This window comes from Delphinapterus leucas, chromosome 19, assembly GCF_059928025.1.
Source record: "Delphinapterus leucas isolate spDelLeu-1000000601 "Yukka" chromosome 19, BTC_Dleu_Yukka2, whole genome shotgun sequence".
NCBI classification, from domain to species: Eukaryota; Metazoa; Chordata; class Mammalia; order Artiodactyla; family Monodontidae; genus Delphinapterus; species Delphinapterus leucas.
In genome coordinates this window covers 37226583-37370761 of record NC_143147.1, presented here as the reverse complement: position 1 = coordinate 37370761, position 144179 = coordinate 37226583, and the positions used below count along the sequence as shown (strand labels likewise).

The 144179-nt window shown below is 44.3% G+C and overlaps 2 protein-coding genes and 1 non-coding gene across 7 annotated transcripts; 2 read left to right on the top strand and 1 right to left on the bottom strand.

Annotated features, from left to right (window-relative positions):
- Positions 1-12311: 12311 nt before the first annotated feature.
- On the top strand, positions 12312-39747 carry MMD (monocyte to macrophage differentiation associated). 4 transcript variants are annotated; one of them, XM_022552620.3, is made up of 7 exons: positions 12312-12609; positions 20034-20115; positions 24197-24357; positions 28036-28110; positions 29745-29846; positions 32009-32078; positions 37829-39747. In XM_022552620.3, the coding sequence occupies exons 1-7, from the start codon at positions 12584-12586 to the stop codon at positions 38027-38029; spliced, it is 717 nt and encodes a 238-aa protein (XP_022408328.1). In that variant the 5' UTR covers positions 12312-12583; the 3' UTR covers positions 38030-39747. The 4 variants fall into 4 exon arrangements, with proteins under 4 accessions (XP_022408328.1, XP_022408331.1, XP_089756986.1 ...); XM_089900860.1 differs by lacking the exon at positions 12312-12609 and adding an exon at positions 12633-12884; XM_022552622.3 differs by lacking the exon at positions 12312-12609 and adding an exon at positions 17092-19145.
- A 17068-nt stretch (positions 39748-56815) lies between these two features.
- On the top strand, positions 56816-56922 carry LOC115803550 (U6 spliceosomal RNA). The gene has a single exon (XR_004024287.2). It is a non-coding gene; the product is annotated as a U6 spliceosomal RNA (small nuclear RNA).
- Positions 56923-85163: 28241 nt separating this feature from the next.
- Positions 85164-139747, bottom strand: HLF (HLF transcription factor, PAR bZIP family member). 2 transcript variants are annotated; one of them, XM_022552571.3, is made up of 4 exons: positions 139220-139747; positions 136721-137056; positions 94473-94693; positions 85164-89477 (listed from the first exon to the last, which is right to left on the bottom strand). In XM_022552571.3, exons 1-4 carry the CDS (start codon positions 139332-139334, stop codon positions 89259-89261), a joined length of 891 nt encoding a protein of 296 aa, XP_022408279.2. In that variant the 5' UTR covers positions 139335-139747; the 3' UTR covers positions 85164-89258. The 2 variants fall into 2 exon arrangements, with proteins under 2 accessions (XP_022408279.2, XP_022408280.2); XM_022552572.3 differs by having other exon boundaries at positions 85164-89474.
- Between the last annotated feature and the right edge of the window lie 4432 nt (positions 139748-144179).

The following is a 144179-nucleotide window of genomic DNA, read 5'->3' as shown; positions in this document are numbered from 1 at the left end:
GTCCTCTTGTGCCCAGATCTCTTTGCACTTCTCAGCTTCAAAAGTGCCTGGCACAGGAACTTGTGCTTAACAAATAACACTCCTGTTATCACATTAGATGTGAGGCCTCCCTCCTGGGGCCCTATCTGAACCGAAGTCCCCTGCCTTGGTCAGGGAATACCTTCCTGCTCACATTCACGCTGTCAATAAGAAAACTGAGTTTGGTACAAGCAAGACAGGCTTTTATTCAATGGCCAGAGAATGTAGAAGAGGGGCTCATGTTCCCGAAGGGAGGAAAGTGGGGAACTTTCAAGGGGTAAGAGGCAGGTGCATCATCAGAAACTGGGGAGAAGGACAGAGACTTCCAGAAACAGATGGCACATGTAGTCCCTCAGGCTCCCTTGCACCTGGCACAAATTGTGCCTAGCAGAGTACAGATTTCCCCTTTGGGTGGAGATCTTAGTATGGTAATGAAGCTAAGGTAACTTTCAAACACCTCCAGGTTTCACCTGCACAGGTACATTCCTGTGGTCAAATCAGAGCCAGTTTGAGGTAGTTGACCACTGTAAATCTCTCAAAGCATATATCTCTCAAAGTACAGCTGCGAAGCATCTCTGCCAAACACCAGGAACGTTTGAAACAAACACAGAGATAAATCGAGGCAATGAAAGTGGTGACTTTTAGCCTATTTTGCCCACTATCTTGGATCTAGCTGGTTAAGTCTGGTTTTGTGGGGGGGTCTTTGTGGCATCCTGTTGATAAAACACAACTAGGGCTTCCCTGGTGGCGCAGTGGTTGAGAGTCCGCCTGCCGATGCAGGGGACGCGGGTTCGTGCCCTGGTCCAGGAGGATCCCACATGCCGCGGAGCGGCTGGGCTCGTGAGCCATGGCCACTGAGTCTGCGCGTCCGGAGCCTGGGCTCCACAACGGGAGAGGCCACAACAGTGAGAGGTCCATGTACTGCAAAAACAAAACAAAACAAAAAAAAACACAACTAGCCTGTATGGTTAAAAACAGTTTGGGGGCCTGGGGCTTGGCCTGCATAGCAAGGGTGACAATTCCTTTATTCATTCAAAATACTGTAAGATCTTTCATAATCAAACTGTATCCAACCAGAATTTTCTACAGTGTGAAGAAAGAGCTTGGTGCAAAGTTTTAGTGTAAAAAGGGGAATAGAAAATTTGCTTAACTTGCTTAAAATATCATTGTCTTAAGAAATTGTTGGCAAGCAATGGACATGCTGCAGTTTAAAATGAATCTTATTTTCCATTAAGACATCTCTTAACACTTGCCATCAATGTTTTTGTTGACATGGAATTGGTGATTTACAGGCACAAAATACAGATACTTAAATTATTCTAGAATTTGTACTGTACGTTAGTTCTCAGCTTGCCCTCCCTTAGTCCAAATACAAAGATTTCTCAGTTTCTGAATAGGTCAGGGTACTACATTGATTTAATCATATCTATATTGCTGGCAATCTGAGCTGGGTCTGGGGAAGAGCATATGTCCTATTTTTGTTTCCCTTTACTCATTAGATTTCTATTTTTAAATGGTACTGAATTGTGAGTTTCACTTAATGCTCACAGAAGCAGTCATGGATGGAATTGTATTCCTCCCTGAGTTTTCACAGATTCAGGCTTTGTATAAATAGCCCTTTTATCCTTCTCAGATGAGCTCCTTTCTCTCCACTCCAATGGCATTACCCTAGTTCTGACCTTCATCACTTCTTGGCTGGATTATTCTAATCATGTTTCACCTGGTCACTCTACTTCCAGTTTCAGTCACAGTATCTGTTAGAATAACTTGCATGTGAGAGAAGCACTGACTAAGAGTGGTATAAATGAGATAGAACTTCTCTGGTGCTCAAAAGTCTGGCTGGCGTGGCAGCTCTGGACCATGGGGGCCTGACTCCTATCTTGCTGCTCTGCTCTGCTCTACCACATACTTCCCATGTTGCAGTTCAGTCTGTGGAGGAAGGGACATGGATGAGGGGGCATTACCTTTAAAGGCATAACCCAGGAATTGCACTTCAGTTCACATATCCCATTGCCCAGAACTTAGTCATATGGCCCACACTTAGCTATAAGGCAAGCTAGAAAATGCAGTCTTTATTTTGGACAGCCATGTGCCCAGCTAAAATATTGGGCCTCTATTAGGACACATAAAAAGGAGAAGGATATATAATAGTGATGTCCAATATGGTAGCCACTAGCCACAGGTGGCTATTTACATTTAAATTTATTAAAATTAAGTAAGAGCATAAATTCAGTTTTTCAGATGCACTAGCCATGTTTCAAGTGCTCAGTAGTGTAAGTGGCTACATACCATGATACTGGCCAGCACAGATATAGAACATTTCTATCATTACTGAAAGCTCCACTGGATAGAGCTGATATAGACAACTAACAATCTTGTCCACACCCCTCCAATTCTTCATATAAATTTCAGCATATATAACTGATCACCTCATTTGTGTGTTTAAAGTTTTTCAACAGGTCTCTACTGCTTTCAGTATAAACTCCAAATCTCCTTAGTTTACCACATCAGTCCTTTGTTTAATCTGAACCCTTCTTATGACTCCATCTTCATCTACTACAATTCTTCACAAATGCCTTTTACTTATAGCATGTGGAATTGCAGGTCTTGAATCACATCATGCTTTTGCATATGCTGTGCTCTGTTACCCCAAAACTGAGTTCACCTCTTGGTGTGTGTCAAGCCAAAAGACCCCCTACCTTAACTGCTTACAAAATCTCCCCTTGAGATACTTCACTCCTCAATCTCGAGTGCTACAGGGCCAAAGGTCAGTCTTCTGTAATTGCTTCCTGCTGAGAATGGGTGACGTAGTCTCCCTAGTTAGAGGAGTGAAACTCTCTTGCTGCTAGAGCTAGATAAGTTTTGGAGTCCACTGAAGCAGAGTCTGAACCTCGCTTAAAGAGCATTATTCTAGCAGTTGTAGGAGAGGCACAGCAAGAGGGACAATAAACAGCAACTTTGCAATCATTATTAGCAGAGATATGAGCCAAGAGCCCCCTAAATCAAGCCATTTTTCTAATATTTTCCCTAAACTAGGAAGGGGATCATTCAGAGAGATCTGATTTTTCATATGCATCATAAGTTGAATCACATTAGAAGACTAATCAGGTATAAAAAACAGTATTTGGTATATATTATAGCATAAGTTCCTCCTAAAGAGACTGTTAAAATATCAAGGGCCATGCATTTTTGTAGGACCACTTTTTTTTTTTTAATCATAGAAACATTTGAGTTCAGCAGATTGACAACCTGATTACTATCATTTTAAGGCTTGCTGGGTAAAATTCATTAAGGCCTCTACGTGAGTGATAGTATCCTCTATTTTTTATTTCTAAATGCATTCCCCTCCTCAACAGCCAAAGCAGATGCACAATGCATGTTTATAGGCCACAAAACAGGCCACTCTGGTCAGCATAAGGTTTGAGTTAAATTATGTATTCATCAGAATGACTTCCTCAATTGGAAAATTTCTTTTATCATTTCCCCTTTTGATTGCAAATCTTTTGATAGATCAAAATATCTGTCCCTACATGACAGGGTGGTTGCTGCCTGCCATGGGTCCATCATGTCCATCCATGCTAAGCCTTCTTCTTGTTCATATATTTGCCTAGTTACCCACATTTTGGGAAAACTAATCAGATATAGTGAACAAGCTCAGAGTTATGTTAATGGGGAAACATTTTATAGGCTATACATGTTATTATACTGAATTGTCACACTAACATTGTACACGTGCTTTTAGCAGTAGACTTAAAGCAAGCCATGATACATGCCATGAGTATTTGTGACAATTTCACTACAGAATTTCCTTCCCATCCTAAACATTGGGGGAACTTTCAATGTTGATAAGGAGACAAATGTTTTGTAAACAACTCAATTAAATTAGTAGGATGGGTCTTACAGGCCTGGTCCAGATTTTCGGGTCAGCTGCCTACCACTGCTGTTGTCTTTTTCCCTTTCTGGTGTGGGTGTCCTCTGGGGTCAGCAGTCCTTTGCATAGACCAGTCCAATTCAGAGTCCCTTCTGACAAAAGTCATTTTAATAATTCAATTAAACTCTACAATAATATAACATAGCGGCAAGGAGCTATCTGGGAAGTGAGTCTTAGGCAGTAAACACAGACCTCAGTTAACAAACTAGAATTTAATATCCACAGAAACATAATTTTTTCTTTCTAAAATTACCCTCATTTCTACCAAATATAGCCAGATGCAGACTAATTTGCTTGCAAAATAAGTCTGGCTAATGCACCACATAGGTTCTTCTAAATTGACTGTGCTGAAACTTTTCATAATGTAATTAATCCTTTCTGTTAACAGTTTTATGAAGCCATCAGGGTTTTCATTAAGATTCTTTAATTTCTTACCCAGTTCAGCAGTATGATCTGAAATTTATCAGAAACCTGTAATTGTCAAAAACTCCTTCCTGTGAATCTTCTTGAAGATAAAGCAATGTTTTTTGCAAAAGCATTGGAGTAAAGCAAAAGCTGCCTATGAATGACGAAAGACTCTAAATGCATAATGAAACACCTGATCACAAAGCAGTTGACAAAGAAACTTGGTTATAGTAACTAGAATTATGACTGATAATATTTTATCAGGACATACCAGATTTTTAGGAATTTATATGATTTTTAGAATACCTGTATTAATAAAATTTACCCATACACACATACAGATTTTTAGAAATTTATATGATTTTTAGAATACCTATATTAATAAAATTTACCCATACAGCATAACCTAAGAAGGCTTAACACCAGTCATTTTACAATACTTCCCACATAATTTAACATACCAAATAATCCTAGTTAATTTAGTCTCTCTGTGAGATGCCTCAGGGTTCCTCCAAAGCATCCCAAAGTTAGCTGGTCAAAAGAACTTCAATTAGTATTTGATATTTGGGAAGATTGTAAAAAATATCAAAAAGTTTCAAAACACCTGGTCAAATAGGATCAGAGGTCACTGTGAAATACCCATTCACTTAACCAAAGTGATAATAAAAGATCTCATAGGCAAATACAGAAAGTTCCAATCAGATCTCTCAAAAGGCAAAGAAACTTATAATCTATTATCAAAAGCAGCTCAACACTCTAAGAAAACTGTTTTCCCAGCAGAGAGAGAAAACCAAACTCCAGTCTTGCATCAGCCTACTCTTAATAATGAAGTTCATTTACTTAACTAAATTCAATCTAATCTTAGCCAATCCTAACCATTTACAAAACTCTTTTCTCGGTGTTCCTTTTCCACAAACCTTCTATAACTTTTTGTATCCATATATTTTGCCCCTTATTTTCTTTTCCATTCAGAAACAACTAGTTCTAGAACAAAATACCTTTTTGTTACTTTAGCAAATGAATTTCTATTCCTCATACCTTCTTTTACTCAAAACATGCTTCCTATTTTCCTCACATACTGAAATATTTCCCCTATGATTTTAGTAACTTTAATTACATATAATTTTAACCCTTAAAAACCTTAATCTCTAACAAAAACCAAGAAGCAAGTAATTGTGAACTGTTTGTCACACCAGCATTTCCCAATTGGCAAACTTATGAACATATTCTATAACCTCTAGAAACATACATTTTCTCATAGCAGGATATCTTTCTTTAATGCGGTATAAGACATGCATTTAATAAACCCAAACATCTTTAGTTTCCCTCTCATAAGAAGACAAAAGTAGGTAAGCTTAGACCTATTTAGCAATTAATGTTCCAGTATTTATTTTCATTTGAAATGACCTAGTCAATGAATTCATTTAACTTAATTTAGTTTCAAGCTACCAAAATCTGGAAAGAGTATTTTTAAAGTAGAAATTCATAAAACATAATTGTTCCTAACAAGCTCACCTTAAAAAAAAAAAGAAAACTCTTATCTCACATCTAATTTACTTAAAAGTTTAATTGTATAAGGTTATTTTCCTTGCTGACAAATTTGCAACAGATATAATACAATCTTATTTAACTTCTAGAAAACCTAGGTACAATAAAAGTATTATACTTAATGTTGATGACTCTAAAGGCATGTCTATATTAATTAAACCAACAAGTTTAAGCTAGCCTCAAAACCAGATATCAGTTTAATATTAAATATTTTCCAGATCACATGAACCCAGAATTCATTCTAGTCAGTTTCTTTTTATGTCTCTGAGAATTTATATAAGCACTTAATTTGCTTTAAGACAACTAAATAGAGCTCATTCACAAATTTTGGGCTTCTCTGGTGGTCTAGTGGTTAAGACTCCATGCTTCCACTGCAGGGGGCATGGGTTTGATCCCTGGAAGGGGAACTAGGATCCCACATGCCGTGCAGTGAGGCCAAAAAATAAAAAACAAATTAATTTTGATAATACCATCCAGAGGTAAAGACATTTCATATCTGTAATGAACAAAGACATACTTACATCCACACAGACACAGAGATCTCATAGTTTTCCTGCTTGAGTTTAAAAAGTCCTCTTTTTTTTTTCTTCTTTCAGTCTCAGGAATTAAGAATGGTCTAGATAAAAGCTCCTGAGAGCCTGAGTAGAACATTTACCTCAAAGGCACAGGGAGAGAAATTCAGGTTACTTTTAGAAAGCCAGTTGTTATTAACTGCATAGCAAAACCAGTTTTAGAATGTCAGAGGAGCCCCATTTTGGCCATTTTCAGGGTGAGATTTCCTAGTATCTTTCTTTCTTGATGACACTTTGATGATGTATTCCCTCTTGGAGAGGGGAACACCCTCAGGTTGTCAACACCGAAAGTGTGGCTCTGGTATCAAACAAAAATTAAACTGGCTCTTCCCTTACTTCTAAGGTAATCCAGGGCTCCTCAGGGGAGATTGGGATGGTGTTTTGAAGATCCAGCTGGGGAGCCCCCAGGCCCCATCAGTCCTTTTCTTTGGCTACTGGGAGCTGAAAGGAAGGGTGGTGAGCTCAGGCCTTCCCTCTCTGGGGAGAGTCAGAGCATTCCCTCTATCTTGCAGTAAGTGCATTGACTGGGTCCCAGTTTTGCTGGAGGCCTGCATGTCTCACGTTGGGGGCAGGGGCCTTTCATCCATACTGGGGTGGTCCACCTTTTGTCTTCATTTTCTTCTTTCACCATGTTCCAGTTACTGAAAACTCTAAAGGCCACTTCAACTAGTTGGGAGGTGGGGGTGTTAGGTCCCACTGCAATATTTTGAACTTTGCAGCAAATATCTGGAACACTCTAAGATATGAACTAGGTGTTTATTACTACTGCACTTCTTGGATCCTCAGAGTCCAGGGTGGGGTGTTGCCTAAGTCATTCTCTAATCTTCTCCAGAAAGGTAGAGGGGTTTTTATCCTTTCCTTTTATAAAACAGTTCAAGTTGAAAGATGGTGTTATAATTTAATGAACCACTCTCCGGCCATTTCTCCTAGTTGCCTAGTTGATATTGTGGCCAGACAGTATTACAAAAGAAAATAAGTTGTTTTTTGTCATTGGGGTATAGCTACGGAGTTTCTGATGACTCAGAATGCACACTAATTGGCTGTCTGAGGGAACAAATATCTGTTTCCCCATATCCTCAGATCTTGGTTGAGGATTTGTCTTCAACTACCAAGAGGTCTATAATAAGGGCTGATGAGACACAGATTCAGCCATTCTTAGCCCACTGAAAATTTTCTTCTCTAGAGAGTTAGTAATAATTTCTTCTAATCAATAGTTTAAAAGTATATATGCAGGTTGTTCAGGTATACCAAACTGGCAGCCCTCTAGAAATAATTCAAGTTACCAGGACCCCCTAGCAAGGGCCAGTACCAGGAGAGACACAGATTGTCTCACTGGAGGCTTTCACAATCAGGCATCCTTCTCCCGCCTTGAGATGTGGACAGAGCCCTGAATCCAATTTGTGGGATAAATGTCACTCACCTCTCCAAAGGGACTCCTTAAATCAAGATGTTCAGAGTGGCCATTGAGCCTGTTCAGTGAGTTGAGGTGCACAGACTAACAAGTCAGGTGCCAAGAGGGATTCTCCTATGCCCTTCCCCACAGGTCCCCCAGCAACATAGATAAATTCACCTGGGTGAGCTGCCACAGCCCACTGCATAGCCTATTGGGAGCTGGAGGAATCCAAAGGGGTTAGGCGAGATATCCCATCTGGGCCAAAATTTGTTACTGGAAAACTGGGTTCACCTCTTGGTGGGTGTCAAGCCAAAAGACACAACCAAGCCAAAGAGCAGGAGAAGGAAGGATTTATTACTTGCAGCAAGTAAGGAAAACACCAGGGATCTCTCCCAAAGCAATGTCTCCCCAAACAGCAAAATTGGGGAAGTTTTAAGCTAAGGGTACATGCATATACATTCATATTCATGGCTTAAGCAGAGGGGAATCCAGAATAGAATTGGAGCTTAGGTCAACAGAGTCCAAGCTTTAGTTGATTGAAGGCACGAGGGTCAAAAAAGGTCAATATGCCCCAGATTATGGAATGTTTTTTTCTCACTCATCTTCATCATGTAAACCAAAACAGCCTATCTGCCAAGGCCTCTTTTTTTCTCCCTGGATCTCTCTTCCCATTGGTTTCCCCAATTGTTTTCATCATGAAAGTCTAGGAACTGGGCATGAAAGAGACAGGTACTCCTCGAAGGTCAGGTGTCTTAATCTACTTGAGCCACTATTGAAAAACAAAAAAAGGCTGGGTGGCTTATCAACCACAGAAATTTATTTTTCACAGTTCTGGAGGCTGGAAGTCCAAGTTCAGAGTGCCAGCATGATCAGGTTCTGATGAAGGCCCTCTTCTGGGTTGCAGATTGACTTCTTGTGTCCTCACATGGTGAAAGAGGCCAGCGAGCTCTCTCATGCCTCTTTTATGAGGGCAATAAACTCATTCATGAGGGTGGTGGTTGACCTAATCACCTCTCAACATCCCCCCCACCAATACCATCGCATTGAGCATTAGTATTTCAACATATGCATTTTGGGATGAGGGCATAGACAATCAGGGAATGTAGGCAAAACACTAAGGACTAAGACTAAGATAGCGTTCCTCTCTTCAGAAAAGGGGAAAGGATGGGAGCATTTACATTTTAATAATTGCTTTACTTTGTCATATTCGTAAAGAGACACATTGAAAGCCAGTCACAGAGCAAGACTTGCAATCAGAGGTTCAGGCAACCTTCCTGGGCATCTGGAGTCACAGTCTGGGGCAGAGCTGCTACTTTCTGATTGGATGACGGCAGCCGAAGGACTAGGTTCCAGGTGCTTCCTAGTATGGTCAGCGTCCAGTCCAGGAACTCTGTGTCCCTCAACAAGCAGGGCAGGTGTTCTCCCAAGAGATTCCTCTGCAGCTGATATCTGCTCCTTCACAAATCCTTTCTTCTAGGCGGAGGCTACGCAAATAATTTTCTGCAGTTCTGCAGAAAGAAGAACTTGTGTATTTTTGAGCTAAACAAAAATGTCACATCCTACTAATGTGAAAAACTTTCCATTTTCTTCCACTCCAAAATGCTAATCTCTAAGTCGAATCTAGTACCTTTTTTCTGCAAACATACTCAGGATTTCTCCTAAAAAAGATTCAAATGGACACCTCACCAAAAAAAAAAAAAAAAAAAAAATGTGGCAGGTGTTTATGTAAATAATCTTAAACTGCTTCATAGTTTATTTTGTTTGTTTGTTTTTGGTTTTTTTTTTGCAGTACGCAGGCCTCTCACTGTTGTGGCCTCTCCCGTTGCGGAGCACAGGCTCCGGACGCACAGGCTCAGCGGCCATGGCTCATGGGCCCAGCCAGCTCCGCAGCATGTGGGATCTTCCCGGACCGGGGCACGAACCCGTGTCCTCTGCATTGGCAGGTGGACTCTCAACCACTGCACCACCAGGGAAGCCCTGCTTCATAGTTTTTATTTTTATCTTTTGAGAATTGCTTTCACTTCTGGGGGAGAGTCACCAAAAATGAGGTTGATTTAAATTTGTGATCATATTGTTTAAACAAGCCACTTTCAGTTAATACTCCTGCATATTATATTCCTTCAATATTTCTATGGAAGACACCACTGTAGGTCAAGGTATTTTATTCTGATTTGATCTAATTTTTCTCTCATTCATTTTTTTCCTCTTGGGTAAATGCCATTCACACTGATGTTTCTAAACCTAGGTGGCCATTCACAAATTTTCCCCATACTGACCACATCCCCTCTTTGTCCAAGCTGTTGTACTGTATGAAAGGCTGTGTGTCGTCATGCCCATCATCTCTTTCAAAATCCATATCCAGACTTCCTTCTCTCCTGCATCCCATTACCTAATTAGCCTCACCACAATTTGCTAGCTCCTTGCAGTCTTCTGCATGTTCCTAAGTCATTGCTAGGATGTGACCTGACATCTGCTGGTTCATTGTTTTCTTAATCCTTCCTATGTTATTTCATATCATTATTTTTTACCTATTTTTATTAGTTATTTCCTTTGTGACCTTTCCCTCTCCCACCAATTCACTGAGCCCAGGGGCTGGACAGAGCAGTTCAGTAAACCTTCAATCCATGCTCATTTTTCTGACTTTTAGAAAAAAAAGTTTAAAGAAATATACTACTTTAAAACTTAGGAAAATAAATAAATAAATAAAAACTTAGCGAGAGGTAGTCTGGCCCACTGAAGGCATCTGAGTCTTTAATGTTAGACAAAGCTAGGTACAAATCCTAGTTTTGCTTTTGGCAAGTTTCTAAACCTCTTAGCCTCTTTATCTGTGAAGTGAGTAAGATAATGTTTATCTCCTGAAGTTCTTGGGGAAATTAATGAAATAACCTTGGAAAGCACCCTTCTAGAGTTCACCAACTTGGCAGGTGTTAAAGGAAAGGAAACTAGAATTATGGGGGAAAGAATTCCCAGCTTTCCAAAGCTCTCACTGCGTGAAAAGTAAACACTCCTAACAGGCTGGCCTAATATCCCCTTGAGAGTCTGAAGTTTAGGGTGTGGGGGACGGTGTGGACAGGCTACCTGGAGGGGGCCACATCTACATTCTAGGAGTCATAAGGGAAAGGATCAAGAAATCAGCCATAGGGCTTCCCTGGTGACACAGTGGTTAAGAATCTACCTGCCAATGCAAGGGACACGGGTTCGAGCCCTGGCCCGGGAAGATCCCACATGCCGCAGACCAACTAAGCCCGTGCGCCACAACTACTGAGCCTGCACTCTAGAGCCCGTGAGTCACAACTACTGAGCCCACGTGCCACAACTACTGAAGCCTGCGCGCCTAGAGCCTGAGCTTTGCAACGAGAAGCCACGACAATGAGAAGCCCACGCACCACAACGAATAGCAGCCCCCGCTCACTGCAACTAGAGGAAGCCTGCGCACAGCAACGAAGACCCAACAGAGCAAAAAATTAATTAATTATTTTAAAAAAGAAATCAGCCATTTGGGACTTCCCTGGCCATCTAGTGGTTAGGACTCCATGCTTACACTGCAGGGGGCACAGGTTCGATCCCTGGTCAGGGAACTAGGATCCCACATGCCACGTGATGTGACACCGCCATAAAAAATGAAAAAAACAAAAATAAAAACAAACATTATCATTTACGACTTTGAAGATGATTAAAAGTTGTACATAGCTTAGTTCATCCCAAGAACCCTACCACCCCCCCCAAAAAAAATCAGCGATTCATTCACTATCCTTTGAACCTCTCTTACAGCAAGCCGTCTGGGTTTAGGTTTTTCCCACAGGACCCTGATTCAAATCTACTTTAAATAAAGTAGATTTGGATTAAATAAATAAATAAAAGTATAACACAAGCATCCCTACGGAGGACTCCCTCCTTTGAGTTTCTCATAGAATCTGAGTTAGACAATGCATGTCATATGACAGACAAGGAAAGGTTTTTAAAAAATCTTCCCCAGAACCTCGCACAACAGCCTAGGTGTAGCTGCCCTTGAAAATGACGAAGGAATAAATGAACGGAGGGATGCAGAAATGATGAGGAAGGAATGAATGACACAGAGCCAGGACTAGAACGCAGACAGAGGTCCTTGTTTGCTGCTATTTTCTTTACAATTTCTTTCAAGATTCGTATCCCACCTCCTCCTTTACAATTTTTCTTCCTCTGTCCTCTGGCTCTTCTATTTTCTCGCTCCAACTCCACCCCTTCTACAAGTGAGCCGCCCTTCTAGCTCTCCGCCCCTCCCCGCGCTCCGCCCCTCCGCCGCAAGGCCCCTCCCCTCCGCCCGGGCGCTGCGGGATGAATGGCAGAGTTGCCGCTGCTCCGCTCTGGGCGCTGATTGGCCGCCCGGCGCGGTGACGCGCCGACGGCCGCGGGAGCACGCAGGCGGGCGGGGCGGACGGGGGCGGAGCCGGGCTCCGCTGCGGGGCGGGGCGCGGGCGACAGTGGGTGGAGGAGCCGGGAGGCTGGAGGCGGGAGGCGCCGGGGCCGTTTAAGCGGCTTCCCTCCCGCCCCCAGCCGCCTGGTCTGGCTCCGGCCCTGTCCCGACCCCCGGCCTGGCCCACTCCGACCCTGCCTGGCCGAGTGGTCCGCCGGGCACGCGGCGGCCTCCGGAGCAGCCCAAGCCCATGAGGGCCGCGCGCCCGGCCACCGGCGCTGACGATACCGAGCTCCTGGCCCACGAGGAGGAGCAGAGGATCAATGCGGTTCCAGAATCGATTCCAGCGGTGAGAGGGATGGCGCCCCGCCCCGCCGCCCGTGCCGGGACCGGGTCCCGGATCCCGCCTCCTCCCGCGTGGGTCCCGGCTCCTCACTTGGGTCCATCCCCTGTGGATCCCACGCCTCGGCCGGGGACCGGCTCCCGGGGGATTCCCCTCCCTGCTGTCCCTGGGTGATCCCCTTCCTCCAAAGACCAGGATCTCGTGCCTGTCCCGGGTCCCCCTCGCGATCTGCGGACCTCGGATTCCCAGACCTCGGACCACGAGCCTGCCCTTCTCCCGCGGTATCCCATTGCTCACCCGGCTTCACCCCATCCAGGCGGGGCTCTTGCTTGGTCTGAGGACCGGAACCCCAGCCGCAGGCGCTGCCCCCGAGTCTTCCGACCCCAGCTTTGCCCTCCATCCCTTACCGGGAGCTTGGAGGGCTCCCGGTGCGGGCGGAACCGGGGCCCATTCGTTGCTGCGCCCTGCAGCGAGAGTTGTGGTAAAGCGGGGGTGCTGGCCGTTTTAGGTGCTTTGTCTTTGAACGGCCGTAGCAACGGGGAAACTGAGGCAGGCTCTGCTGGTTTAGTCTTGCCTGGCCAAGTCCGGGCCCTGAGGGTACCCAGGCTTAGAGTCCCTGGGCGTGCTATTTGGGGGCGCCGCGAAGGGGCAAGTTAGCGTCCGAGTGGTGAGACCTGCTGTTGAGACGCCGGTGTTAGGAAACGAGGAGGAGGAACCGAGGAGGCACCACCGGAAGGCTGGCCGGCTGCCCTGTCGCTGGAGAGCCGATGGTAACGCCGGCCTGGGGAGGTACCGTGGCCTTAATCCCGACCCCGGGTGTCTGCCATCTAGCAATGGATGGAGGCTGGCCATAGTTCCGAGAGGAAGCTCTGGGCTTTTTTTTCTAATCGCCTTCGTTTAAGTGGGTGAAAGTTCACCTCTCCTGTGCTGTGGTAACTCTCCATCCCTTTGTCTGAATCAGGCAGCCGTCCCCATTCCCAAACCTTCACCCTGAGCAGGCTAGCTTAGTGTGCAGTGACAGGGGGAATTTGAAAAAAGACAAAGAATGCATGAAGTCTTCCAAGGAGGTTATTGTTGAGTTTTTAGGCACTGCTTTTTATTTCAAGATTTTAAAGTGCACTTTTTTTTTTCTTTCCAACTTCCTAACCCCTTGACGCCCCCTCTCCCATTATGATCTTATTCCTCCTCCAGTCCCACAGGGTAAGGAGTGAAATATGCACAGGGAGTGTTGTGGTGGATTGTGCCATCAGAAGGGTGATCAGTTTGAAGACTTGGATTAACTTCTGAATATTGCTCATCACTCAGGGTGTTGAATGCCTGGCAGTATTCCCCTAGTGGGATATCATATCAGTACTTCTAAAGGCAAAACGAAACCATGGTGTTCTGGCTTGAGAACATGAAGTCAGCCATGAGGACTGGAGGGGCTTTAAGGGAGGATGTAACACAGGTTCAGTAATGGTTGGCAAAGCTCTGTGCATGTGGTTTGTTTGATTTGGTCTTACTTCTCTGCACATCTCTGCTCTTCCTGTTTTCAGAGACAGTGGCAATATTCTGTGAAATTACTGGTTTTTGTTAGATTAAGAGTTGTATTTCTTTTCTATCCTTTCAATTCTTCTCTAGAAAGAAGAAAAAGAAAAGGAACCTGTTTTATTGTTTGTCGCACAAACATTAAAAGTGTTAAGAGAAATGAAAAACAAACAAACCTTATTTAGGACACTACCATTTCAGCTGATGGAACTTTTTTTTTAAAATAAATTTATTTATTTTTGGCTGCATAGGGTCTTCGTTGATGCGCGTGGGCTTTCTCTAGTTGCAGCGAGCGGGGGCTACTCTTCATTGTGGTGCACGGGCTTCTCGTTGTGGTGGCTTCTTTTGTTGGAGAGCATGGGCTCTAGGCATGCGGGCTTCAGTAGTTGTGGCACGTGAGCTCAGTAGTTGTGGCTCACGGGCTCTAGAGCACAGGCTCAGTAGTTGTGGCACATGGGCTTTGTTGCTCTGTGGCATGTGGGATCTTCCTGGACCAGGGCTAGAACCCGTGTCCCCTGCATTGGCAAGTGGATTCTTAATCACTGTGCCACCAGGGAAGCCCTGAACTTTTCTTTTTGCTGGACGCTAATCTATCCAGTCCTTATTATCACAGTTGTAAGGTGATTTTGCGCTCTACTTCATTTAAAAATGAAAAACTACAGGTGTTTTCTTTTAGTGCAACATAGACATTGTAATTTTCTCAGCGGCTGCACAATATCAATGGATATTTAACAGTTATTTTCTTGATGACATCTAGAACTACCCCGATTTTCTTTGAACAATGAATGATCCCATAATTTCTTATTTTTGTGTATTATAGGCTAAAATGGAAAGATATTTCTAAGAGTCAATTTGAACTTAGAAATAAAGCCTGCAAATAAAAAGTAATATAACAAAAAAAATCATGGTTTTTGTGGTCCATACATTGACATGTTGAGAGTACTGTTCTGCATCTCTTAAAAACTGTGCTTATTATACATCTTTTGAGCATTCAGGAGAGATACAAGTAGGTAAATGACAGAGGAACTAGAAAGAGGAATACACTATCTTTGAACCCATGTGTTCCTTCTGGTAGATTTACCAGGACTCCATTGACGAGCATTTGACTGCAGTAAAAACATTTTATTAGGCCATAGTTTGTGGCTATGTCTAAATTATAAGAAAACCTGAACACCTTGCTGGTTTGTTCATAATGGAAACTTGGCGGTCACTGTGGCTTTGGATCAACTTCCAGAGTTCTGACATATCTGTGGAGGAGGGCTGTAGGGATGCCTAGCCCAGTGTAATAAGTGGAGGGCTTTATGCAGGCATGGCTTCTCAAAAAGCTTAGGATGTGAAAAACGCCAGTGGGACACCTTTTATCTTTTGTGCTTTAACCCTTCCACACTTGATTCCACCACCCCTCCACACAGAGTCATTCTCTCTCTTTCACAGCATCTCTGACTGATTAGAATACCTGCTAACATTTATTAAGTACCTCCTGGTGCCAGGCAGTAGCTGGGTATTTGTAGATTACTCATCTCATCCTCAACTGTAACCCTAGGAGGCAAATTTTATACCCATTTAATAGAAGAACAAATAGGGTTAGAGAATAAAAGAGAGCTTGCCATCATCACACAGCAAGGAGGGGGCACACTGAAGGGTTCAATATCATGTCCCTCTCCACCACCCATGCAGCCATTCACCTCTGTCTCCCCGCCCACATCACAACATCTGTATGACAGCGCAGAGGCCTAGGACCCAGAGCTTCTAATGTATCTTATTGGTATCTTACTGGTGCATGCTCGTTTCTCCAGCCTGGCAACCAAAAATCCAAGGAAAAGGATGCTCCTTTCCTTAACCCCAGCCTCATGACCACTGGTTAGCTTCAAATTGAATATGTGGCAAACCATATAATTCTAAAGCATTAGAAGTCTTCCAGGACTGCCTATTGCCTTTTTTTGTTTGTTTGTTTTTTGGCGTGTTCTCAGAGCATTGAATCATAGGCATGGGGTAGTCTCCTTATATGTGCCATTTCCCTTATTTAAGTTAAATGTATCCCACCACTATCACTACCTCTGGCAGCAGAACTTTTCCTAAACATCATGCTTATTCATATAGGGAAGCTAATTAGTAAGGTTGTGCACAGGGGTCAGCTTATGTTGCCCCATCAAGTGATGTTGAAGGAGCCCTTGGAATGTCCATGGTATTGGCCTTTGAGAATTTTATTTTCATGAGATTGAGGATTCTCTTTGCCCTAAGACTGCCTGTTTTTCTTTGTTGCATACAGAATCCCCAGTGAAACTAATTGACGAGTGGATCTTTCTCGGGTAGGATAAAATACTTCAGCAGCAGGCAGAATGTCTGTCTTTCTATTCATTCATTCAGCACTTATTTATTAAGCTCCAGCAATAAGCTGGGCCTTGTGTTTGGAACTGGAAATGAAATGGTGGACAAGATGGCCTTCATGGAATTCACATTACAGTGGGAGAAAATGAAATAAAAAATAAACAAGTTCAAAAAGTCCAATTCTTACTAATTGTGATAAGGGCTCTGGTGGAGTGAGGAGGGCTGAAGTGATACTTTAGGTAGGATGGTCAGGGAAACCTCTCTAAGGAGGTTACATTTGAGATGAGTTTGACCGGTGAGAGGAGAGCTGGGCATTCTGGAGAAGAATGTTCTAGTTAGAAGTAAACAGCAAACACAGACACCCTGAGGCCGATAAGACCTGGGTGGTTTGAGGAGCAGAAAGGATGCGGTTGGTTGGAGGCAGAGTGAGAGGAAGGTAGCACCAGACTGGAGAAGTGGGTGAGGGCTTGTGGCCTGCCGAGGATGCAGTGTTATCCCAAGCACTTTGGGAAGCCAGACGGATTTTAAGCTCTGGTTAGTGTTTGATGTGATCTGGTGCTGATAGACTTGTGGCTGCTGAGTAAAGAAGAGAGTCCATGTGTGGGCAGGCAGGGAGACCAGAGACTTTGTATGTTTACAGACCAGAGGTGTCAATGTCTTGATTTAAGGTAGGGTCTTTGGAACTGTAGAGAGCGGAACTGATTTGGAATATATTTTGAAGGTAACATTGATGGTGCTTTCATGTGGAGTATGGGGAACACAGAGGAATCAAGGACAACTTCTGAGATTTGATCTTAGGCCTCTGAGATCTGCTGGTAGGTTGCAGATTTACCTTCGGAAGGCCACTGCTTTGGGCTAAATTTAAAGTGTGCTAAGGAGTGTCCCCAGGTCCCTCTCTCCATAGTTTTGAAATTCTATCACCGGGAGAGCATGAGGACACTGGGCCAGGGGAAGTGGAGAGAGTGTTGAAAGAGAAAGTGAGGGGATGAATGAACAAACCCTTGTCAACTAAAAACTTTAATCACCTTCCCTCAAACCCTCTGAAGCTGGCTGGATGCTGTCTTCTAGCACTGGATAACCACTAGGGTGGCTTTGCTTTAAGTAGAGGTGTCTTCCATAAGTGGGTCCTATTTCCCATAACTCTTGATAACCTTCCTCATTCTTTTTGGGGGGAAGAGAATAGGCTCAGTGTGTGGGAGTTTATTTGCATTTTACATCTGCTTTTCCATTTAGGTCTTGGGCAACTAATTTCTTCATAGTGATTTCTGCAGGAGGCCTTGTTGGAGGCTTGATTGTACCCTGGCAGATCAGAGAGAAATGGAAAAATGCATTGTAAATTTCCCGGCAGAACCATGTGCTGTCCCATGGGGCCCCAGGCAGTGATCTGTGCCTGGAATACTTGCTCTTCCCTTTCTGTATTGCAGGAATCTTGGCCCTGCCCTTAAGGAGAAACTACCTTAAGTCACATGGGTGGAATATTTTTCTCTGCAACTTCTGAGTTTATTTTTAACCTGAGTGATTCCAGGTGGGCAGGAACTAAGCTGTCACAAACATGGCCACCGAGTTTCTCTGCTTTTAGGAGAAAATTTGAAAGTCTACCCCTGTCACTGTGTAATAGCCTGACTATTTTTAGATTGGGCTGCCAGAGATATAAATTGCTATTTTAGTTTGCAGCCTGGTGGTGGGTAGTCAAACCCTACCTACTGTACCCTGCACAGAGTGCTCACAGTTTAATCTACCTTCAACCATCCCGGAGCCTTGCTCTTTACTCTTTACAATTCCTAATAGGACATGCTGCTTATAGCCCTGTCGTTATGTCTCAGGCTAATGATTTGGTAGATCCTTGAATGCTAGGGAAACTTTTAAAGCATCCTTCCCAAGAGTGTAATTATTTTCCTTTTTACTAATAACTGCCGTATAACAACACTCTCGTTCCTTAGGAAATTTAGTAAAATTATTTAAAGGATTGTCAGGGGAGAAAAGATTTATTTATCTATGTGTGAGAATAGCTTGGAATAATTCTGAAGCTGTTAACTGCACATTTCTCTTAAACAGTTTCCAAGCCATCTGGTGAATTCCATTCCATATGTGTATATTTTGCACGCTAGTTAGATAGCTACCCATTGGTGGTCCAAGTAAGGTATCTTCAAGGTCCCAAATCCATTTCCTAGTGGATCTGCCACTTGAACTCTCTATGTTGGGTTAGCAGGGACTGCCACTTTATTTATTTGCTCTAGGGATAACAGGCCCTTCTTAATTCAGGGAGAAAGTATTGGCTAGTCTTTTCTTAAAGTGAGCACTGTTTGGAATCGCTTGACCATGTGTTTTAGTCAGTTTTTGGCAACCTGGCTGTGCCATTTGGTTTAGCCTGGTACCATTTTTTCATCATGTTAATTAATAAGGTGTGACTAGTGACTAGTGACGGAATCTCCTCCCCCTACCCCCTTAACCTAGCTCAAGCAAAAAGCTACTTTATTGTGCAAAGCCTGTTGACATCTTGCATGCCCCAAGCGCAGGAATGCTGCTTGAATGCTGAGACCTGAATGCCATCATGGCTGTCTTACCTGCATTATTTCTCTGCATCTGCTTCTTTCAGGCAGCTGCCTTTTTATCTTCCTGAGTTTACATCTCCCTCCTTCTAAAGAACACACAGACTAAACCAGAATCCCTCATGAAACATGGCACGGGTATGAACTGGGGCCGGGGGGATCCTCACCCACACACTGAAATAGAAGAAGGCTGTTTATCTCTTCATGTCCGATGGTGTTTGTGCTTTTCACTGCTTTGCTGGTTGCCACAAAATTAGCCCAAAGGGGATATGGAATATGGGTGTGTGTCTATATGTGTAACAGATTTTGATATTTAGATACATACACATGTGTTTATGAATTTTATAGCCAGTGTACCTGGTGCTAGTCACATATTTAGATTTTGAAGGAAACTTTTAATTCAGGAAGAATGCAGGTGAAAACGTACCTCTTGTTTCAGGTGCCAGGAGGCAGCCAGGTATCATTTATTTAAGCTGTCTGGTGCCAGAACAAGTAATGCAATAGACGGAAACTAGTTCAACAGGCCTGCCAATCGTGGGATGGAGGCTTTAAAGATCTACATGTATAAGCTTTATACATTTTGAGAGAAGAAATAGAAACCTTTCAAATACACTGAATTTGCATTAAATGGTGGCTTCCGGTATTTGTTAACTTTAGAAAAATGACCTTGGTTTTTTTTTTCTGTTAAGATTTAAGATTTGGTTGTACCATTTTTTTTATTTTTAATTTTTTTTACTGTGGGGGTACCAGTTGTGGATATGGTTTTTGTTTGTTTTTGGTAGGTAGAAAAATTTTCTTCTAAATGAACTGAAAGAATACTTAATCCAGTAAACTAGGGCATTCGCTTTAGGATTATGGCTGTTGGCTCAGTTTACACCTGTTTAGTGGCTTTGGTTTTGATCCCGTAACTAGGTATTTCCAGCAGTCACCTCTTCAGTTAGAACAGACCAAACAACCACTGACAAGCTTCACCATTGTTCTTTACACGCTCTGAGCTTTTCTCATGTGATGTCTTTGTCTCTACAGGTTCATGAACCACCGGGCCCCAGCCAATGGCCGCTACAAACCAACTTGTTATGAACATGCTGCTAACTGTTACACACATGCAGTGAGTATGAGATTTCTGCCTTTTCCATCCTTCCCAAAGGGCTTTGGTGGGAGGAAGGGGCAATCATCTCTGTTAACCTCAGCCCCGTTAGTCAGGTGTACCCATCTCTGTGACCTTACCTGCCAAAGTGTCAGTGCTAGGTCATGTCACCAGAAACTGTGAGCATGTCAGACACCTTGAGTGCTCTGACTACAGTCAGCTCTGTCTATCCTGGACTTGCTTTCTCAGACAAGATCGTCTTTGAAAGAATAATAATAGTAAGTACCTTAGTTATAAAAAAAAAGACAAAGAAAACTATGAAGACTGTCGCCCCTGGAATGAAATGAATCACCTTTTCAAGACAGTCAGCTGTGTTTATTGGCAAGAAGAATTCACCATTTGTTGCAAAAGGTGGTTTTTTTTCCCTGAGTGATCCCCTAAAACAGGTAGCCACATCCTCTCCATCTCCACTGTGGTCATTGCTTCTCAGATGTTAGTCCATATTGTAGAAGAAAAGTTCGATTTAATCCCTAAATTCTTAATTTTTTTGATAGTAGAAGAAAAAGCTATTTAATCCCTAAATTCCTAATTTTTTTCTTCCTTATAAAAACAAAACATATTCATTATAAGAAACATAGAAAATACTGAAGAATATATGAGAAAAACAGAACTACCTAGAAATAAATTGCTAACACTTGGATGCACTTCTTCTTTTTGTCTGTGGTGTTTGTAAATATGTGTGTATTTTCATAGTTTTCCTATTAATTTCATTTTATTGGCATTTTCTTGTGTCATATAAATTTCCTTTTATCTATGATTTCATTATTCCCTTTGAAAGTTGTATTTAGTGAGACTTTTGAGGGGAAAGTGGTGCCTGGTATATAGTCTAAAGACAAGAAATAGAGAAGGAGACCAATTTATTCCTTTAGTGAAGTGTTAGAACAGGCTAATTTAATTATTTTAGACAGTGTTAGTACAATGTGTAGGTTATATACATATGTTATTAGAATAAAACTTGCTTGAATTCAAGTTGTGCCTTTTCATTTCTTGAACCCTTCTTCAAAGAATAGTCAGTATTTCTATAAAGAGGTCATGATACCAAATAAACCTGAAATAAGCTAGTTTTTGGTGGATTTCTTTGTAATCTAATAGAACAATGCTGTTTAGTCATTACTTAGCAGAAATCAAACTTTGTAAAGTATCAGTTTTATGTATTGTAATAGTGGAATTCAAATACTACTTGGTAATACTGAAACGTTATTCTCATCACTGTCCTTTTTCTTTAGGTGCTCAAAAGATTTTTATTTAAATAATTAATATGCTGAAATCTTACTAAATGTTTTTTCTTTAGAAGAAAGTTTGTACCTGACATGCCTGCCCTGGATTCCATAAAAGGGCTTCAATAATGAAATTTGGAGTAACCTCACTAGTGGACAGTCTCCCTGGACCCATGGTTTGGATTCTCAGGGCAGGAAGGATTTAGTGAAATTCTCTAGCCTTGAGCTGACCCCTATCTTTGCATTAGTGAACGCTTTGTGAAGTGAGCTTCACAACACCAGGGGGTCAAAATGTTTAGAGTCCAAACTTGGTTTTAAAGAATGCACAGCCTAATTTGATTGTCAGCTATACTTGCCCGGATATCCATCTTTTATTCTTTTTTTTTTAATTGAAGTATAAATATAATATTTACAATATTACGTCAGTTTTAGGTGTACAGCAGAGTGATTCAGTTTTATATATATATATATACACACACACACACACACACATATTTTTCAGGTTGTTTTCCATTATAGGTTATTACAAAATATTGACTATAGTTCCCTGTGCTATACAGTGAGTCCTTGCTGCTTATCTATTTTATATATAGTAGTGTGTGTTTGTTAATCCCATACTGCTAATTTATCCCCCACTCCCTTTCCCCTTTGGGAACCATAAGTTTCTGTATCTGTGTCTGTTTCTGTTTTGTATATAGAGTCATTTATATTATTTTTTAGATTTCACGTAGAAGTGATATCATGTATTTGTCTTTCTCTGACTTACTTCACTTAGTATGATAATCTCTAGGTCTATCCATGTTGCTGCAAATTGTCAATATTTCATGCTTTTTTAGGCTGAGTAATAGTCCATTGTGTGTGTGTGTGTGTGTGTGTGTGTGTGTATAATATATATATCCATTCATCTGTTGATGGGCGTTTGGTTTGTTTCCATCTTTTATTCTTAACTAAATGTCTGATGAATTTAACAGAGATTAAAGTTACTTCTGAAGTTAATTGTCCACAGGCCCCTAAGAAAATGTAAGGGTGTGTGTATTTAAATCTAGGTCAGCATTAGGATATAAAGAATATAAAAGTTTGAATAATAGTTTATATGTCCTGTTCCTTCACTTATTGTTCCAATGTACATCCACCATTTTATGGATATGCCTTTACCAACTGCAAAACACTGATAAAAGTTATGAAAATAGTGCTCTGATAGTTTTTATAATACTGACCAATAAAAGCAACCAATGAGGGACTTCCCTGGTGGTCCATTGGTTAAGACTCCACACTCCCAATGCAGGGGGCGCAGGTTCAATCCCTGGTCGGAGAACTAAGATCCCATATACCACAACTAAAGTCTTCGCGCTGCAGTGAAGACCCAGCGCAGCCAAAATAAATAAATAAATAATAAATTTAAAATAAAAATAAATAAATAAAGCAACCAATGAAATGCTTATTACTTAGCATAATGTTGAGCATTTAAATATAATGGTTTGGCTGTTGAGATGCACAGCTCACCTTTAAGAAGAATATTTGCTTGAGATAGACCTGAATAATCCCTTAGTTTATCTCTTCTGGATTGTCACAAGGAACACTTGTAGAAACCAAAGTTAAGGGAAAACTGACAAAACATCCACATTAATTTTTTAGAACAGAAAATGTCATCTTATTAAACTTACTAAACTGTATCCCTGATTTTTGGATTTCAGAAAGCAGTAAAATTTCTAAAACTGACAAAACAAGAAACTTCCATCTAATGTCATCATTTCATTAAAGAGAAGATACTTTAACATGAAAAAAGTAGAAAGGACATAATCTCAAAATTAAATTGTTTTATGAAGAACTTTGTTGTCCTTAATTTTCTTTCTGTTCTGGGCCATTGAATACTTCAGCATTTGAAATTCAGTGCTGATCTCATCTGGGAGATTTAATATTCTGTTTCAAGAGGGAAATAGAAGGTGTTGGAGATAAAAAATATAAGATTGCTAAAGTTTGCGTTCTTTGCCAGGTATGTTTATTCCGCTATCTAATAAAGTAGTTTATTTCTTCTGATGATTTCTGTTATTATTGAATGTTTACTAGTCACACTGATATGTCTAGACATTGAAATTTGTGTCAATATGTAGTGTAAAATGTGGTGCAGAAAGCAAAGTTCTCTCTAAGATTCTAGTCTCTTAAAATTATTTGAATAAGTAGGAGTGTATTACTCTTGCCTACATGAAAGGTGCTATTAAAAATGAAATAACCCTTTCACTCTGCGGTAGCTCGGAAATTGGTGGAATGTAGACATCCAAACTAGAAATCAGGACATATGATTTGAACAAATGATTTATTTGAGTGTGGTATGTACATAATAGTTACTGACTTGATTAATTTAGATACCCTTTGCTGAAATATTGGGATTTCAGTAGCACATGGGGGAAACAGGAAAGAATATTTAAAGATCAAGACCTCCCTGGGAAATCTGGGTGCATGCTTGCCATTTGAATATTTTAAGTGCCTACCCTAAATCACATTAGAGAATAGGATGAAACATGTTCTTAACTAACGAAATTAGGATAGAGGACATTTCTTTTGCAACAATTGAGTAATGTTTCATTCTTACTGCTTGACTGTGTACCCATTGGTGGACACAGGTCCTGGGCCCTAAACAGCAGTACTTGTTTTCAGTGCCGTAAACGGACAACTTCATCTGGCTCTCGTTATGATTATCCAGGAAAGGCAAATGTTTGTTTTAAAATGATCTTCCTAAAATTGCCCCTGGTAAACCTATGTATTTTTAATAAAGTTCTCAATTCAGTGTTTTGCTGAATATTTACTTTTCTTTCCCTTTCTCTCAGTTCCTCATTGTTCCAGCCATTGTGGGCAGTGCCCTCCTCCACCGGCTGTCTGATGACTGCTGGGAAAAGATAACAGCATGGATTTATGGAATGGGCCTCTGTGCCCTCTTCATTGTTTCCACAGTATTTCACATCGTATCATGGAAAAAGAGCCACTTAAGGTACAGTGGATGGTACGCTGTTTCAACAGGTCACTCACAATGGTTGGCTCGGGTTAGCCTCTCACGCTGGCATGCTTTGGTCAGGTGAGGCAAAGAGTGGACATTTTCCTGCCTGGTAGAGTCTAATGCTGTCCCAACACTCAGGAAACTTCCTATGGATTGGACAGAATTTGAGCACCCCTATCTGTGTCTTAAGAAAGCAGGTCTTTGCTCGGAAACCGAACAAAACCACATTGCTTCCCCAGGACTTACAATGTACAGTCCTGACACCTGTTTTCCAGTGTGTCAGCACACTAAGGATGAGCATGGCAGCTGCAGGGTGATGACCAGTACTCTGGACATGCAGTCACCAGTTGGGCTTTGAGTCCAAGCCCTGCCACTTAGTCTCGTGTAGCCTCAGTTTCTTCATCACTAAAATGAGAATGGTAATGCCCGACTGGCGGGCTGTTGTGATAGGTGAATGAGATGATGCCTGTGAGAGTGATTTGAAAATTATAAATCACTACAGCTGTACTACAGGTATATTACAGCTCGGGTTTACTGTTTTGCAAAGTTCAGCTTTCAGAATTAGGTCCCGTGCATCTACTCAAACGAAATTCACATATGTTGCTACAGTTAGCTGTCAAGCACTTTCCAAACGATATTGTGATCCCTAGCCTCCCAATGAGGACATAAAAGCATTCATCCTTTGAGTGAAGGGTTAATTTGGGTGATACAAAGGTAGCAGCACACCATCTAGTTGCTTATGAAATGGATTCTGCACAACCCAAAAGGACAAAGTTTCTTCTCAAAAAGGAGGACTCAGAACAGACTTAGAGTGATTTAATGTAATATTAGAAGATAACTTTTGGGGGCTTCCCTGGTGGCGCAGTGGTTAAGAATCCTGCCTGCCAATGCAGGGGACACAGGTTCGAGCCCTGGTCCAGGAAGATCCCACATGCCGCAGAGCAACTAAGCCCGTGCACCACAACTACTGAGCCTGTGCTCTAGAGCCCATGAGTCACAACTACTGAAGCCCACGCGCCTAGAGCCCGTGCTGCGCAACAAAAGAAGCCACCGCGCTGAGAAGCCCACGCACCACAACGAAGAGTAGCCCCCACTCGCCGCAACTAGAGAAAAGCCTGTGCACAGCAACGAAGACCCAACACAGACAATAAATAAATAAATAAAATTAAAAAACAAGGTAACTTTTGGTTTTATAGATAGAATGTTCAAAAAAATCTCGTTATTCAAACAATCTAATATTAAAAAGATATGCTTTATTTAAGAGCAGGATTTGGGATTCATATGATTACTAGTTTCCTCATATGTAAAATCAGACTTTTAGAGCTGGAAGGATCCTTAGGGAACATCTGATCCAAACCCCATAATTTTCTCCTGGGGAAACTGAGACTCAGTGATTCCAGCAGAATCTGATCATCATCCCAGGATCTCTGACTCCCAGTCCTGAGGTTTATTTCCACTGCACCCTTTACAATATTGCTTCTAGTTGGCAGTCTGCTACCTTTGCCTATAAGCTGACAGTTCCCAGGGCTTAACATAAAACCACAGCATTGAATCACAAGGGAGCTCTGGTACACTCAAAAGCAAGCCTCAGAAGTACTTGTCCTGGCTCTTCAGGGTGCACTGTTGCAGAGCCCAGAGGCAGGAGCACTTCATTATCTTCTTGGCACGATCCAGTGCTTGTGGTTCCCTTGGCTGACTTGGCTTTGCTGTCTAGATATCTGAATCAGAGTTGTAGGTGCCTGCTTCGTTATTCAGGGCCTCCCTGCCGGGGCCTGAGAAGGTGTAATTGAAATCAGTCTCTCTTGAACCTTGAAATAGCACTGCTAGAATCATAAGCCACATGTGGATTTTTGCTCTGCATTAATTCGTTAAAATATCCCAAGTATAGCCTTAATTTAAGTAAAAGAGGGAAGGGAACAAGCATTTATTGAGTACCTACTAGGTGCTGTGCTAAATGCATGGCTACATCGTCTCATTTAATGTTCACACGCACTCTGTGATAGAGATGATATTACTTCTGCTTCACCCTTGAGGAGAGTGAGGGCCAGAGATGGGTGGTGGGTCTTGAATAAAACTGCACGCTTGACTTTACCTGCTGCAACAGTGCATAACAGTCTAGAAAGCAGAATTAGAAAGACCCCAGACCTGGCTTGGAATCAGTCATCCAAGGAGTTATTCTTCTCTTCCCTGCATCTTCTACCACATCTTCTAGCCCTTTTAAATCGGGATCTTCTGGACTGGAGTTTGCGACTGTATTTTATAAGCTCCCCAGGCGATTCTGCAAGACAGTCAAGTTTGAGAAACATTAATCTAGTGTTTGCTTTTTTACACCTAAATTATTTTCACTTCTTCACTAACATGTGACTAGCACTAACAGTGACTGAAACATCCTCAGCCTGCTTTGGTCGACACAGAGTGTGTGATGAGGCAAAATCTAATACTTGTGCGCCACCAAACCACAGCTACTACCCCTTGGACTGAAAATGGATTCAAGACAATGCAATGCATTTGTACTTTTAAATTACCTCAGGAACTTCCCTAGCAGTCCAGTGGTTAACACTCTGTGCTTCCACTGCAGGGGGCGCAGGTTTGATCCCTGGTCGGGGAGCTAAGATCCCGCACGCTGTACGGTGTGGCCAAAAATTTATAAATAAATAAATAACCTCAGTAAAGGGCGGATTCTGTCTAATCTGTTTTGTGAATAGACCTCAATGAGCCAAATCTTTGTACATTTCCTGACTCTTCAGTTTTAGAAGGAAAAACTTGGTTAGAAGCCCAGGTCGCGGGGCTTCCCCGTTGGCACAGTGGATAAGAATCCACCTGCCAATGCAGGGGACATGGGTTCGATCCCTGGTCCGGGAAGATCCCACATGCCACGGAGCAACTAAGCCCATGTGCCACAACTACTGAGCCTGGGCTCTAGAGCCCGTGAGCCACAACTACTAAGGCCTGTGCACCTAGAGCCCGTGCTCCACAACGAAAAGCCACTGCAGTGAGAAACCTGTGCACCGCAACGAAGAGTAGCCCCCGCTCACTACAACTAGAGAAAGTTTGCGTGCAGCAACAAAAGCCCAATGCAGCCAAAAATAAATAAGTTTGTTAAAACAAAAAAAGAAGAAACAGCCCAGGTGGCTACCCTCTTGACAGCAAATGAGGGTTTGTTTTTTTTCTGGTTTGTGTTATTGCTGTTCCTAAATTCGTTTCTAAATTTGCTTTATTGAAGCTTACTGTCTACACTAAGATTTGGAGTAAAAGCTGCTTCTAAGACATTCTAAAAAGAATGTGGCTTTGGGGAGTATTTACTGAGCCTTCATGATTTTGTGCCCTGCACTATGATAGGGGTTGAGAGGTGGTCTGCCCTCAAGAAATTTCATTTTCCTATTAGATAGGATCTAAAAAAAATAGAAAATATCAGAAAAGACAGATTTTGAGTTCCTGATTATCGTGGGGTTCTTACATGGAGAGGATCTATGGTATATGCAATCTTAAAAATAATATAGAGCTTTTACTTGTGGCCCCATATTATTAAAAATAGCTGTACAACTTTGAAGGCCAAGTTATAAATGCCGTGAGAACCAAGAACAAGAGTGGCAGTTGTGGCATAGTGGAGTGATAACCCCTACTTTCAGTTGTAAAATTTTCTGAAAACTCTAACTTGTTCCCCCCCCACAGGACAGTGGAGCATTGCTTTCACATGTGTGATAGAATGGTTATCTATTTCTTCATTGCTGCATCTTACGCCCCATGGTAAGATACAGTCTTTATATTTTTGAAGATAGTGTTTTTATGAGAGAATTCTCGGTCCTCCTTCCCTCCCTTCTTCCTATCCCTGCTTCCCGGTTCCCCCATCCCAACACACATACATGCTTTTTTTTCTTTCCCATTTTGATTTACTTGGGTCAGATTGCAGATTTTAAGGGGAGAGTGTTACTGCCATTCAGAATACATATCTGGCACTGGATTGTTTGAGAGAAGTGCTACTAAGTTGTGTGTAGGCAGCACGCTCACCTTTGAAATATGTTACCTTTGCCTTCCATATGCTTTCTATATGCTTCTGCTGCTGCTCGGAATACCTGGACACCTAATTGTTTAAGTAGAAATACTGTAAATACGTACAAAGAAAACAAGGTCACTTTTGAAATTTATACTGTTGGTCTTCACAGCACAGTAGCTACTATGTATGGAGTGCATTTCTCATTTCTTTAGCTATATGAATAAGAGAACTAGCCTAATTAGTTAGCTATTTAAAATACCTAGTATTCAGTTCAGTGTCCTTGTTCTTCCTACCTTTTTGATATAGATCAGATAGAGTCTTTTGCTGCTCTGTAACCCATAATTAAAGAAACATTGATTTTCCTCTATCAAGATATGGTCCAGTTTTAACCACTCAGAAATTCATATTATGCCATCAACTATATATCATTAGAAACAGCAGGCCTCTAGATTCTGACTAATGCAGCATCCATCATTCCTAATTATCTGTTGGAGTAAAAAGTAAGTGCTGTTGGAGTAAAAAGTAAGTGCTGTCTCTCCCCAGTAACTGTTACTAAATTATAGGTCTGAATCATACTGGAACGAGAATACTTAAAGGCTTTTGTGAAGTATACCTCAATTTAAAATAAGTAAATAAAAATTTTAGATGTAGACTGAGGAATCAAATATTACAGTAGGCAGTTTGTTCGCATGTAGTCATCGATATGCAGGTGGAACCTTTTCCATTTGGAAATATTAATTTTGTAGTAATAGCCATTCAGAACATTTTATTTTCATGTCTATTCTTAATCTGAATTTAGTACAGATGAATTTGCAGCATTTTAAATTCAGGCCTCACAAGAGTCCATGGTTAAATTCTAACCTACAGAGTATCTTCCATAACATGTATTAGGCTAGACCTTCTCATGTTCTCTCTTGGTGGAGAAATTGATAATGGAGACACTTGGTCTGTGTATTAGGTATCCACTGTGTGTATGTGACCTGGTTCAGGGTTTTGTTGCGTTCTCAGCTTTGTAAACAATCTGCTCCCAAATACGTAGTCAGGAACAATAAGGCAAGTAGCCTTTATAGCAGTCTGCCTAATAAGGAAAGTCGGGCATCACAGATGTGCTGGGACTTATTTCTACATGTCTCCTTTTAGCTGGTTCTATTTTTAAACCACATTGGAACTAATTCTTAGTCTTAAAGCTTGAATGACAATTTTATCCTTGAGTTATTAATTTTATCCCAGTTGCCCAAATACTTCCAACCGCATGTTGACTGCTTTTTCTTTCTGGTCTTGTCCTGGTACCTTCTCTCCCAGTTTTCAAGAGCAGAGGAAAACACAGGTTGTATGAATTCCCTTCATTTATCACCTCTGTTCTTTGTTGTCTTGTTTACATTTTTAGGTTAAATCTCCGTGAACTTGGACCCCTGGCATCTCATATGCGTTGGTTTATCTGGCTCATGGCAGCTGGAGGAACCATTTATGTATTTCTCTACCATGAAAAGTAAGAGAAAATAATTTACATTTGATAGCTTTAAAATTAACTTCCTAAATTTTATCTACATTACAGTATAATTTACTTTATATTTGCAGTTCAAAATAGTAGAAATACATAAATAGAATATATATTGTTTTAACAAATCTTTAGAACCATTTGATATTCATCATTGGTCTACAGATTGCTGCAGACAGAAATGAATGGTGCCTGTGTGATATATGACATAGTTGAAGGACAAGGTGCACTTGTCCCTCATCTAAAATGACAGTTTTGGAGTCAGTCAGACCTCATTTCACATCCTCAGGCAGGCTAGTCTTAGCAAACTAGCCTTATCCTCTATGACTTACAGTTACCACATGAGAAAAATAACTGCTTTTCTAAATTTCTTTGAAGGTTGAAGATAATAGCTATTAAGCTCCCACAGAGCACCTAGTTAGAAACCCAGAGGATGTTCCAACCTAGGACTCCCTGAGAAAGGGGACATTTGGAAGGGCATCTAAATGCGTAGTATCCTCACCATGGGACACACCTTTTTTAACCCGTTATTCATATCTCCTAGTCTTAAGTGTGAAGCAATATAAAAAGAAAACGTATTGAAATTTAGCAGCTTAGTTCTAGAGGAGACCTTCAAGGTCACCTATTTGTGCTTCATGTTTAAAAAATGAGAATGTTGGGCTTCCCTGGTGGCGCAGTGGTTGAGAGTCCGCCTGCCGATGCAGGGGACACGGGTTCGTGCCCCGGTCCAGGAAGATCCCATACGCCGCGGAGCGGTTGAACCCGTGAGCCATGGCCGCTGAGCTTGCACTACGCAACAGGAGAGGCCACAATAGTGAGAGGCCCACGTACCGCAAAAAAAAAATGAGAATGTTTAGTACATGCATCAAATTAGTGACTCATCTGGAATTAGGACCCGTGTGTCCTAGTTCCTGTTCCATGGCTCTTTTCATTATTTCACATGCCTGAACTTGAGAAACTCACAACCATGAAATAATTGTCATTGGATACAGTTTATTAAATTATTTATCTATTGTTTTTGGCAGAATGGCCCTCAGAATTAAACATAACTTGTGTTTGTCACAAAGTAATAAATTGTTTTCTCTTTTCAGAAGAAAGTGGTAGTTTTAGCTAACTTCTCTCTGACTTTGAAATTCACTTAAATGCATTTTTGACCATAATTAGCAATTCTGAGTGGTATAATGCATTATATATATATATCCAAGGGAACAGTTTGCTTCTCAGGCTCAAACCCCTAATTTATATCCTTGGATAAATTAGGAAGTAAAGTAAGACAACTATCTTTTCTCCTATTCAAGGCTTTCTAATATAAACCAAACCCACATTCATCCCCAGTTCCCTGATATGATTACTTCATGGTGGACTTTGAGTATAAAACACTAAGAATGAGATGCGAGTCACCCTTGGCCATTTGGTTTGGCAGGTATTACAGAGAACCTAAATGGTGCCACATACTGTTCTAGGCCCTGCAGACCCAAACATAAACAGAACTTGGTCCCTGCCTTCGAGGAACTTAGAGTCTAGTTTGATTAGGCATAAATATAAGTTGAATTTCAGTACAGTGTGTTTTTTAGCATTTTCAGACTTCTGCACCTAAGGTGATGAGCCTTACAAACTGGAGTTTGTACAGATACAAAATTAAGAGACAATCAAAAACACATGCCCTCAAAAACTAAATACCAAAAAAAAGTAAAAAAAAAAACAACAACAAAAAACACATGCCCTTAGTTCCTTAGGGCTCCCATCTCTTTGCCACTGACAAACTGCTCCAAGCTATTCCCTGTGCAGCTTCATAATTTCAGTGTCTTATAACGATGGATTGGAATGGTGATGAAGGCAAACACTCTGGGATTAGAAACGGAAAATGCATGTGAATTGGATTCAATGATAGCTTTTGGCAGAGAACGTTTTGCATGTAGTATGTGGAATTTGATGCCTTATCAATCCTGAAAGAAATGCTAGTTCATTGTTACTCAACTACAGTATTTCAGTTAGAGCCCTAATGGTCTCCTACAGGGAAAATACATTTCATTTGAATAGTCAAGAGTTTACATTTGTTTTTCAAAAGAAAAAGGGAAAAACTGGTAAGGAAATAGTCTGAGTGTTGTAGGAATAGATATATTAAATTAAATTAACACATTTCTATTCTGCAGGTATAAGGTGGTTGAGCTCTTTTTCTATCTCACAATGGGGTTTTCTCCAGCCTTGGTGGTGACATCAATGGTAAGAAGTTACTTCATAATTTAAGTTATTTCACCTTATTTTCTTTTAAATCACTGTGACTCTTAATATGTCTATAGATACGATCTGAAGCTTTTCTTTCGGAAGTTATGACATGTCCAATAACTAGAGATTCAAAAGAAAAAATATGTAGATTACAAAGTGCCACAACTTGTACTACCTACTGTCTGTAGTTTGGAAAAGCTATACATCTAAGTGTGACTCCTTCCATATGATAATCTGCTGCATTTGTTCTTTGGGATAACCCTTCTGTTCACCCCACCTCCACTCCCACCCTTTTCCCAAAGAATTGTGAGATTATTTGAAGGTGGAAATTTCTACTTGGATTACTTAGTGTCTTAACCCTAAATCCATGGTGAGGGTAAATTTTGAGGTTTCTTACAATGAAGAAAATATAAATTAGTGACTTCTCTTTTTTTAGAGCAGAAATTTTTTTTCTTAATTAATTAATTAATTTCTGGCTGCGTTGGTCTTCATTGCTGCAAGCAGGCTTTCTCTAGTTGCGGTGAGTGGGGGCTACTCTTCATTGCAGTGTGCGGGCTCCTCATTGTGGCGGCTTCTCTTGTTGCAGAGCACTGGCTCTAGGCGTGCGGGCTTCAGTAGTTGTGGCACGCAGGCTCAGTAGTTGTGGCGCACGGACTTAGTTGCTCCACAGCATGTGGGATCTTCCCAGACCAGGGCTCGAACCCATGTCCCCTGCATTGGCAGGCATATTCTTAACCACTGTGCCATCAGGGAACTCCCATGACTTCTTAAAACTTAAGAATTGGAAGGACCTCAAAAGGTCATTTGGCTCAACATTTTATTGGATATTTCTCAAATTCCTTCACTCTTACTTTTCCTTTCACTTGCTTTTAAGTCATATTATTTCTCTTTCTCAGGAAAGTGCTTTTTTTTTTAACTTTGCTTGAAATTTTCTTTTGGGGACTTTGATGGGTGAAAGTGTGGCATTCATTACCTGTAGTAGGCATTTGCACTTATGTGTTTGGTACTCCCATTCAGACTGATTACTGTTGAGACATCAGTTTATCTGTCAATTTAAAACAATAACATAACAACCTCACGATCCCATCTACTGGTCACTTGTGCCTTTAGCTTATGTTTTCCCAATCCTACACTCTGCATTTTGGGGCACCAGCCACTGTGTGTTTAGTTTGAACTCTCTTCTCAGGCTACAAGGGTCAGAATTGTACCTATAATTTCCTCCTGGGCTCATAGGCAAGTTATAAGAATGTAATTTTGCCGTGTATAGTTCTTGCCCTGGTCACAAAAACACCTGTAAAAGGTTTAGGATTTATAGGTTTGCTTATGTTTTTTTAGAGGGTATGTCTTATGACAATGTATCAAGATATGTTCTTTGAGATATGAGATTCATAATGGCTTTAATAATTACGTCGTAGCAAAAATACATACACTTTAGCTGGTAAAGGCAACAGGGAATAGTGAGGGGAGGGAGGTGAAAGTCAGAAATGAGAAGATCTTCCTTGAAGGCCATATAGGTAGAGGGCGATTGAAGACACCCAGAGCAAGGTCTGTGTTGATGGGTCACTAATCATTAGAGTGTAACTTCAAGTAAATTCCCTTTGGGTATCATAAGAGCAAGTTTATCCAGTATTTTTACTACCCTAAATCTTTCATTGACATTTTCAAATACAATAGCAAGTGACTAATGTTTATGTTAATCAAACAGGAAAATCCCCACACTTGCCCAGATAGAACTTAGAATCAAGCAGAAAAATACAATTCGTATAAAATAAGAAATTACCGTAAAGTTTTACAATGTCTTTGATTGGGGAAAGTACAGCCTGCTATGGGAGCACATGATAGATTTACCAGAGGAAATGCTATTTAAGCTGATTCAGAAAGACAAATAGGAGCCAAGAGATGGAAGGAGTGATGCAGGTGGTACAGAAAAAGGATACAGCATGAAGGAAGCCCCAGAGATGCGGAGAGCACGAGCATCTGAATATGCATGAGGGGGTGTAATTATGCAGGTAGCACAAGTCTCGTGATAAAACTGGTGAGCTAGACAGAGACCAGATCATAAAGAACCACACAGGCCATCTGAAGGAACAAAGGAACGGTATAAGTGATGAAGACTCAAACCTTTGGTGATCCGGTCAGAATAATGGGTATCGGAATTACCCTTCTACCATAAAGAACTTATAAAAGTGGGAAAAGTATGTGAAACAACTATTTTTTGGCGTTGGACACAGACATATAGGACTATGATCCTTGCGGGGAGAGAAACCAAAAGATGAACTTCACACGCACTGCAGTTTTCTCCCTGGAATGCTTTCCAAACTGTGAAAGAAAATGGAGTCCAAGAGCAGCAGTCTGGGTGGAGGAAACAAATCAGCATTTCACCTCCCGAGCCAGCTGCAGTTTTGGGGCAGGGTACTGGAGAGGAGGGAACTTCACAGAGAAGAGTCTCCAGAAATCTACAAGGGGTTTCCTTGAGTCCTTGCCTGAATACTAAGCTGCATTTGTGCAGAGCAACACTCTGCGTGCCCTGGCTGAGGATAGCTGTTGGAAGGCTGTGAGATCAATGGAGATTCCAGAAGGAGCCTAGTACTGGGAGATACCAGAGTTCCAGCCAGCCAGAGCAGGGAGACCATGCTGAACAACTTAGGTATTCCATTGACCCAAGCAAGACCACACCTCAGGATAAGAGCTACTCTGGCCCTAGAGTGAGGGCAGCTCTGGCACTGCCATAACAAAGCCCAGAAACCTCGAAAGGATAAAATTGATCCTTTGGTAAATAAACTGCCTACTGGAACAAACTCAACATTCCTTCAAGGAAGACAACAAAATCTATACTCTTTAACAACTCGACATCCATTATCCAAACAAATACTACTAGACAAGCAAGAAGGGCCAAATGGAAATTCTAGATCTGAAAACTATATGTTAAGAAAAAAATTTACTTGGAGGGGTTTAACAACAGATGGGATACTGCAGAAGAAAAGATCAATGAACTTGAAAATGAATAGTCAGGCCTCAGACTGGGAGAAAATATTTGCTTCCTCTATAAGTATCTGACAAAGGATGTGTATCAAATATTGTAGCACTCTAAGTCAATAATAAAAAGCCAATCCTATAAAAATGGGTAAAACACTTGAACAGACACTTTACAAAGAGAAAGAGATACAAGTATCCAGTAAGCCCTTGAAAAACTGCTCAATGTAACTAGTCATCAGAGAAACCAGGCAAATGAAAATTAAAACCTCAACATGCCACCACTACACACCCTATAGAATAGTTAAAGTTAAATTAAAAAGACTGATGCCACCAAAACCCAGCAAGGATGTGAAATAACTAGAACCCTAATTCATTGTTGGGGAGAGTATAACATGGTATAACCACTTTGGAAATTTGTTTAGCAGTTTATTATAAAATTAAGCATAAATTTATGACAACAAAAGTGAAAACATGTATCTACAAAAGGACTTGTAAAACAATAAAATGTTAATTTTATTCATGATAGCCCCAAAATGGAAAGGACAAACAAATTATGTTAAATAATTCAATGGAATGCTAAGTAATAGAAAGGAATGAATAACTGATATACAGTAGCACATGCATGAATCTCAGAAACATTATATTGAGCAAAGAGGAAGCCAGACACAAAAATGTACATACAGTTTAATTCCATTTATGTGAGGTTCTAGAACAGAGAGGCTTAGTCTGTGGTAATAGCAATAAGAACAGTGGTTGCCTTAGTGGAAGGGCAAACCTTATTGTTCACTTAATATCTATGCATTACACTATGTAAATTAATCATCAATTTTTAAAACACCCCCTACCCCCAAAAAAGGAATATAAGTTCAGGAAATAAAACACTTTAGTTCTTGGTTCAAATCCTGATTCTGACACTTAAAAGTTACGTGACCTTGGTAGATTATTTAACCTCTATGTATTCTAGTTTTCTCGTCTGTAAAGTTTGGGTAAAAATAGTACCTAAGTTAGGGCTGTGAAGATTAAATGAGTGCTTCAAACAAGTCCTGGTACATAGAAACATAGTAATGACATTGACAATGAAGAAAACATACCTGGTTTTGTTTGTTTTAGGATTAACTATGTTCTGGTTCTTTGAAAGTTGATAAGCAGATGTGGTATCTTGAGGAACTACCTATTAACAGAATGTATGTCAAAACCAACCTGTGTGCTTGGTTTGGTCTCTTGTTTATTGTTTTAGTGGAAGAAGCAGGAGTGGTGTCTTTCGGGGCAGCAACCAGCTGTGTGACTTTGTTCAGGCTACTTATTTCTCTGGCCTTAGCCTCTTCATCTCTAAATTAAGGAGGTTGTGTTGGATGAATGAGTCTCCACTGGGGAGTCAGATGCCCCTGTGAGAATCCCATGAAAACCTCAATCCTCTCTAGGAAAATGCCTCTAATAACACATACACAGAGAATTTTGTATAATTAATGGATACTAATTGCTTTATAACCTCTAGGAACTAATAAATGTAGCTGGTGTTTTGTTTTGCTATGTTTTACTTTTTAAATAAAACGAAATCTGACTGATGTGCCATCTTACCAAGGTTAAGGAGAAGTCCAGTATCAGTCAGTCTGGATCGGCTCCTTCCTCATCTTTTGATCTTACGAAAACCATGGTGCTTATGTGAACTTTGAAAATAGGGCTAATCCTCACCCCTGGCCCTGGATCCTCACGCTTGGTTTTTAGCTCGTGTCTGTTGCTGCCACTGCTCTGGCCGAGGCCAATGGGGCCATTCAAGTAGGTGGCTCCACTGGAGCTTCCCCAGGTTCCTTGTTGGACTTGGCCACCAGGACCTGCTCCAAGGCTAACAGGGTTACAGCCATCAGTGCCCAGGCCTCTGGGACACCCACACACCTGTCCCCTTCCAAGGCCTTGCCACGATTTGGCTTAGGCTTCCACTCACCTTGCAGAACCTGAGGCCTTTCTATTCCTGGTCCCCAGAAATCCTGACTTGTTTCTCTGTCAGCTTCTTAAGCCCTGCCTCTGTTCTCTTCCCCTCTCATTCATACAGCCCAGTCTAATCTTGTAGATGGGTCGAGGTCTTTGAAAACCAAGAGTAGCCTATAAATATTCCTTTTTGTGCTAAAGCACACCTGACTGTTAATTTCCTCCTAAGCTAAGAAACTCCCAGGCACAAAGACAAAAAGGCCTGGCAACATCTAGAAGGTTAGGAAATATATTGTGCTACATGGTCTCAGATCTCAGAGGTCACTCCTAGCTATGATTTTCTCGTGTCAGCCATAAGGAAGCCATAAGCTCACAGAAGCAGGTGAAGAGTCTGGGAAAAGCGGTTAGTGTAGAACAGTGTTTGAGGAGGACAAAGGGAGTGAAAACCAGGCTGAGATGTGGATTATAAATGGAGTGGCATGGGTGTAGGGAAGAAAGCTCCTAAAGAGGAAGATGAAAGCCAAGGATTGTACTTTATTAAAATGAGCTGTTGTTCATTTTAGATGCGATTGCAGTCTGCTTAAACATAGTATAAACGAGCAGAAGGTGCTTCTTTTTCCCATGGGACCTGTAACCTGACTGCTTGGTCAAATCAAGACAGCCGATTCAGAGGGTAACCCAGGTCAATTTAAGTGTAATTCGTGTTTACAGATGAGGATTCTATCTGTTCAGAGCTACTTCATTGTCTAGAAAATCAGGAGACTTAGGGGAAATTGCAGTGATCTCTTTAGCTTGTCATATCAGAATAACATCAACACCTTTTAATTTTTTTCCTCTGTTGACAGAGTAACACCGATGGACTTCAGGAACTTGCCTGTGGGGGCTTACTTTATTGCCTGGGCGTTGTGTTCTTCAAGAGCGATGGCATCATTCCATTTGCCCATGCCATCTGGCACCTGTTCGTGGCCACGGCAGCTGCAGTGCATTACTATGCCATTTGGAAATATCTTTACCGAAGTCCTACAGACTTTATGCGACATTTATGACCAATCTTTACTAGGTCTCCAAACCAGTATTATTTCAATTATGGCACTTAGGAGCGGGGTAAGAGCTGAAAACTGCACAGAGGGAAAAAAAAAAAAAAAAAAGAAGAAGACAGCTGTACTGACTTTATAACTTTTGAATATAATTACTGTGAAAGTATAAAAGCTGTGTTCTGGAATTTTCCCCCTCACAGCAGATAAATAAGGTAGTGAATTAATTATTCATTCCATTCCGCTATCACGAAGTACTCTGGATAGACTTGGCCAACTGATGTTTACAAACCAGAATTTTGTATTTTAATTTTACAGATTTTACTACATAATTTTTCTAAATTACTAGGTCAGGCTGTAAAAGTCAGTGCAATAACAAAACTTCCTTTTTAAGAGAAAATGGTTTCTATCACTTTCCCATTAGCTGTGTGAAGAATCGTGGACAGAATTTACACTACTTTTTACCATGTTTCATCTTGGCATAACATGGTTCTTTTTTAAATAGAAACTTCAGTTTTTTGTAAATTTTTAAAAAATACTTCATTGAAGCGCATTTCTGCAGTTCCTCATTCATGTGAATTTTTGCAGCAAGCTGTCAACATTCCACAAATGAACAAACATTATACCTCTTCTGATAGTTTTACTAAGCATGGAGAAATTGCCAATTTTTAAAAACTACAAGTTTTCCAAAACTCTTCTGCCAGCCTCTGACTCTGAATTCCATGTTGCTTTGGGCTGTATACTTGACCTAGTTTGGTTTCCCAGCAATGGAAAAGTATTTTGATACCATTAACTTTTTCAAAAGGTTCAACTTTTTCTCTATGCCTTTGCCATGTCTTCTTCAGGGTCTTTTTCAACAGCGGATGAGTATCTAGTCTGTACTAAGGGAGTGTTGTTGGGTTGGCCATCCACTGAAAACTCCTGAAGAGTGTTATGGATTATAGCGAATAGTGGTCATGCCTGTTTGGTGCCCAATGGTTAAGTCATTGTCACTTAGCTTTATATTATCAGTTTGATAGTCATTTTAAATTATGGAACTAGATGCATAAAATCACACTTCTACCTTTCCGTTGCATCTTCTGATACACTTTCCTCTTTTTCATGGAAAAGTATTTAAAGCACTGATTGACAGATAAACTCATGTGTCTGTCGTCCATGGGTTATATCCTGGCTCAGTGGAGTGGTATTTAATATATTGTTTTTGGTTTTCCTTCAGTGTCTTATATTAACATATTAGTTGCTTTGTTGGTTAATCTCCTGTTGGTGTTTTAATAAATGAGATAACCTTGCCTTTAGATCAGGTGCTGTTATTGCCTGTTTTCTAGTGATGGGTTTGATCATTGAACTGTTGGTTTGACAATACATTGAATTCAATTCATTGAAATTTTGTACTGATGTAGCTTTTAAATGAGGGTGTATATTGTGTGTGTATGTTTAGAACTCTTTGACTTTGTTAAATTGTGTGGGAATGAAGAACAGAAGAATGGCCTCTTGCTGGTGAATTCTTAAATAGGCAAGGTATCCAGTGATAACACTGACCAGACCACCCCTTCTGCATGATTCTGAACATCTGGATGCCTCTCGTTTTATTGTGTATATTTTATTTTAAATGTATTAACTTTTGTGGATCCATTTAAAGTCTGCTCAAAAGTACCACTGTCAAAACCACTGAAATGTATGTTAAAAAATTGTGCTGTAGACTAAAATAAAATTGTTACTTGGATTTGTTCCACTGTCTCTAAATTAGATGACTGTGAAAATGATAATGCATTTTTGAAAGCCTGAGCTCATCTAACATATGTAATACGTATAGTAGCCTTTTTTTTTTTTTTTTGAAAAGTCAGGATGGGAAGAAAAACAAATGTACCCTGACATCTAGAATTTTCTAGTCCACTTTTTAATAACTGAATTGCCAGAACCAGTGCAAACATTAAAATCAAACCACATTTTTCAGTTTAAAATATACTAGTCTGGGCCTAAAGATTATAAATTTTATAAATGATGTATCTTCATCCCAGAGAAGACTTTTGGTTTAGTTTATATAATATGCCGTAGGACTGAGGTTACACGCTTTTTTGTTACCAAGCAGACACACATATTGCAAACGTAACAACTCTGTATTTGTTAGATTTCATTCTCCCTCTTCTACAGTGTGGGAAACAGAGTCAGAGCTGCTCTGACTGCTTCATGCTTAGGTAGCTGAGACAGGAACCCAGGTCTCTCCAGCTCTGAAGCCTCCTATTCACTTTACACCACAGCAAAAACAAGTGAATCGAAAAATTTGAACTGAAAATTCATCAGGCATGCACATGGAAAAGAAAACAAATAGTCACGCAGTTTAGAGCCTAAAAAAACCCTCAGGGAAACCTCCATCGAGTCTAATTTTGAAGATTGAGTGTCTTGAAGCGTTATTATTCCCAAGAATTCTGTCCTCTAGTCCACCAGGGTAACCTCATCTCTCTCTAGAGCATCAGCCCTCACTTCTGTGCTATCACCTTCCTTATCAGTATCTCCAGCCTAAAACTTTTCTGAAGGCCAGACCTCTCTAATCAACTTCCCAGATGCCCCCCTTCCCCACCTCCGGAACATTTTACTCACCCTGTCCCAAACTGAGTGCATTATCTTTCTTTATTCCCCCACCAAACCCATTTATCTGAAGCGTCCTATCCTGGTTAATGGCATGGCCATAGCCATCTATATCCTTGATTTCTCTCACCCCCCACATCCAACCAGTCAGCCAGAACTGTCACCTCCACTTTAGGCCCAGCCCCCTGATCTGGTTTCTCACCCCCTTCCCACTGCAGGGCCCTAAAAAGCCCTAGTTAGCTGTCTTCAGACTACTGTAGCCACCTCATTTGTACCCCTGCCCTGGTCACAGCTATCAGACAGGCTCATCCTCCACACTTACCAGCATTATCTTCCTGAAAGAATCTGAGCATGTCTCTTCCCTGCTTCAAAACTGCCGTTGACTATGAGTCTATATGACTCAAGCCAGTCTCTTTCTCGTGGCCTCTTCACATGCTAACTTCTCCTGAACCTCTTCCCTGCTGAACCCCACAGACCAGTCCCACGACAACACCTTGCCCTCATGGTGCTTTTGTAACCGTGCTTTCGTACCTGCTGTTCCTCGGCCTGGAATGCCTTTACCCCAGCCCTTTCCCTGCCCTGAAACATTTGCTGGGTCCAAACCTCCACCGATGCCAGCCAGGCCCAGGCCTCTTTGACGCTGCAGCACTGACGCTCCTTCGTGGCCCCCGTCATGTTGCACTGGGATGCATTTGCTTGTCTGCTCCCTCTGTGGCTGGGGATTGCCCTCTCTCATGGCAGGAGCTGAGTCTCATCCACCTCTGTCCCCAGCAGAGCTCTGGGCTCACAGTAGGAGTGGAAAGAGGGCTTGGGAATGAAAGAAGAAAGGGAGAGGTGGGCTGGAGGATGGTGTCACGGAAGAGAGAGACTGAAAATAAAGTGTTTTTAGGGTGGACTTGATTTTCACCCTGTTGATCTGGTCCATGCAAGTCAAGGTGGCTCTCACTGACTGGCTGAAGCCTGACTTTCAGTTCCTTGGCCTCACCGGCTTCCCTGACCAAGGGCCAGCTAGAACATTTGTAGCAACCACAGCAGAGTTGATGAGAAATTGGCGTGGAAACATTAGACAGTGTGTCCTAAATAAGGAAAAATCCAAGCTTGTTTACTGAAGAGTCCAGAGGACCAACTATCCATCATTTAAAAGTCTGAAAAACGATTTTGCATACCCTGCATCCCTCTGGTCCTCTTCTCTGAACATAATAATAAACTGAAATAGCACTCAGTTCTGCAACCCTTGAACCTCGGTGCAGACTGCACTCAGAAAGCAACAACTTTAACATAATTCTACATATTATTTTGTATATTTTTAATCTCAGAAAACTAAAAATTACATAGAGTTCACTCATCCTAATGCATGTTCATGTATTTCCTGCCATTCTTCTTTCCCCCCATTTATGGGATTTGGTTTTTGTTTTATACAGTTGTAAGTATGCCGCATTTGCAATTAGTACACTGCTTTTTCCCACTTATTACATTATAAACACTTTAAAAAATTATTATATAGTTTTTTTAATTTTTTTTATTTTTGGCTGCATTGGGTCTTCATTGCTGCACACAGGCTTTCTCTAGCTGCGGCGAGTGGGGGCTACTGTTCGTTGCGGTGCACAGGCTTCGCATTGGGGTAGCTTCTTTTGTTGCGGAGCACGGGCTCTAGGCTCACGGACTTCAGTAGTTGTGGCATGCAGGCTCAGAGTTGTGGCGCACAGGGTTAGTTGCTCCACAGCCTGTGGAATCTTCCTGGATCAGGGATCGAACCCGTGTCCCCTGCATTGGCAGGTGGATTCTTAACCACTGCACCACCAGGGAAGTCCCTATTATATAGTTTTCATAGCCAGAATTTTTAATGGTTCCATCATCTTTCCAGACCAGACATGCAGCCAGTTTTGCTTAGTCATTCACCTAATTTGGGGTTTTTAGATTCAGATGTTTCATTATTGTAAGCAGTGCTGCATGAACAACTTTGCATAAAGCTTTGTCCATGTTTGTGACTGGGTCTTTAAGGTAATAATAAGAAACAATTTTGAAGTTAATAATAAGAAACAATTGAGTGCTTCCTATGTTTGGGGGACTGGTACTGTGCTAGTTACATGGATTATCGCACTCTTTACAGAAAACCTTAAGTGTAGATAATTTTATTATCTCCGTTTTACAGATTAGGAGACAAGCACAGATGAATGAATTTCCTTGTCCAGGGTAAGTGCTAGTGCCTGATTGAACCCAGGAAGCCCGGAGCCTTAGTGTTTTCATTCCCAGGAGTGTAACCCCGGGTCAAAGTTTTACTAATGGGTTTACCCAAAGGAAGACCCTTTAAACATAAAACTCATTCCAAACCTCCAGATTTTTACTTGGCATCTTCAGGTTATGTCTGCTCTTCTCATGTGCCAATTAAATGGAGAGTGGAAGGAAGAAAATCTCCAAATGAAACTGACCTCGAGGAAGCCGATTCACCTCCCTCCTTGGGGAGCAAAATAAAGTGGCCCAAGAGGACACAAGGAATGTCTTTAGTTTAACAAGGTTAGAATGACTGCATTCATGTCTTTCTGCTGCTTTTGCTAGTTGGAACAGACAGTGCCAACCTGTTCGTATAGGTTGCTGTCCAAGAGTGTGGGCCCAGTTAACTAGAGCCCTTTGGGTTGACTAAGTGGAGGAAGCATCCTCTCTGTGCACAGAAGTAGAACTACCCAGCCTTCCTTGCCCATCCTTTGTCCACATAGCGCTCAGCGTCTGTTTCAAGAAATACTGAATATCGAAAGAACATTTGTTACAGAGGGCACAAAATCATTAGAAAGCCAGGGGTGACCACATGCCTCCGTTTAGCTTTGGCCACACTTCCATATATTTTTAAGAGCTAAAAACTGAGCAAGACTTTTTAAGGGTGCCACTAACTGTTCCTTCAGGTTGCTTCTGCATGTAAATCTCTGCAGGGGGGCTACAATCATTTTAAAAGCTCAGCCATATGGGAAGGAAGCTAACATTTGTCTTCCTCCTGCCACTAACAGTTCTGTGCATCTTCCTACATCCCAGTGATGGGTGATTTTTTTCAAGAAACAGCACCACTGTGCAATGTAGCCATTTGCAAAGGGAGTTTATTCCCTTCAGGGGCCTGTTCAACACCACAGCACATTCTCATTCTCCTACACAGCTCACTGTCCCTCAGACTAAGTCAAAACACTGGCTAGGCTTCAGGGGGGCTTGGGAAACATGCTTTCAGCCTTACCTTATCTCCTGGGAGAGGTCACAGGTTCCCTTGCTGTTCTGAGCCAGGCCAAACTTAGTACACCCAAACAAATGTGTCAGCCACCGAAAGGGTCAGGAAACTTTATCCATCAAAAAGATTTGGTTCTCTTAAAATCACGAGTGTTTTTTGATCTCATCTGCGAGCTGTGTGTTGAGTCGGCGTGGAATCAGCCAGCCTGGGACAGATTGGCTGGTGAACTTAGGCAAGTCCCTCGTGACCTTGGAGCCTCCGTTCCTACCTGCAGAAGGGGTCCAGCACGTCCCTCGTGGTGCAGCCCTAGGATGAAATGATACCCCCAAAGTGTCTAGTTCATGCATTCTGGCATGCGACTGGCACTAGACAAATGTTAGCTTCCTTCCCATATGGCTGAGCTTTTAAAATGATTGTAGCCCCCCTGCAGAGATTTACATGCAGAAGCAACCTGAAGGAACACTTAGTGGCACCCTTAAAAAGTCTTGCTCAGTTTTTAGCTCTTAAAAATATATGGAAGTGTGGCCAAAGCTAAACGGAGGCATGTGGTCACCCCTGGCTTTCTAATGATTTTGTGCCCTCTGTAACAAATGTTCTTTCGATATTCAATATTTCTTGAAACAGACGCTGAGCGCTATGTGGACAAAGGATGGGCAAGGAAGGCTGGGTAGTTCTACTTCTGTGCACAGAGAGGATGCTTCCTCCACTTAGTCAACCCAAAGGCCTCTAGTTAACTGGGCCCACACTCTTGGACAGCAATTTGGTCCCTGTCTGTTGTTACCTGAGTGTGCCACTTGGTAGGCTCACCTACCAGGTGCACCTTTGTTGGCTTGTTAAAGAATTACTTCTAACTACAGTGCTACAATGTCTCCTCCATCTTGTTTCTTTCCCAGTGAAGTTGCACGTTCATTCATCAAATGTTTAATGGGTGTCAAGTCTATGCTAGGGACTGATCCATCACTGGGGATGCTATAAAAAGACAAAACCCCTGCCTGTCACTCAGGCCAGATGATCCCCTGGCTCCACTCCCTCATCTGGTTCCAAGGCCTTGGTGAGGTTTTGCTGACCTGTTTTTGGCACTTTCCAGATGAATGTAGCCAGTGAACACGACAGTGTGAACAGGCAAGTAGAAAGTGATGCTGGTTTAACTAGCTTTTCAACAGGGGTGCCTTGCTTGCTTCAATAGGTTTGCATCTGCTGGGCCAGGTTCGAATTCCCTGTCTGAAAATCAGTTCTTACTTTGGAAGAGCACTGAAAGCAGCTTATGCTTTAGAGGAACCCTGTGTGAACTCTGCCCTCCGATGTGTGATCCCTGAGAGGGAGCGAGCCACCCTGCACCCCAGAAGCTCATAAGTTCAAGTGTGTCAGGGTGCCTTTGAAGCAGGCTTTCCCCAGCCTCCCAGGCAATGGGTGAGGAATGAGAAACATCTGACCAGGGAGATGTTTCTCTTGGTGTTGACAGAGCCTGGGCTGCCTGTAGCCCCCCATTGTTCATGCCAGTCCTGGGGTGTATCGGACATGTGTCAGTGGCTGGGGAGACAGTACCAAATAAGGTAAGTCTGTGCGTCTGTGCCCTCCAGGCTCCCACATTCTCCTAGGGAGGTCAAGGGAACAAACTAGCAATTATAATGCAACCTAATCACAGTGTTTATATTGGCTGCTATTCCTGGAGTAGTGATTAACTCTACCCAGGGGAGTCCCAAGTCCTCCCTATAGGGGCAATTTCAGCTGAGACTTGAAGGGTGTGTGAAGAATTACTAGGGAGACGAGAAGTGAAGGGGCAGTGGGTAGAGACAGGGTGGGGGAAGACAACATTCCAGGCATAGGAACAGCAAGTGCAGGGGCGCCTGGCAGCTGAAAGCAGGGCAAGTTTCAGGAACAGCATGGGGTGCACTTGGGAAACGCCGCATAGGGTGTCTGGAGGGACGATGATGATAACATAGTAGTAACAGCTTATATGGATTGAGTGCCAGCTAAGGGCCTGTTATACATGATCTCTCTGGAGAGGGGAGAGAGAGAGAGAGAGGGAGACTGACTCATCTGTTCTTTTGGAGAGCGAGGAAGATGATCCCATACGCACGTGGATTTTTCTGCCGCAAACTCTGAATCCTAGACGGGTTTCTTTTTTCCCGTATTTCTGGGCTTCCTTTTCCTTTTTTCAACCTCTCCTAAGCACATAACACCATAGAATTCTTATGGGAGGCAAATATTCCGTGGTTCATCTGAGCTAACTCCTGGGTTACTGTATAAAATTTGAAATAACGCATGGTTTAGTACATTATGAGTTGGTTGGATGGGTCTTCCAACACTGGGGACTGTTATCCTTTGCTGTTGACATAGATAATCAAGATTTCAGCCTATTATGGAGACCATCATCCAGGCATCCAATTCATTCAGCGAAGAATGAGCCCCTCCTACGTGCCACATGCTGTTCCAGGTGCTGGGGATACAACAGTGAACAAAACAGACACGAGTTCCTGTCTCGTGGGACTGACATTCTCCTGGGGGGGAAACAGACTATAAATAAGATGTGTAAGTAAAACACTCAGCGTGTTAGATGGTGATAAGTGCTATGGAGCAAAATGAATAGGAAAGAGGCAGGGGGAGTGCGAGGGCAGGGGTGGACTTGCGCTCACAGACGGGCCTGAGAAGGCTTCTCTGGGAAGGGGAGATTGAGTAAAGACCTGCGGGGGCCATGATTCCTGCTGGGAAAGGCATTCCTGGGAAGGCCTGAGGATGGAGTGTGCCAGGCACAGAAGGAGGCCTGTGAGGAGCATTTTGAGCAAGGGAAGAGCAGCTCTGGAGATGAGGTCAGAGAGGCTGATAAAGACCATCTCCTTTGACCAGACTTGAGTCAGCCTCCTGAGTCCTCTTTCTGAATAGTCCCTGACCTTGGGCTCTGTCCTTGGCTCATTTAGTACAGTTTTAGCAAGAATCCTGCTGGGTCAGTTCAGTAGAAAATCCCCCACCCTTGATAGCTAATGAAATTCCTCATCCCTCAACCATTTATATCTTAGTAATTTTCCATCCTCTGGCCACCCCCTCTCCCCCGCCGGCCCAGGTCTTTGGGCTATAACTCCGCACTTGTCCTTGTATTGAGTTGAGTTTCCTTACTCCAAAACCCCACTGCAGTAGCCCCTGAATGATGTCTGACTTCCCATCTTTAACAAGTGTCATGGATAATTTTTTCTTTAATAGGGGAACGGAATGACAGATACATAGGGCCTTGGAAGCCACTGTAAGGTCCCTGGGTGCATGTGTGGGGTTGTTATTAGTGATGGGATTCCTTGTGGGATCATCCACATCTCAGGGTTAGAGAGATCCCAACGCTGGGCTCTGCATAATGAATTGAGTTCTGGCTCCTAAATATCAGAAAGGACATGGGCAAATCCCTGAGTTTTGGTTTGTTTATCTTTAAAATGGAGATTTTAGTAATAAGACCAACCTCAGAGGATAGTGAAACACGTGACATTATTCATTTTAAAACAAGCACCAATCTTAGAGATAAAAAGTGGTCCTGTGTATTCCTTCCCAAGCAGCCTTGAACTATCTAATTGTTTGGGAGGGAGATTTGCAGCTAAGTCATGGAGGGAGCTGACATTCCTCCCCTACAAGTACCCCCACCTCCACCCCTCCCTGGCTTATCTTTGCTCCTGAAAAAGAAAGCTGCTTTGTGCAGGGTCTCCACCGCTCTTCTGCCCATTGATTTAACTTGTCCACGTGGAGGTCTCAGTGGTAGAAATCTACTCTGTATCTGGCCCAAGCCTATCTTTATTCTCTACCAGCTTTAGGAACTTGAGCCAGTGAGAGATGAAAGGCTGGCTCTTCAGAGATCTGTTTTGGGGGCTGTGACCTGGGCAGAGGAAAGATGGATAAGTGACTTGACTCAGCCTTGCTGTCCTCAGTTTGAAAGGGAAGATTATGCTGTCACCTCACCGGGCTATGGTGAGATTATTTGCATGAAATGTCCAACACAGGGCCCGACAATCACTAGGTGCCGAATTCCATTCCCAACTGCTCTTCCGCATCACAGGTGCTCTGGAGAATGTGAGATAGCTCTTGGCTAGGATCTTGGCTAGGAACTAGGGTAAGGCAGATGGCTCTGCTCCCCAGCTCCTCTCATCCCATGTGAGGGAAGGGTGGCCCTCCTCCTAGCTAAGGCTCTTCCTCAAGCCCATCAGCTACGGGGCCCATGCTCTACCAACCATGCCCCTCGTTTTTCACCTTCATCAGACTTGCCCTCCCTAGGAACCTGACAACACTGTCCACTCTCCCTTCTGAAATCTGCCCCGTCCTCCCTGGCATGCTGTCTCGTGGTTCCCCCCACCCCCTGCATTTTTGTACTCTCTTTCTCAGTCTTCTTTCCTGGATTGTCTGCTCTACTTGACCTAAAATGTTGGCTTCCTGGGGTCCTCCTTGGCCCTCCTGCTTCCTCTCTTCCCCTACTCAGCCTCGGTGATCTCACTGATGCCCATGGTGAGGGTCTCTAGCCTCAAACACTCTTGTGTTCCAAATCCTCAAACCTATTTGCATACTGGCTATTTCCACATAGATGTTCCATACTCACCTCAATCTTTTCAAAGTTAAATAAATCATCTCTCTCCCAAAGCTGATTCTCCTCCTGTGTGTCCTATGTGCCAGCAGTCTGATCATCTATAGTCACCTAAGCCAGTGACGCTGAAAGCTCAGCTTCTCTGTACACCAGTGCTGAATCCAATCTCGGAGACAGAGTTTTGGGTGAAGTAGGAAAGGATAGCTTTATTACTTTGCCAGGCAAAGGGGGGACACAGCAGGCTCCTGCCTCAAAACACTATGTGTCCCAACTTGGAGAGGATAGTGAGAAGTTTTATAGTAATGGTTCAAAGAGGGTGTGATCAGCTCGTGGACATTCTTCTGATGGGTTGGTGGTGAGGTAAGCAGCAGTCAGCAGCATCAACCTTCAGGTTCCAGCTGGCCTGGGGTCTACATGGTTGTGGGCAGCACACCATCGTTAATCGTTAACTTCTCCCACCTGTAAAGGCTTTCCATATCTGCAAAACAGCTCAAAGACAATTGCTGTGTGTATCTGTTGATGGGGAACCAGTACCTTGCCTCAAGGCTGCACTATCGCTTCTCTTGACTGTTTGTTTCTCCCTGGTCTCGCATCCCCTCCCTTCCCTAATGAACAACTGCTTGAATCTCCCCATTGGAACAAAGGGAAGGTCACGGAGGCTGAATGAAGGTAATCAAAGAAATGGGGACACAGGAAGGCTTTGTGCCCAGGAGCCCCACAGGGCCCTGCTCGGTGTCACCAGGAATCTGGGAGCCACTCTAGACTTTCCCTCCCTCACATCTGTCCCCCACATTCCGTCAGTTCCCGAGTCTCATACCCTCTGCTCAGATCTCTCTCTCCAACCCTCCCCTCCTCCACCAGCACTGGCTGAGTGGAGGCCCTTATCCATTTTCAGCTGGTTCATGGTGAATGCTCCCAACAGGTCTTTCTGCCACCCACCCCACTCCTTCAATCTCACACGTCTCTATTCTAATCTCCACATTTCTGCCAGAGCATTCTTTCTAAAATGAGAATCTGACTCAATTCCCCAAAGTAGTTCCCCATGTCCTTCAGGATAAGCCTAGTGCTGGGTGGGTCTGGCACCTAGTTACCTACTTACTCATCTCTCCTGCCATTCCACAGGTACCCTCCAGCCACTCAGAATGCTTGCTGCTCCTCAACTATGCCACTGCTATATCATGCCTTCATGGCTTTGCACATGCTGTGCCCTCTTCTTAGAATGCCCTCCCTCCCCCCACCTTCACCTTCACCCATCCACATGATAAATTCCTACTTAGGCTTCAAGTCCAAGTGTTACCTCCTCCTGAAAGTCTTTTCTGACTCCACTGGGCTTAGAAAGTGCTCCTCCTTCACAGTCACCAAAGGCATTCCCCTATGATAGTTATTCATCCCACCATATGGTGCTCACCTGTCTCCCACAACAGACCTCAAGGTAAAGAAAGGTTTCTAATCTTTGTACACCTGATCCTTAAGAAGTTCTCAACACATAGGAGCTACTTGGAACATACATTGAATAAGCAAATGAATGAATGATTAAATGAAGACTTGATGGTCAGTGGCACTGAAGGGAGCATTTGTTGAAAAAACATCCATAACACTGAGAAGACAAGAAGCTGGGAGACCAGGCTGTCAGATGAGCCATCAGCACGTGTACTGATGTCTTTGAAAGTGAAAGCAAAGAGAGACAAGTCTTGAGCCAGGCTTAATCCCAGATGACCTTCCTCCCCCCACCCAGTATCTATCTGGGTCACCTCTCTCTTCTGTTTTGCAAAGCTAAGCCTGAGCAAACAAATTTAAGGAGGTTAAAAAAAAAAGGGGGGGGCTTCCCTGGTGGCGCAGTGGTTGAGAGTCCGCCTGCCGAGGCAGGGGATGCGGGTTCGTGCCCCAGTCCGGGAGGATCCCACGTGCCGCAAAGCGGCTGGGCCTGCGCGTCCGGGGCCTGTGCTCCGCAACGGGAGAGGCCACAACAGTGAGAGGCCCGCGTACCGCAAAAATAAAAAAAAAAAATAGTAGTATTGCAATGTGGAATTAAAATGATCCCATTCCTCAAGAAGATCTGCCCTTTGAGATTTTGATCTGCCCCTTAGCATGGATGATCAAGGACAGACCACATCTCTTTCTCGGGACACTGCTTCCTGAAGCATCAGTGCAAATTCATAACACCTTATGGGGTGAAAGCTGTGTCCAACCAACCAAATCAACCAGGAGGCATCCAGTTTCCAAAGCTCTGGGTTCCATTCCAGGCAGGTCAATCACTAAGGTCCTTTCAGATTTAATTCCAGGGCAGCAGAGGCTGCCAGTGCCCTGGACTCTAGTAACCCACAAACCCAGGTGAGTTCAAGGAAAGTTCTAATAATAATGTCTCCCAGCTTAAGACGTTCTACTTTGGAAATTTTCCAAGAGCCTTCATGGCTATCACCCCGCTTTCTTTTTCAGTTTTCTTGGGAGGCCATTTGGTGGCAAATAACGTAACTCCTATGCTACAGTTGAAGAAAGTGAACCTCTTAGGAGGGAAATAATAACCCAAGATCACACGGTGAAACGGACATCAAGCCAGGACCTGCACCTGGGCAAAAATACCTTCTGAAAGTCTGCTTCACCAAGTCTTCTATGAAGCATCAGCTGCTCTTTATTTAAGTCTGGGGGAAAATTAAATTTGGGAAAAAAGAATAGAAGCATAATTAAAGGATCTGGCAAGAGAATATAAAACCCGGAGGGAGCAACTCATTCCTCTGTGCCTTTTTTTTTTTAGCTGCTTCAGCACACATATGATTTTTTCTTATTTCTTATTCCCAAATGTTCTTTTTTTGTTTTTAATAAGTGAAATCTTAAATCACTGAAGCCCAAACCCTTCAGCACCTGACTTTCTTGGGGCCTGACCTTCCCTTGATTCTCTCTGCTGAGGGCTGCCCAAGCCACTCAGCCCTATCCTTTCAATGTTTTAAATTTTTCATTATGGAAAATTACATATGTATACAAAAGTACACAGCAACTCAACTCTAAACAGAAAGACAAATAGTGCAAAATAAAAAACCTAGGCCTAAGTATGTATTTTCATCTCAGGAAATCATTAGCCCATTTTTCTTCAACTACACTGAGGCAGCATGAACTCAAGGTTTGAAGGAAAATGTCTCCCCCCAGCTTTTCCCCTTCTGAACTGCATGGCTTTTGGAAAGTCACTCTGAGGCTTGGTTTCTTCACTTGCAAAATAGGAGTAATAAAGCCAACCCCACAGAATGGCTATGACAATGAAATGAGATAATTCCTGGGAATATGTTTTGTAAGTTACGAAATGCTCTTAAACTGCAAAGAGCTATTATGTATCTTTCACAGGGCCCTTGGAACATCGCCAAGGTGTGTGCAAAAGTGTAGTTAATGTGCTCAGGAACATAGACAGAGGTTTGTGGGACAGGAGCTCTGTCTGTCATGCCCGCCCTCTGTTTGGACTTGGTCCTGAACTGGTCATCTCGTGCCATTTTGCTTTTCACCCATTTGACTACCAGCCTTGCTGCCCACGACTACTTTTCCTTCTCACTTCAAGGATAATTTGTCCATCAGTCTTGTCTTCCCAACTTTACCTAGGTTTCTCTTGTCCGCAGTTCTGTTTTTCCACCCAGACTAGACCAACTCAGATTGCCTTTGTTTAGAAAAACCTCTTCTGGGACTTCCCTGGTGGTCCAGTAGTTAAGACTCCGTGCTTCCACTACAGGGGGCATGGGTTTGATCCCTGGTCAGGGAACTAAGATCCCACATGCTGCGTGGCACGGCCAAAAAGAAAAAAGAAAAAATTAGAAAGATCTCTTCCAAGTGGCACCTGTGATCCTCATATTCCAGTAATATTCTGATTGGCAGTACCTCCTTCCAGTAGTCACGACCCAGGCAGCAAGCATCGTGGGCTTAGAAAGGATGGCAGGGAAAGAAGATCCCTTTTGCACACTCAGCCTCTCTCCTGTGTGTTGAGGACGGACCCCAATCTGCTTAGAAGGTGGTTTAGGGACCAATGGTGAACAAGATGAAATCCATGACCTCATGAAGCTCATATTCCAGAAAGGGAGCTGACTATAAATGAGTAAACATACAAATAAATAATAAGCAAAATAAAAAATAAATAATAGTTCAAATTGTGTAAGATAATGCAGAGAGACTGGAGCAAGAGACTGGAGGTAGGGGCACCTAATTAATATAGGATGGCCAAGGTCATGAGTTGTGGCTTTAGTTTTGTAAGTGCCCTCCCCACCCTGCCTCATCATGGACAAGGAAGCTAAGAGCTCCACTAGCTTCTGGCAGCCATCCCATACCCTAAAAGGAGCTAGTTATAGGATAACACCATCACTATAGATAACAGGAAAAGGAAAAATTGTATCCTTGGTGCTGTGGTTAAGCCAATGTATCATTGAACCCTGAAGCCCACCTAACTCTGGACATCCTAGTTAGGTGAGCCAACAGCTTGTCCAGGACATTTTGATTTGGGTTTTCAATGCCCAACAGCCAAAGTCATCATGACTAATGAATGCCTCTTGTGGGTTATAATCCCCATACAAGCAGCTTATCCATCCAGCCATGTGCAGCTCTTCAAAGCCATGAAGGTTCTGACAAACCTGAGTTTCTCCACTTCTTACTTTTCCAGGGATGCCATTACCCAGGTAAGGCACTTCTTCATGTGCCTGACATAGTAATGATACTTGACAAATGTCTGTGGAGATGAATGGAGTGAATAAGCCGGAGCGCTGCTTAAAAAGGGATGACACACAGGAAGCCCTAGTCTCCCAAAGCCAAAGACGTTCCAAAATAAAACGTTGCAGCCCTTTCTAGGTCACAGAAAGCTTTCATATATCTTCTACCCTTTCACCTTGTACTACCCCAGGGGCCATCATTATCGTCAGTTTATGGATAAAGAAGTAAGGAATGAGAAAGGTCAAGTCAAGGAGCATGGCAATCAGGTGATACTCAAAGGTACTCTGACTCCCAGTTTCCCACTCTTTTCTGGATTCTGAAAATAAGCTGGTTCATGAAGTATATATTCAAGCTCCAGGAACAACCAAAGAGATGTTCATAGCCTTATTGACCTCGGAGAGCAAAGATTCTGGAGATGATGGTGTGGAAAATGTGTTTATCCAGAATCAGCCAGGCATGGAAGGGACCACATGTTTGTGATAGGAACACAAGAGCTCTTTTCTGTGTTACTTCAACCAAAGCTGACTGAATCCCTCCTGACTCATGGGAAAGTAGGATAAAGGCTTATATAGCAGCTGCCTCCCACCACCACCCTAATAATGCCAGCAATAAGTTTACAGCACTTTTTTTCATTGTGCAATTCATCTCTTTTTTTTTTTTTTGGCCATACCGTGCAACATGTGGATCGAACCCATGCCCCCCGCGGTGGAAGCATGGGGTCTTAACCACTGGACTGCCAGGGAAGTCCCAATTAATCTTTTCAAAAAATTCATTTCTACAAATGACCCAATTTCGTTCCTTTTTTTTTTTTTCTTTTTTTTCTGTAGAGACGTGGATGGATCTAGAGACTGTCATACAGAGTGAAGTAAGTCAGAAAGAGAAAAACAAATATCGTATATTAACGCATATACGTGGAACCTAGAAAAATGGTACAGATGAACCGGTTTGCAGGGCAACAATAGAGACACAGATGTAGAGAGCAAACGTATGGACACCAAGGGGGGAAAGTGGCGAGGGTGGTGGTGGTGTGATGAATTGGGAGATTGGGATTAAAGTCATTTATTTTTAACAACAACAAAAAATTCATTTCATTTCCCATAAACTTTTAATTTTTTTAATTTTTTAATTTTTTGCGGTATGCGGGCCTCTCACCGTTGTGGCCTCTCCCGTTGCGGAGCACAGGCTCCGGACGCGCAGGCTCAGCGGCCATGGCTCACGGGCCCAGCCGCTCTGCGGCACGTGGGATCTTCCCGGACCGGGGCACGAACCCGCGTCCCCTGCATCGGCAGGCGGACTCTCAGCCACTGCGCCACCAGGGAAGCCCAGGGGTTATGGGTTTTGAGAGGGAGATCCACGGAGTTGAAGTGCTGTTCTCATCACGTCATACCAGGGGTGCCTACTATCCACACAACCTACCACTGCTGATGCTGGCCTGGGTCACCTGGCTGAGGCAGTGCCTGTCAGCTTTCTCCACTGTCAAGTTACCCTTTTTCCTATCTTTCCACACTGTGCTCTTGGGAAGGAAGTCACCACGTACAGCCACACTAAGGAGCAGGGAGTTTGCTCCCCGCCCTTGAGGACAGAATATCTACATCAATTATCTGGAATTCTGCAGGGAAAGTTAGCTATTCTTCCCATTTATTTATTCAATCCTTTATTTCTATCACTATAGAGTCATGGATATAATCCAATACTACTTTATTTTAATTGTTCGGATTGTTCTGGCTTTGGCCATTCGGAACTCTTTCCATTGGCCGAATATACATTCTGATGTCTTTTTACCTAAGAACAATGAAGCAAAGGGAGGACAGATGTTCCCCCCACCCCACCCCCACTCCATCTCTACCACAAGTTTCTGTGTTGTTTTGGTCAAACCTCAACTTTTCTCTCTTTTTTCTTCACCTGTACAGTGAAGTTAACACACTCCTCTCCCCTTTACCTCTACTATGGCTGTGAAGCAAAAGTGAGACAGTAGGTAGGAAAGGACTCTAGAAAATTAAAAACAAACCATGCAAATACATTTTAAATCTCCTTTCCCCTCCTAACTCACTCTGTAAAGCTTCACAGTTCAAGAACTCAATAGATATTTTCTGAGTGAATGAATGAGTGAGCAAATGAAAGAATGCACACACACTTCCTGATCTGTGACAACAGGTGAGCAAATGGAAAAGACACGACACAGCCCAGGTGTGCCAGGCAAACATACCTCCACCTCGTCTCATTTCAGAGCAAACTTATCAGTTGGACCTATGATGTGCAGACCCTGGGCTTGGGGAGAGCAGGGATGCACGAGACACAAAACATACCATGAAGGAGTTTACAGTCTAGCAGGGATCCAGGCACACAAACAACTGGCCACAGAGGATGTGATATATCTCATGGATGCCAGAAACACATCCCTACTTTGTCATTTTCTGTAACTTGACTTCATCTCTATAAAAGTCTCCGTCCCCCGCCTCACTCACTTCTGACTGAATTCTTAGTCAAGCCAGTTCCAGGCTGTCCCAGTCAATCCCGTGTTTTCTACTTTTCCTTCCTAGCACTTCCTAGGACTGTGTCTGAGCTCTAAGCATCAAATGCTGAGTGGGCATTAGAGGTTGGGGGGGCATCAGATGCCCGGGTGGCACTTGTCACTATTGTGCTGGCCTCCACCTGATCCTCAGGTGTGGTTTCCTGACCATCTGCTTCATTGTGACGCAGACACCATCAGGGTCTACCAGGTGGCTGTCTCTCATAATCCTTCTTGGACACACAGGGAAATTCAGAATTCTCCCACGCTCCTGTGGAGCCTAGGAGACTGTGAGTGGCTGCTTTGGACTCTCTCTACTCTCAGCCTCTGGCGTAATAATCTCTACCTACTGCTCTCAGGCCACAGGGGTGTAAGGAACACCTGCATGCTGGGCCCCAGGCCCAGGGCAGGGCTCCCCTACTCCTGGATATTCACAATCACCTGGGGACATTCATCTCACTCCCCTTGAAGCTGACTCTGTGGGGGTGTTGGTCCCTTCTCAGGCACACCCACCATCTGCTTTCTTGTTTTCCTTCCAACCTTCTAACGTTCTTCCCCTTGGGAGATGGAGATGGGCAGGGGCTACCCAGCTCAGCAAGTATCCTGAGCTAAATCACCAGCTTACACCTGGATTACGACGGTGATCTTAACACCCAATAATTTGACAATGTTGTTCTTGCTTTTTAGTCCCACCTTGAACTCCAGAGACCTTTTATGTAGTGGCCTGTGTACAGAAAGATCTCAAGACGGTAAAAGAAGGTTTGGAGGGGGAAAGGCCAGATGTAGCAGCTGGGTAACACCCAACACCAATGAGAGTGCAAAGTGGCATCTTCTCCCTCTAGGAACATAATGTGATGAAGAAACAGGACGAGGCAGCCCATGTCTTCATCCACGCTTCATACACACACTTCACTCCTCACCTGCCTCCCCAGGCTCTGTAGACTCCCACATAAAGGAGGTGTTTCCTCTCATCTTGTCTGTCTTGGTGACCTTCTGAGGTTAAATGACAATAGAACCATAGGTGTGCTTTACTCAGCGTAGTCTACCAAGCATTTTACAACCTTTAGTTCATTAGGTTATCACATCCCCATTTTACGGAAAAGGACACCGAGGTTCAGAGAGGTTAAGGGATTTGGTCTGGGCAAACCAGAGAAAGATAACAATCATCAGAGCTCACAGTCTCCTGTTTCTAAATCCTTTGTGAAGGGTGCACTCATAGGAGTGCCTCATCACCTTGCAGTAAGAACAAATGGCAAAGTGAAAAGCCCAGTGCTTGCTTTGACAGCACATATACTAAAATTGGAACAATACAGAGAAGATTAGCATGGCCCCTGCGCAAGGATGACACCCGAATTCGTGAAGTGTTCCATATTTTTAAGAGCTAAATGTAAGGCCAGACACTATAAAACTCTTAGAGGAAAACATAGGCAGAACACTCTATGACATAAATCACAGCAAGATACTTTTTGACCCACCTCCTAGAGAAATGGAAATAAAAACAAAAATAAACAAATGGGACCTAATGAAACTTAAAAGGTTTTGCACAGCAAAGGAAACCATAAACAAGACAAAGAGACAACCCTCAGAATGGGAGAAAATATTGGCAAACGAGGAAACTGACAAAGGATTAATCTCCAAAATATACAAGCAGCTCATGCAGCTCAATATCAAAAACACAAACAACCCAATCCAAAAATGGGCAGAAGACCTAAATAGACATTTCTCCAAAGAAGATATACAGACTGCCAACAAACACAAGAAAGGATGCTCAACATCACTAATTATTAGAGAAATGGAAATCAAAACTACAATGAGATATCACCTCACACCAGCCAGAATGGCCATCATCAAAAAATGTACAAACAATAAATGCTAGAGAGGGGGTGGAGAAAAGGGAACCCTCTTGCACTGTTGGTGGGAATGTAAATTGGTACAGTCACTACAGAGAACAGCATGGAGGTTCCTTAAAAAACTAAAAGTAGAACTACCATACGACCCAGCAACCCCACTACTGGGCATATACCATGAAGAAACCATAATTCAAAAAGAGTCATGCACCACAATGTTCATTGCAGCTCTATTTACAATAGCCCGGAGATGGAAACAACCTAAGTGTCCATCAACAGATGAATGGATAAAGAAGATGTGGCACATATATACAATGGAATATTACTCAGCCATAAAAAGAAATGAAATTGAGTTATTTGTAGTGAGGTGGATGAACCTAGAGTCTGTCATACAGAGTGAAGTAAGTCAGAAAGAGAAAAACAAATACCGTATGCTAACACATATATATGGAATCTAAAAAAAAACGTTCTGAAGAACCTAGGGGCAGGACAGGATAAAGGCCAGGTGTAGAGAATGGACTTGAGGACACAGGCTGGGGGAAGGGTAAGCTGGGATGAAGTGAGAGAGTGGCATGGACATATATACACTACCAAATGTAAAATAGACAGCTAGTGGGAAGCAGCTGTATAGCACAGGGAGATCAGCTTGGTGCTTTGTGACCACCTAGAGGCGTGGGAGGGAGATGCAAGAGGGAGGAGATATGGGGATATATGTATACGTATAGCTGATTCACTTTGTTATACAGCAGAAAATAACACAACATTGTAAAGCAATTATACTCCAGTAAAGATGTTAAAAAAAAAAAAGTGAAAAGCCTATCTCTTTCCTTCAGCTTCGGGGAAATTGCCATGATGTGACAATCACAAGAGCACTACTTCTTCAGTGACAGTGAACTGCTGCCCTTCAGGCCCATGGAGGGGAGTGTGTGATAACAAAAGGGTGCAGATTTGGGTATTAATCACGTGTTCATTCAACAACATTTATTAATGGCTATTAGTGATGGTGTTCTAGGTGCTAGGGATAAAAAAGATGAATAACAAGATTTTAGGAGTTCACTCCCTAGTAACAAGGGACACATACACATGTATATATATAGCTGAATCACTTTGCTGTGCACCTGAAACTAACACAACATTGTTACTCAACTCTACTCCAATATAAAATAATTTTTTTTTAATCTCAAAAAAAGAGACATGTGAACAAATAAATAAAATTCAAATAAATTTTATATTCAAATAAAATTTTATATTCAAATAAAATTCAATGATTGGTCATTCCTGGGGAGGAGAGGTAGGAGGCTTAATAGAGGAGGCACCTCTTGGGCTGACTCTAAAAAATAAGTGGGTTTTGCCACGTGAAGAAGGAGATGAGGGACAGGGCAGTGGAGGGAGAGGAGGTTTCGTGGGGGAAGGTCCTGAGGCAGGAAATGACAAGAAATATCTCAGGAAATGTGCTTCCCTGTAATGAATCACTGTGCAGCAGGGATGCGACGGGGACGAGACTGGAGACCAGGGGAAGAAGCCACGTCCTGGAGGGAGGGCTGAGGGTTAGGATTTTGTCCTTTAAGCCATGCTGACCGACACGGTAGCACAACCACACGTGACTATAGAGCATTTGAAATGTCGTAGCGTGACTGAGAAGTTAATTTTTAATTTTAATTCATTTAAATTTTAAAGGTGTTAATTCAACTACTGAAAAATGCTTAAGTATGTTTGGAACAACTTGGATAAGTACAACTACTCTTTCAACTCACCTGTAAATTTTATGAAATCTAAATATAAACTGAGTATTTTCAATGAAAATTTAACATCTGAATTGAGATACACCTGTAAGCATAAAAATATATACCAGATTTCAATGATTTGGCATGAAAAAAAGAATGTAAAGTATCTCATTAATGACCCACGTATTGTTTAGATGATGAAATAATATTTTTGATATATTTGATTTAATAATATATTATTTAAATTAATTTCTTTTGGAGACTTCCCTGGCGGTCCAGTGCAGTGGTTAAGACTCCATGCTTCCACTGCAGGGAGCACGGGTTCGATCTCTTGTCGGGGAACTAAGATCCCTCATGCAGCATGGCCAAAAAAATAAAAGAAAAAAGGAAAGAAAGGAATTTCTTTTTTTTTTAATTAAAAAAATTTCTAGTAGCCACATAAGACGATTACATATGAGCCTGCATTATATTTCCTTGGGGACGGTGCCACTTAGGCACTGGGGGAACATTGAAGAATTTTACGTAGGGTAGAGACATGATCAGATTTGCATTTGGAGGGAACATTCTGGCAGGAAAGGAGAGGAAGCGTGGAGAGATCTAAGGCTGGAGAAAGGTACACGGTTAGGAAATGATTGCAATAGTTCAGCTGTGAGAAGAGGAGGGCCTGACTTAGGAGCTTTAGGAATGGAGAAATTAGAGAGATAATAAGGAAGGCCAATTTAGAGCGTCATCAGAATCACCTGGAGGGCTGGTTACACCACAGATTGCTGCGTCCCAGCCCCAAAGATGCTGGTTCTGAATGAGGATGGAGTCCAAGCATCTTCATTTATTTATTTATTTTTATTATTATTTTTTTTTTTTGCGGTACGCGGGCCTCTCACTGCCATGGCCCCTCCCACCGCGGAGCACAGGCTCTGGACGCGCAGGCTCTGGACGCGCAGGCTCAGCGGCCATGGCTTATGGGCTCAGCCACTCCGCGGCTTGTGGGATCTTCCCGGACCAGGGCACGAACCCGTGTCGCCTGCATTGGCAGGCGGACTCTCAACCACTGCGCCATCAGGGAAGCCCCTAAGCATCTTTATTTCTAACTACTTTCCAGATGCTGTTGCCGCTGGTGATCTAGAGACCTTACTCCGAGAATCTCCCCTCTACAGGACTTGGCCACCAATAGGATAACAGGAAGAGAGAGAGAGGGAGTGGGAGAATTCTGTGAACTGCAGGTTTCTGCCACAGCTGTCTGGGTAGATGGAAACTAGAAGAGGTGATGCTTGTTTGGGACAAAATGGTATGAGCTCAGTTTGGGATATATTGAGTCTGAGGTCCCTTAGGAACACCCAGGAGGAGACACCTACCTCATGAGTAACTGGATATAAGTGGGTTGGAACTCAGGAAAGAGACTGAACTGTAATTAAAGATTTAGAAGTCCTCAGAATAGAGTTGGCAGTTAAAGCCCTAAGCATGAGTGAGGTTGCACAGAGAGACAATGGCAAAGGACAAGGGAAAACCCAAGGGCAGTTTCCCATAGTTGGAGCTATGTTTTGATCAAAAATCAGCAGTGTTCAAGAAAGATAAGATAGGCATGAATTTCCACTTGCCATTTTCAACTGTATGCCTCTTGTGTTTGATCACAGTGACCGAAGCTTAGGAAACAGTTTCAAAGAACTTTAAAATTCTTCAGAAGATTCTAATCAAAGGTTAGCTATGCTTCACCAATGACATGACAGGCATCAAATAAAACCTTTTATTTATGAATTTCATCATGAATAAAATAGTCTTGGCCAAGACTCTCCTAAGCTTCAGTTTCTTCATCCATTAAGCTGGGCTGCCGATTACCTTTCTCACAGAGTTTCTGGAAAAATGGGGTTAATGTATGTCAAGCACAGCACCTAACTGACATGCAGGAACATCTCACTACGGGTGGTAATTACCATTATTGCTGCGAGAACACCTTCTAGACCAGGCTGCATCACTAAGCCTATTTGGTAGGGGCCAAGGAAAGACTCACTTCAAATGGAATTCCGGCCAATGCCAAGAGAGTGATTTAGGATCAACAATAGCAATAATAGTTTCAGTATTACAATTATTGCAATTTTAGAATTCAGAGGGAAAAACAATTCTTTAGAGCAATGTGTGTTCTCCATTGTTCCATTGTGTTTTTATAATTGAAGTGGAGGAAAGTAGCCTTCCTATGCGCTAGGCAAGCTGGATATATTATTCCATTTAATTTATCAATGTAATATCTTTAAATAGGGCCCCAGTGAATGGCTCTGTTTCTTAGCAAGGGGAAGAGGAACTGGGTCTCTGTGGTCCCAACAAATGCCATTGCTGATCAACAGCTGGGCCATTGCAGAGGGCTTGCTGTCCTGTATTCAGAGCAGCGGATGGCTGGACACAGTTCTGACTCAGCTGTTGGGCAGACCAGACCTGTGTAGACAAGCATTGCCTTCCTCTGGGGCATTTAGTTCAGATGGGTGGTCTGTCTCCGCGTCTTCTCTTCCCATTCAGACTCTCCCTTCACTGTTGTGCCCATTCTGGTCTGCTTTCTCCCCTCACCACTCCAGAATGGCTCCTGTCTGAGCCCACAGTGATTCCTCCGTCCTCATGCTGCTCTGACTGCTCCCGGGGAGGCAGCATGACCCCCAGAGTTGGCTGTGATCGACGGGGAGTTCTTCTGTGTTTCTCTGTCCCTGGTTTTCTCTATTAGGCTTCTGCTCCACCACTTTGCTTGTATCATGCAGATATCAGCCTCCTTCATTGCTCTCCACAAAGATCAGGGGTATTTTCAACAACACTCTTAGGCATGGAGTTCTCCACTCTTTATTCCAAAGAAACTCAGAGCTGTGGAAGCTTTCCTCCTTATAGCCTGCCTTTCCCACTAGGCAGCACCCCTCTACCACTGCACTGGAGCTGGGCCAGAGACCCTTCTCCCAGAGTGATGTGCTTGCTTTACAAGTGGGTTCTGGGGGAGGGGGATGTGGAAACCCCTTGTCAGCTCAGCACAGAATCTCTGTCCTGCAAGTGAGCTGGGGTGTGGGCAACCAGGGCCCTAGTATCCTGACTTGCCAAGCCTGGAGCAGAGCTTCCGCCACACAAGTGAGGGGCCTGGTCCTCTTGGAGTGCCTATCTGCAGTACGACTTCTGCAAAATGGGGCTGGGGGCCAAGAAGCGCCAGCATCCTGCCTCTTCTGGGGTCAAACCACAACCCCAGACTGGGATCTCAGGAGAGATGGAGCCCTTGGCTGTACCTGCCCTGGGCAGAACCTCCATAACATGGAGCTAGTGGGGAGGGCAATGGAGCAGAGTGGGGCTCAAACACCACAGAGTTTCACGGTTTTGATTGAGATATCATAGATTTTCTTGAACGAATGTTTCTCTTTTGCTGTATGCCCTTAGGACACTTTCCAGAGACTTTCAATGATGACTATTTTAAATAATATTCTCAGTTCGATTGTTATTTTGCTGGGGATAAGGTCTGCCAAGATTTCTACTCCTTTATTCCAGAAATGCTGCCTCTTAATTCATCTTTATATGCCCACCAAAATGTCTCTTGGCATGTTAGCATAGCCATCAGCAGCACAAGCCCCAGACAAACCAGCTTAGGTTCAGGTCTCTATTCTGCCACTTGTTAGCTATGTTGCTAAGAACAAGTTATTAAACCAATGGCAGCTACCTCAGAGGAATGTGGTGAGGATGAATGAGCTACGCCTAGTGTGATATTTGGCTCAGAGTTCGCCACCCACTGAAGGATGGCTCTCACCCTCTTGTTGAACTCTGCATGGTGGCAGATTGCCACAAGGGGGCACCAAGAGCCAGGTTAATGATGAACCACCCCAGGGATTCAGTTAGGTCATCCCAATAGTTCCATCTGTAAGCCAACCAGAAGTAGGTATTTTTCCAGACAACAGAAAATGGAAGTGGAAGGCACTTCCTAAACATCACCACACCATTTTCCACAGAAAATAGAAATTCGGGACCTTCCTAAACATCACCAGGTCGCTTCCCCATGGAAATTGAGCTGTGTACAAGGAATTATGCTGTGAAGAGGAAGGTCCTGCGTGCAAGGTCGTGTTCTAGGAGTTGGGAGGATGCAAAACTTCCCTTAAGGAACAAATATCATAAGTTGGTATTTACTTATTGAGTGCCTGCCATGCACTAAGTGTTCTAAACAGTGTCAGGCATCACCCCATTCCTTTCATTCTTTTTTTAAAATTTTGTTTATTTATTTATTTGTTTGTTTATTTTTGGCTGTGTTGGGTCTTCACTGCTGTGAGCGGGCTTTCTCTAGTTGGGGCAACCGGAGGATACTCTTCGTTGCAGTGCAAGGGCTTCTCATTGCAGTGGCTTCTCTGTCGTGGAGCACGGGCTTCAGTACTTGTGGCACGGGGGCTCAGTAGTTGTGGCACACAGACTTAGCTGCTCTGTGGCATGTGGGATCTTCCTGGACCAGGGATTGAACCCGTGGCCCCTGCATTGGCAGGAGGATTCTAATCCACTGTGCCACCAGGGAAGTCCCCATTCCTTTCATTCTGATTGAAGAGGACCCAGGGGCTCAGCTGGGGATTTGATTTGTTCAGAGGATGATAAAAAGTCAACAAATATTCTGGATCAGGGGGGAGGTACCTTAATGAAGAAGCACTTAGAATGATTTATTTAGAGTGGGTGCAGGAAAAATAAGTGGCAAAATCAGGGATGCCCTGGCAATGTTGCAGTAGACCAATGTGATGCCAAATATTGTTACAGCAAAAACTCTTAATAAAGCTGAATTTTAAGAGAAACCCCAGTAGTTCAGAGAAATAAAAATGAAGCTGTTGTTCTGACTGAAACAGGAGTATGGAACCTGGGTCTTCACCTACTAGGCCTCTTTCTTACCTTCTTACAGCTCGCAAATGGTGAATTGGCTATAGTTTTTAAAAATCAAATCAAATGTTGGGAGAACCTTGGGTGCACCTCTGGGTAGCACAATTTGAAAACACCTGCAATTGTCCAAAGAGTACAGTGAGTGGATGGAGATACGGGATAAAGGATGCCTATGAGGATGAAGAGGATGGAGCGGAAAGGTGACCAGCACTTATACCTGCTGCCGGCAGCCTTGCTCAGCCCACGCTGCAGACTGTGCACATCACTTCCTTCCTCCTTGCCCCACTCTCCTGCTCCCCTGCATTCTGCTCATTGTCTTACACAAGCACAGGCTCAGGGTCTGAGCCCCCATTGGCATTAATCTTGGTCTGGTCCTTGGTTATAATTCACATTTGCCTCTCCTCCCCAGAGGCAACCCGGCCTGCCCCAGCCCTATACACTGGAGCCCTAGCATGGACCCAGAAGACCACTACTTTTGCCAGGATTTTCTAGCTCCGGTGAAAAGGGAAGAAAAATGAAGGAGACCTAGCAAGTGATCATATATGGTGGCAGAACTACTACAGGAAGGGAAAAAAAGAAACGTTAAAGCTAAAATTTATTAAGTGGTGGTTATGTACCAGGCACATTGCTAAGTTCATACATGTGTTTTTATATATTTATATAAATATAAGGGAGGCAGATAGGAGTAGGACAAGTTTACATGCACAAAGGACACTGTTTTTGATGAGATTCAGGCATTTTTTTTGTAATAAATACTGCTCAGATTGTTGCAAGACTTTGGTTAATTTCCAGAGCTCTGAAAATGCTGATTCTGACCATTTTGACCAAATGGTCAGTGTTCTCATTGCTTTGTGGAAGAGCAGAGTTTCAAAGTCTCTACTCTGCCATTGTGCAAACTGGAAGCCTGGCTGCAGGACTTTCTAAGCAGCAGCATCGCGCTCTCGCTCATACTTGGCCTGTAGTCATCAAAACCTGCAGTCATTTGTCAGGAGCTCCTGGCTGCTCCTGCCTGTATTTAATTGTTTTTAAGGAGGCTTAAGACTTTTCATCTTCACTAATTCAATTTCGTTTTTCTTTATTGTTGTTTTTCCAAGATGTCAAATAATTGTGAATCCTGCATCAGTAAGTGTGCTTTTTAGTTTCATTTAAGTCACGGACAACATCCCTGGCTGAGTCAGAGCGCAGACCAGTCTTTTGCTGCTTCACCAGGTACCCCTCCAGGGGGACTTTTAGTCCATTAAAATCTTTTGGAATCCTTACCTGTTTCCAAACTGTGCCTCTAGCGTTCCAAAATCTACTAGTAAGACAACTTTTTCTCAAAAGGAAAGTTGGTTAATTTTCCATGATTTATTCATAGCAAAATTTTCTAACTCTCATGTTTCACTATTTCTTTGCTGTTCACACATCATTTCTTTCTAAAGAACGTTACACTTAGTGAAATATCAAGGAGCCATCACTGCTCCTTTTTGAAAATTGAGGCAGCGTTGGTCTGCCCTCAAGTTCCTAGCCCCTTTTTCATCTCTTCACATATTTCCCAAAGGACAACAACACCTGGGTGAGAATTCATCTGCGTCCTCAGCAGTCTTGTTCGCGATGAAGAGAGGGCCCGGAGGAGCGTGGTCGGGGGAAAGCTGGCTTAGCTACAGAGACTGGTTCCAGTGTAGGCAGCCTGGGCAGCTAATCCCTAGTTCCAGGTGTGGTGTCACGGGAAGTCAACAAGATCAGAGTTCCAAACTGCACTCAGAGGACTGTGGTGGGGTTCAGAGCTGGCTTTTTTTTTTTTCTTTCTGTAATCATGAGAGCACCTAGTCAATGATTAGTGGACAGAGGGAGGAGAAACCTGCATTCCCCACTCCCTACGAGGGGGGCTGCTGAGAGTAGCATGGCATAATAAGGCCCAGCTAAGCTGACTGCAGTTTGGGGTGGAGCTTCTGACATAGCCTGCAGGGCAGGGGTTCTGTGCTGTGAGTCGGACAACTGTGGGCACAGCCCTATTGATCCCTCTGCTGACGTGGCTCCTGCCTGTCTCACGAATGGCTCAAGGTGGAGGGTGGAGCACCTGTGATTCCAGCTGAGAGGAACTGGAGAAGGCAGGAGCCCCTAAGGAACACTGCTGTTGAGAGTTTACCTGGTCCAGTGGGAATGGAGGTTGAGAGAGGCTACTCACACTATGGTCAAACATCTTGGCAAGTTACTTAATATCTCTGAGTTTTAAATTTCTCATTTATAAAATAAAAATAATCATATCTCTCTTGCAGGAATGGTATGAAAGAAAAATACGTGCATTAAGCACTCAGAACACAAGAGGCCCAATAAGCTGTACTTTGGGGAATTCCATTTTGTATGTGGGTTTCTTTCTGGGAGCAATTTCCCACCTCTACTGCAAGATGGCGCCTGTGAGCAGCGCTGCCCTTTCCAAAGGCTTTCATTTCCACCCCTTGGTGCGAGGTAGTTCTCTTGCTCTGTCAGTGCTCAGGCTGGTATTTAAAATCCAGTATTGCACACAGACTTTGTGTTTTTGATCCATCTGCTCCATGAAGAACTGTGAAACTCAGAAATACCTACTTCCAGCCAGACACCCATTTCTCCACTAGGATTTGTCAGTTGTTAAGCCTTTGTGATATAACCAGGCAGTTGGGCATTCCAAAGAAGTCAAACACTTAATTAGGATGCTGGCTTTTTATATGTTTACCTCTATTATAAGTTAAAGGACTTGGAAAGAGTGCAGAGTTTCAAAGTTCAGGCATGTGGATTTGAATCTCAGAGCGCTGAGCAACCTCGGACAAACAGTTGATCTCTCTGAGCCTCAATTCCTTCATCTCAAAAATGTTTGTAATCATTGTGGCTATTTCATAGGATTGTTGTAAGGATACATGAGATAATATACTTAGGATAATAAGCATAAAACCTGGTACCTAGTAAGCACGCCTGTGAGTATAAGCAATTATGACTGTCAAGGGCATGAGCTTTGAAGTCTGTCAGGTGTCACTTTGATGCCCTGCTCTTTGGCTTAAGATCTTGCATGATCTTGAATAAGTTATGTAAACTCCCTGAGCTCTACTTGCCTTGCAAGTCAAAAGATTATCATGAAAATTACAGAAATGTGTATACAGTACCTTTCACTTTTTATTTGTATCATGACCCATTTTAGATAGGTTTTGAATTTACCCACTCAAAAACAGAAATTAGCCCAATGACTTTTTTTTAGAATAGGTCTTAAAGTCAAGGATAGAAAAAACAAGAGACAAGGTTAGGATCTTAGCTCCCATCGTAAGCGTCTGTATAATTGCTAGTGATGGGGCACAAATTTGGCTTTGAGCTTCTTAGCATCCAAGGCAGTAAGAAAGGAAATATGGTTAGTTATGATTCAGAGTGCTGAGATAAATGCAGAGGAGTTCTGAAGAAGCCCAGCTATTCCTAGATCGGAGACTTAGGCGACTGTATGTAGCACATGGTGGATACACAATAGACACACAAATGTTAGCCGCCCTCATCTTCAGCACAGAGGGAAGAGCGGGTCTAAGAATAAAAGCAGCATGGAAGGGATAACATTTGAGCTGAATGAGACTGAACAGAATTTGCCAGAGGCCTGGAGGGCCGGAGAAGGGAGGGAGCCTGCCCACAAGGGGAGAGAGCAACAGCCTTGGGATCATCCCCACCCATCAAGGGCAGGGGCCGGGGATGCAACTGCCATCAGGCTGAAAGGCACAGGGACTTGTAGTCTGAAGAGGCTGGAAGCAGCCTTGTCCACACAGCTGCTTTGGTTTAGAGTCTCCCTCCTGGACATCTGGTGTTTAATGACAATCCTCAGAGGGAAGCTGGTTGTCTTTTTTTGAGTGTTTTGTTTTGTTCTGTTTTCCTGAGAACCCAGCCTTATGGCTCTTGAAGGAAGAAAATGGTCAGAATGGTTACAGAGAATATTACTTTTTTTTCCTCCAGGTCTTCTCAGCCATTGCAACCAGTGCTGGGGGATTCTGTGACATAACATTGAGAAGGCATTTTTAGGCCATGAAGACCCAGAGAACTGTTAAGGAATCGTATACTAATTCCTCCCCTTCTTTCATTTCTTCCAACACATTCTCTCTCTCTCTCTCTCTCTCTCTCTCTCTCTATGTGGGAGGGGGTGAGATAAACCTAGCAGACGTGTTTCCTCCTGCTTCAGCCACGCAGACAGGACAGGTCCAGGTCCCTGCATTGCCCTGTGACTTTGTCCTAAATAAACCTCTATGTAAAGATGCAGCTTTGCTGCTTCCAGGTGTTTGTGCCTAGGAGGTGGAAAATGAGCTCATTAGTGGTTACAATTAGGTTTGGATTCCTGAACACACACCTGGTATTGTTGCCGCACTCTCAGAGACAATTGAGTAGTCATCCACTTTCAGGACTTGAATACCCGATGGGCTCTTCCTGGACTGCCCAGGATAGGTGTAGGTGATCATGCAGCCCCAGGCAGTAGCTTACTATCTCTGCAATCAGCTGTGTTCTAAGAACTCTCCTGGGGGGCCAGTTCTTGGGATGGTTCTGACTGTTATCTTTGTACCCTCCGTGTGACATCATCTATGGAAGAGTCCACATGCTCTGCCCAGGCACAGGAGGGGAGAGTCAAGACACCTGAGCTTCCGGGTATGACCATCATAGAAAGTTTGGTGGCTTTGGATAAGTCACTTCTGTTTTCTGCTCCTGCATTTTTCCCATCTGTTAAAAATTGCATATTAGAAGAATTTTTATATGTGGAATTTTGCAGAAAGTATCCATGGATATCATTGTTTTCTCAAAAGGGTCTGTGACCAACAATGGCTTAGAATCCCAGGACTTATTGATTTACAAATTCTTATCATCCAACTTGGAGCAATTCTTTGGCTCCGTGCTTCTAGAAATGTCATACATCTAACTGTTCAGCAGTCTTTGCTAACTGCCTACCAATTCCTTTGATATGGTCCAAGGATGCAAAAGTCAATAAGACACTTTCAGAGAGACTGCTCTTCCATGGGAGAGGTGGACTCACAAACAGAGAGGCCATGGGCTCCCACTGGCTGTCCCCCAGCACCCTCCACACGGGTCTCTCTCCTTGTGCTGCCAGCAAGCTTGCTGCTCTTATGTGGGAATGGGCTGTAACCCCTACTGTGTATTCCTCAGATCTGCACCTTCTGGATGAGAAACCCCATACTTTGCAGGAGGCCTGGGATCCCACCAGCCCCTCTTTTCCTGCTCTTCCTGGGGCCTCCTGGACCCTTTCAGGCCCAGCACTGCAGGTGAGTGAAATGTGGAGACACTGATGAATGCATATCACACCAGCACGCTAATTTTGCTCAGGTGTGGACCTTAGCAGTTCTCAGGGACCTCTTGGCTCTCCAAGAAACACTGTTAAATGGGAAATCTACTTAAAAGGAAAGAAAAGCAGGAGTATTTCTCTCAGCACACAGTGGGCCGGAAGGGCAGGTGCTGCAGCAGGCCAGGCTCTATTCCCAGTTCCCTTACTGCCTGAACCCAAGCTTTTCCTTTGAGTCACTGTCCCATAGTCCTGCTACCATCACCTCTGCCCTCAACCATTCTACTTAACTTCCACATACGTCTCATTGTAATTCATCCTCCATATGGCAGCCAGAGGGATCTTTTAAAAATGTAAATCAGAACACGCTACTCCCCTACTAAAACTTTCCAAATATTTTCACTGCATGTAAAATAAAATCCAAACTCCTCACCAAGTCCTGTAACACCTCCCATGATCTGGCATCTGCCTACCTGTCTAGCTCTATCCTGGACCCCCTCCTTCTCACTCACCAAGCTCACTGACCTTCTGTTTCCACATTGCGGTAATGTCCTTTCTGCCTCAGGGCCTCTGCGCTTGTTGTTTTTGTTGATTGAACTGCTCTTCACCAGTTGCATGGCTTCTCCCTCTTATGATTCAAATCTCAGCTTCACAGGTACTTTTTTTTTTTTTTATTTGTTTGGTGGTACGCGGGCCTCTCACTGTTGTGGCCTCTCCTGTTGCGGAGCACAGGCTCCGGACGCGCAGGCTCAGCGGCCATGGCTCACCGGCCCAGCCGCTCCGCGGCATGTGGGATCTTCCCGGACCGGGGCACGAACCCGTGTCCCCTGCATCGGCAGGCGGACTCTCAACCACTGCGCCACCAGGGAAGCCCCACACGTACTTTTTTGTTAGAGTTCTTCCTTGAGGATTTCGTAAAATTTCCCCACCCTACTCTATCACAGCCCTTCCACTCTGCTTTCTTTTACTCTCATATTTGTTGTAATCTGGAATTATCTACTTTATTTGTTTATTGTCTGCCCCCCCCCCGACCCGCTAATGAGCCTGGTCTGTCCCTTTCACTGTCGTACCCTCAGCATCTAGAATAGAGTATGGACCATAATAGATAATCAAATATTTGTTGAATGATTGAGTAATGATGGGAAAGGCATTTAATACATTGGAGCCCCCATTCCTTAACTACGTATCTGGTCTTTTATTATCCTCAGAAAACTCCCTGAGGTGGATATTACCATCACAGCTACTTTACAGTTGAGGAAATGGAAAATCAGATGAGTTTAACAACTTGCCTAAAATCATAATTGTGGCCTGGAAGTTTATCCCCTTTGAGATACCAATAGACCTTTTAGGGAGAGAAATTCTCTCTATTCTTCCAAATTTTAAATCCCAGCATCATGTTATCCATCCGTTGGAGAATGGGATAATGCATTGCCTGTCTGGTCTACTCAAAAGCAAGGTCTGTGACCAGGACTCAACCCCAAGGAGTGATGGACTCTATTCCCACACACGCTTCTTCTGCATGTGATTCATTCTGAGCACATCTGCTACATTCAGTCATTTACTTATTGATACATCGATTCATCACATACATACTCTTAGCCGGTACTATGATAGGCACCTGGCAGCTCCAGGGAGGAAAGGAACCCTTGATTCATGCTAAGGGTTTGTTCCTGGCCTCCCCTAGAAATGGATGGTCCCTAATAGGTTCTGTTGGTCAAATTCTAATTCTTTTGACTAAATAAGACAATGCATATAAAATGCTTATTAGCTGGTATTCTGGCATGGAGTAGGCACTCAAGGAATATTAGTGATGGTGAAGGTGATGGTAATGATTATGATCTTGGAACCTGGACTTCTTTTCTCAGCCAGGATGATTACAAGGGGAGAAAAGATTAAAAATGCCCTTGGCATTTTTTCCCTTCCAGAGGCATTCCATTAAAAACTCCAGCTCACATGACTTCTATTGCCTTTTCCTAAACCCACAGCAAGCAACTGCAAATAATAAGCATAATTTAAATGCTGTGTCTTTCCTAATTAAAATCCATCCAGAAGGGGGATGCCAGAGTTATTTTAGTCCATAAGGCAGAGGAAGTTCCATTATATTAATCCAGGCTTTTCAACAGAGCCGAAGGGGAGATGTGTTCGGGTGTGTGTGTGTGTGTGTGTGTGTGTGTGTGTGTGTGTGTGCGCACGCGCGTGCGCTCATAGTGTGAGTTTGGAGTGCTATCAAGAATGCATAGTTGGCCCTGAACAGGTTGTAGGATATGAATTTTCAAAGGGAGCTGTTGATGGAGCCACTGGGGATTGCTTTCTGAGCGCCTCAGGCTGGTGAGTAACTCTGGGGGCTGCCTTGGCCCTATTAGGTGGCTCTGAAGGAAACCACTGGAATGGCTTTTCCGTGAGGAGATGCTGTCCCAGCTTCCTCTGTGGAGGCTCCAAGTGCTTGGCGGCTCTCCTTGGAAACGATGGTTGCCAGAGCAGCTGTGTCAGCCCAGCTTCCCCAGAAAAGAAGGGAAAGCAAGCAGAGCTCCCTCTGCTAACCCAGGGGGCTCTTTCCAGGGGACAACTCCCAAGAGCAAACCATACAGGAAACCAAATCCAGATAGAGAGGAGATGACAATGGAAAAACAAGGAGGAAAAGAAAAGAAAGGAAAACTCAGAAGGGCAAGCAGGTCTAAAAGGTTTAAGAGACATTCTCTCTGAGGACGGGTTTTGCTTTGCAAGGGCAGGAGTTGGTCTCTGTGTAGAACAGTAAGCTGAAGGGTGAAGACAGTTTGGGGCATGCTTTTTATGTTCAGAGAATTCTTCTTTCCCACCACTGGGCCCTGAGCCCTCACTGTAATATTTTTGAAATACATCTAAATGTATTTTCTCTTATTGACGAATCCGTTTCTTTCCCAGGATCCCTTCAGCCATATGGCCACTGGGAGGGAGAGGAAAGCTACGGAGTAGCAAAGAAGGAAGACAGGTTATTAAGGGAATTCCACACCCAGCAGTTAAGGGGAGGAAATGCATTTGCATGTCTGAGAAGAGGGCGTAGAAGAGAGAGAAGTCAGGGCAAGAAGTATGAGGTGTGGGTGTTTCTGCTCCTCCACTCCAGGTCAAACTCAGGTTGTTGTGGGTAGGAGGGGAGGAAAGATATTTATCAGGGGTTAGAAACACCCAGATAGGGAAATAGGATGACTTACCCGTCCCCGACCCCAGGAAATGCAGATGTCTTATCCCAGGGCAGTAGACACTGGGGCTGAGGAAGGTTTCCAGGAGATCCAACTTGCAGAGACTTGCAGAGTCCAGCTTGGCGCGGGGTACACATCTGAGAGATCCTGGACCCACAGGGAGATGCAGAGGCTGAAATAAAGGAAGCACCAGAATAGATCTGGGTGGTAGATAAGATAGCCGCAGGGAGTGGCGACTCAGCCCTGGAGGCCAAGTCGGGGACCCCACACAAAGCTCCGAAGGACCAGGCAGGATTTCTTTCCCAGGTATATACCCAGGAACCAGGCCAGAATGGCCCACGGGTCAGCACATAACCCAATAGCAGCACATGGAACTGTGACTACCCCCTGCTACTGCAGGACTTTTAAGTTCCATCTCCACCCAGACACCTCCACCTCCACCCTGGAGAAAGAGAGGAAGGTGGAGAGATATCTTGAGAGAAACTGTCCTGGACATTTGTACTTTGAATTGATTGAATTATTAACCCAAAGGGTTCAAGTTGAATGAAAGAGCCTGTTTTAAATTGGAAAAGAGGAAATTACTTTTAATTGGCCAATTAAATTTTCTGGGAACTCAAATAAATTGATGAAATCAATTATAGATACTTTTTAGTGCTGCAATTTTTTTTTTTTGCACAACTGAATTGCAGTGTAAAAATTTTTACCTCTCTATAATGATGTGCTTACACATTCACAAACAAATTTAGAGCCTATGAATCATCTTCACATACATTATTATCATTTTTGAACTTGACATCAAATCAAAGTAGATGTTTTATTCCAACTTTACAGCTGCAGAAAACAGAGGCTCAATGATGGTCAGAGCCTTGTTCAAGTTCAACAATTTAGGAGAGGGCCTCTTCCATGTCCATTTCGATACCAGCTGCTGAATCTCCGCCTAATGTAGTGGTTCTCGGCTGGGGCTGTTTCTGGAGACAATTTTGGTTGTCACACTGAGGGGAGGGATGCTATTGGCACCCAGTGGGTAGTGGCCAGGGATGCTGGTGAACAACCTGTGGTGCAAAGAACGGCCCCAGCAAAGAATGATCGGGCCCCAAATGTCTAGTGCCAAGGTGAAGAAAGCCTCTGATACATACATTATAGGGGATTGATTCCAAGGGGGAAATTGTCTCTCTCCTTTCACACTTGTGAAAATGAACTAGGACCCAGAGCCAAGGTGATTACTATTTAATAAGGAAGACACAACTGATAAAACTTAACTTACCAGAGACATAGCCTCATTGGAGCTTCGTTTCTGAAATGCTGTGGGGGACGGATAAGTCAAAGGTTTTATTGGATCAAGAGGAAATTGTGTGCACCCTTGGCAAGCTGGCACCCAGGGTGTATTTGGAACAGATCATTTTTAACTTCCTTTCCTCTGTACAACACGATTATATTCAGTAACAATCAAATTAAAACGAATAACAGCCAGAAGACAATTTTTTAATTGAATATCATATACATAATTGTCAGTAATAAAAAGATAAATATAGTAAAAAAGGAAAAGAGTACTATATTAATACTTTTAAATTACATGAATGTATTTTATTTTTTATAAATTTATTTATTTATTTTTGGCTGCTTTGAGTCTTCGTTGCTGCGCACGGGCTTTCTCTAGTTGCAGCAAGCAGGGCTACTCTTTGTTGCTGTGCATGGGCTTCTCATTGTGGTGGCTTCTCTTGTTGCGGAGCACGGGCCCTAGGTGCACGGGCTCAGTAGTTGTGGCACACGGGCTTAGTGGCTTCGCAGCATGTGGGATCTTCCCAGACCAGGGCTCGAATCCTTGTTCCCTGCATTGGTAGGCGGATTCTTAACCACTGCACCAACAGGGAAGCCCTGAATGTATTTTCTTTCAAAGGAGAAAAAGTATACCTATATATTGGTCTTCCGCAATAATGAATAATATTATAACTTCTATGTTCATGCCTTGACTTCTATCAATTTGTCAATGATTTCGTTAAAATTAGTCTTCTCTGTCAAAATTAGTCTTCTTCGCATATTCATGTTCAGTAGACAATGCAGCCAGCTTTGTCAAGCTATCTTCACTCATTGTAGATCAACAAATTTTTTTATTAGTCAGTCTTAATTTTGAAATTTTCTTTCACACAAAGCAACAGTTTTACAAATAGGAATTTTAATACCTACCTAAGGGTGAGTTTGGCTGAGATACATAAAATATCCCATTTCTCAATAAATTCCAGAAATTGCAATACTCCTCGTGTCTTTGTTTCCCTTCAGGATGTATTCTAGCAGCTTTCCAAAGTCTCCACAGTTGAGAATTTCTACTAAAATACCTTTAGCAGAAAATCCATCTAATTTCATTGCATTTGGTTAAAATCTTCGAAAATGTTTCTTCTGCAAAAACAGAAAATGACTGAATAACAGAGAACATTGATATTATCATTTTAAAAAATCACTTCAAACAATGAACCCCTTACTGCCTACACCCAGGGCTGACCTATCCTACCCCCCAGCCCACCCAGCCCTCGGTAGACACTTCCTGGAGGAAGTAAGTTCCATTTTTACTTTGTTAGGGGAGGATCTGTGTGGTCAGGCAGCCTTCATGGAACCAGTGTTCCACCATGAGGTCCTTCTTTTTTCACTTTTATTTCACTCTTGGCATAAAAGATATGCAAATACAGAAACACATTAAAGAATAAAAAGGAAACATTGTGTTAGTTAGGGTTACGTTCGGTTTTCCATTCATAATATACAGTCTCTGCCCACAAAGATGTTGATGTCTTTGTGGAGGGGCTACTTTCTAGACAAATGTATCATTGTAGGATGTTAGCCGTCACAAGAGCAGGACAGGTGGAGAGCTTGGGTTGGAAATGGAGTGAGGTCCAGAGAAGGGAGTAACTGCATCCAACCAGGAGACTAGAGGAGATTTCACAGGAAAAGTGACATTTCAGTTTGTCCTGAAGAATGAGTAGGATTTGCATACTTAAAGACTATGCTAAGGCTTAGAAGCCAGGGCCTCTATTTCTCCATCATCTCTACCCCTTGGGTCTACACGGAGAATAACACAAGAGGAGAGCCCGGCCTGGGAGGTAGGGGATCACTGTAGTTGCACTTAGCTGTGTGTGATTCTCAGCAAGTCCTTTTCCTTCTCTAGGCTACAACACGAAAGGGTTTACCCGCTGAAATATCTCAAAGGCATCCTCTGACTCAAACATTATTGCACGATCCTAAAAGGGCCTTGGGGTGGATTTCTGAGAATGAGCACTGGGCTTCCTGTTCACATAGCCACTTTAGCAAATGGGTATTGCTTCAGGGAGTCAGCTGTTGTGTTTACAAGGTCACAGAGAGGGGGCCAGGAAGTCTGGGCCTTTCCTCTTCCATCTGTGGTCATCTCCACCTCTCATTCACATCCACCCGCTCACATACCCCTCCACCACCACATAAAGGGAGAGAAGAAGGGAGAGGGGGAGGGAGTGCGGGAAGGGAGAGAAAGAAGGAGGGTTGGGGAGGGGAGAGACTGCAGGAGACAGAGGGAGGGGAGAATAACCATCTCAGTGCACAAATAGCTCAAATCCAAGCTTCCCACCGAGAACTGTGAGACCAAGGAAGTCTCATCTCCTTTCCGCTCTCCCACCTCCGTCTCCTTTTAAAATTTTTTCCTCTATTTCTGAGATTCATCTCCATTCAAAAGAAAGAAAGGCCCTTTGGTCTTTCTTTTCACGAGGCTTTTGTGGGTGTCCACGTCCCTCTGTAGTTCTGGGGAGGCAGCAGGGGGAGGGGGCACCTGAAAGAAGGGGTTCTCAAGGTTCCAGGGCAGGAGGGGCATCCCTGGGCTGTCACAGAAGCCTTGTCAAAGGGCTCATATTCTGGCCTTCAAAGCTATGAACAAAAAAGTTAGGAAGAGGAAAATAAGGGTATAGGTGGGGAAGATTCATTTTTAGGAAAGGCAGTCCTGTCGCGGATGAAATCACCCAAGCCCCGGCTGCTCGCTCACAAAGTCTAATCTGATCTCAGAGGTTGTGGGTGACGAGGCACCAGGTGCAAGTTGGGGAGTCAGCACCCTGTCAGAGGCATTTATTTTTTTTAATATATTCAAAATTCATTAATTATAGCTGAGGAAGTCGGGGTATGTTTAATATATTCAAAATTCATTAATTATAGCTGAGGAAGTCGGGGTATGTTTTCAGAGCATTGAGGAGGTATATGATGAGCAGGGGTCAGTACAGTCCCTTAGGGAATGTAGGGATGTCAAAGCCACTCTGCAGCTCAGGTTGCCCCTCCTCTTTGAACTTGGGCCAGCCCTCGGTTTCCTTGTTTATTCTACCTGGAGCACCTCACAGGGTTGCTGAAAGGGCCCGAATGAGAAACAGATGAGGGACCATTCTGAGGTGCAATGCTGTTCAGACATGTCGGGAGCCTCAGCACAGGGAAGGGAATCATTTCCTTCCCTGAGTGAGTCTTCCTCATGTGAGAGTTTCAGGAAGAGACCCGCCCTTCTCTCTCCTTCCTTTCACCCCCTTCTCAAGTCACAGGAGGCTGCCAGGGGAAAGGACAGAATTGGAGAAGAATCCTGGCTTGTAGCTGGACCTTGTGTCATGCTGGAAGCCACCTACTCCTCAGGAAAACTGCACAATTTTCCTGTGGGTCCACACTGAAGGGCAAAAATCTCTGAATCCTTACATCCAAGGACTCATTTTCAGGGGTGGCTTCAGAATTTCTAGGTAGAAGTGGCTTAGGGGCTGCAATCTGTTTGGGGAGTGGGGTGCAGTCATGTTAGTAAAGCAAGCATTATGGTTTTACATGCTAATTTGGGGAAGCTTTCAGAAATTAGTGCTGATCATGGGGTAGAATATTCCATGATGCTCTGCTACCAGTTTTCCTTGGAGTGAAAAATTAAAGACGTGATGATGGCTCTGATGCCGAAAACTTGGCCTCTGTGCACCAGAGCTGAATGGAACCTATGAGACAGAGTTTTAGGTGAAGTAGAGAAGAATACCTTTATTGCTTTGCCAGGCAAAGGGGGACAGAGCAGACACGTGCACCTCAAAAACTGCGTATCGCCACCAGGCAGGATTTGGTGAGGGGTTTTGTAGCGGTGGTTCAAGGGCAGGGTTGCTGATAAGGATTAGGGTGTGTGCAGGGCCCCACCCCCCCACCCACACTCCTTTAATCTGGTCTCAAGTGGTCCCTTAATCTTGATGAGTTTCTCTGGTTCCTTTAATCTGGACTTAAGAATGCTAACATCTTCCATTTGTTGGGGGTTTTAAGTTCTGTAAAGAGCTCAAAGATATTGTTATGTTTATGCCTTGAGGCAGAACCAGGACCCTAACCTCCCTTCCCAGATTAGCAACTGTTGGTATCTGCCCTTTGGAACTCAGGGAAGGTCTTGGAGGCTAGAGTCTACTCTCTACAAATAAGAAATGGGGGACATAGAAAGACTTCCATGGCCAGGAGCCCCACAGGGTCCTTCTCGGTTTCATTTCTTAGGAGGCAAGGTTGATGTTTCAGCATTAGCATTAGACCAGGAGTTTGCAAACCTACGATGGAATCCAGTCTCCACTAGCAAATGTTTGATTTCTAATCTTAAAATAAGGGTAGTAGATGAGAGATTCTCCAAGAGTCCTTTTTTAATCCATTCACCCTCCTATAATATGTTAGAATAGGAATCTTACAAGTAAATCTAGCTTAAGGGACAAAAGTGCTAAAAGGTCTCATTGTGTTCTGTCCTGTCCTGTCCTGTGTTACTCATTTGAATTTCAAAGGCCAGAATGAGGACTCCAACTCTGGGCCCCTCCTACCTGGAGCTTCTTATTTAACTCCTGCAAGGTCAAGGAGAGGAGAAGTTGGGTAGTGTGAGAGAAGGAACTAATACTTGTTGAATGTCTAATATTTCAAGTTGCCAGGTGCTTTATATGTGTTGCTTAATGCAAACAAGGGGACATTAAATGACTCTGAGACTCAGAAAAATTAAGTACAGTGTTACTAGCTAAAAAGAGCTTCTCCATAGTGAATGCTCAATGAATATTTGTTCATTAATAAATGGATGTCAGAGGCAGGGTTTGAACCCAAGTGTAAACTCCAAAGCATTAGATTATTAATTCACAAGCTGCAACTGGAATCACCTGGGGAATTTTTTAAACTACTGATGTCTGGGTCCCACCTACCCCAGCAGACTCTGATAACAACTGGTTTGAATATGACCTGGGAATCAGAATATTTTTAAAAGTTCCCCAAGCGATTCAAATGAGGGGCAAGGTTTAAGAGCCACTGTCTTAGATCAAACTCTCAGCTGGTTAGAGGGAGTGGCTTCTCTGGAGTTAGGTGTCCCTCCTAGTTCAGGCAGCCATAGATGGAGCTGGGGCTCACAAGGTATAAACACACCAGCCCCACTTGGGACTGTATAGGGCAGGTGGGCAAGGATCAGCACATCTGGAGCAGTAGAGGGCTTGGGAGTCCAAAAAGCTTGGTGTGAATCCTGGCATTACTTTTCCTATTTGTAAGCTCTGCTCCAGAAATTCTGATTTCAGAACTCTTTGAGCCTTGGTTTCTTTAAGTCAAAGGTGAAGGGTCTCAAATTAGGGTGTTTGATTTGCCACCAAATGAACACACATTCACAGAGATAGAATGGAAACTTTTTTGGTAACTTTGGGCACTCCTTCACCTTTTGAAATATACCTTAACATCCGTAAGATAGAAATAGCCCGAAGCCTCCCTTACTTTCTGAGGCTTGCCAGAGAAAAGTTGCCAATCTTGGATCCATATTCCTCTCAGGGTGTTTTGAGAGTCAGTGCAGTGCTCTTCAACCAAGGGTGTACAGGGGAGACTCAAGTAGGAGAATTTTCTAGGGAAAACAGGCTGGTCTTCCACACCAGAGGCTGCGCGTCTCAGGGTGGTGCAGGCAAGGGTGTCTTTACAAGCTCCCCAGATGATCCTTCTGTTCATCCCTGGCTGTGACCCATTGATCAACTGAGGTCATATAAATGAAACCTTAGAGCTATCCTTGACTCTTCTACCAAATCCTGTGGACTCAACCTCCCAATCTATCCATCCATCTCATCTCTAGAGCCTTATTCAGAGACTAATGTAAGATCCTCCCTCACCCTCCAACTCCTCCTAATTCCTTGCAATCCATCTTCCACATAGCTGCCAGTATAATCTTTCTAATAAGGAATCTGCTAATGTCATTCTCCTGATCAGGATAAAGTCCAAAGGCCTCAGAGTGATGTGCAAGGACATTCATGGTCTGGCCACACCTCGTTTTCCACCATGCTGCCTCTAAGACCCTATGATCCAACAATGCTGTCACCCCAATGAGGGTTCTGGTTTCTCTCACCTCTGTGCTTCTACCTGTAATATCCCTGCCCATCTTTTCCTCACAAACTCTTGCTTTTCCTCACTCAGCTCAACCACCACCCTCCCTTGTAGAGCCCCCCAAGACCCACCCTGTTCCCCATCAGAGAGTGAGGGAGGCTTGGGGCCACTCCTATTTTATGGCTTTTAAGGTATATTCCAAAAGGTGAAGAAGTGCCCAGAGAAAGTTACAAAAAAAAATTGCCATTCTATCTCTGTGAATTTATATTCATTTGATGACAACTCAAACATCCTAATTAAACAAACTAAACCCTTCAAAAATGTAAGACTTGGCCAAATGACCTCCCTGCTCCCTACCCCCCCATCCATCCCACTCCAACACACTGCTTTGAGCTAGCATAACCTTCAAATTGGAGGAGCCATGCAAGTAGTGGGATATGTGTGCACAGATGAGTTTTAAGGGAATTTCTAGATCCTCAACTTCTATATGTACTTTTTCTTAAACTGATCTGCCCAAGGAAGTGCTGTTGATGAGGACTCCTTTCCTTTCCTCCCCTTTCAAAATCATGCTCCTCTCTACCAAAAATAAGCAGACTTCCCGCACAGTCTAAGTCTTACTTGGGGGGGGGGGGGGCCTCTGGCTCCAGGTGTAAAAACGCCTGGGGCACCAAGGGATGAAGAGGAAGTTGGCTGTCTTCAAAGTCTTTTGTTGTCAAGGCACCACAATCACTCACATCCATCTCCCCAAGATTTGCAATTCCACCGAAGTTTTGCTTTTAAAGGTCAGTAGTAAATTTATCAAAAAATTTAACATATGTATGGATGGATCTAGAGATTATCATACTAAGTGAAGTAAGTCAGAAAGAGAAAGACAAATACCATATGATATCACTTATATGTGGAATCTAAAATATGACACAAATGAATTTATAAGACTCACAGACATAGAGAACAGACTTGTGGTTGCCATGGGGGAGAGGGGGTGGGGGAGGGATGGATTGGTAATTTGGGATTAGCAGATGCAAGCTATTATATATAGAATGGATAACCAACTAGGTCCTACTATATAACACAGGAAACTATATTCAATATCCTATGATAAACCATAATGAAAAAGAATATGAAAAAGGATGTATATATATGTATAACTGAATCACTTTGCTGTACAGCAGAAATTAACACAACATTGTAAATCAACTATACTTCAAAAAAATAAATTAAAAAAAATTAACATATATATGTGGTTTTGATCAATTGCATAGTAGTAGTCGAGGTAACTGTAAATCACACCTAAAGAAACATTTTTAAAACTTTTTGAGCCTTATGTTCAGAGAGAATAAAATAATAATCTCAGTCTATAGATATGGTTTCACGGCTGAAAAATGTGGAGGGTCAATACAAGACTTTTAAGCCCCAAAATATATTACATTAGAAACAAATTCAATGCTCAGTGCTCTAGGAAACTTTAGGCCTCATTTCTAGGTATGTAACTGAATATCTGGTGTGAGGGATGGAGGAGGGACCAAGTGGCCAGGGAGAGGGTCTAGGCTAGGGGAGGGATAGATACAGAGGCTGGTCCCCTGAGGGCATCTGGACACTGTTCAAATGCAGGAGAAACTGAGGCAAGAGGCAGGCAGTGATATTCTGAAGGTCCAGCCCAACAGGCTGGGCCAAACCAGGGTGGGAGGTCTGTCCTGGAGGTAGGTAAACCACAAGGTCCTGTATGCGAGAGGTGATGAGTCTGGGTTTTAACGAGGAACCATCCTCCACTCCCTAGCCTGGGGAAGAGGCTGGCAAAGATGTGAAGACTTCAAATAAGGACACTGGACTGCAGATGAAGGTTCTCAAATCAGGGTAGGCTGACCACTGCAACAGCCAACCCCAGGTTCTCAAAGGCTTAGTACAGGAAGGTTTTTTTCTCCCTCATCTAACAGTTCAGTGACTCAAGAGACCTAGGTCCCTTCCTCCTTAAGTCTCCTTCTTCTCAGAGCATCTGCTGGAGCCAGAAGAAGGAGAAGAGGAAGAAGGGTAGATGGAGATGTTTGTGGGCCAGCCGTGAAGTGACACCCAGGATCACTCCCGCTCATGTTCTATTGGTCAGAATTCAGTTGTCTGGCCACACGAAATGAAAGGAAGGCTGGAAAATGTGGTCTAGGTGAATGTCTAGAAGGGAAAGCAATGGGTTTAGTAAGCTGCTGACATAGTTCTCAGCCTTGTCATAGACCACGGGGGTCTGGGCCTGGCTCTACATGTTATTAGCAGGAGCTAAAAAAAGATGACAGATGATAGAGAGAGAGAGAGATAGATACATAGATAGATACATGATAGATACATAGATAGATGATAGATAGATAGAGGTATAGATATAGATGTATAGCATGGAGACTGGGGCAGGCCTGAAGGCAGAAGCTAACAAAAGACCCTTGGGAACCACCCACGACTTCTCATCTCTGTGTGAGCGGGAGCCTTCCCTCACACTGCAAGGGTCAGACTTTCAGTACCATTCAGTACGTTCGTTAAAGTAAAGGTCTCCAAGATCCCAACAATATCAGAGGCAACAGAGTTGGCTTAAAATTGGTGATGCTTCATGAATTTTATGTTTATAAAATCAATCTCAGAAACACAACTTCGCTCATAAAGTGACCACACTCTCTCCGCTGTTTACTCATCCATAAAACAGGGATGTCACCAAAATGTAGAAGAGGCTCTTGAATCAAGTATTTGCAGAATAAAAGTGCACCCACTAGGGCTTCCCTGGTGGCGCAGTGGTTGAGAGTCCGCCTGCCGATGCAGGGACACGAGTTCGTGCCCCGGTCCGGGAGGATCCCACATGCCGCGGAGCGGCTGGGCCCATGAGCCATGGCCGCTGAGCCTGCGCGTCCGGAGCCTGTGCTCCGCAGCGGGAGAGGCCACAACAGTGAGAGGCCCACGTACCGCAAAAAAAAAAAAAAAAAAAAAAAAAATGCACCCGCTAAAATACACAATATATAGTCTGACTCTATTGTAACACATCACCAGTGAAATCAAATCAAGCAACATTTATTAATAATTGCTATGATTATTACAAAAAGCAAATATTTGTTGAAGTCCTGTTATACTCTGCACATTGATCCAAATGTTTTCAAGGCCTGTTCTCACTTAATCCTAATAACAACCATATAAGGAGAGTTGTAGTTTGTCCATTTTGCAGGTAAAACTCAGGGCAATTTGCTGAATTTTCTATGGTCACACAGTAAATAATAGAGACGGGATTCAAGCCCAGGTTTGCCTGCTCGGGGCCCACCCTCCTAATTACAGTGATCGCCTTTGGCCTTTGTTGAGCCCGTAGTTTAAGCCATGGAGTACAGTAGCACAGGACACAAACTCTGGAATCAGGCTTCCCGCCTGGGCTTAAATTCTGCTTACCTCATTTCCATGAGCCTGTTTCTTTAAAACAGGAAAAAGATTAGTAGCAATTTCATAGCATGAGAAGGAATTGAGATGTGGCAGGTGCACGGTTTAGTACCTGTCAGCTTTTAGTTTAGTACAGGGTTCAGTAACTGTCAGCTTTTCCTATCGTGCCAGGCTTTGCAGGATGAAGAGAAGTCAGAGAGGGGCCTTTGGACGCAAGTCTTCACTGACTCAAAGCCCAGAGAGGCAGAGAACGCTCACCACCGTCTTTACCTGGGTCTTTCTCCTCCAATAGGGTCATTTACATTTATTACCAAGAAGCCATCTCCCGACCACAAAGGCAAGACTTCCACAGTTCCCACCCAGATCCTTGCTAAAGATGCCCAAAGAGACTTCTAAGCCAGTGATCTTCAAAGAGGGAATGGAATTCCTGTGCTTTGAAGAGAAGGGCTTGGCAGTTGAAGGTTTGTTAGGTTTAAATGGGAATGGAAAAGCCATCCCAAGGGCAGCATGTGATGGGCCCTGGGGACTGAGGGCTCATGAGTGACTGGGCATCTACACAGCTGGGCTTCACATCAGTTCCTGCCATCCTAAAGTCACAAGTCTCTCCAGGCATGGAGAAGCAGTCATTTCCTCCAAGAGGTTCGAAGATGCAAAAATATAAAATCACTTACTCAAAGAGAATCTTGCTAAGGTCATTGTACCTATTCCTCTGAGAAAGGAGAAAGTTGTTTAATGGTGAAATAGAGCTGACTCCTGACTTGTAGCTGCTTAAATTGGAAGGTGCCACCTGGATGGACGTCCCCCAATCTGTGGTCAAAGCTCTGATCTACTAGGGATGTCAGAGTATGAACCACACCCATGCTGGGGCATCACCTGTTCTCTCGCCACCAGCCACCTACCTCTTCTTCTGCACAGAACTGTTTTCTGACTTCTTTGGAGGAACAAATGGTCTGAAATATTGAACTGGAAAAAGTGCAGCAGGTACACATTCTACTCCTCAGGTCCCTGTGGCAGTTATTTATTGAGGGCCGATGATGTACCAGAGACTATGCATTTATGTCATTAGTTCTCCCCAAAACCCTCAGGGGTGGAGAGCTGACCTTCTCACAGATGGGAGATTTAGGTTTAAAAGTGCTTAGTAGCTGTTCAAGGTCACACACTCGCTAAGCGACAGATCTGAACCACTGAACTCCTCACCAGAGCTCCCTTCTCTCCTGCCACAGATGCTGAGCTCCTTGGCCTGGACCGTGGCACATGAGCGCCAGTGTTTTGAGCTCCCCAGGTGATCCTAATGGGCTGCCTGGGCTGGGAACCACCATTCTACATCAGCCTTCCTGTTAATCAGGGGTTTTTATTCCATCTTGCATCACAGATTCCTTTGGAGGGTGGGGAAGCTATGGATCTCCTCTACAGAAAAATACATGTTTATACACAAAAAGTTGCATACAGTTTCAGGTAATTATGGAAGTTTTGAAGCTTCTACATGGATCCCCCAAGGTCATGAACTCAAATTAAGGTCAAGTCTGTAAATCCTTGGCTCTAATTACTTGGCCACACATGGGAGTTAGCTGTGAACCTTTAAGAAATTCAGATTTCCAGGCCCCATCCCAGATGTACTGATTCGGCATTACTGGATCTGCAGTCTTGTAATGTGATCCCAGGTGATTCTCATACATCCAACAAGAAAACAGTCTTTGGACTGGTTTTTGGGAACCACCACTCTAAATGACACTCATTTGATGGATCAGAGCTCTTTTCTGTCACTTCTACCAGCCACTTAAGCTCCCGAACCTTCTATCTTTCTTCTGTAAATGGAGATAACAATTGTCCCTACCTCATAGGGTTGACATGGGATTAAATAAAATATTCCATGCAAGTGTTCAGCATAGTGCCTGGCATGTAAGTACTCAATAAATGTTGATTTTTCACTAACTATATAGTATTATTACTTTATCATCTATGTAATTAATCTCTGTCAATGGCTTCTTTATGATAGAATTGGGAACAGAATCTAATTTCCAGCAGACTGTCAACAAAAATAAAGACAGGAAACAATCCAAAGTTTATTAAACATTAAGAATAACAGACAGATAAAGGTTTGGACTTATCATCAATAAACACCACCAATACCATGGTGTACAATTACACTGACCTCAAGTGAACTTGTACCTGTTTAACAGATGCAATCTTTGTGGTGTTGCCAAAAGGATAACAGTGATTATTGTTATGTTCGGTAAGGTGCTCCAAAATGAAAGATTTTATACCTTAACTATTCACACACACACACACACACACACACACACACATTCCTCTACATACACTTGGCCCTTTGCAAAATGTACTGACTTTAGTTGCCAAATCCAATGCATCAAGATTGAAGACATGGCTTTGCTCATTTAAAAATGACATTGTTAATTGTAGAGAAAACCTAGAGGAGATCTTGGCCTTCCCAGTGGGGGCCTAGAAGCCCTCAGCAGGAAGCTGGCGGACTGAGAGCAGGTGTCTACCACCTTCTGGGATTGGTCTGACTAACGCTGATCAAGTTTGAGTTTTCCTAAAAGGAACATTAGGGGAAAAGTAGATAAACTCCTTGCGTTTTACAGAATGACCTTTGTTTTACTTTGGGGTGGGGGTGGGAGGTGGGAAGGACTCTACTTAAAATTCTTCTTGACTCTTCTGAAAACAGACTCAAGACCTTTCAAATGTACATGCAGAATTATTGTGAGTTCCCTCACAAAACTGGTGAGTTGGAAGGAACCTCTGGGCTTTCTCATACAGCTTCCTCCCCACCCAATGCCAGAATTCCGTCTGCACGCTCCTCAAACAAATGGTCCTTCTGCTTCAAAGGATGGTTTCACAGTGGTCTGTTATATTTGAAGATGAAAGGCCTGTCACTATCCTGCTCACTGTGGGTTTTGAATGGTCAAAAGTGGCCACTTTCTCAAGGGGAGGAAGTGATCACTTACCTCCCTCCCATTCCCTACCTATGTCCTCAAGGCGGCACAAGCAGAAGGATAGGCTGACCAATTTTTGCCTTTCTTCGCAAGTCTAGTCAAAAGAAATGAAGATGTGACCTTGTCAGGAAGTTCTAGGCCGCTCATTCCCAATCATGTCTAAATGATGTTGGCATAATATGATTTGGATTCATTTTTAATGGCCAAGTAATTAATCTCTGAAAGATGCTTATGATGAAAAGGTGAAAAATTACAACAGGACTCTTTTAATAGCTTCAGTCTGCAGAACTCATTTGACCCTGGATGATCCAAGTCATTCCAAATTGGGCCGGGCTTCCCATACCATTTAGCAGAACTGCTTTATTTACTAGTTGACTGCCCTGGACAGAAGGCAGTGAGTCCAGGGGTTGAGTGCTCATGTGTGTGGTGACAATAACCTACATATAAGGCACCTATACAGACTCCAAAGTTTTTAAATTTTTAAGACGAGGTAGGTTTCTGAAACCTCCCTTGGCACGCCAAAGAATGTTTTATTGTGATCTTATTTCTTCTGCAGAAAACATTTATGATGCTCATTTGATACAAACAACCTAATTTCAGAAAGACCAGTACTCAAATACAGTTTTTTCAGCTACCATTTTAAACGTCAATGAATTTAGATGGTCTTCAGTACAATCCTTCAACACTTCTCCACTTAAAGATGTCATTTGTTTCTGTTTTAGTGACGATTTAACAATTCTGCTGCAATTAGTCTCTTTACGTATAAAAAGGCCAACTCCATGTCCACTTGTTTCTCTGAATAACACTTATTCAGTTCCGCTTAAGTTTGCCAAAGGTCTTGTTTATTTTATTGGTTATTTACCTGAACAATGTATTTCAATTCCAATACTCTCCCATCTCCCACCATAATCTGTATCTTGGGACAAAATGGATACCTAGCAGGAATATTTTACTATTCAGATTTTCCAAGACTATGACACTATGAGAGGAGCACTGCTGACGGATTGACAAGGAGACCACCAGGTCACTAAAGAATTACATACTCTGGACACAGGAAACTAGAAAACCCCACTGATTAAAGGGTATTTTAATCTTGCGGAAAATGTTTCTTTGCAACAACAGCAGAATCTCTCGACACAAGTTAGTGAAACAAAAGAACAATTGTCTTTAAAGTCAAAACATCTATTAAATTATAAACCATCCACATAGCACCAATATTAACCTTATACTGCGTCAGATGCACGTGCTCACAGAGGAGAACAGAATTGTTTGGGATGCTTGCAGTGATGTTCCATTCCAGGAACTCATAATTTTGAAGTGAACATTTTTGTGGCACATGCTTTTCCTAAAAAACACTGTATCGTCCAATAAATATTTGACTAACATCCATTTTGTGCTTTTGGGTGATGTTAACTGACTTCTTTCTGAGACCTAATAGGAAATAAGAAAGCTCCTTTGATGTTTTAGAGCAGAATTTGTCACAGCAAGCTTCGATACTGTTGTAAAATTTTAATTTAAAGCAGAAAACATGCTGATGTGTCAGTGATAGGCTTAAAATATTAAAGACTTCAAAAACACCCAAGCACTTCTTCTCTGTACAACATTGATGAATATATATCTTTGCTATATAATTTTAAAACATGGAATAGTTTTCCTTTTCTCTTTGCTATATATAATATATGTCTTCCAAAATACATCGTCGGTATTTATATCTGAAAAATACTGTACAAAAAGAACTTCCTATAATTACTCTGTATAAACATTAAACAATTTAATAATCTCTCCTTTTGGTCTACAGTAAACATTTAAATTGATTGGATTAACCACAGTTTGTGACAACACCATCCCCTTCTGAGATACACCAGTGTCTTTTACATTCATTTTTCAGAAGTCCATTTTATAAGAGCACATACGTTCAAAAGCAAACAGAGAATAAGAAACATAAGCTCCAAAATCATTAATTTATGAAGCATTCAAAAATGACACCACTAGGAAAAAGGGTTTTACAAAACATCAACTTATTAACTTAACTGACTGATTTTTAAAAACGACAAGGTATAATTCACAAAAACATATATATTACAAAAAATGGGGAAAACTGAATCTTAATTGAATTGTATTGAATATCAAGAGGGATGTGGAAAAAGTTAACTAGAAAACTGGGGGCTAAGGGTATGGGAAAGAGGAGAAAACAAAAGCAAACACATCAATGTCAAAAACTGTTCCAAGATGCATTTTTTTGGCTGTATACTGATAAGTTAACCCCTCGTTCTTAGACCTGGCATTTCCCTCTGCTTCTCTGTCCTGGGGATGTTCTGGTCATGCTCAAATGCATTACTGTAATTTTTGTTTTTTAAAAGACAGTGAAATTCTTAGGTAGGGAAAATATCCTACGTCCACTAGTAATACTCAGGCAGCATGCTCTAGCGTACAATAGGATTATTGCTTTAGGTACAGACAGTGCAAAAACACACTCTGTGTTCTATAATAGTACTCTTACTTGCTGGGGTTGGTAGAGTTAAAAGGAAACTTAGTAGACAGCAGTAAGTAAATATGGGATCTAATAAATCTAAACAGCACTTTAAATTTGAAGACGATTATCACCAAAACTGAAGATAGGAGGGAAGCAACCTGTAACTGAATGGAGCTGCAGTGTAGTGCTAAATTATTCTGTGCACCTTATTAGCATGGTAACTTACAGATTAAACAGAAACAAGAGCCTGTGGTCTTGAAAACCGAGATCTACTATTTCACCAGGGCCCTTCTTAGTGAACCCAACCAGAGGGTCCTGGAAGAGTAGGTAAGTGCCAACATGAAGCCACGCGAAAAGGGCAGGAGTGGAGGAGGAAGGGGGTCAGGAAACCCACGAGAGGTCTCCGCAGTCCAGTAAAAACATGGCACCTTTCATTTTGGAACTAAAAGACGATGGAGGGCTATCAAAATGGCAAGTGCAAAGGGACGCGCGCGCGCGCGCGCGCGCGCACACACACACACACACACACACACACACACACACACACGTTGACCACACATGAGCACAAGCACATACACACACCCACGCCAAAATGTGAGTCCGTCCTGTTGATGCATCTGGTAAAGTGCTGATGTCAGGAAGGTCGGTAGGTGCGGTGCAATCAACCAGGAGACCCCTGTCCGGGGCCTGAGGCCGCCCGCGGACGCCGGCCTACAGGGGCCCGTGCCGGGCCTCGTACTTGGCCAGGATGTTCTTGCACTTGCCCAGCTCCTTGCGCAGGTCGGCCACCTCCTGGCGCAGCGCCGAGTTCTCCTTCTCCAGGAAGGACGCGCGGATGGCGATCTGGTTCTCCTTGAGGCGCCGCGCATCACGCGAGCGCTTGGCCGCCATGTTGTTCTTCCGGCGCCGCGCCCAGTACTTGTCGTCCTGCTCGGGGCGGGGGAAACACACACCGACGCGGTTAGACCTCGGCCTGCGTCCCGCATCCCCACCGGGCTCCGCATCCCCACCGTCCCAGGCTCCGGCTCCGGCTCTGCGAGCCGAGGGCACCCGCCCTTCGCCGGGCCGCCTCTCCCGCCCAACAGAGCGCACGTCCCCAAGCGAAGCCTAGCCTCCCGCACTCCCTGAAGGACAAGCCTAACTCCTTCCCTCTCTTTGCTGGAAATGTTAAACCCTTTTCTTCCCTGGGAGCGTGCTTTCCTGAATAAGTTGATACAGTATTGTTGAAAGGCGACCTGGCGGTATCTGCACCGTGCCTCTGGGCTCGCACCCTAGCGCAGTCCTCAGGCACGTGCGCACACACGGGCACCAAATTTTTACCGCAGCATTGTTTGTAATAGAAAATAATGGGCAACCCCCCCCTAATTATCAGGAGCTTTAATAACTACATCATGATAGATTCACACAACGGTTAAAAATAATGATCCCGCTGAACCAGAAAGATGCTAGCGACATATCACTACGTGGGTAGAAACAGTGGCAATTTGCAGATCAATAGGTTCCTCATCCCACTTTGGTTTAAAAATTATAACAGTATATATTCATAGACAGAGGCCCAGAAGGTTTCCACGCGGCCATTAAAAGTGGTGGCTTCGGAAAGGGGATTGAAGGAGGGAGCCAAGGAGAGAGGTAGGATCTTTCACCTTTTATTTTATATCCTCCTGAACTACTAGAATATTCTATAATGGGCATGTATACTTTGGCAATTAAAAACAAATAAAAAAAGTTCCACCTGCCACTGATCAATACACTCATACTGGTGGCTAACATTTAAATAATTTACTCGAATTTCCTGTTTAACTGTTTTCTAGGCTGTCTTAGCCTAAGTGATGTTTAACTGTGGTCAACATGAAAGCAATCCCTCCTTTCCCCACCCCACCCCCCATCACTGCCAAAAAAGGGAAAACCTTCCTAGGAGGACTAAGAAATGGAAGTCTTCTTCCATGTATGGTGCCACCTGGTGGGTTTTGCAACCCCCTTTTCTTAACAACTTGCAACAGTAAATTCCTCAATCCTAGCAAAGCTAATACCTGCAGTTATGTGCCACCCAGAATAAGTGAGTGAGCCAGTTCTTCCCCTCCCCCAGGATTCCAAGAGGCATTTGGCACTGGAGGAGGTCACATGGTTTGAGGCCAAGGCTGCGAGCAAAGTCCAAGGTCAGTGGTCTGTGCCATCTCTGCCATTTATCCTGAGCCAACACTTGCCCAGCACAAAGACAGGAAGTGTGAGACAGAAAGCATATGCAGGCACCTTCTATCTGCCCTTCACAGGCTAGTACTGTTCTCTTATTTATAAACCACTCCCAGCTTGCTATACATTTCATAATAATGTGTAACAAAGTGAAAAAGGTGATCTTCATAATAGCTAGTGCCAGAATTCTTCTTAGAGAGGAGGCTGTCCTTTGGAAAATACCTGGATAATTAAGCTTGGGGCAGGATTTGTTGCTTTCCTTCAGAAAGGGTGCAGAGGCGGGAGGAAGGGGTGAGAGACTAGGGCGCTGGCCCAGAGAAGCTGGGAGGAGCTGAGAGACCACAAGACTCCACAGGGGTGAGACAGCCTAAGGCACATTAACAACAGTGAAAGCTCCAGCTCTGATGGAAGTTGTCTGCGTTACTTTGTAAGCCCCAATTCCACCCCCTTGGTCAATCAGTGAATCTACCATACTCATTAGTGTTCCCAGGAGTGTAGTTTCCAAGATGATTGGAAAGAGGGGTTGGCTTAGGATGTATCAGAACCTGCACACAGGGGCCGGGGAGAGAAGGGTTACATGAGAACAAGGAGAAGCTGTGTGCGGCGCGCAGGAGGATGGGGAAGCGGTACCACCGTAGGCCATGGACTTGGTGGTTTGTGACCAGGTCTTAAGGACCAAGGGAGTCACCAGCTGACCTCAGTGTAGCAACCAGTTTCTGAGCTCTTCTCACTTCTAAGGTGCTTTCATTTCCCAGCCTCACCTGTCCACATGTGCAGATGAGCTGGGCAAGGTGTGGAATGGGGACCATCTCAGGTGGGAGGGGAGCTGGGAATAGGACCGGAGGATAGGAGGACTGGATAGGATAGGAGGACTGTCCCAGACAAGAAAAACCAGCTTTCCCACCTTTGTCAGCACAGAAATGGGGGGTGGGGAGAGCAGGATACTGAGTGGGGCTGATACATCACCTGTACCCTTTCCCTCTATCTCCCAGGGGCAGATGCCATCTGGCTACGGAGGTACCCCTACCTGGCAAAGAACTCCTCAGTCCAGTCCCATCTTCTTGAGGGTCTGGTGTTTGATGACACCTCTGCCCAGCAGGCCCCCCCTGACATGTCAGCACTCCCTTTTTCTCACTTGGGGGCAGGAACAATGTCACTAGTGGCTCACCTTGGAATCCCCAGGCCCTGACATCGGACCTGGCAGACACTAGCATTTGAAAAATATTTATCAAGTGAATGAATGGGTGTTTGAAAGACACCAAGGCGATTAAACTGATTCTCAGCTAGGAATCAGCATGCCAGCCCTTCATCCTCCTGGGGCTGCCCGCTAACCCAAATGAATGGCTCCAGAGAGAGGGTGCAGGCAGTGGCAGGGAGAGCCACTTCACTCACTTGGTCTGCTCATCCAGGGCTGGAGGTCACCTGCCCCACCCAGCTCAGTCCTCCTGCCACATCTTACAGCTCTGCTTCTTGCTTCACCATTGCTCATGCTCTGGGGCCTGAGACTTTACTCACAACTGAAGGAATCCAGGGACACCTGGCAGGACAGTGTTCCTGCCTGCTCCCCTCACTGGCACGTGAGAAGGCCAGGCCCAGCCACGGTGGCAGTAACATGCATAATTCCAGCACAGACGTTTTTCACGTGGCCTCTTTGTTGCTGAGGTTACCAGGGTAATTAAGTAAGCTTGCTCTTTGCTTTAAATTTGTAAATTTGGAGACCATGTGCAGGTCTGGCTGGAAGTTGTATCTACTGCTCAGCAGCATCCCTTCAAACTTGCCTCCATTCAAGAGGAAATCCCTACTGAATGGGCTCCCCAGTTTAGTTTAAGAGGCAAGTTCCAAAATGCACACAGAATTGTATGGCTAAGAACACAAGATGAGGAAAAGCATGAGCCGAAAGAAGATGCCTAATCACCCAGGACCTAATCCCACGGGGCCCCTTTCTTACCCCATCTTAGTCTAACCATCGATTCCCTGACTAGCTTCAATTTTCTGGTGTTTTTACTATGCACTTTCTCTTTTGATTCTCAGGGTGACAGCTATTGGTTTGTCACCCAAAGGCTCCCGATGTAGCTCCTGTCAGGGCCAACGTGCTTCAGTGACCTTTCTGGAAGCTAGCCGACTTGGGGACGAAGCTGGGCCTTACACTAACTAGCAGTGCTCACCTCTACCTTTCTGTGTCTCCATTTCCTCAGTGGTAAAATGATCACTTTGGTCCAGTGAATCTCTGAGGTCCCTTTTAAAAGGGACATTTTATTTTTTAATAAATTTATTTATTTATTTATTTTTGGCTACATTATGTCTTTGTTGCTGCGTGCTGGCTTTCTCTAGTTGCAGCGAGCGGGGGCTACTACTCTTCGTTGTGGTGAGAGGGCTTCTCCTTGTGGTGGCTTCTCTTGTTGTGGAGCATGGGCTCTAGACATGTGGGCTTCAGTAGTTGTGGCACACGGGCTCAGCAGTTGTGGCTCGCGGACTCCAGAGTGCAGGCTCAGTAGTTGTGGTGCACAGGCACAGTTGCTCCGCGGCATGTAGGATCTTCCCGGACCAGGGCTCGAACCCATGTCCTCTGCATTGGCTGGTGGATTCTTAACCACTGCACCACCAGGGAAGTCCCAAAACCCGGACATTTTATGATTCTGCATCACTGAAGGTAATCTGAGGTATTGGATGACAGCAGTGACTTAAATCTGCCGGGTACATTTTCCTCCAGTGCTCTTTGTATATGTGAAAAGCAGAAGTAAATGGTCTAAATCAGTTCCAGGACAATGTCCCAAACTCCCATTTTCCCAACAGGAGTGTCTCTTCATGTGAACCATATTTAGGTTTGAGAAATGGTGGTCAGCAGTTAGAAAATTATGTCTGCTTCCAATGCCTTGAATGTATACAATCATATCTCTATTGTCCATATGATTGGAAAGCAACATAAACACAAAAAATTCTAAGCAATGGGTAATCAAAAATGGTTCTATTTTGGTATTAGTAGGCGTGGCGTAAGTTTAGAAAGAATTCTCTTCCTAAGGTATCATTAAATGTGTCAGATTAATTTTAAGTTGTATCTGATTTCCTAAGGTAAGGCTATTTTCCTTTATAAATAATGTGTGCCTTCAACACAGTAGAGAAAAACCAACCCCAAATTAACCTTTTGTTGAGATACTCAAGTGATCTTTACTTGAGACACAGAGTGAATATTACTTATAAATAGTGTCAGGAAACCCACCAGCTTCCTTAAAAGTCCCACCCTAGCATCCAAGTCTGGCAATGTGGAGAGAGGTCCTGTCTCTGGCTGTTACTCCCTGAGGCCTACAGAGAAATGGAAGCAGTTAATTAGTGTTAAATTCCCAAAGGAAAGGTAACCCTTGGAGACTATGAGGTCCAGATGCCCTTCCCAAATAATTGTTTTTTTTCTCTTTTCAACCTTGAAAGATCCTGGTTTGATTTTATTAGGGCTTTCATAGGTTTCCTTGCAGATTGTAGTGGGTTTGCTTCCTTCATGGGCTGCAAAGCACTCCATTTTATTGCTTTTCCTTATATCTATGCATTATCAAGATATGGAAGGCATAGTTCAGAAGACACCCAGAGAGGAAGCAACTTGCCTCGCCACGTGCCAAGAAATGGGATCAGAAATCACAAGTCTTTGTTCACTAGCTTGTGTGATTTTCCTGGGGTCACCCTTTTAATCTGCCTCTTGATCCCACTCTCCACTTGCCCACAGCCTAATTACCAGTTCCAATTTACCTTCAGATCATCTGGGATGAAGACTTTGCGAGCTTTCTTAATCATGGGCTGTGGCTTCAGTTCTTCCTCAGAGAACTTGCGTTTGCGAGGGTCAAACATTTCCTGCCCAGGGATGCTGGAGAGGGCAAGGTCGGCCGGGTCTGGCTCATAGCCCACCGGGACCTGGATGGTGTCAGGGTCAATGGGGCTCGGAGTATTGCGGTTGGCTGGCAACAGCTGGCCTGGAACAACACAGGAGTTTTAATTCATGCACACTCTATGGAGGCCCAGGAGACAGCTACTTGATGATGCTCAAGTATGAGGATGAGGGCAAGAGTCTTAAACTTACTTAAATGTGACTCTAACATCGTTCCTGAGGCACAGCAGGCTGAATGGCTTTACTCATGTCAGATCAGGGAAAACAAGGACCCACATACACATATTCACAAACTAAATTAAAAAATACATGCATTCATTCCGTCCTACAACATATTCATGAAGCACCAACTATGTGTCAGGTACTCTTTTTTACCTTTAAGGTGTTTTCCAGGTGAGTCAGGGAATCAGACCAAAACTAGCCAGTGAGATATAGTGAAGGGATGAAAGGAAACCACACGTGCTTCCAGAGTGTGGGGGGAAAGGACATAACCCGAAGCAGGTTAGGGAACACTCCTAGAGAAGATGCTTGGTATAGCGGCGTCTTGAGACACACAGTAATTAGTAAAAACGGTAATCCAGGGACAGATACAAGAAAGAGGGTTGCATTTTTGAGGAACCACAAGTAGTCTTGGGTAGCTGTATCAGAACACAAGATGGAAAGGAGAGAGGCATAAATGCAAGAGACGTGGTCAAGGAAGGTGGGCAGTAGGGATGTTATAAAAGGCCTTGAATGTCACTGAGGGCTTCTGAGCACTGAAGTGAGAAGCAGAGCTGAAGTGTGGAAAGAAGTGTGAGGAGTGAACTGAAGGGGGCAGGACTGGAGACAGGAGATGAGCTACCAGGCTGTGGTGCTAACCCATGTGTGCATTCAAGGAATATTGAGCAAAATGGAAAAGATGCAACGGAGATGATCTAACTTCCACTTGACGGTTCTGCAAACCAAACCACTGAAACGCACAAAGGTCCTCGAAAGAGGGTGGACTGCATTTTGGAATAACAGACTGCAGCGTTTATGTGGGGAGCTCTGAACCTCAACTTCTAGTTCCATTTGAATTTTACAATCACCCCTTTCACGCCCAGAGAATAAATGAGAGGATACAGCTCAGCTCGGCTTAGCACACGTCCTCTTCTCCCTCACTGCTGAAGGCTGGACGCCATGCGGAGTATCCTGTAGGTGCCATTAGAAACTACCCCGGGTTGAAGGGCAAAGCCATCGACTTGCTTTCTGGCTAACCTGTGAAACCAGGCTCGTCTGTTTTCCGGAAAGGCCTGGTGGGGAGCTTGCAGAATGAACGTTCTGGGGACCTTTTGGTCCCCACTCTGCTTTGAGCTCTCTTTGTATCCTGCTTGCCAAAGAGGAAGAGATGGGTCCCAAGGCATTGGCAGAGGATGGAGATTTCTCATTAGCCTCGCTCAGTTCAGCTCCAGCTTCTAGAGGCTGCTGAGTTCTGCACTGGATGGGGTCAAGCTAAATTTGATCTTGTGCCTCTCGACATTGCCTTACAAAATGGACCATATCTGAGTCAAACAGGTATTTTACTTTCCCTTTAGAAACTCTCTTTGAACTTAATAATAAAGCTACCCAATGCCCTCTCAGTTCAACCACCACGCCCCATGCGTCACCCCCGCATCACATACACACACCCACAGGTAGATACACCCTCTGCTCCCCTCTGGAAGCATGTCTTAATTAATATTTCCCAAATCTAATTGCTCAAAGTTACTTCAAGTTCTTCCCTAGTACTTCAGTATTCTGTTAATTATGTTGTATTTAAATCCCCTTTATTGATTTATACATGTTAAGGTTTACACACACACACACCCTCCTCTACCAGACCACATGGTCTTTCATGTTTTCTCTATTTTATCCCCACCCCACTCCTCACGGTGGTGCCTACTTCAGAGTTCTGCTTCTACAAAGAATACTCCTCATTTAACGGGGGCCCTCTGAGATGCTGGGCGCTGACATTCATTCATGAACATTCTAACAATAACACTTCACATTTAGGCAGAAGCTTTATCTGCATTCTTTCTCTCAAGCCCTTTCTCCCAGTGGAAGTAGGTCAGCCCTACCTGCAGCACAGAGAAAACCTAACTGGACCACAGACGAGTCAATGGCTTTCAATAGCTTCCCCAGCATCACAGAGCAACCAGCAAAGTACATGAGAAACACAGCCGGGTCTCTTTTCTCCCAAGATACCCTTGCATCATCTTGTTTGTCTATATTTTCTACTGTATTAACTCTGCTGGACTCATTTTTCCCCCTTTATTCCTAAATGTCCACAGTATCACTGAGAGGGAGGAAGAGCTTTATTATTTTGTCCTACCTTTTGTGGATTTGCAAATTTTTAATATAAGAATTTTCAAGTTAAGAATGCATCATTACATTAATTTTTTTTTTTTTTCGGTATGCGGGCCTCTCACTGTTGTGACCTCTCCCGTTGCGGAGCACAGGATCTGGACGCACAGGCTCAGAGGCCATGGCTCACGGGCCCAGCCGCTCCGCGGCATGTGGGATCTTCCCGGACCGGGGCATGAACCCGTGTCCCCTGCATCGGCAGGCGGACTCTCAACCACTGCGCCACCAGGGAAGCCCTACGTTAATTTTTTTAAATTACCAAAGATGTTCATTGCAAAATTTCAACAAATGCAGAAATGTGTCTCCCTTGCCCCCAATCTACCTTGCTGCTCTTCCCAGAGGAGACCACCCTTAACTGCTTGGTGTGAACCTCTCAATCCTTGGTTTTTACATATAAATGATTTAACCCAAATAGGATTATTCTACCCACAGATCTTAAATTACTTTTTCAATATACCAGTATACCATATGCAATTTCCCATGTTAGTACAAACAGAACTACTCTGTTCTTTTTAAAGGGTGAGTAGTATTCCATAGCTTGGATATGTAACAATTTACTTAATCATTCCCCAATGGAAGGATTTTTAGATATGTGAGTATTTTTATAGAAGGGATATCTAGAAGTGAGACTGTTCATGCAAAAGACATGTATATTTTATATTTCTAAAAGCATTGCTGAATCTTATCTATTTATAGTTGTACCAACATTTCTAAGAGTGCAGTTTTGTACAATTAAATATTAATTTTTAAAATATTGCCAATCTGATATATACAAATATCACTATTGTTGAATTTACATTTCCTTGTTACTAGTGAGACTGAGCATCTCACATGTCCATTGGATCCATTTCTTCTCCTGTATACCACCCTCTTCATATCTTTTGCTTCTTTTTAAATGGATTTTGTTGCTTATTCATTTGTAAGAATTCTTTATAGAAAGAACTCTTTATAGACGATGGATATAATCCTTTCATCTGTTTTATTTGTAGAAAATATTTTCTCCCAGACTGTTTGTTTTCTAACTTTGCTTATAGAGTTTTGCACTACTGACAAGATCTTACACTGTAACATGGTAATAATGTCTTAAAATTTTCTCCTTTATGGCTTCTAATTTCATACCTTCTCTATCCCCAAATTATATGCATACACGTATACAAGTATGTATGTATACATATACGTGTGTACATACGTGTGTGTACATATATTACTCTATACTTTTCTCTAATACAACTATAATTAATTTATATTTTTAGGATTTTGAATCACCTAAGATTTATTTTTGTATAAAGTACATGCAAGGGGCATTACACAGTATTGTCCAAGTGTCTTAATATAATGGTAAGTAAGGTTTGATATTTGATAGGGCAAGTTCTTCCTTCTTTATTGTTCTTTTCGTAAAATTTTATTCAGTATTCTTACACTCTTCTAGATGAATTTCAGGATATATTAAGTTATATTTAAAATTATTAATGGAATTTTTGAATGAAGATTGCATGAAAGCCATAGGTAAATTTAGGGACAACTGATACCTTTTAAATATTCAATATAACCTTAGTATACTCCCCATTTTTACTTTTTGTTCTTTTTCTTACATCTTTAAGTTTCACAGTTTTCTTCACTTTAAACTTTCACATTTTTTGCTAAGTTTATCCCTTCAATGTTTTCTCATAATTGTTGCTAATGTAAATTTCCCTTGTTAGACTTACTAATTGGTTACTGCTGACATATAAGAAGCTACTGGTTTTAAAATGCTGGGTTTATATCCAGCCACTTTACTCCCTTATTAGTTCTAATAGTTCTAACTTCTCTGAGTTTTCTAGGTAAATAATCTTTTCTGCCTCTAGAGATAGTTGTTGCCTCAATGTTTATAATTCCTACCTAAAAAAAAAAACACCTCCCTGCACTGGCTGGGCTCTGCAAGGCAATAGGTAAAAGGGATGAGACTGGAGGTCCCTGCTTGTCCCAGACTTTAATGAAAAAACTTTTAATGCTTCATATCCTTAAGGTCTATTATAGAATCCTAGCAGATAACAGTTTGACAAGCTAAGGCATTTCCAACCCTTCCAGCCCTACTGCACTGAGAGTTGTTTTTTTAAAATCAGAAATCACATATTAAATTTCCTCAAATGACTTTTTTAGTATCTGTTGAGATGATCATGTGGTTTTTTCCTGTATTTGTTAAGTCTGAGCTTGGTATTTCTCCAAGGCTTTCTTTGAAATATCAGGGGTGGACAGGATCAACCCCACGGTGTAGACTCTGCAGTTTGCTGGAACATTGTTTTCTTCTTTTTAAAAGCATCTTAATGAAAGTCACTTCCAGGAGAGCCAAGGAGGATTTCTGGTGGAAAGGGTGGAACAAAGGGCTTAAATCTAGAAGATTAGAAGTTACCTTCAAACCCAAAATTGGCCTCCACTTTTGTCATAGAGTAGGCATGCCTAAACCTCCAAATAGCATAACTGAAGATAGGATGTTTTTTATTCTTACATACTTAACAAGAATTTAGCATCTCACGTTCAATTAGCTGATTAGCTAGAAGTCATCAATGAATGGGTACAGCCACAATCTGTGTTCTGTGTCCCAATCTGAAGTTGATGGTTTATTTCTTTAGCTTATGGCTGCAACAAAGTAATAAACTGTAGCTACATTTACGATTTAACCCTCAAGACTAACTACAGCATCTCCAACCTTTCTGATGTGCTCCCCACTCAGGAAGTTAAACACAGCCGTACTGTCAGGACAGACACCATATCCTAGTGTTACCACTGACGAGCATCAGCCAGCTGAGGAACATTATCCTCTATAAAGAATGCTGAGAAGGGAGAAAACGATTTGGTTTTGGCCCATGGGTTCTCTATTAGAACTGATGGGTGAAATTCCTTGTGATTCAGTTTGGTTCATGATCTTCCTCTCCTTCCCATAACCAGTCTGCGGTCTGTTTGCTTCTCACGACCTCTTTGACCCTAGAGAGTCATAATTTGAGTTTGAAATAGCACTTCTGACCCTCTTTGTACCAACTGCTTTCAGAAGAGAACCATCATCGGGGCTCCCTTCACTGCAAAACACCCTGCTTCCGAGAATCCTTACATTACAGGGTGCCAATTAACTTAGAAGACTGCAGTAACACTCGAGGGTATGTAAAGTGTTACCATGCTAGGTACGGAGATTAAATAAAGGCCTCAAAAGTACACCCTAAGGATGCAGGCTTTCTGAACTCTGAGGATGATTTAGCTAGTCTCTATTCCGATGGCAGGAACCTGTTAACTTGTCCAACAAGCACTCTGCAAAGGCAACAATGTCCTAATGGCCAGAGGTCTCATCCCTCCCTCTACCCATGTCCTGTTCCACGTGACTCTGCAGTTCCAGGCTGAGTCTATTTCCCCACCCCTTGAATCTGGGCTGGCCTTGTGGCAGAAGTGACAGAGTGTCAGTTCTGAGGCTGGGCCTAAAGAGGTTTTGCATGTCCTGCTGGTTCTCTGCAGCACTTTCGTCACCACCATATACACATGCTTGGTCTAGCCTCCTCGGGGGTGTGAAGGGCACGTGGGGCAGGCCAGTCTAGGTCAGCCCAGATCACTTGTTCCTGAGATGTGCGAGTCCAGCCAATATCAGCAGAGCTACCTGACCAACCCACAGCAATTTCAGACGAGTGAACGATAAACCCTCATGTGTGTATGCTACCAAGTATTTGTGAGTGTTTGGTAAACACTGTCATGGCAAGAGATGACTGATCTACAAGCTGAGCTAGTATATTTGGGGACATGCTTATACAATAACATTAATATCACAGTAAGGTTTTAAAATGTACCGGGTAGTGGTTAAGCTGTGAAGTGAGTCAGACTTAGGTTTGATTTCTCATTCCACCACCTATACGGTATAAACTTGGGTGTTTGTGAATAAAGGGCCAGAAAGAAATATTCCGCATTTCCTAGTAAGGTCTGTTGTGAGGACAGGAACTACTGGTGAATTTTCTTCCTTTTTTTAAACCTACCTCTCTTAGTTCCAGTTTTTTCATCTGCAAATGGAGATTACAATGCCCGCCTCATAGGGCTACATGAGACATGAATGAGACAAGGTATTTATAGAGTGCTTAACATAATGCACAGTGCCTGGAAAGCAATCAGTAGTCTCCACGTAAACACAAATATAAAGTATAGATACTGTGGGGAATTCCCTGGTGGTCCAGTGGTTAGGACTCAGCTCTTTCACTGCCATGGCCTGGGTTCGATCCCCGGTTGGGGAGTTAAGATTCTGCAAGCCGCAAGCCAAAATATATAGAGAGATAGACAGATACTATGATCCCAGATACTTAAAAAAAAAATCAAGTAAAAAGACTGCCTCCTCATCCAAGCTGGCACGGTCTCTCCCTTGAGCATCTCTCCACATCCTCCTTACTGTTCCCCTCCTTCCACTGGAGTCCCCACAATGCACTCTCCACACAGCCACTAGGAAACACTCTAAAAACAGAAACCTATGCAGGTCACCCCCTACCTCAAACCCTCCAAAGGCTTTGCACTGCCACACATGGTAACACTCAAGGCCCCTCCTTACCGCACATGCCCAGCCATACCGGCCTTCCTTCTGCTCCTCAACTGCCCTAAGCAGGGCACCTCCCTCCCCCAAGGCCTGTGTCCTTAGTATTCCCTCCACCTAAACACTTTCCCCCTGTTCTCTGCCTGCCTGGTCCTTCTGCATGCTTTAGACACCAGTTCAAATGCCACATCTTCAAACCCTCTGACTTTCCTCTGCCCCAACTCACCACCTATCAAACCACCCTGTTTCATTTCCTTTGCAAAATTTATCTCCCCCCACCCAAATTATCTTTTGTATTTGTTGACCTTTGTCAGTGACCTCCTTCCATTTGCATGTAAGCTCCAGGGAACGGGGACCTTGTCTTCTTTGCTGCTGCATCCCTGGCTTCTAGAAGGAGCCTGCATGGAGAAGATGCTTAGTACTAACTACTGAGTAACTGGAGATAAACAGCCCTGGTTCCTAACAAGGACTGTTGTGGGGAACAGGGACTATTTTTTCTTTTTATTTGTTATATTTTTCAAATTGTCTATAATGAGCAACGTTTACTTTCAAAGACAGAAATAAAAATTATCCTCTAAAAATGGACTTTGCTTCACTTTGCACATATATAACCTTCAAGAGGCTGTGTTAAATACTGTCAAGAAAAGACCATTCAAACCCCCAGAAAGGAAGAAGAGGAGAAAGAAAAGGCTTAACCAAAGATTATATTAGAAAGAGTCCTTCTCAACTCCAGCGGCTGGGAATCTGTCATAACCCTGAGAATTTTCAAGTGTCCTGAGCCTTACTCAGCTGATACACTGACTTCAAGGCAAAAACAAATCCCCACCTGCCACCGCCTCTCTCTCTCTCTCTCTCTCCCTCTCTCTCTCTCCCTCCCTCCCTCCCTCCCTCCCTCTCCCTCTCCCTCTCCCTCTCCCTCTCTCTCTCTCTCTCTCTCTCTCACACACACACACACACACACACACACACACACACACACACTTCATTTGTGCCATATCCAGACAAGGTGCCCAGTTAAGTGCTATCTGTGATTGTGGACCAAATACACTGAAAGGTCCTCTATAAAGATTACTTTGATCAAAGCAGCTCTTTTCCAACAACTCTCTCCACCCAGTAACAGGCTGTCAACAGAACTATGGGTAAAGCACAGCACCGAGAAGCCAGCCCAATCCATTACTTGTACACATTAGGAAGGGTCTGTCTGTTACCATTTACTGAGAGGGCGAATGAAATGCAGTCCCGTGGGCTGGCAGACAGGCCTCCCCTGCCCGCTGAGTAACCAGTTAGTCACAGTGATGAGTGGCCGGGAGGACCACCCCCTCGCCAAGGCCCTGCCAGTGTATCACCTCACTTAATCCTCAAGATAGTTGTGTGGGGCTTCCCTCGTGGTGCAGTGGTTAAGAATCCGCCTGCCAATGCAGGGGACACGGGTTCGAGCCCTGGTCCAGGAAGATCCTACATGCTGCAGAGCAACTAAGCCCGTGAGCCACAACTACTTAGCCTGCCCTCTAGAGGCCGCGAGCCACAACTACTGAACACGAGTGCCACAACTACTGAAGCCCACGCGCCTAGAGCCCGTGCTCCACAACAACAGAAGCCACTGCAATGAGAAGCCCGCACACCGCAACAAAGAGTAGCCCCCCTCTCCCCAACTAGAGAAAAGCCTGCACGCAGCAATGAAGACCCAATGCAGCCAAACTAAAATAAATAATAAAATAAAGAAATTAAAAAAAAAATAGATAGCTGTGTGAAGGTGGAATCATTAGTAACCCCATTTTCCAGACAGTTTAAGACAAGCTCAGAAAGCTAAATGATTTGCCCAAGGTTGCCCAACTAGTACATGAAACAGAATCTCACCTCCCAACTCTTCTGATTCTAAAGCCCAAGTTCTTAAGCATGTAAATGCTTCAAAGGACAGCAAGGGACTGTGTGCTTCTCAACTGAGAGTTTTGCATCAGGACCTGGGTCTCCTGGCCTCAAGTACAATGTTCCACTGACCCATCAGCCTGCGCCACATTTTATGAATGACGAAGTGGAGGGTCAGAGGTGAAATCCGCCCCCAACACCCATACACAAAGTCATGCAACCAGAAAGCTGGTGGGAGGTTGGTGGGGTTCAGTCTCCCATGGCCCACCAGGTTCCTGGGCAGCAGATGGTCCCCCAAGGAGGCAGAAATGCCTCCGGCTATGGACAAGAGCCCCAGGAACTTTCGGGCAGCCAGCCACCCCATTTCCTTTCCCTCTCTTCCCTCCTCCACTACTTCGGTCCTCCTGAATGGCGAGCTCCTGCCAAGAGCACTCCTTCAATGACAAAACAACTAATGAGCCTCAGGGCTAGGGCTCCTGTCAACACTACATCTCACTCAGGCATCTTTAAAGAGATTCTGGATAGCCAGAGACCACGCCTCATTTATTCTGTTATGGGATATGGCTGCAGAGGCCACGTCATGGGGGAGGCATGTTTTAGGTCTATACCCTTGAATTATCAGTATGCCAATTAATACTGGGTCTGGGTTTGGGCAGAGACAGCTGGAACACCGTTCCAGGCTCCTGCTCTGGCCTTCGTCCCTCACTTTGACCCGTCCTGGGAGATGGCTCGATTCATCAGAAAGCACAGACAGACCTGGACTCACGGTGCCTTTGCCCCTAAATAGCTCTGTGGCCTGGGGCCAGCCACTCCCCCATGCAGAGTACTGTTCCCTCCTCTGTCCGCTGGGGCCGGCTGGGATGGGCAGGATGTGGGGAGGCCACTCGGGGGCGGGGGTGTGGAGTCCGCACGTCCCTCCCTGAGCCCCCCAGCACACACCTCCCTCCGGCTGCAGCCCAAGAAAAGCCTGCCGGATGTCACCAAGTGTGACCTGTGTCCAGGACCAGCATGCTGCTCTGGGATGGTGCACCAGTACCCAAAATGGCCCTGACTTGACTTGGCAGCTCCTGATCTGGCAGAGGCTGGGACTGGATTAGCAAGGCCTCTCATTCCAAGGCTGCGGATCAGCGCGTGTCTTGCCAGTGGAGTCAGCAAGAAACCTGCCTCCTTGAGGTGAACTTGAGAGGCGAGAGCAGAGCGGCTCAGAGCCACGCCCGCTGGCAGTCAGTGACATGGGGCAGATCAGTTCCATTCAGGGGTCAGGGCACGTGTGGGCCCCCTGGCCACCACGCCACTGTCCCCAAGACAGAGCAGCAGAGTCCCCTTCACCTGCTCTCCCGGGGGCTAAGAGCCTCTCCCCACTGCTGTCACAGCACCGCCGTGTGCAGACAAGTAACAGCGTGGCCAGAAATGTACTCACAGTGCCAGAGACCAAAGCCTGTGGATTTCAGATCTTGCGACACTGACCCCCACCCCTGCCCCGTCACAGGTGCGTAGGGAGTGTCATAAACTAGGAACAAGGTGCACTGTCCCTCCCCCCCCACACACTCATGTCCCTGCGCCACTCCACCCCAAGTCATGGAACATGCATGGCTGGAGAAAAGCAGGCCTCCTGGCTTCCTCTGCACTTGTAGGAAATGCAGGTGGGTGAAGACCTGGGAAGTGCAAGGTTGAGTCCCACCAACTGCCTGCTTGCCCAGTCTTCAAATGCTCTGTGCAGCAGCCATCCCTTCTTTTTTATTTTTTAATTTATTTATTTTTGGCTGTGCTGGGTCTTTGTTGCTATGTACAGGCTTCCTCTAGTTGTGGCGAGTGGGGGCTACTCTTCGCTGCGGTGTGCGGGCTTCTCATTGTGGTGGCTTCTCTTGTTGCGGAGCACGGACTCTAGGTGCGTGGGCTTCAGTAGTTGTGGCACACGGGCTCAGTAGTTGTGGCTCGCAGGCTCTAGAGCACAGACTCAGTAGTTGTGGTGCACGGGCTCAGTTGCTCCACAGCATGTGGGATCTTCCAGGACCAGGGCTTGAACCTGTGTCCCCTGCATTGGCGGGAGGATTCTTAACCACTGAGCCACCAGGGAAGTCCCCGCAGCCATCTCTTCTGGGACAGTAGAGGCCCAATCCTCCCAAGGCTGTAACAGTGATAGTGGCTATAATCCAGAATGGCCACTTCAAGCCCTTCTGCAACTCCACATGCTAGAGGATAAGCAACAAGAGACATCTGGAAAGGATAAAGAGGGGACTAGAGTCCTAACCTCAGCCCCTCCTCAGAGCCCCCATGTGGGCACGGTGGTGATGTCAGCTTTCCAGGCAGGAGCAGAGGAGGGGCTCCTGCCTGCATCTACATGCTGCATCTAGACCTGGTTCAAGTGCATGCTGAATATCTATAGCCTCGTCCCACCCTCCTGACAACCCTGCGAAGCACGTAGGGCCCATGGGCACATTTTACCTACGGAGAAATTGAGCCACTAAGCAATTTACTGAGGTCCCCCTAGGCTGGGGCTACCTTCTTATCAAGCAGAGAAACAAGCTCTCTATACCTGGAGGCTCTTTCCATCTTTAATGACAACATGCACCGCGGGAATCAGCACCACCTAGGTCCCCGGAGTCTCTTTAATTGTCTGAGATGGTGAAAATGTGCAGGCCTAGTCATTTGAAACCCGCAGTTTTCAAATTGCTGTCACGCTGAGTTATTAAACTGACTATTCTCCTTTGGGCCATGTGAGTTTTTTGTTTGGATTTAGAGGAGAGAGTGAAGCAGAGCATGAGGTAAGTGCAGGGCTTGCTGACGTCCACTGTGAACCCAGGAACCGACTGCAAACAAGTGGCCCACACTCTCCTGAGCAACACCCTTCCTCCTCTCTCAACCCCCCAACCAGTCCAAACAAACATAGGAAGAAAACCAGAATTGTTTTAAAGCCTGAGTTTCCGGATGAACGTGAATAGGATTCAGGTGTGTCTGTGGTTCTGTGGCTGCTCAAGGAGATCCACAAAAATTCCTTCCTGTGCGAGTCTCCAAGTTGAGTACCCAAAAGTAAACAAGCTTTTCTAAAGCCTCCTGCCTTGGCACCTGGCCTGCGCTCTCTGAAATTCCCTCACCCCAGAGTTCACAGAGAATCCTGCACTGGTCTGGGCGCTGCTGGTCATGGCTCACTGTTGTCTCAAAGCCAAACTCATCCTCCAAGCTCCCAGGGACCATCAGCCTGAGAACTGTCGTCGCCTTTCCATCAGGCTCTGAACTTTAACCACACCCCTCTCATGCAGAAGGATCGAAATCCAGAGACCACGCCAGTAATGGGAACTGTGGGGGAGAATCCCTGGGCTTTGGTTTGACCACCCGTTATATAATGGGACAAGAGTTTGGGATGACAGCAAAGGCTCATTCTAGCTCTTGCAATAAATTATCCTTAAGTTCAGTGAAGGTTTTTCCGCTGTGGTTCAGATCCCTGTCACAGGCCAGTGCAGGGCAGGCCATTCCTCTGAGGACCTGGACAAATTCAGTGCCTTGCTAACTGGCCTGTCTGCCACCTGCAATCCTGTCCTGCAACACGACCACCAGGTTCCTCTTCCTGGAACATCTCTACCATGATCAACGGCAGCAGTGGCCTCCCACTGCCTTCCAGTCCAAGCTCTCCATCTGGAGGTCAAGGACGTCCTCACTCCCACTTCTGCTCTCTGCTCCAGGCACACTGGTCTCGCTTCTCATCCTCTCTGCCTCTACCTGTCGCACCATCCCTCAAGGCCTAAGTCAAGTCCTCCTCCCGCTGACGGTCCCAGTGTTGGTGACAACTTCCAACTTCCCTCACACTTAAGATCTATATCCTCTTGCACTTAAGCATATGCTGGCCTGGAAGTTTTATCAGGTTAAGTGACTCTATAGCTTTTAAGCAATTATCTATTCTCAAACTAGACTGGAAATCTTTTCAGGCAAAGCCCTTACCAATGCCTCACATAGAAGATGATTGACAAAGGCTTGTTGATTAAAACACTGATTTGTTTAACAAACATATACTGAGACATACTACAGACTAAGCTCTGGAAATATATAAATAAAACCCACGTCTGGGAGCATACAGTCTGGAAGTGGAAATAGGTAAGCAAACAGGTGTTCATAGTACAGGTGCTAAGTGCTATGGGAGGGCTTTGCCCGGGGAACCAAAGGGTGGAATCCAAAAGTGGATCACTAATCCAGATCCTTGGAGGGAGTGCAGGGGCATCAGGAAATGCTTCTCAGAGGGAGTTGGCATCTTGGTGGATTCTTGAAATTGTCCAGAAAGTAAAGAGATAAGGGGTAATCAAGGCAGAGGAACAGAATCTGTGAAGGCATGAAGATGTGACAGAACTCATGGGCCAGGCAGGGAACTGAAAGCAGTTGGTAGTTAGAGCTCAGAGGGCAAGGAGAGGGGTAGGAAGAGTTGAGACCAGACAGAGAGGGGCCCTTGATGGTCAGATCTTATCCTCAAGGGAATGGTGAGCAATCGAGGAAATAACGCTGTGGCAACCAAGAGGAGAAGGCATCGGAGGGGAGACAGGAAATGGTGAGAGGTTCGCCCACATCAATGGCAGAGGACCAGGTAGATTTAAGTGTTATTAATAACCCTTAAAGGTTATTATATAATAACCTTTAAGAGACTTATAAGTCTCAGTCAAGTCAATATAAGGGAGAGAGAAGGAGAGAGCAAGTTAACTTTCAGGTTTCCAGCCTGGACAGCCAGAAAGGAGGTGGTAAAATTCACTGAGATGCGGAACACAGTGTCCTGAGCACATCCAGAAGAAAAGGCCGCATCTGCTTGTGGATCCATCAAGTCCAAGGCACCTCTGGGCTACAGATAAAGATGCTGAAGGACGTGGATCTCAGCTTTAAACATGAGTCCAGGCTGCAGGAGAGCAATCCTAACTAGAGATGCAGATTTCATAGCCTCGAGATTCCCCCAGGAGAGAATACAGAGCAAGAAGAAAACCAAAGACAAGGCCTTGGGGGGCCATGGACATTTCAGGGACGGGTAGATGAAGAGGACTCCGTGGACAGTACTTTAGAGGAGCCAGAAAGGCAGGAGGTAAACTAATCCTTGGACAGGTTGGTGCAGCGGGACTGACTGAGGAAGGGTTCTCCTAGCTATGTTATCAACCCCTCACAGGCAGTCCCTGCGCCTCCAAACCAGGGAGCTGTATCATCTCCACTGAACAAAGGAGAAGCAATCGACCAGCTTGGGTAACTTGCTCAAGGTCAAACAGCTAGTGAGTTGGAAGAGCCTACGTTCAAACCAGGGCCAGCTCCAAAGCCCTAACCCTCCTCTCTACACTTCCACTGCCACCCGCACGTGCCCACCCACAAAAGTAATGCCACAGGCCGGTGGCCAACAATTCCCTTCAAGCAGCCCACACCTAGATCCCACCTGTGGCAGGAATCCTGGGGCTCTGACATGGTCCTCAGGACGTTCCTGTCTGTTCTGCCTTCTCTGAGGGAGATCTCTGTGAGCGGTGTTGAGCGACCCAGCCTATTACGTTGTTGGCCTATGACATCTTTTTTTACTCTTGGTCTAGAGAGTGTATGCTGTGGGCTGGAGGGCAGGGGCTATGGAGAGAGAGGGAGGGTGATAGATTAAAATGCCTGTAGACACCCCCTCCAGCCAACAACAGAGAGGTCTGTAACGCAGGCTGTGTATATAACACGGAATAGGGATGTTCTCTTCCTCTTCCTTTATTAGTTAACGATACTTCTGAAAGGTTACTAAATAACTATTGCTAGGCAACAGAAACTGCGGTGGGGGTGAGGGGTGGCGTTACGCTAAGTCAGGGATCTGGATTCTTGGGGGGAAAATCAACTTAATTCCACAGAGTCAGCTGGTAACTAAACACAATGGATTTTGTGCCCCCCAGTGTCTCATCCGGGGTGGGGTGAGCACTGCCAGCCTCTGCAGCAGCTGCCAGGCACTCTGCTTCATGTAGGTGCTCATCGGTCTTGTTATCGCCTGACCGGCATATACATTTGTGATGAGGTATCACGGGAGGAATTCTATTTTAAAGAAGTGACAGCTCAGTCTCAGTCATCTGGGCAGAGGAAAAGGGAAGACTAAAGAGCAACACATACAGTTTCCAGTGATCTATAATCTGAATCAACATTCAATGAGCATGCGTCATGCATCTGATTTTACATCCAGATGCAAGCCAAGACTTGGGAAAAGGCGTACACTCAGGTTTTCTCAAATAACTTCAAGTCCCACACAAGGGAAAAATTGCCCAACAGCCACTGATTCTGACAAGGAATAAAAATGGAGGGGCTTACTGAGTGCAGTTCTTACCACCACCACGTTGGTGCGGGACAAAGGGAGCCGCAGGTAAATTCTCATACATATTTATAAGCCCGCAGTAAGTCAGCCCATAGTCATGCGGTTCCCTTACATATGCTAGAATAATATTCTAAACCAGACAATTTCTTAGAAATGTGTTGTTTTGGAAAAATTGGAATTTTCCAGCTTGTACTAAGATTAGCCAAGCTAAACCCATCTGGCTCCTGCCTAATGTAGAGAAATCTGTATGGGGCAGAAATCTGCCTTTCTATTCCACAGGCACAGGTGAGGTCTGTGTGCCTCTTGGGTAAACAGCAATGAGACACTAAGTCATTATCAAACACTTGTGCGGGTTCCTTAGTGTTGTGGCACACCTTCTTCTTTAGCTTCAGGCCAGGGCCCGTCAGGACCACGCATGAGACAGACATGAGACGGGAAGGCCCAGCATAGCCTGCAACCTTTCTGTGGACCCAGAGTGTCCAAGCACCTCTGAGATCCTTTGTCATTCCAGTGCGCACCAGCCCCACGCCCCCTTCCCCCCACCATCCCAATCGGCTCAGATTTCCTAATATAAACTTAACGGAAGGCAGTTCTTACCTAAACATGGAAGTGAGATAAAGAGACCAACTGAAAAGAAATGTGGGCAAACGACAAACGGGAGGGCGCAGGGGTGTTTCCTCAAAAAGGCAAAGACAGACTTGCTGTTAGATTGCAGGCAATGGTCTTCGGGTTGGTGGGAGGAGTGAAGGCGTGACCCAGCTTCCTAATGCCACAGAGCAAGGGACACCGTCCTTGGTAGCAGCTCAGTGGACAGAGACACAGAAGAGGATGGCAAGGCACGGCCTCAAGGGGAGGAATGAAACAGGCTGTGAAGGAGGAATCATTCCCCAAGATGGAGAATGCTTACAACAGGTTATCTGGAAAAGAGATGTCATTTTTCTCTCTCTCCAGCTACTGTGGCTAACTAAGCAACAGAAGGGAGACACTTTGGTTACTTCCCAAAGCTGGCCAGCTGCCTACCAGCCCAGGGGCTCTTCATACCGAAATCAGAGAACAAGGTACTGACTTTAATATCCACAAACTCTACCTCTTCTAATAGAATCTGAAGCCACACGGAAAGGAATTAAACAATTATTTCTTAAAAGTCTTTAAAGGAGAAATGACTTATGAACAAATAATTACAGAATAGTGAGAAAAGTATCAAACTGTACCTAGGTGTTACTTCTCTGGCTCTTGTAGCTTTAATCCTACTCTAATAAATACAGATTCATTTAATTTTATGTCTGTCTAAATAAAGATCTCTAGTTTAAGAAGAACTTCAGAGGAAATGGGTAGCTCTATTCCCCAGCTGGCCACAGTAAGGGAAATCTTGCTGTTTGGGTCTGAAAGGGCATAACCAAGGCAACAGCATTTAGGAGAACGGCTCCTAACTTTACCCCCTCTATCTAAGGCCATAGTTCCCAACCCTGGTTATGGACCAGGTTCACCTGCGGATCTAAAAAAATAAAGATGCTCAGCACCCCTCCCACCTCAATCAGAAGCTCTGAAAATGGGGCCTGGGGCTCTGTATTTTTGTGTTGTTTTACTTATTTATGAAAGGAGAAATAGCCTTCGCACACACTTTTGGTGGGAGTATGAACTAGTACAATTCTTTTGGAGCCTACAGTTTTCTTTTTTTGTGTGTGTGTGCTACGCGGGCCTCTCACTGTTGTGGCCTCTCCCGCTGCGGAGCACAGGCTCCGGACGTGCAGGCTCAGCGGCCCAGCCGCTCCGCGGCATGTGGGATCTTCCCAGACCGGGTTACGAACCTGCGTCCCCTGCATCAGCAGGCGGAATCTCAACCACTGCGCCACCAGGGAAGCCCCTGGAGCCTACATACTTTGATCCAACAGTTCCACATCTAGGGATTTAAACTTTAGGTATGCTGAATGTACGGAGAATGGCAACCAAGGATGGAAACAAGCTAAAGGTACTTGTTAAATAAATGATGGCATATCCAGGCAATGGGATTCCATGCAGCTGATAGGTCTATATGTACTAGTATGAAAAGATATCCAAAAGATATTAAGTAAAAAAGGCAAGTTGCACATTATGTATAGTATATATGCACTATGTATAGTATATAGTCTATGTATAGTGTGTGCATATACATATATTTCCATACTTCTGTGCACACACAATCAATCTCTATATAAATATATGTACAAATATATTTATATACACACTCACATATGCTTATAAACACAAAGGAAATGTCTGGATGAGTATCCAAGGAACTGTTGACTGTTAAATCTAGGAATGGGATATAGGAACTCAAGCTGTACACCTGCACAGTTCTGACTTCATTTTACAACGGTCATATATTACTTTGTAATTAACTATTTCTAAATAACTTTTTCCAAAATCTCCACTGGTGATTCTCGAGTGAGGCCAAGGTTGAGAACCAATAGTCTGGAGGAAATAGCCCCTGTGGAGGTAAGCAGCTGGTACACTGAAGCTTGGAAAACCCACCACCTATACAGTCCGAGGATTCACACCATGTGATATCTCTGATTTGCCAGAAGGTGGTGCCACAGAGGCAATCACCCAGCTCTTCAGCCAAAACTTCAAAACCAATTTTTCATTAACTCAAGTCCTTTTGCTACTCTAGGGACGCTTTTACTTATGCCTACAGCATTCTTTGCTGCTGCTGCTTCCATAAAGGGAGATTTATACACATTTATGCCATATGCATTTTTTCATAGAAATCTATGGGTCATTCAATATATTCAAATACAATGCTTGGGAGGTATTTTTCTGAAAGGAGTTGGCACTGCTTGCTCAGAACTCCCCTTCCTCCCCCACACTGTTCCCCTGTTGTCTTTGTTCTGGTTTACGCATCTCCTATCTTACTCCAGAGTCAATTCCACAAAGGCAGGTGGCAGTCAGCCATGTGGGGCATTTGTCCTTCTCAATCTGTCCACACCTTTGGCCCAGAACAGGCAGTGTGGGGCACAGGGCAGCCCAGGGCAAGTACCATGAGTTCTCCTGCTCTCCCACTAACTGATTTTCTGGAAGTGGGTGTGTTGCCACAGCAACTGTCAAATCACATCTGTTATGCCGCCTATAACCTCCCAACTTCTTTAAACATGCCATGTTTGAGACACGTGGCTTGGCTGCCCTGGCAGTGCAGAGCCTGGGTCCCTCACCATGCAGCAAGGTTTCCCTTCTCTGGGTAGGAGGGAGTTAGTTAGCCCCTCTGTGGATTAACCGCCCTATACATTCTTTTTATTCTCCTTTTTCCCCCTCATTTTTTTTTAAATTCCAGTCCCATGTCCCTTAACACTATGACCTGAATTAATTCTTGAGCATATTTAATGGAAATTAATTTAATATCAGACAAGAAAAATTCAATGAGTCACTTAAATGTATCCTTCTTATTGAACAATTTGTGCTTATTCTTCAATACACAATTCAAAGATCATCTCTGATCTTACCTCCGCACCCCATTCAGAGCTGACCTCTCCTGCCTTCACTTTGTACATACCCTTAACACTTTATTCGCAATTATTTAACTATCTCTTTGCAATTCATAAACTGCTCAAGTTCAAGGGATAGACCCTTCCTTATCTCTGAATTCCCAACACCTAGCTCAGTGCCTGGTAAATAGTTGGCCCTCAGTAAATGTCAGGTAAGGAAAAAGATAAACACACTCAAAACAAATGTCCATTTGCTGTGGTTCTACATTAATTTTTGTCATGTTATTAAATAACAGGGATAATGATGTGATGAACAGGTATCAGACTTGAAAGTAAGATCCAAATAACACGCAAATCCTTTTTAAGAAGGAGAAAACAGAAAGTTCATTCCTGGGACTTTTATACCATCCTCTTTTTCTTTCTTGTTTTTCAGATGCAAGAAGTGCATGGAGAGGGAGGCCTCTCCATAGAGTGAAGAAGCAATGAAGCCCCTAAGAAGGAAGCTGTCACGTTCCTGGAGTCCTCACCAGGCAGCCTGACATCTGGTCCACACTCAAGGAAAAGAGGCCACATCCTCACATGGAGATCTATTTTTGCATCCGAACTGCTGATGCTTCCCTTGTACGACTTGCCTCACACACAGGAAGGGGAAGGGAACTAATATTTACCAAGTGCCGTCTGCATGCTCTGTACTGCTTCACATACACAGCTCTCAAGAACACACGTCCCCCATGTTTTGAATCTGCAAGGAGCTCTCAGCAAGCACATCTCTGAGAAGCACGTAAAGGCGAACACTCCTTCCAGCCGGCTGACAGCAAAGTGCAGAGCTGCCGCCCAGCACATCCACACAGCCATGCATGCTTCTGTATGTGGGCTTCTCAGGGCGGCTGAAGTGGGGGATCTCTGCATGGAAGACTGAGATTCTCTGGACTGGTGGGTCTCACTATTGTACCAGGGCAGATCTGCAAAGAATGGGCACCAGGAGGATGATCCCTGCTCTCTGCCTCACGTGGACTGTGCCGTGGGCTTGGCACCAAGGCATGACATGTTCCCGATACCCCTCTAGACTGTCCCTGACTCTTTCTGGATGTCTGTGTTTATCATTTCACAGAGTCTCACTTTTAAGAAATTGGAAGGCACTGTGGATTTGAGAGTCACACCAAAGCACAGAATCCATTTTTAAATTAAACTCTTCATGATTTAAAAGTAAAGCCTGTGCTCTGAAAGCTGGCCTCTCCGGGCCCTGGCTGCGGAGACCTCAGGGCCGCCACAGACAATGCGTTTGACTGGCCTGGCTTTGTTGCTCCTTTCGTCTGCATCCCCTCCACACCCAGGTTCCCAGTACACCTAAGACACTGTGTTGTGCCATCCACACGGGGGTTCTGAGGTCCCAGGAGTTCTCCACCTTCCATGAAGCAAAGTGCCTCCTATGGAGAAGCAGGAGAGGTAGCGGCTCAGCGCATTGATGCTGGTGCCAGGCTGTGGGGCTGCACGTACCAGCCCTGCTGTCTACTAACTGGGCTCCCGTCAGCATTTACTCGGTTCTCTGGGTCTTGGTTTTCTCATCTGTGAAAGGACCATAATAATAGTACCTACCTAGTACTAAAAATAGCAGTGCCCAGGGTTTGTTTTGAGTTTTAATGAGATAATACATGTACTCAGCCTAGTGCCCAGACTACAGTAAACACTAGAGAAGGGTTAGCTATTATCACGCTATTTCTTTTCACCCATCTGTTTGATGGAAGCTCTGTGTTCAGAGGAAAACTGGTGCACACTGTAGATTGCCTGATTCACAGGATTTCACCAACCAGGAGAGAAGGCACAATGGTGACCACTCCGGCTGCCACCTCTAACGGGCATCCCTATGACACTGCAGTCCTTGGAGTGAGCCAGTGTCACAGCTCACTACCTGTCTTCAGGCTGCACCACGCCCTTCTTGAATGTTGGTTGTGCGTATTTGTCTGTTTTTCTTCAGCACCGAGGGAAGAAGATGGCTCTGGTGCAGTCTCTCCTGGGGTTAAGGGATACTCCTTTTATATTCCAAAGGGAAACACCCAGAAACTCTGTGCCAAAGAGCCGCCTGTCTATCCTCTGACAAAGTCTAACCAAAAGGAATGCAGTGTTCTAATGCACCAGCCTGGCCTTCTTTTCTAACTAGACTAAAACCAGGCTTATTTATTAATACAACAGACCCAAAGTGCCAGGAGGGATTCACATCTGAGAAAGCAGATTTGGAGTTATTTCTGCTCTGCCTTATGAGTTCACACACAGCTTTTTTTAAAAAGTTCCCCAAGACCCCAACTTGATCTATAATGTTTAAATTCATAGATGACTATATAAATTTATATATGAACATATATGGTAAATATGCCAAGTTGTTAATTCTGGATAATGGAGGAAGGGTGCTTGCTATGTATTTTTAAAAATATTTTAAATCTTTCTCAAAATAATTTTTCAAATGCCTCAGTTATTTGAATAATTTTCTGCACTGTTCCTTCCAGAGACCTTTGCAACCTCACCCTGGTAGGAGGGAGGTTATTTTCCCCAACGTTCTACTAAATTGAGATACAGCAAACTGAACATGCATACGTGGGAAGGGTCGAGCATCTCCGGGTGTTGCTAGAAGCTTCACACTGTATTCCCTGGTGTGGGCACAGAGCATGTTGGGGGCTTAGAATGAATTCTGCTCAGGGACTGCTGAGGACATCACAAGTCCAGCCATCAACCTATTCTAACTCTTCACCTGTTGCTGTGGAGGCAGTGAGCCAGAAGGGCAGCCTCCTGACACCCCTCAGTAGCGGGCTGCAGCTGCTCCTGGGGTGGACCTCGGAAGAACCTCTCCTCTCCAGCAGGGCTGTGTTTTAGTGACCCCAACCACTGGCAGGTAAGGGCAGAAGCACCACTCCATAAACCAATCAAATCCTATGCTCAAGGAAGTTACATCCTCACACGCCAGCCAGAGAGGCCTCCTCCGCATCTATTAGCCAAAGAAATATAAGTTGGTGTTTTCTAAAAAAAATCGACATCCCTCTCCATTCCTCCCTTCCCCCAGCCCAACATGGGACTTCTTACTTGCTCAGTTAAAATTCCAATTAAGAGGGGACTTCCCTGGTGGTCCAGTGGTTAAGACTCCACACTTCCACTTCACTTCCACTGCAGGGGGTCTGGGCTCGATCCATGGTTGAGGAACTAAGATCCCACATGCCACATGGAGTGGCCAAAAAATAATAAAATAAAATATTATGAATTCCATGTTTAAAAAAATTCCAATTAAGAACCTGTTAGATGGGCTTCCCTGGTGGTGCAATGGTTAAGGATCCGCCTGCCAAGGCAGGGAACATGGGTTCGAGCCCTGGTCCGGGAAGATCCCACATGCCACAGAGCAACTAAGCCCGTGTGCCACAACTACTGAGCCTGTGCTCTAGAGCCCATGAGCCACAACTACTGAGCCCGTGTGCCACAACTACTGAAGCCTGTGCTCCTAGAGCCCGTGCTCTGCAAGAAGAGAAGCCACCGCGATGAGAAGCCCGCGCACCACAACCAAGAGTTGCCCCCACTCACCGCAACTAGAGAAAGCCCGCATGCAGCAACGAAGACCCAACGCAGCCAAAAATAAATAAATAAATTTATTTAAAAAAAAACCTGTTAGATGAGTTTCAAGAACTCTTACAGGTGATCTGGGAATACTGTAGAGTCTGGAGCTGCTGACTTCCAGGTGTGTCTGTCATTGAAGATGGAAAGTCAGGGCTGAGTATCCACCTTTACTTGTGATCTCTCATCTGAAAACACTTCATCCTTGGCTATTTAACAACCAATCAGAAAATAGCAAAAAGTTCACATGGAAAAGCAGCTCACCAAAGCCTTGTGGTGAGCCCTGGCCCTGTCACTGTCCACAGGGTTCTGTCTGCATGTCCCTTCCTCCAAGACCACCCTGACTCAGTTCTGCCCCAAAGGAGCTCAACACACTCACGTGACCTTTTGCAAAGACTCGCCATGTTGAACTGAATTCTGCCAGCATCACTGAAGATATTAAAGTGAGCACAAGTGCTCTTGTAAAACCATTTATAATGAAAGTAATGTCTTTGTTATTTCAATCATTGAACAAATGTTTACTGAGTAAACACTTACACCAACTACAGTGTAAAGCATGGGCTTAGGTGCCCTAGAGAAAACCCTTTCCTGTGCCTCTGAGACACTCGCAAGCCGAGTGCAGAGTCCACAGAAGTGCTTTGGGGAAAACTGGGTTCAACACACCTCTACCCGTTTTATGCAAAACTCTCACAGGATTCAAGTACCCACACTGGCACGAGAGTAGGCCAAACTCAGGCCCAACCACTTAACCTACTGATTGTCAAAGCAGTCCCGATACAGTCAATTCTGAGTGATAAGTGTCGTGCCACTATAACACACTAAGAAAAGCACTGCACATTGCTTCAGTTAATTATAACATGAAATTACATTCCCTGAACACCTCCCCAAGCGAGGGCAGAGGGTTAAAGCCTCGAGGTGCTGTCTTGCTGGGTGGCAGATGGCAACTAGCCAGAGCTTACACATTCACCACGGCCCATGCAGAAAGCAGATGACCCACACAACAGACCTGCCGCTGACTGCAGATCAGACCATCCCAGTCATCCGCCAGATCTTCTGTCCATCAAAAAGGAAAATGTGACTAAAAAATACCTGTCTCGCTTATAAGGGGAAGGGAAACAAAGCTTCAAATCAACTTCTGAACTTCAACCATTTCTCAATGCTTTCAGGAGAACTCTTTGAAACTGCAGGGTGACTTTCATCTCTCCAATAAACTTTACCTGACCTCTCCTGAAATGAGTAATGTGATTGCAACCGTTTTACTCTGTGAAGTAGCACTCTTTCCACCCTGCACTGAGCTGAGGCATCTACCCACCATATGAGAACTTGGCATTATTTTTAAAGCTACTTACTTGCAGGTGGAATGGGTTTCTGCCACCTCCCTTCTGCAGAGTAAGCATAAGCTTCACCAGGTGACTGGCAGGAGACTGCATCCGGGTCCCAGGAGACTGCATCCGGGTCCCCAAGGTTCTGGGCATCCTTCTCAGTGAGAGGGGGCTTCCCACGGGTGGCCTGTCCTACGAAGCAGCAGGTGGCATATGCATCTTGTGGGAAAAAGTTTCTTTAAATCTTGATTAGTTGTTGCTTGGCTGGATGGGACCGACAGCAAAAGCAACATGCCAAAGTAGTCAACACTAGAATTAGAATAAGCTTTGGCACTTGGGAAATCCTCATGGAATTTATGGGTTGGTGTGATGGGGAAGGAAGAGTTTACTTTCAACTTTTTTGTTTCAAGAGGGATCTGTTTCATTGAGAAAAGTCAGTATTATTCCAGTAAATCTTTGTTTTCTAACCATTCCAATCTTTCCTAAAAAGGGTTTAAAATTCCAGGATCAAATTTCTTTTCAAACCCAAGTCAGGCTTCAGGCATCCACGTGTAAGAGCTGAGTATGAGGGGACACCAAAAGAAGTGAATTATACCACCTCTTTCCCCCAACTCCTCTTTTTGAAATTGGATATCTGTGCTACCGAAGGCAAAATGATCAGCTTGCTCCCTGAGAAAAGTGAGACGGAGATGGGAGTAGAAGTGGAGAAGGGAGAGTATTACAAAATGTTAAGTATCGGGGTGGGGGGTGGTAAAATAAGACATAAAAATAGACCAGTAAGGGAAAACTGAATGGAAGAGGCTCGTTTGTTTACTTTAACAGTGTTTTCCATTCCAGGAGGCTTGCTGAAGTTCTCTCTTTCAATGGTTGGCCTTGGACCAGCATTTGAAAAGTCTTAGATCTTTGGAAAGGAAGATTTGGACAACAAAGTTGTTTTATCTGGGAGGGTAACTAGTTTACTCAAGAGTTCCAGGACTTTGGTTTTGATGTTATTACCTTGGCCTGAGTTTCTCTGTCCCAGGCAGTCCTGGCTATGTTTACTGATTTAGGAAACAGGGGAGCCTGGGAGGGAGGGGGCTTCTCTCACGCGCTGCTGCCACGCTTCGCTGGATCACCTAACTACCTGGGCACCTTGCAGACAACAAGGATGGGGAAAGGTCAAACATTTTTTATTTATTTTTATTTTTTTATTTTATTATTATTTTTTTTTTGCGGTACGCGGGCCTCTCACTGTTGTGGCCTCTCCCGTTGCGGAGCACAGGCTCCGGATGCGCAGGCTCAGCGGCCATGGCTCACGGGCGCAGCCGCTCCGTGGCATGTGGGATCTTCCCGGACCGGGGCACGAACCCGTGTCCCCTGCATCGGCAGGCGGACTCTCAACCACTGTGCCACCCGGGAAGCCCTGGTCAAACATTTTTTAAAGGTCCTATCTCTCGACACGCAGAAGAGGGAAATAACACTTCTCTGACTTACCCCCCAAATAGACACCGCCGTGGATGTCCTGCCAACGAGTGATGTGAAAGTGTGTTCCAAAGTGAAATGTAAGCTTGGCCCGGTGCCCAGCTCTCGGCTGTATTCTGCACAGAGAGCTGAGGGCTGGCGAAGCGAAGGAGCACATTTCTCTCCATGTGACTGTGAGAGCCAGGCAGCCCGAGCAGATTTCTTTGTGTTAATAAAATGTGATCTCTAGACTGTACACACAAGCAGCCCTGGGAAAACGTGAGCCAAAGAGAAGGACCCAAGGAAACCCATGGCTCAGGCTGAGAAGGGAACGCAGCTGTCGGCAAACTGGGTTGTACTGAGGCAAGGCCTCCAGGCCTGGCAGGTGCAGGATGATCACGGAGACAGAGGTGAAAGGACGTGCCAGGTGCTCGGGTGAACACTGCTTAAGACATAAAGATAATCCACAGAAGCCCATCAAACACCATCCTGTGCAAAGGCTTGTTCTTCCTTGACAGGCCATAGACCAAAGTCCGTCATGGACACTTTCTCAAGATTTGGAGTTTACCTGGGATTCAAGGTTCCTCCCCACAAAACTGAGATCACTCCAAGTATGGCAGGAGTTTGGCTCCTGGGTTAAACTGTGTATACTCTGGGCTGGTGTAAGGTGTGGCAAACACCTTGCTTTTGTGGGCAACTCCCACCTCGTTGCCACTGTGGCCTTGGCCTCCTATGACCACAGGAGGGATCCATTGCTCAGGGTCTCAAGCCTGTCAACTACATCTTTGGGGTGGCGATGGAAGGGTGGTTCACGGGCTGAGGAAGAAAAGGGGGATTAGTGCCCCTGCTCACTGCACCCCTTTCAACATATTAGATCACTTCATCTCTGGGAATTTCAAATGCACTGTGCCCTCCAGCCAACTTGATCTTCCCAACTTGGAAGGTACCGGGGACAGGGGCAGAGCACCCAGGACCCCAGGAGCCTCTGAACCTCCCAGGGACTGTACCAGAGACTGCAGGATTTTATGAGCCAGTGGGCTCCTCTCGTTGAAGGGGGTGGAAGGTCCTAGAAGACACTGCTCCTTGTCTCCCCTCCCTTGCAGCTGCCCAGCCCTCAGCCTCCTGGACCACGGGGTATGCAATCAGCCATAACCAGCTAATTATGGAGCAGTTGAGATGATGAGCACCTCCTAGGCCCAGGTGAGCCTTCACCTTGGTTAATCTGCAAACCGGTTAATTGGTTCAGGATAATTGAAAGTTAATCATATGCACAGTTCAAGTGCAGTCACTGGAAAGAGCAGGAAACCGCAGTAGCAGAGGAAGTCAGGTCCACTCTCAGTGAACTCTTTTGTAGCTTCTCCATAGACAATGTTTAAACTTGAGCCCACTTCACCCCACTGCCCCCATATACTCCTGCACCAATCCCTTGTCACACAGTGACCCTGGTGCCTGGAAGCACATACTAAGTGCTCAATAAATCGCAACTATTATTAATCCACTAGTGTAGCTGATGGATTTAAAGTTAGGAGATTAGGGCGTCTCCAAGACATTTGGCTGGCTAGGGGAAGCACACTGGGGGAGCTGTGAAGAGCACTACACTCCCCCAGAGCATGCTTTACAAAAAGAAAAATCTGAAGCGTTCAAACATCTCTAGGAAAGCAGATCAACAGCACAAAAACATAAAGTACATTCCAAAGCTGAAGAGAAAAAAACTTCAGAACTACTAACATGGGTAACTGAAGGTCACCTCCAATCCTAAGTAGACTGGTAAATTCTCCAATGCTTTTTAAGGAAGGTAACAGAACTTCTGTATTCAATGTCAAGAATCACAGTGTGTAGGGACTTCCCTGGTGGCTCAGTGGTTAACAATCTGCCTGCCAATGCAGGGGACACAGGTTCAAGCCCTGGTCTGGGAAGATCCCACATGCTGCGGAGCAACTAAGCCCATGTGCCACAACTACTGAGCCTGTGCTTTAGAGCCCATGAGCCACAACTACTGAGCCTGTGCTTTAGAGCCCATGAGCCACAACTACTGAGCCCGTGTGCCACAACTACTGAAGCCCATGTACCTAGAGCCCGTGCTCCGCAACAAGAGAAACCACCGCGATGAGAAGCCCACACACTGCAATGAAGAGTAGCCCCCACTCGCCGCAACTAGAGAAAGCCTGTGTGCAGCAACGAAGATCCAACACAGCCAAAAATAAAAAACAAATAAATAAATTTATATATATAAAAAAAAAGAATCACAGTGTGTGGAGTCCCGAGGGCCCAGCCTCCTCGTCCTTCCAAGGGCCAGTTTTCCAGGGACTCTGCAGCCGTGACCGCTGGCCACAGCCTGCCAGGCTCTATGGCTTGCGGCTGCCTCTGCTGAGCAGTAAGCACCCCAGTCTGTGCTCCACTGGAGTATCCACGGGAATCTGACGGGGACTGTTGGAATTATAGCTTCCTTCCACCTGGCCACTCCTGTCCTGTGACCATGGTACAGAATCAACAGACTTCCCTTCTTCCATTCTGTGAAGCTAACCAGAGTTAACACTTCCGCTGACAAAAAAACAATACTTGCCAGGGTCTTGGATAAACACTTTTCCAGGACACCGGAAACAGCACTGGCCCGAGTCCTTGATCTTCTGCCCACTGGAGGGACAAGTACTAAAGGATCCTTCATAACCTGCTCTGTCAGGAGAGCAAATACCTGGCACAAATATGGTTCTACCTAAGCCCAGGGCAGACATCCCTAATCAATCACAGAACTCTTTCCACTGAGCCCAGACCAAGTTTCAGTCTTTCGAGATGACATTCCAGGTACCTACTAATCCATCCAAACAGGCCGAGGTGAAACCTGATGCATGGGAAGCTCCTTCAAGCCGGGATCTGGCCGCCCAGAGGAGCAAAGCCAAAGCGCAGCTGGCAACTGCCCTTCTAGAAAAGTTGCCATCAAAGCTAGCTGTGGGTCTTGGGGTTTTCCTTTTTTAAAAATTCTTTTCTCTGGCTAATAAAAAACCCTGCTTAAAAAAATCTAACCCTTGGAGCAATGACTCTAGCCAGATAACTTGCTTTCAGGCTTCCTCTGGAATGCTGAACACCAGAGAGAAGCCAGCGGTTCCCATTCAGAATGAAGACCATTCTTTAGGAAGTAACGAGCTTTAATGCTGTTGACTTTTTTTCCCAAAGGTGTCAAATGTCTTTTGCTTTACAGTTTTAGCTTTTGAACTCTGTCATCCTTTGTGAGTGGCAGAACGTCAGACTCTTAATCCATTGACCAGCTTGGAAGCAGCACCATCACCCCAAGAAGCTTTACATTTTTTGCACCAAAATTTGAATATTTGTCTTTCGATTCATAGTAGTCTTAGAATACAGGGTCACAGAGCTAAAACTAGCACCCGTGTTTGACAGATAAGAAAACTGAGGCCTTGAGAGATTCAATGACCTGTCCAGAGACACACCACCAATCCTTGCAAACCAGGTCCGGCACCTAGATTGGCTGATTCCAAATTCTGTGTTCTTTGTAAATGGTCTACCTTGAAATTATTGCTATGTGTTTTCCCCTCTTACCACTTAAAATCCAATGTAAATAAAAATGCTAACACGATTTATACTTTGATTTGAATTTAGATTGGTCAATTTTCTAATTGACTGTCTTATTTTATATTTATTTGTAAGTTAGGAAAACATAGATTATTACCATCTTACAAATGAAGAAGTGAAGCCCAGAGAGGTTGACAACTTGCTTAAGGTAATTAACAGCATAGCTGAGACAATAAATTAGATCTGTTAGTGTACCTAAAGGAGCATCATGGGGCTTGAAAAGACTCAGCCCAGCAAGTCGGAATTCTAAAAGTGAGACTCCAAAGATATGAACTACAAGCACATTCTTGTAGAAGGTGATGTTTAAATACCAGATTATCACTCTGAGTTAAAACTTACTGAGTGACAACTCTCCCAGGTCTGCTCACTGATTAGCCCATTTAATGGCATTTAACCCTCACAGCATTCCTACAAAATTGGCCGCTATGATCCAGACGAGGAAACAGGGCTCAGAATTTAAGTGACTTGCCCTGGGTATCATGGCTTCTCAGGCGACCTCTGACTCCAAATCTGATTTATAATAGTTTGGTGTCTAAAGGCTCCAACAAGAGTGTGCTGATGCTATTAAGACTGTGCTTCTCTGAATGTCTTTATCAAAGCTTGTTATTTCTGCCTAAAAATGATTTCATCCTGATCACCATGGTTTTTGGCCCTTGAGATGGGCTCACGTTTATTTTTAAGCAGCTTGTAATCAGGATGGAAGGGCTAACAAAGAAGAGAGAAAACATGCTTTGGCAGTGAATCCTCAACAGCCAATCCTCTTGCGAGCAGACTAAATTCCAGGAACCAATTTCATTTCTTTTTTTTAATTAATTAATTAATTATTTTTGGTTGTGTTGGGTCTTTGTTGCTGCATGTGGGCTTTCTCTTGTTGCAGCGAGCAGGGGCTACTCTTCGTTGCTGTGCGTGGGCTTCTCACTGCGGTGGCTTCTCTAGTTGCAGAGCACGGGCTCCAGGTGCACGGGCTTCAGTAGTTGCGACGTGAGGGCTCAGTAGTTGTGGCTCGCAGGCTCTAGATCGCAGGCTCAGCATTTGTGGTGCATGCGCTTAGTTGCTCCACGGCATGTGGGATCTCCCCAGACCAGGGCTCGAACCCGTGTCCTCTGCAGTGGCAGGCGGGTTCTTAACCACTGTGCCACCAGGGAAGTCCCCCAATTTCATTTCTAATATGACTGACTTGATTTCCTACAACCTCTTACACTGAGTGCTTGGCAGCACCCCAGCTTTAACACATAATGGGTATGGCTATGATTTCATATGCAATTAGCTCATTTAAACTTAGGAGCATTGTGCCTACTCTTTTATAAAAGCTCAGGTAACTGATTGGATGTAAAAATATGCTGAGGGAGCTTTAGTTCCCTCTTGTGAGGGAACTCAAACGCCCCTCACAAGAGGGAACGGTCTTGACTAGTTTGATGCTGATGTACTTTGTTATCCTTAAGGCAGGACTGTTGTACCTTTAAAAGGTTTATCCTGCCACACCCATATGTACACACTGTACTATATTAAGACCCATGCCAAGAACTCCACATCTCTGATCTGGCTGCAAAGCAAAGTTATATCAGGTTAATCCCAATTCTTAAATTAACTGACTTACAGCTTTCCCTTTTGTGTAAAAAACTATTTTCACACTTTTCTTCTAAATAATTTACCTCTGTTTTCTCAGTTTCCTCATGTTTCCATTGTACCTTGACAGAAGTGTCTATTTTTCCTCTCCGGAGACACCCCCTGCCAGGTTTTCATCTTGTAGGGAGGGTTAAGAAAATGTTTGAGAGAGCTACACCAGGGGGAGCAGAAGCCTAGGGGGTTCGTTACCATGGAAACCCTCGGTCCTGCCTCCCCCACTCAGCAGCCCATCACTCACAGCTAGGGGCACTGCCAGTCCTCCACTCCACAACCCAAAGGTGTCACCAAAAAAGGAAAAAGAAGAAACCCCAGTCACAAATCCTATAGCACGCTGGAAAAGCTTGAGAGCACTAACAGAAACGAATTAAGTCACATTTCCCCCTTCACCCCCTCAAGGTCTTCCAGGAACAGAGTCAGAGGACGGTAAGGGGTGTGAAGATGAAAGACACAGCCCTTGCCCACGGAGCTATCCAAGGAAACAGGCACTTACACTGTTACGGGATCACAAACGGGTTTTTTTGGGGGGTGGGGTATATCTTCTCAAAGATGTCAGTACCTAGAATGCTCCGGCTCTGCCTCTCCATCACCCTTTCTTCCCTACAATGACTCAAGGGGCGGAGAGCATTGCTACAGCAATCATCGCTGGCCATCACTACTACTTCGTTCCCACTTAAGTAGGAAAAGAGAAAAATAGTAATCATAGAATAAACATGGGGCTTCCCTGGTGCGCAGTGGTTAAGAATCCGCCTGCCCATGCAGGGGACATGGGTTCGAGCCCTGGTCCAGGAAGATGCCGCGGAGCAACTAAGCCCATGCGCCACAACTACTGAGCCCACGCTCTAGGGCCCACAAGCCACAACTACTGAGCCCACGTGCCACAACTGCTGAGGCCTGTGCACCTAGAGCCCATGCTCCACAACAAGAGAAGCCACCGCAATGAGAAGCCCGCGCACCGCAAGGGAGAGTAGCCCCTGCTCACCGCAACTAGAGAAAGCCCGCACACAGCAACGAAGACCCAACGCAGCCAAAAATAAATAAATAAATAGAAAAATATTTTTTAAAAAAGAAATAGAATCTCTCAAATTAAAAAAAAAAAGAATACAAATGAAAGTGGTGAAAGCTTTCATTCAGATCGGCCGCTGTTCTAAGTGCTTCCCCTAGAGCATCTCGTTTACTGGTCCAGGAATCGGCTGGAGCAGTACTGCCACCTCCACTTACAGAGGAGAAAACAAAGGCAGAAGAGTTAGAGAGCAGGTCAATCTGGCTCTTAGAGCCAAGATCTAAGCCGAGTCTGGAATTTTAACCACGTTATGCTGCCCGTCGGTGAGAGGAAGCGAAGAATGAGAGCAGGCTGCTCTAGGGGATGATTATTTCATTAGTAAAATTCGAGAGAAAACCACCATCTTTGCAGATTGGTCTATGACATCCTCTCTGGCGGTACATAATTGAACAAAAACGTTCTTTCGTTTCCATGTATTTCCTAATATGAAAATCTAAGTTTAAAAATATGAAAATTTAGTGGGTGGAGACAAGTGGGAGAGAAGGGCAGAGAGAGATAAACTGCAACAATTTGGTGGGAACACTAATCCCAATTACTGAAACGCCTAAATGACAGAAATTCTTTTGCTCCTCGCTAATATACGCTGTGATTAAGAACATCAATGTATATACACGCAGATAATGTCTTTAAAGCCTATTTTGTACTCAAATAAGTGCCTCCTAAAATTATATTTGCATAATTAATGTGTTTGGCAATATCTTTATAAAGAAGACAAAGATACCAATTTCAGTTTAGTCATCAGTATAAGATCAAATGATCACAAAATCTGAATCAATGCAGTGTTACTGCCAGGTAAGCTTGAGGGTAAAGAGAAATAAGGAGACTATAAGTAAACTCAAATTGCTTCTTTATACCGAATTTTTGCAATACTGAAACTTCCTGTCTTTTGCCTTTAAACATCTAAGGAATCCAATAACTAAATATCACTAAATGCCCTGTTATATTTGGGCCAATTTCATTTACAATGCTAAAAAATATTTTTGACATGAATATAAATATTACTTTAAAAATCATTCATGTGTTACTGGCCATTTGAAATAAACATACTTTAGATTCTATGAGGAAAAAAAAGCATCCAACTCCCCTGGTAAAGTGTATTAATAAAAAGAAATCAACTGTAATGAAATGAATTCTGTGAAATTCCTATGAAGTCAGTTCTACAAATTTTCCTTTTTTAGCCTCAGAAACTCCATCAAGGCTTTATTTCTATCTTTACATTTTATATTATTTACTCTTTCCTCTATAAATCTTTCAGTGGCATTTGGTCTCTAAAAGCAGTATTATTCCAACTGGATATGAGATCTCCATCCTATTTTTAAAGTTTTCTCTAGTAAAAGCCTCCATAATCTCCTTCAGTGATACTAAGCCCACAGCACAATGAATCCATTCTAAGGTGAACTAAGTCTTCTGATCAATCCTTTTGGCAGATGGAGTTTGACTCTTTGTCACTCTCCTTAGAAGAACTCTTCCTACCTTGGGGTACTGAGATCTCTGTTCTGAGCAATCTGATTACTGCCTATCTAGATGATCTTGTTCATCTGGTTTACAGCCCTGATTCCCATTGGTCAGGGCCTGGTGGCATCCTTCCCCAAACAAACCTTCATTTTACCCATTCAATTCAATTCAAGAGGCATTTATTGTGCATGAATGGACAGCCTCACTTAACTCTTTCCATTAAGTGCAAAAACACTTACAGAGCAGCAGTGAGGCTTTCCTTCTCTGCTCCACTATCCATGCTTGGGTTCCACTGCAAGGACATCAAAGCAGACTGTTACCCAGAGCTAATTACAAAAGAAAGCACTACTCTTTCCCACTCAAGGAGTTTCTGCCAAAGCACTTATTTCTGCTGAACCATTTATGCAATCTCACTTTCTAAGAGAACATTTTGTCACAGGTGATTTAATGTTGTAGCTCCCTGGAGCACCCTTCTGCAGCATGCACTCATTGTTTTTAGGAATCTAGGGTCTCCCAGGCAAGATTTGAGAGGGAAAGGGGTTTAATTAGCCACAAGTCATCTCTCATTACAAGACCCTAAATTCCAAAGCATTCTTCCAAAAATCATTAATGAAAAAAATAAAAAATTCTAGATTAAACTTCTAAAAACAAAACTTTTAGGAGATCTGTGTGACAGTAGAACTGTATAATTTTTCAGGACAGAAAATGAGACTGGATTCCCATTATGAGCTGGATGGTTAGGGACTTGAGACAGTAACAATACTTGCTAAAGTCAGAAAAGAAGGAAAACAAACATTTCAGGAATTTTCACATTAAGTCATGGAGTGTATATCCACCAGAAGCCAATTTGACAGAAACAAGTACTGAATAGTTTTTCCCCAACAGATGCCTGATTCTGCCAACACTCCTGTAATTGTCTATTGTACATAGCTGGAGGTGAAACTGCACACATTGACTGCTTTGTTTTTTTTCTTTTACTTAAGGGAACTGGTTTGGGTTAGGGCAACTCCTCCTTATTTCTGTCATCTTGGCTTGATCTCAGAGAACACTTCAGGGGTACCTGAGTGAGTTACTTCGTGCAGGTGCCATTCATCAGCTCCCATTGCTCTCGCAGAGCCTGTCTGCTCCCACAAAGTCCCTTTCCTCCAGCAGCACCCCCCAACCCCAGCCACCAGATCTCTGCATGCTGTGCAGCTAATTCCGGCTTCAGGGAAGAAGAGAGCCACAAATACAAGGTCAGGACTCAAGAATACAAAACTGGGGCTTCCCAGGTGGTGCAGTGGTTGAGAGTCCACCTGCCAATTCAGGGGACACGGGTTCGTGCCCTGGTCCAGGAAGATCCCACATGCCGCGGAGCGGCTGGGCCCGTGAGCCATGGCCGCTGAGCCTGCACGTCTGGAGCCTGTGCTCCGCAACGGGAGAGGCCACAGCAGTGAGAGGCCCACGTACCGGAAAAAAAAAAAAAAAAAAAAGAATACAAAACTGTAATAAGGACTCCTTTGTCTCTCAGGAGTAAAATTACTAAGCTGGCCAAACACTTGCCTAAGTGTTTTCAGCCTGATATTACTGCTGCAGGTAATCCTTATAATCAAGTACTATTTGTATCACTGAAACCTTCCTTCTTTCTCTCTCTCACATACACATATACACACACTCAAAGAAAAACAAAAACCTACACTCATAGAAATAGGTTTAACATACTTGTTTGCAAACCCAGTAAGCTTTATAACAGAGGCATTGTAAAGTCATGAATATTAATGGCTTGGGCTTATTAAAATCTATTTTTCTACTCCTATGAGATCAGGCCTGCTTTTGGACTTTTAAATTCTGAATCATTCAAATCCCTCAAACTATTTTCTTGCCAAAGAGTGTTTCCCCTAATTGCCAAAATTATGGGCTTCAGAAGTGAAACTTAAACCCTGTGTTTTTGAATTACTTTCTCTAGATCATTAGAACATTGTGTTTTGAAAAGCTGTTTTATGTTCAAGGGAGAGTATTTATTTTCAAAATAACAAAAATAAGGAAGTCCCGGTTCGCCAGAGGAAACTATTGTGAAGTATCTAAAAATGTTTCAAATCCAGCCTTGAACCCAAGAGGAAACGTCCACATGCCACTTCCCTGCTCAAAAACCTTCAATGGCTCCCCACTGCCTCCTGGATCAAGTTCAAGCTCGGTAGCCTGGCATGCATGAAGCTGCCAGCCTGGCTGGCACCTGCCTCTCCAGACTCACACTCCTGCCTTCTTCATATGAATTTTCTGCACCAGCCAAACTGGATCCACACCTTGTTCCCTAAACACCCGTGGGCATCCCTGCCTCCACGTTCTGCCCTTCACCATCCTGGCTCCTCCACCACTCACTTGGAGGCCCAACGGAAGGTCCAACTCCTGCAAGAAGCTTCACCCCAGGCCCTCTTGCCCCAGGCACTGACTGCTTCCTGTGAGGCCTGGCAGCCCTCACCGTCTGCACTGCTCCCTTATTAATTTTCAAAAGTTTTACTCATTTTCTTGCTTACTCTTTCATCCTCCTCTTTTCAGTAGATATTGGAGGCTTCTATGTACACATCACTTGGCACTGAGGACATGCGAGCTTGTCCTGTCACTCATCTTTTTACCTACAAGTTCTATCTTCCCTACTAAGCTGCCATCTCCTGGAGACCAGCAGCCAAATCACACCCTTGTCTGTCTTCCCCAGGGGGCAGCACAAAGCCAAAGCTGACGCTATTGCTGGGGACCGTCCACATGGCTCCCCACCCCGCCAGCTTCCTCTGCGGCTTTCTCATCTTCATACCATTGACTGCAGGAAAGTAACGGTATGGATCTTGGGTAAGGGCTGGCCAACTAGGGTAGGTACCATGCTGGCCCTTCATGCACATTAGAAAGCTCACATCAACCCAACCAAAATGCTACTTTGCAGATGAGAAAATAAATGTGTGGAAAGAGAAAGATTTATCCATTAAAGGACCACTGCGGGGAAGGAGGAATTATTATTCTGGAATGCTTATGTAAAGTCTTACTTGTAAGCAGGAAGATGAACTAGACTCCCCTCCTCTCCCAGCACCCTAACACGCCTTTATGGTTCCTTTACCCCTGAGGTCACTGTATTTCCTTCAAGTATAATTACTGCCTACTAGTAAAAATTCACAATAGTAACAACAATTGATTGACTGATTTACTAGCCATATATGTCCTGGAGAAATCCTCTACTCAAGAACTTCTTTGAACTGCGTTTTGCTTGCTTGATTTTTTTAATCTCATGAACAAGGAGGACTGAATAAAGTTAGCTACCCAAGGCTACTTAAAACTCCGAGGCGAAGAGAGGGGTGAGAAAGGCTCGGTAGAGAAGCAGAGGAGGAATTCCAACTCCAGAGGCCTTAACTGGCTAGGAAGGGAAAAGTATGGAGGCTGCCTAGGAGTCCAGCGTGAAGTCCTCCTATGAGAAATGAGATCAGATGGTAATGAGAAAGCCACTCGGAGCAGCTGTTATTGGGCGTTGCTGTGTGCCCGTCACTGTGCCAAGTAATCTCCATATAAACTTCAGCAATCCTAGGAGGCAGGTCCAGGGATTACTCCGAAGTTCCAGGTGGGACATCCGAAGCTCAGATCATTTGAAGGACCTGCCTGAGATCGTGAGCAGGCATGGCAGGGGCGGGATTTTGCCGGGATGGATCTGTGTATTTTCAAACACAGGTCATTCTGATGGACATTTGAATGGTGAGCCAGCAGGCATCTAGGTCTGCAGCACATTTCAGTTTATTCCAAAACAATGGTTTAGTGGTTTCAGATGAAGACATTTGCTGCGGGGACACCAAAGACTATAGTAAAGGAAGACATCAGATGGGACCAATACTCTCAATCATTCCCTTACAGAATCAAATACAGGCCCTGTACCTCCCCGTCCCTCTCTCATGTATTCTTTTCCGATGTTTTTTTCAATCTCATTACTTCCCCTACTACCTTCCCTCTCTCCTCCATTTCCACTGCTGAGACATAAAAAGTGATTCCTGGGTGAAAGTGATTAGTGCCGGTTGGAGGGGAGGCTTCTGAGAAACCTGGTAAGTCACCGCTGTCTCTCACCCTCTGGCTCTCTACACCAGGACGTTATCACAGCGCCTTTCTTCGCACCCACACCCCCACCCCCTTCCCTCTCTACCGAGTTCTGTCTGGATGTTGCTATTTTTCTAGTCTGGTAGACACAGCGCTGAACTGCAAAGACTCTGACAAGCCCCCGGCAGGTGCTGGCCTGCAGGAATCCCGCCTCCTGTAGCAGCGCAGAGAACACAGTGCCTCTGGGCAGACGGGCAGGAGAGAGGGCCGCATTTGGGGTCTGGCTAGAATGTGGGGCAGAGCAGGTTTCCCTGGCATGGGAACGGCCCTCCAGAGCTCAACTTTCTCATGCCAGGGTCAGGATTACAGTTCCTCGCTGGCACTCGCTGTAGTTCGCCTGGGAAGGGAAGCGAGAGTGGGGGCGGGAGGGTGGCAGGCAGCCAGCACGCCACCCAGAGCTGGGCGAGCTCCACAGGGCACAGCCACGTGCCTGGAGCACACGGTCACGCAGGCAGGCAGCCAGGGTGCCCGGGGCTCGCACGAGACCTGGGGGCTGGGTAGCCAGTGAGCGGCTGTTTCCACACTGGAGGAACAGGAGTTGCTAACCCAGAAGCGCAGCTGCTGGGGTAACGTCAGGGAAGTGGCTCGTCTCAACCCAGAGCAGAGGAGAAAAGTCAGGCAGGCTCTAAGGAATAGGGCCTGGGCATGCTGGGGAAAAAACAACAAAAACAACAAAAAAACGCACGTCCTATTTTTGCAGAGGGAAGGGCACTGGATGAAACAAATCCTAAATGGAGAACGGGTTTGGGAATAAGCCATTCCTTTCCCTACTTGCAAGCCACGACATCATTCTAGCCCCAGGCTCTGAGTATGCATGTGCCACACACCCTGTTAAAACCCCACAAAAGGGGGATTATTTACAGTCTCCATTCTATTGATGAGAAAACCAAGGCTTAAAGAGGTCAAGGAATCGACCTCTGGTTACAAATCCAGGATGTGAACCCAAGTCCCTGGGTCCAGAGCTGATACTCTTAAGCACCCAGTCACCCTTGCTGTCCATACCTGTCTGGGAATACCTCTTGCCAGAAGGCTAGGATCCACTGTCCTGGGAATGTTTCACATGACAAACAGGGCAGGCCTGTCCTCTACAAGGTGTGGTGGAGAAGACAAACCCTTACAAGAAACAAAAAAGTCTGCCTGCTTCCAGAACAAAGCTGTCTCTCTCCCCTCGTGATCTCCTTGAACCTGATGAATGAAAAGCACTTTCAAGATATACCTGGGGCGCAGTGCACCTCAACTCAATCAGGGCGCTGCCAATCTGCAGATTTATCAACATGCTGGAAGGGAAAATATATGAACTGCATGCCCTGAAGGGGAGGGAGAAACTGAAGCTTCATCTCATGATGCTGGAAAAACCAAAAGAAGCCTGTTGCCTAAGCAGGACTCTCATAATCCCAGAACCACCAGCACAGAACTCCCCTCCACCATGGTTCAGAACCCAGAGCCAGCATCTTCCTTCCATGTGAAAAGCTCATTACAAGGCAAGGTCAGCAATTCCAGGACACGGATTCCATCCTGCAAGGGTACCATGGGGTCTCCCCTACCTCCTCACTCTCCTTGGGCCACCCATTCATGCCCTCCTCTTCCCACTCACCACCACATGTAAGGGTTTTCACTTCACTCTGTAACCAGCCTTCATCACAACCTAGGCTCTGTGCTCAGAACTGGAAAGAGAGGCTTCGTAATTCTCAGCTGAATACGGGTCTAAAGTGGTAGGACACCCTCAAGCTATTCAAAGAAAAACCACCAGAGGAAACAATTTCAAATCTGGCTTTACAAGCATGTGATTTAAAAATAACTCTGCCTTTGTCTGCTATAGATGACTTCCCTAAAGGGACTGCTGTCCTTAAAGCAATTGCTCAATTCTCAGGGCAAACTGATTCTTATTTTTCCAGTATGCAGCACATACCTCCAGGAAAGCACTCCCAGGTACCACCTCTGATAGCATCTGACATGCAAACATCGAAGTGGTCAGGATGATTTCCTGCCTGGGAAAGTCCAGGCTGGCCTGGGAAAGTCTAGGAAGCTGCATCTCAGGTGACTGAGAAGCCCGTGCAGGTGGCTATAGCATCCAGGAACCACCACTCTTCCTTCATTAAGATGTCACCCCAGAAAGCTTAGCAGTAACCCCATAGCCACAGGAGGTTTCAATGGATCCCTGGGTTATTTCTTCAAGGAAAATTGTATTCAGATATTTAATTCATTCTTTGATCAGATAGCTAGACAGAGGAATAAGGATGAGTATATAAAACAGGAAAGAGGTTGGAGGGCAGTCAGGGTAAATAGTAAGAGAATTCACAAGAACGCTCACCTTGTCATTCCAAGACACGCTTGGGGTAAACCTAGAAATGCATAATTTGTCACCTCACAGCTTCATTTCCTTTCAACCACACAGGCAGCACTAATGGCACAATGTTACTGAGTGTAACTCAAAAGATGCATGCTGAGCAGAGAGCAGAAAACAAATGTTTAATAAAATTGCTTTGCAGTTATCTCCTGATTAGTCTGATGTCTCAGTTTTATCAACTAAAAGTGTATAAGTATACTCTTATTAACATTATATTTCTTCTTGGCAACTTAAGGTCTCCTGACCTTCTCAAAAGTTTTGCCATAAAGCATTACAGGAGGTAAAAAGCATCCATGTGTGTGACAGGACCCTGAATTAAGCCCAGATTTTGTCATTCAAATCGAAAGTCAGAGATCAGTAGTTCTCAACGGAGGTGATTTTGCCCTCAGGGGACATTTGGCAGGAACTGGAGACATTTTTACTTGTCACAGGCTGTGGGAGGGGGTAGTTTTACTGCCTTCTGGAGGACAGAAGCCAGGGATGCCCTTAAACATCCTACAATGCACAGGACAGTCCTTACAACAAAGACTTACCTGAAACGTCAAACAGTGCCAAAGCTGAGAAATCTTGCTCTAGACTGAAATTCTACAATTCCCAGAATGTTCACAGCTACATCTGTGCTCTTCCCTTCTGAGGACTTATTTTCCTCAAGATTAACTTGGTATTTCTATTCTGGTCACCACTGTGATTACAGAGAATAATCAAGAACTTCCTCCTTTTTCAGGTTTGCTTGTGATATACCATCCAACACTCCCTAGAATTTTACTTTGCATTATCACCTTTATAATGATCAGCACTGTACGAAAAGCAGTGTTATTTTACCTGCATTTGGTATTTTAAGAAGAGCTCTAACTTCTTTTCCTTTTTTGTCAGGACTATCACTGAGTTTAACTGAATTGAAGAGTATTATTTTGAAGTGTGTTTCCATTATGAAAAAGGACGTTTAAATGAAGAGCTTACTTCTAGATGCCAGTGCCCCGTCTGATCCTAGTGCCTTTAACTCCATAACCTAACAAAATGATAGCCACTGAAACTCAGCAGTCCTTTGTTACGGATTGCAAACCTGATTCGGGCATCAGACGTTTCTGAAAGTCATTAATACTGATTCTGTGAGCCCTGACAAGTGACTTTTAAGGAAGCTTCAAACTCCAAAACCCCAATTCTTGATTTTTCAGTGGAAACCTAAGGGTGGGGTCCCAATAACTGCATGCCTCTTGGGAAAAAATACAGAGTTTCTAACATGGCACATATCCTGTACGTGAGAGAAAACTGAGAAATACTTGTCAACTGAGTATATGTGTTAGGCTTAGAATACCCCAAGCCAAAAACTATTGGTCAAAATCTCCTGACATTTCTCTCCAGAAAAAAGGGTTATATACTGTACCTAATTGCTTTATGAAGGTATTTCAGAAGGCAGAAATTGGAATAAATGATGAAAGTTGACACAGAATAATGATCGTAACTGTTCTCATTAAAAAATAACTAGTGCTTGTCATTTGACCCTTTATACATACTGTCTCTAATTTTCACAATAGTCCAATCAAATAGAAATTATACCCTCCTACACAAAGGGAAACTGAGGCCCGGAAAGACTGTATCACTTTGTAAGGTCACACGGCTACGAAGTGGTCAGTCTCATTCTGCAGAGAAGATGACTGAGGCATAACTGTGCCTTCTCCCTGAGGCTCTGTCCCCTTCCTCCTGGTTGTTTTCTCACTCTGAATGGTTATTTATTTTGTTGTCTGTTCCTGGGAAAACGGCCTGTGTGTCCTAAGTAACAGGGGCTCAGGGTCACATAAAGGAGTGTTTCCCTAAGCTTCCGTGACCTTCTGAGGTGGTCAGAGGCTAAGACTTAAAGCCATTCCAGCCAGTAGCCTTGAAGTTATAATTCAAAGTGGGTTTTGGAGAAGGGGCAGCACAGAGAGATTTGATGGGAGAGCTTCAACACTAACATTTCAAGGCAGGGGCGTTCTCTTCCTCCTCTGCACCGTTTCGTTTCATTTTAATCTCGCTCTGTGTGTCACAGAAATTCTACACGAGTTGAGGACATAGACTTCAGGAATGATCTCTAGCACAAGTCTCCCATTGTCCTGCTTTCTGTCCTCCCCACAGCTAAGGCCCTTGGCTCAGCGACCTTCCTGACAATTTATCTGGCTTCATCTTTGTTCCTGGTTACCTGCGCTCGCTCGTGAAGTGGCCTTTCTTCCTGTTCATTTTGTACGACAGGGTACTAAAGGCACGAAGACAGAGCTCCCTCAACTTGTGTTTATATCTGAGCATTTGGCGGTGGGTTTTGAAGTACTGGTCATTTCAGGTAACGTTTTTGTGTAATATTTCAACACCATTTAAAGCCAGCCTTGGGGCCTTGTGGGTTTTGATAAAAGTGGATTACGTGTGGTGAACAGATGAAAATGAAAAAAAATATATAAGAACAATTTGGTTTATAGGAATGGGGAAAAGAGAGAGACGGGATCTGATGCTGAAGAAGGCTAAGCCACGCTTAATGTGAGAGCTGCTTTTAGATTTAGTTTCTCAATCGACGACAACACAAGATGAAATGGATGGAAAAGCTATCTGCCCCACACCCCTGACTCACATTTTTTTCCTTTGGGCCAGAGAACAATGCATATAGGTAAACCACAGCCTTATAGACAGTCTACCCAAATCATTCAGCAAGGTCCTATTATCTGTGTATTTGGGGAATGAGGAAAAGAGACAGAAGATGAGATGGATGCCTAAATTATCCAAATCATTAACTGCAGGTTGGTATTTCTTAAACTGCAGTCCTTGGATCAGCTGCATTAGAATCCCCCAGGGGGCCGGTTAAAAATGCATATCCCTGGGCCTCATCCAGACCTGAAAAATCAGACTTTCTGGGGGTAGGTTCCATAGAATCTGCCTTTAGCTGACTCTCCAGGTGATATGCTCATTGAAGTGGGACAACCACTACAATGAAATACAAGACTCCACTTTTCAAGTGTGCTAAAGCACCCCTGTTCGTTAAGACGTTTATATCACCCGCACCCTCTCCCTCCTTCTCCCTCCTCCCCACCTGAAGGGAGAACCTTCTGAGAGTTTACCTGGTCTGATGGGGCTCTGCATACAGTTTGGGGATGGGATGCCAGGGTGAATGAGTGCAGAGGTCCGACTGCTGAGGTCCATGACGGAGGGGGCAGCTGAGGAAGCCGGCTGTAGCCCGGGAGGGTGAGGGCTGTGGTCATGCTGAGACGGGCTGGGGGGAATGCCATTTTCCGACAAAAACTCCTCCAGGTCCATGTATTCCAACTGGAAAGTATCTCCGTCATAGGGAAGAGTTTTGTCCCATAAGGTGGGTCCCAAGAATGCTGACTGAGGGACCGTCGGGCTATTACTCTCATCATCCAGCTTCTTTTCCTTGTCTTTATCTTTACTAAATGCTGCAAAAAGGGGGGGGAAATTGGAGTTTAAAAAAGAAAATGAAAAAGTCTTGCTTTTTTAATCACTCCTCCTGGCTTCTGCTACAAGACTACTTCCCACAAATGCCAGGGTCCTTCTCTAGCTGCTGGTTCTTGTGGACCTAGAGTTAAAAGTTCAGGCAGGACATGGATCTCTGCCTGTTTTTCAACATCTTCCTATTTACTTTGGAAAGAAAGCACTAGTCCTCGGGACAGGGCTAGAGACTGATCTGGGATATAAACAAGACAGCACAGTATTCAGTGCATTATTTGAGGAGACGATAATTTAAATCTACAGTGGTAAAATAACACCTGCAATTACATACAACTGCTGTGATTTTTAAGAACACAGCCAATAACCAGGCATGATTTATCCTCCAGGAAATTGATTACAGTAACAATATGAGGTCATTCATATTTAGAAAGCCAGTGCATTCATAATTCTAATTTTGGTAAAGCAGGGACTCTCCACCCTTCTTTGATACCGTGTACTGAGCACCTACTAACATACCTGGTTCTTTCCATATATTTTTCCCCCAAAAGAATCTCATAATAAACTTGCAAATAGCAACGATCCCCATTCACAATGGAGCAACGGAGGCTCTGAGACTTGATAGGAGCTTGACCAATGCCTCACATTGCAGAGAGGAAAGCTGAGAACTGCCTAGCCCACAATGTGCTTTGCTTCTAAAGCCACTGAGGTACGTTGCATTTTACAAAAGGAGTTTCTTGTTTTGGTTTGGTTTTAAATACGAAGTGTTTTCTTCCTCCTCTTCCCCAAACACTGAAGTATGATCCAACTCAAAAATTATACATGTATGCAACCTGTCAAAAGCACAAATATCAGAAAAGGTGGTTCCTCTGGATACCTGTGATGGAGGTGTGCAGCTGCTTTCTACCTGGAAGTATCACTCACCCCATTAGGTCTTTAACCAGCGCTCTGGATTTGGACAAGTCTAGTACTCAGGTGCGGGTGGCATCTGGGATTAAGCAATTTGGCTTCTGAGCTTCTTCCTCACAGAAACACAGTCTCCATCGCCATTCATTCTAATCCTCATCTCTCAAGAATCTGACTTTAAAACACCCACAGATGCAAAAGACTGCAGGCAGCACCTTCCTCCCAAGTGCTCCTCCTTAAAGGGGAGTTAAGAGGGAAGCTATGTTCTGCAGACGGGGAACCAAACCCCTCAACTCTTGTAATGCAACAGGTTGCCCTAGGAAAGAAGATGCGAGTAATCCCGGGCTACTTGTAGCCAAATGATCTTTCAAGACTTTACACTCTGAGCCGCACGGTTCACCGCACGGTTCATATCTGCTACCGTGATATCGAAGGCATGAAACCCAAACGGCAAATCCCTGGCGGCACCAGCTGGGTTCGGCGCCTCCTCGCACGACCCCTCCTGGCCCGCTCCAACCAAGGTTGCCTGGGGAAGGTTTGGGACTTACCAAGAAAAGGCTCAAGCCAGAGGAGGCTCCTGCGCGGTTACACGTGAGCCTGCTCCGCTCTCCCCTCCCACCAGGAAAAGTGCACTGGGAAGGTGGCAGCGCTGGGGGCGTGCGCGGCATCCCGCCCAGAGACCACTCCCCCAGCCAACCCCAGCCAACACCCCCCTTTCTGAAGCACCCAGCCCGGGAGAACAGGCATCTCCGCTCTCACCTCGGGTGTTCCAAACACTAACAACTAACAGCAGCGATAAGCACGATCCCAATACCCAGGCTCCGCAGTGAGACCCCCGACTCGAGCCCCCACCCGCGTGGAAGCCGGCCCTGTGGTTTCTCTTCCCAGCCCGCGCTACTCTGCCTGCGTGCAGGCGGTTTCCCTCTGCGTGCGGGTGAACCTCAATCTAGGGAACACTGACCTGTCAAGTTCTATCTCCCACCTGCGCCGCCCGAGCGGGACCCGGGAAGGCCCGGCCGGGTCCCCAACGCTATTTTAAACGTTGCTCAGCGAGAGGGTCCCCTCCCCTTTTTGAGGAGGAGGGATGGGGCGATAGGTGAGCTCCTCGATTTCATCAAAGCAAGGCCGGGGTGCCGGGGGCAGGGACGGAGGGGTATGGATGCTCCAGCGGGGGTGCCCGGCCCAGGAGGGGGCCCCAGAAGCGTTGTTCCTTCCCAGAGCGGGGCAGCCAGGAGGGCAGCGCTCACCGTCTTCGTGATGAAGGGGGAGCTTCAGCGGGTTCTCCAGCAAGGACCTGAGCACGCCGTAGGGAGGCGGGATAAAGGTGGGATTCAGTGGGAGCTGTCGGGACATTTTCTCCATCGCGATGCACTCAATTTTTTTTTCTTAAAAAATAAAAAACAACCCCAACCTCCCCCCAAAATGTTGAGCTTTTTCCTCCGTCCTTTACCAAAAGTTCTCGCTTTCAAGGAGGTGCAGACAGGGAAGAAAAAAAAATTACTTATGTCTTTATAAATACATCTGCGTAAAAATATAAAAACAAAAAACTTTCGGGTTCCCAATACAGTCCCCAGAGAGCGCGCCAAGTGCCCGCGGGCTCCTCCACGACGTGCAGGATGCTCTCACTTGCTTCGAACCCCTCGTCTTGTTAAATGTTCAAAATTGCGAAAAAGAAAGAAAAAATATGCAGACAGCTGCAGAGGGCGGAAGGCACCGCACCGCCCGGCCGCGTCGCGCTAGCTCAGAGGCCGCGGGCCGTCCCACCCCACCCCCCTCCCCGAGCCAGCGGCCGCTGCTCCCCCGCGCTCCGCTGCCCCGCAGCGCCGGGCTCAGCGCATCCGGCCGCCCATGTGCCGCGGCCTGACAAGAGTGACGTCAGGGCCCGCACCGCGCGCCGATAGGCGTGCGGGGGCGGGGCCCCACGCGGGCCCGCCCGTCCGCCGCCGCGTGTTTAGCGTCGTCGCGCGCTCCAATTTTCTGGGACCGTGTGGCTCTGGCGGGCTGCAAAGAGACAGGCGTCGGGGCGTCAGGTCCCCTGGGCCACAGACCTGGGCTGAGAATCTAACTTTTTCAGAGCAAGAAGAGGAATGAGAAATTTATCTCAGTAGTTTTTAACCTGGGAATAATCTAGGGAGTTAAAAAAAAAAAAAAATCCAGATGCCCAGGCCGCATCCTAGATCAATTAAATCGGACCTCTGGCCTGACATCCAGGCAACATTAGTTTTTAAAGCTCCCGGAGTGGTTTTAAGGAGCAGCCAAGTTCGACAATGATTGGTTTAGATCGAATTGAAAATACCCTTCTAAATATTTCTCCTGGCGCCAGCCAAGCTTAGCACCCTCTCTCTTGCCCCGTACTTGCTAGAAGTTCTAATGAGTTACAAAAAGCAGAGAGGGGGACGACAGAGACTCGTTGTGAACTGTTTCCCACGCTTTGAAGGGGGTATTCATAGGGATAAACTTTGGCCTGAAGTTGAGTGAGGACAGGAGAGAGACACACAGGGAATGGTATTTCAGAAATATTTGCTCTAGGAGAGAACATATGACTGTGCCTGGGTTACGAGATCTGCACGGTAGTTAAAATAATTTTGTAAAGTTTCCCTTAAAGTGGTATAGGCGTTCAGGACGATCGCAGCGGCTGCAGCTTTGCCAGTTTGGTCTCAGGGCTCTGGTGGTCGCTGAGCATTGCCAGCAACTGGGTGTGGGTTGGGTGGGAGCGCTGGCATCCAGGCTTGGAGAGCTCGCAGCAGGCACCGGGGTCTTCCACTCCGCCTTTGTCTCCTCGCTAAGATTAGGGTACCGTCATCTGGGGAAGGGACTGAAAGAAGGAACGGGCACAAATTAAAGAAAACATTCTTTCAGTGAGGCAGAAAGGCCTCTGTAAAGACTGCCTCTGAGGTGGGATATGCTGGAGTCTCAGTGGCTCTTCCCTGGAGCCCCCGATGGCATCTGGAAGCCAGGAGACCAGGTGCAGGGTGCCCCTGGCAGGGTGACTACTGGCAAGTGCCCTTCCCTCTTTGAGCTGCAGTTTCCTCGTAAAAGGCATATGATCAAGTGACCTCTACATTTCTCCTCACTAGAAAATTATGACGAAAGATAAGGTACCATTCTAAGTGAGACGGTGCTGTAATGTTTCAGATTTCAACCAAATTCCAAAAACATCAGGCTTAGCTAATGCCACATACATTTATTGAGCACCAACTGTATGCCAGGGACTATGCTGGAACTGGGGAGAAAAAGATGAATAAGACATATCTAACCCTCAAGAAAGTTTAGTTTCGGGCCTGGCATATATGTGCATTATAAGATTGTCTTAAATGAGCAAAAATGGATAGATGGAAGTTTGGATAGATCTCCAAACAAATCACTCAAAAACCTACTGGCTTAAAAGAACAACCATTTTATTTTCTCTCATCATCCTGCAATCTGGCCTAGGCTCAGCTGGGACTCTGAGATGGCCAGCCTTCTCTTCCTCTCCATGGAGGGTCAAGGTTTCTCTACTTTCATGTGGCCTCCTTACATGGTCTCTTTGTGTGGTCTCTCCAGCAGTGTAGTCTGACTTCTGACGTGGCAGCTCAGGGCTGCCAAGAGCCATCCATCCAAGATAAGCCCCAGTGTGCAGTGCTCATCAGGACTTTTCTTGCTAGTGTTCCACTGGTCAAAGCAAGACATGTGGCCAAGCCTCGAGTTGGTGTGTGAAGGTACCATACAAGGGCATGGAAGTTGGGTGGAATACTTCATTGGGAGGCCCCCAAAGTAAGAGTCTACCACAGTCATTAAGTTATTTTATCTTAAATAAAGGCAAATAAGATCAGAGAATTTATCCAACATCATTGGACAGAGCCAGCATTTGGACCAAGATCTTCTGACCATAAGTCCAGCATGTCATTGGATGAATATGTGTCCACTCAGTCATTCATTCGGTACTGTAAAGCTCTGAGGGCTGTGCAAAGATAAATCAGACCAGAGGGATCAGGTCGGATGGGAGCTTAGAGACTGGCTGGCGATATGCCATATGTAACCAATGTGAAAAGTGATGTTCTATGAGAAACACAGGAAGAGTACAGAAGAGGTCTGGAGGATAAAGAGAAGGGAAGGGAACCAGCAAGCTTCCTCAAAACAGGACATGAAGACTGCATAGTATTTGTACATGCAGAAATCAGGGATGGGATAGGAAAAAGGGAATTCCAGACGGGAATGACATGGGTGAAGATATGGAGAAAGGAAACTGACAATTTGTGAATGTGTTTTCATCTCTCTTGGATAAACAAATAGGAGTGGAAATGGTTTCATTGGGTAGATACATGTTTTACTTTCCGAGAAACCGCCAAACACCTTCCTGAAGTAGGTGACTTATTCTACGTTTCCAGCAGCAGTTGAGGATTCTGGTTGCTCTGGATTCTCACCAATATTTGGTGGTGTCAATTTTAAAGTATTTTAGCCATTGAAGTGGGTGGATGTCTCATTGCGCTTTTAATTTGAATTTTCATAATAACAAGTGATGTTAAGCACTTTTTCATGTGCTTATTAGTCATTTGTACATCTTTCCGTGCAAAGTGTCTGTTCAAGTGCCTTGTCCATTTTAAAATCGTTTTTTTTTATTATTATTATTGAATTTTAGGAGTTCTTTATATACTTTGGGTACAGGTCCTTTGACAAATATATGTGTTGTGTTTCCTTCCAATCTGTTGCTTGCCTATTAATTTTCTTAACATTGTCTTTCCATGAGCAAAAACTCATGGACTCATGGAACTTTAATTTGATGAAATTTATTAAAAATTTTTTCATGGTTATTACTTTCTGTGAACTAAGAATCCTGAGTTTTGGAGATATTTTCCTCTAAAGTTTTATAGTTTAAGCTTTTCCTTTTAGGTCAATGACCCACCTCAAATTAATTTTTGTGAATAGCACTGAGGTAGGGGTTGAGGTTCTATTTTTTTCTCATGGGAATATCTGATTGTTCTAGCAGCAACTGTTGGAAAGACTTTTATTTCCCCCTTGAATGGCTTTGGTGCATTTATTGAAAATTATTTGACTGTATATTTGTGGGTGACCAAAACCTTTGACCCCAAGGGAAAGTGGGTGCTTTATTTCCAAGGACAGAATAATGCTATTTCTAAGTTTCCTGGGCTCTGATTCATATCAAGCAACAGAACAAAGTTCATCCAAGTTCACAGCTAAAATGAATGGCTCACTTTCGATGGCTCCTTTGGTTTGTTACAAGACCTTCTACAAAGTTGTCTACATTAAGGTAAATAAGAGCCTAGAGTCAGAGGCAATGGCCAATTTGCTTTTTATGTATATGTGCAAATAATCAAGTCTATTGAATGTTTTTGGTTACACTATGAACATTGTTAGCACTCCTGTCCTAACCTGCATGTGCTTGAGGGGGAAAAAAATCAAAACTAAACCTCTGTTGCATAAATCCAAACAAATAAATACTATAAGGAGAACATTTGACAAGTCAGTGGAAAACTCTTCAGTTGCCTCTTCAAGCGAGGAGGGATAGCAGAGGCTTCCGGGGTATGGAACTGTCCTAAAAATAGAAATGACCATAGAAGAAAGGTTTCTCAGAATCCACTTCTTAAAAGATGCCAGCACAGCCCTACTCTGCCCCGAAGCTCTGGAAATCAGCCTTCTGCCCAGCCAATGGTTTCTACCTGTCTTATTTCAGGAGTTTGAATAGTGAGGTTGGGTAAGGAAGTCTTTCTCGCAGCCCAGTGGGGGCAGATGTGATGCAGCCACCTTGGCACTGGCCCTGCAGGTCTGCAGAAAGGTCTTTGCAGGGTAAATAGTGTATGTGTTTCAGATTCCCAATGGTTGTGAAACCTTGTTGAGCACACAATGCCTGCCACTGTACCCTACCAGGGGCTGGGAGCCTGGGGTGGAGAGAGATAAGCACTGGGGTTATAAAAGTCTTTATATGCCAGCAAGCCAAACTTCTAGATGAAGATGTTCATCTTGTTGCCAGAAAGGGCACTTTATCCAGGGAATTAAATCAGAAGTAAAAGGCAGCACATGGGAGTTGAGCTGGATACACCTAACCCAGCTTTCTTTCCTTCCTGAAACCTCTATCCCAGCTAAAACACCGAAAATGGAAAATTATATTGAATTAGCTTAACTACTGGAGACCCTCAAATCCGTTTTCTTGGTGCAGGAACATGCAAACCAAAAACAATCAAACACGTGTTTGGAAGGCTAAGCTCTCCT

Excerpts from the sequence above, each read along its gene's own strand:
- MMD (XM_022552620.3), top strand. The coding sequence starts at position 12,584 with ATGCGGTTCCAGAATCGATTCCAGCG. Across the intron at positions 20,116-24,196 it reads CTAACTGTTACACACATGCA|TTCCTCATTGTTCCAGCCAT; the intron begins GTGAGTATGAGA and ends CCTTTCTCTCAG. Across the intron at positions 28,111-29,744 it reads GCTGCATCTTACGCCCCATG|GTTAAATCTCCGTGAACTTG; the intron begins GTAAGATACAGT and ends TTACATTTTTAG.
- HLF (XM_022552571.3), bottom strand. The coding sequence starts at position 139,334 with ATGGAGAAAATGTCCCGACAGCTCCCACTGAATCCCACCTTTATCCCG. Across the intron at positions 137,057-139,219 it reads CCCCCTTCATCACGAAGACG|CATTTAGTAAAGATAAAGAC; the intron begins GTGAGCGCTGCC and ends CCCTTTTTGCAG. Across the intron at positions 94,694-136,720 it reads GCAGAGCCCCATCAGACCAG|GCCAGCTGTTGCCAGCCAAC; the intron begins GTAAACTCTCAG and ends GTGTTGTTCCAG.